This window comes from Onychostruthus taczanowskii, unplaced genomic scaffold (genome assembly GCF_017590055.1).
Source record: "Onychostruthus taczanowskii isolate IOZ18803 unplaced genomic scaffold, ASM1759005v1 scaffold104, whole genome shotgun sequence".
Lineage (NCBI taxonomy): Eukaryota > Metazoa > Chordata > Aves > Passeriformes > Passeridae > Onychostruthus > Onychostruthus taczanowskii.
In genome coordinates this window covers 329,306-472,631 of record NW_024496968.1, presented here as the reverse complement: position 1 = coordinate 472,631, position 143,326 = coordinate 329,306, and the positions used below count along the sequence as shown (strand labels likewise).

Here is a 143,326-nt window from a genome sequence, read left to right as displayed (position 1 = left end):
CTGAGAAGGAAAACAACCTTACATGTAATAGAGTGGTGCTGGGTTCTGAAAGGCATCGCCTCTCACCTAAAGCAGCAGTAATGCTTCCTAAATCCACCTGTATCTTGGTTGAGTGTTCATTTGCCCTTGCTCTCACCACTGCCATTCCCTGTGGTTAAAAAAATGTTGGTATGCAGGAAAAGTTTCCTCTGACAGTGAGAAGTCTGCGCCACCCCCCCTGCCTGAGCCCAGTGGCTGCTTTGATGCCACAAGAGCATGACAGTAAGAGAAATGCCTGGGGAAGTGAATCAATAGCGGCAGGCTGGCCAGCTGCAGGGTGAGGATGGGGTAAATTGCTGGAAGAAACTTTCCCAGCCACCGGAGGAGTTGGGAGAACAATGCGGAGAAGAGGATGTGAGGCACTTCCCGCCTCTGGCCAGCCCTGTGCCAAGGAGTGTCGCAGCCTCCAGTGCTATCTTTGTCCCCCTGTCATCCTCTGGAGGCGGCTGTTGCTGTTGGCTGTGGGTTTCTACACTGGTTGTTTCTTTCAGCTCTCTCTCAGAGATCTAACTGTCACTGCAAAACAAGGGGACTGTTTTTCGCAACCTTTCTGGCTGACATCCACTCACCCTGTCCAAGGCAGCTCGTTGGGCCAGACTGGGAGTGTGCTGGTTCCTCTCTAAGACCTGGCTGGTAGAACAGTGTCCATTCTTTTTTCTTTTTCCCATCTTTCTTTCCATCCTCCTATTTCTGAGAGATGGAGATAGTGGATTTCTTGTTTGTTCAGATTTTGCACAACATTTGTCTATTACCAACCACTTGAATCTGTCTGTTTCCTGCAGAGCTGCTACTCTCCACAATATTCAAGTGCCTTTTGCAAGTGAAAAAAAACCCCAAAAAACCAAAACTGAAAAACAACCAAATAACTCAGCCCTGTGATTTTCCTCCCTGATATCAGGAAACAGGTTTGTTTGTTTTTTAATGAATGCAAAAGAATGCAGATAGCAGTGAGGAAAAGCTTGGGCAAGGAGTTCAGCACTTCTTTATTTAGGCTCCCCCATGTATATCAGCTGAGCCCAGCAGGAGACAAAGCGAGAGCTGGATGTTATTTCAGGAGAAAGCCAGGTCTTTCATGCTTGAGACAGAATACTGTCCCTGGAGGAAGACTCTGGGCTCCTGTTGTGCCTGAGTGTTTTGAGCAGAAAAAGGTCAAGGAATTTCAGCAATGCTGCTTTTCTTCTCTGTCTTCCTGGCTCTTTGTAGCAGGTATCCCCAGGGCTGCCCACTGCCACTGTGACAAGTTTGAGGGGCTTCACAATTGCAGCTCTGCCTGGCCTGGTATTTCTCAGTGCTCTGGTGCCAGACATTTTTGGCTGCATATGACTGGAGAGAACAGGCAGATCCGTGGCACGATGCGAGAGATGGACAGTGCACAGAGGTGCTGGGGACTCTGCCACTTATGCCACGTGGGCAAGGCAGCCAGTCTGGGTGGCAGAGGCTGAACACTAATAGCAGGTTCATTCCAGCTGTGTGCTTGCTGGAAACAATGAACTGAAATCACGGCCACACTGATGTCCACACCAAAAAGAAAAAAATCCCAAAGTGATGTGGCAGATAAAGCACGTCATTTCTCTTGACTTACTGCTTGGCACTTCATGCTATTTAGTTTTAGGTGTTTCCACCTTACTACAAGTCAAATTTCAGTCTTGAATCATCACTTTGGCATGAAAAGTAGAAATGCATTACTTAGAGCAAGATGCTTAGACTTCTAATCTAATTCAAATAGCATATATATTGCATATGTGCAGCATATATATAGCATATTTTGGCCATGGCTATTTGCTAAATTCAGCACAGATTCAGGCTTGGTCAGACTGAAACGACATTTTTCAGTGCATAAAATATTAATTGCACTTTCTTTACCTGGCTCTAGCCATGATACAGTGTGAATCACATCTTCAGGATACCTCAGTAGCTAAAGGCACATTTGTTCTTTGGTACCAAGCAGCTCTAAGACAGGTCATGTCTAGTTCCAATCCTGATATTCATTTTCCTGTGAAGAGCATATTTCTTCCTTAGTCATGCAGGATTTTTGCTTCTTTCAAAGTATGTCTTTTGTAGCAGATTTTTACGCAGATTTTTATGCAAGAATGCATTACTAGGTTGTTTCCTATTGATGCAGACAAATCTTTCATGCAATTTGCATCCCATTAACAGCTTCCTAAGAGACGATCCTGATTCTAATGGCTCTGCACAATAAGCCAATAAAGCCAAATACGGAAGGGATTACGGAGTGTATTGCTGTTATACCCACATAATGGTTCATATGTTCAAGAGAGGCATCAACTCATCTGACACCTAAGGTTAGTCCTAAGAGTTACTACAACTGATATTTTCAGCAGTCTGTGTTTTGTCTCCTGTTGGTTTCCATCTCAATTTTTTTGTACTGGTAGCAGAAGCAGAAGAGGAACCTCAGCCTGCAGCCTTGTGTGTGGGCATCCTATGCAGCCTGATGGGTAGATGCTGCTGAATTCCAAAAAAGTACTGCTGTTACATCATTTCTCTAGTGCTGGAATAACAGCAAAGGCTGTCTTGGGGCACGTATAGCAGTGTCCCTGACACTGCACCTTCCTGGAGGCATATTTACAGCCTATGCTTTTCTTATAGGAAAGGCCAGGTGTCTGTGCTGAGCCTTTCAGACCTGCTGCCCATCTTTGGTGCTGCTGGCACCATGTAGGTCAGTGGGCACACTTACCACTGTGGAGGATGAATAACTCTCCCCCAGTGTCAAAGTTTCAGTCCTTAGCCTTGAGGGGGTTTTATTGAGTTTTGTAAACAGGGTACTGGAAGTGAAGAGCAAAGGTGAGGAGTTGGCCTCAGATCTGCTGCCTACAGATCTGCAGAGGGATGCAAGGGGAAACAGCCCTGAGCTGTGGAGTGCTTTCTGCTCCCATCTCTCAGACACCATACTTGTACACTGTTTTTTAGAAAAGTAATGTCTGTGAGGGATGAGGTGACAGAGGAATGAAACTGGTGAGAAGCTAGCTTGGAGGAGAGAGGTAGCATGGTGTGAGTGGGAAAAGTGACAGCCTTAGAAGCTCCTGCAGCACCAAGCCAGCATCTATGGATTTTGCCTTAATCAACACAAGTCTATGAGGATTGCCCTTGTTAAAGAATACTTCAGCAAAATTATTATTATTTTAATGACAAGTTTTCATTATTTTCATTATAAGTTTTTGAAACCTGAAACTCAGGACTGTTTTAGATTATGGTTCAGGCCACAACACTTGCAAGTCAAATGTTGTGCTCCTCAGTATAGCTTCCTTTAGCTACACTTTTGTTTATTTGGGACCTTCTGTTAATTCTTTCTAATGTTTTCCACCATGGCACTGCAATGCCTACACTGGCACTGAAGGCTTTTATATTCACTGGATGCAATTAGGATTGACATGCACACGCAGACTGTCAGAGCTTCTGGGGTGGTTTTTTTGGGGGATTTCAGGCAGATTATGCAGGTTTCACTTAGGACATTGGCTGTGTGCACATGTCTTCAGGTTTTGGGGAGCAGAGAGCTTCAGGACTGCTTTTGGTTAAAAGACAAACTGATATGCCCAAGGCTGAGGCCTCGACTAGTTACAAAGAATCATAGAATCATAGGCTGCTTTGGGCTGGACGGGATCTTTAAGATCATCCATTCCAACCCCCTCTGCCAGGAGCAGGAACACCTTCCACACCTTCTGAGACCAGGTTGCTCAAACACGTCTGTTTGCAGTGTCACTTCCTATCACGCCTGCAACGGAGGTAAATGTTTGCACTGTCATAACATTTCTCCTGCCAGAGCTTCCTGGCTGGGGATGCTGCAGCGTTTTCTGCAGGGCACATCGCCCTGTGCGGGGGCGTGCGAAATCTCTCTAACAAAAGTACAGCTAGGCAATGTTTTATATATTTGACATATATGACAATGCATACTGCGGCAAGGAGCTCGGTGTCAAATCTGTACACAGTTAACAAGAACCCAACAAATGGTGAAACAAGTGAACATACCCAAGTCAGACTGTTTTACACAGTGCATCATCACATCCAAGACCTAACTTAAAGGGATCCAGCCGGCAGCATTTATTTAAAATGTGGTGTGAGGTTTTTATCAGTGCCACAAACCCCCCTCCTTAGATTATTTGGGTGTTTAAGGTCGGGTTGCACCTTTTTAGTCACCTATTCTGCTGTACCAGTAGGAGACAGAAATTAATTTGTCTGGTGAAGGAAGAAAGGAATGCCAAGGATTCAAATGGGATTGCTGAGGACTACCAGAGCTGCTGCTTTGCATTTCACTTGAGCTGGGAGGTAGTTTCCTTTTCCTGTGTGGAGTGCTCAGCTTTGTGGGCAGCCAGGCAAATGTACCACACTGATTTTGGGTGATGAAGTGTGGAAGTCTCAGGTGGCAAATTGAGAGTCCTGGGAAGAGACCAAGGCCAGAGGGGAAGACATTAGTAAGCAGAGGGGCTACAAAACCACATGATAGAAAACTCTGGGAAGGGCTTTAAGGAGAGGGCTAATGTGAATTGGAGGACAGCAGAGCCGCATTTCTAGACACCTAAGGAAAGGCAGGGAACTGTAGGGCTTGAGGGTATTACAGCCAAAAAGGCCTTTGAGGCAAGGATTTCTTCTAAAAGCAAGAAGCAGGAAGCATTTGCAACACTAGGACAGTTCCTAAAGGGTACCAGAGGGGAGGATACTGTCAAGGTAACAGAGGACAAAGAGTGAGTGTGAGTATTCAGAGCCAGGGCGTCACTCAGTAAGCTGCAAGAGGAAACCCGTAGCAGCAGATTCCCAAAAGCTTGCAACAAGATATGACTTTTGTCCATGGCACAACACCAGGTAGGCTGCAAGCAAATTCTAATATCACCCCATTGTATTACACTGGCTCAATTAACACTGAGTTTATGTCTTCCTGTTGCCCTCCTTCTTCTGACCAAAACTATTTCATTAAAGATACAATTACTCTGATTGATTCAGTTGTTCCTACTGAAAAATGGCCTTCAATATTGATGATGTTCAGATGCCAGCAGTGAGTTGAATCCCAAAGACTATCCACCTCTGGAAATTGTTAGAGGTGGGGCTGGCAGAATCACAGGCTGGCCTGACTGCTCCTCCCCAAGCTCCATGTGGGATTTTGCATTAGTCCTCAAACCCTCTAACACTGGGTATTCTTCATCTCTGGGCACCTCACTCTGGTGCTCTGATTTAAGACTCTAGTAGCCCGGATGGACTTAAAAATGAGATTATTCCCTTCCTGGTTTATATACTTCAAAATGAAATTATTCCCTTCCTTTATCAGTCTTCCCAGCCCCTACACTGTGGTACAGACCAACAGACGTTTTTGCATTTAGACTATTCAGCTTTTTCCCCTCAGCACCATTTCTGGACCATTGCCACTGCTCACCCTTGCACTTTCTGCAATCAGCTCAATCTTCCTGAACTACAGTGGCCAAAACTGCGAGATTACTTCAGATGAAGCCTTGACAACGTAGCCAACAGGGAGAGAATGGTTTCCTGTTTGTCACAAGCTGCACTTCTGTTTGTTCACCTCATTAGAGCACTTTCATTTTTTACTGCAGCATGACCACGCTCATTCATGTTGAGCTGACATTCCTAGATCTTCTTCTTCTCAGAACTGCTGCTGTGCTGGTTGTTCCCCAGCTGCTCTTGCAGTCCACGATGATGCCCACAAAAACCCAGAGCTCCATTTGTCCGTTCTGAATGGCGCTTTGCTTCCCATCCCTCTACCTCATTTGTCAGGATTGTTTTGCATTCTCCTCCTGTTCTCCAAAGTGCTTGTTCTTCATAGTGTCCTGTGCTAGTTTAATAAATGTTCCCTGCTCTTGTTTGTTTTTTTTTTTTTTTTAAGATATTAATGAAAATACTGTGTGCTGCCAGATACAAAACAGATGGCTTCAGACTTCATTTGATACGTACTGCCTGTTTGACAGTGAAACATTTATAACTGCTCTTAGTCTAGTTTTCCAACCAGCTGTACACTCTTCTAAAAGCAGGTTCTTCAAAGCTGTGCTTCTTTGCTTGGTTTATGAAAGTGTCAGGTGAGACAAAGGCAAAAGCTGCCCTAAAATCAAGATCTAAGACCTACTGTAGAAGGAAAATTAGATTGATTTGATGTGATTTGTTCTTGTCAAATCAGTACTCACTGTTCTTCATCTGCTTGTTGTCTTCTGGGTGCTGGAAAATAGTTTATCCAATAACCACTTCCAGTAATTTTCCAGGAATTGAAATTAATCTGTCTGGTCTCTGATTCCTGGTTCCTCCTGTCTGTCCTTCCCTTTTTGTGGTAGGTGCTAGATTGGCCTTTCCCAGGCCAGTCGTGTCCCCATCCCTGACTTCTGTGCTGATGGTGCTGAGTGGGCTTCAGCTGCTTTACCTGTCATGGCAGAAGACTTTTAGGGCCTGCCAGTTGGAATATGTCTGACTTGTTCAGACACTGTCTGACCTCTCTGTTCTTTCTTGAAGCCAGTATTCTTACCCTTGGACTGCTTATGCTGATTGTCTTAAATGAGGCACTTTTGAGCAAAAACTGAAGGAAAAAGTATCAAACACTTTTGATATTTGACATCATCAGCTCAGTGTCTGCTTCTCTTTGTGAAACTCAGCTCTTTCTTTGGCTCTCCTGATGCTATTAGTGCATACACTTCATGCCCACTGTTTGTTGCATCACTTACATCTTCATGTTGTTCCTCTATGCTTATGCTGCTCTTTCATACTTACTAACATGACCTAGTTCCACTTTCTGTGAGCTTCCTCTGCACTTTTGAGACTAATGAAGAGCTCGTGACTTAGCCAGGTGATACCTTACTCTCTTCCTTCTGCACTTGTGCTAAGTTGCCCCAGCAGAGAGGCTCACAGTAGTTATGTGCCTTTTGTTCAACTTCCTTAGGGCACTGCCAATTTCCCAAGTGTTCTTTCTGCCTTGGATTTGTTCCTCTGGGCTTGTGTGTACGAGCTGAAGTTTGTCTCAAAGTCCACTGTTGAGTCTTTGTGGGGTTTTGTTCTCTGCCTCCTTTTCTAGAAATCATGACTTCAAATATTTCAAGATAACTCTCACACCACTTGCTTGTCACCATCACCTGCAAAATCAGTTCCCCTGTTTTAATTAGAATAAAAAATTTCAGAGAAGATGGCCAGGAAGAAGCTAGACAGATGGCAGCTGCAGTCAGTTCAGGGAAGGGCATAGACAGAGTACCAGAATAGAGCCAGACAGAGAGGACCCTGCATATTTAGCACTTAAAATTACTTGCCTATGAACTTGTTTCCAGGAGATGTGGCTAATAGTGGTGGAAATATTTGTGTAAAACATGACCAGTAAAAGTATGTTATTAAAATACTTTTTCAGTTCTGGTTGTCTGTGTTAGGATGGTTTTATGGTCTTTGCACAGTAAGAAGGCTTAGGCCTTACTAGCATACAGTTAATCTTCTTTATTCAGTTATGCATTGACAATAAAATGTGTTTTTAAACACAGAGATTCAGGCCAAGCAGAGCTGTTTTGTCTTCATTGCATCCATCAATAAGCCAGACCCTCCAGCCTCTCAATGGCCATCCAAGACACATCTGGCCTTCAAGACCAGATTAATCTTTTCCTGACAGCTTTTTCCAGTGCACAGTGTGCACTGTTCCTGGTAATGTATCACTCTAGCTTCATTAGTGCTAGAAAAGCTTTCTTATGCAAAACTGTAAGCCAAAAACTACCTTTTTGGAGCTGCTTATCCTCTCTTCTCTGCTGCCATCCCACCAAAGCTGACCCTCATCCATCCTGGGACTATCCCTGGGTGCCTGCCCCTGTGCTGTTCTGGAAAAGCTTCCCTGAGCAGGGTGAAGGTAAGTTGGCTTTTGGCTGTTATCTGTGGCCCTGGCATGTTCCTGCTGACATCCCTTTAGGAATGACAGATTGGCTAGCAGGGTGTCTGGTAACTGCTGCAAGTTATTTTAATAACATTATTGATTTCATTACTTCACTGTAGTTTTGCTTCACTACATCAAGTCTTGGCATTAGGGGTGAAGTAGCAGCTAGTTAATGCAGTATAAATGGTGTTTCTTTCTGGGGCATCCTGAACTAAAAAAAGAGAGAACTAAAGAGAGCTCCCAAAGCTCCCATGGATATCTGCCCAGAAGGTGGGATGGTTGCTAAAGGAGCTGTTGACTTTAATGCTCCAAACAACCATGTGAGCCCAACTTTGTAACTGATTCCTCTTGACATAATCATATAAAAAGAAAGCAACTCTTCCACTATTGCAGAAGAGCTATGATGATACATTCACAGCTGGTGTCCTTGCAAGCGGTCTGATTTCTGTTCTTTGTTTAGCAATTGTTGATGTGACGTGTCCTCTGATGGTTCTTTTTGAGTCATAGAAGCTCCTTGGGAAAGTGCAGAGACCTTCAAACCTCAGGGAGAATAAACTGATCACAAATGTTTGACTGGGTGAACCCACAGTGCTAACGCTGCATATTCTCCTACTCAGATGGGTTGCAAAAAACCAGTTTCTCATGAAAAAGAAAAAAAGCTCAAATTTACAAAATGCTGTCACAGTGCATGCTTCTTTTATGATCTAATTCAGAATCAATTCTCATCAATCAGAGAACACTCCTGGTCATGTTCTTGGTCTTTGGATCAGACTGCACAATGCTTAAAAACACTGAAAAAAAGGTGGGAAGACTTGAAAGACTTCCCTGTAAAGACATGGATGGGTAATGTATTTATTTTCTAAATACATACCTAGAGGCTTAGACAACTGGTGTATTTGCATCAATCTACTCTTATTAAAAGAAATCACACTACTGGAAGCAGAGAACCCCCCTGAACCTACATCTTCCCTGAAGTAAAGTCAAAAGTAGCAGTGCCAACTCATCGTTTCCTAAAACAAAGCATCTATTAAAAGTAACTCACCTGAGGGAAAAGCATGTTGTAACAGATAGTCCTTCCACTGCTGCTCTGAGAACTGCCAGTGGCCCAAACCCCTGCACCTACCCCCACTGCTCAGACCTCCTGCTTGGCCAGGAGAGGACTGAAAGCCACAGGTCAGTCCCAGGACTTGTCCTGCTATTACCATGTTTGCAGAAGTAGCTGGAGGGACAATTTACCCCACCTCTTCCCTACTGTTTTTTTTTGTTCCAATAATTCAGTTCATGTCCATCCTGAAGAATTAGTTTACCAAAGAGCTTACCTTGTAGGAAACTGAAGAATGCTAGAAAGAAAAAAAGTCCTAGTTAACAAATATAAAAAAACCCCAGCTCAGTAATGTGCAGTGCAAGTTCCAAATTTACATTTAGAACCTTTCTGACTAAACCATGAAGGTGAGGCCTAACTTCAGTAACATTGATTAGAGTGAAAAGCCAGCATGGAAAAAACCTAACTGAAATCACATTTGAAAATGCTTTCATAAAAATAAGAATCATAAGAAGTGAGCTGGAATATAACCCAAATTTTGCAATAGTACTTTAGAAATTGTCTGGACTTTGAAAGGATGCAGAGTGCATGCTAAGATCAGCTGCCTGTCCAGATGATTTTATAATAAATGGCATTATGTTTTTCATCCCCAGCACAATCTCCAGCCATACAGTACTTTTATTTTTTATGTGAGTGTTCAGCTGCAATGAGAGGTGAAGGGAAGAAAGAAATGTCTTCAAGAACATGGGAAGAATCCCATAAGGTTAAGGGAGTGAAATGGGGAAAGACACTTTAAAATCCAGGTAGTGATGTAAATTATTGAACATTTGAAATGTTTACCCTTGGTAATTTCAATCACATTGTGAAAGCAGTCACTCATGTTTTTGTGGGCCACTTGATTTACTGGAAGCTTTATGCCATCAACTGCAGCTTGGGAGCCAGCCCTGCACTCGGGGTGCAGCAGCACACTGAGCTGGCTCAGAGCCACCACTGCCAGACACCCACCACCATAAAAATAGCAGCAATCATCCAAAATGGGGCACCGATGCCCAGAAGCGTTGAAGTTGACCCATGAATGCTATGTGGACATCAGAGAGCATCCTCAAAGCCATCCCTGCCTCCAAGGGAGATGTGCTCACCCACAGAGCCATGCTGGACTGAAGGATAGGGGTTGGTGTTTGGGTCTTCTTTGCTTTGTGTAGGCAATGAACATGTCTCAGTGTGCAGCATCTCTGACTCTTTCCAGAGATGCCTGCTGGGCTCTGGCCACTTCCTGGGTGTGCTGCTCCAGGGCCAGGGCCATGGATGTGCTCCCTCAGCCTCCAATGACATGTGGATCGTGGTGAGATGGCCTGGGAATGAAGCTGGTTTTGATGTACCCCATGGAAATTGTGCCTACAGAGAGCTGGAAGGGCACCTCAGGGTGCTTTATGTAAGGTGAGTATTGTCAGACACAGAGCTGCTTTACAGATTTAGTAATATTTCCATCCACACTGATTCCACCTCTTGCTGTTCTTCAAGCACTGACTTATCTTGACATTGTGTTTGGAGATTTGACTTGTCTTTGTTATTAAAAATAACTAAATTATTTTCCTTGATGCTATTTCTTACCAAGAAAAGAATTGTTGACTCAACTCTTATACTGTTAGCAAATGCTATCAAAGTCATCCATAGTATATACCAAAAGTCATAACAATGAACACAGAGGTGATCTAGTCAAAAAAGGGTTGGGACAACAAGGTGATATTTCAGTGTGATTGAATCATGAACAGATCTAATACCTGTCAAATGAGTGGATCTCATTTATGATAGGCAAGATTTGGGTGCCCTGCCAGAGCCGATGACAAAATTGTCCTCACCCATTTATTTTTTTTTTTCTTCTTGTTCCCCTTAATTTCCCCTTAATTCCTCTTAACTTCCCTTAGCTGGATTTCCTGAAACTACATTCCGGATCTTTTGCTGGGAGTTTTGTCTTTGTCATTATTGAGGTACTGATCTTAAATGTACAGTATTTGAACCAATCACTCTGCCTGAATCTCAGCTATCATCAGAGGTATGTAGTGACATAAATGCATTACGATTGTTGGGGCAGCTTTTTGCCTTTTTCCTGAAACAGATTTAGCAGATCCATAGGCTGAAGGATTTTCCCTTTACTCTGTCATCAGAGTACTCTACAAGGAAATCCTTCCCTTCCATTGCACTTCCCAGTGAGGTCCATGCTCCCATTTCTCTTCCCTGAGGGGTGACCGTAAGGTGATGAAAAAGGTGGCATGACTGGGCACCACTCTCTCTCAAACAACCTCCTGCCCACACACCAAATTTCCCCTGTTGTCAGTCAGTGTAATTACCATGATATAAACATTGTCCTGAATGCTATTAAAAATGCAAATAAGTCCATCCAGCCTGAGGAATGGTAAATAAGAAGTTCCTTTGCAGCCCACTTCCTCCTGGCCCCAGCATGTGTTGTGCAAATGATGCTCTGCTATGACATGTTTGTGAGCTCTCAAAGTTGCATCTATTTTTTCTTAATCTAAGCAATGAAGCTGCAGAGTTAGAACATAACAGCCATTTAGAAACTCTATGACTTTCCCTAACTGTCTGTAACAGTTTCAAGATAAGTCATTCAAAAAAGAATTACTTTAAACTGAGACTGCTTTAAACCAGACCTTTGTACTTCTTGTTTTTTCTTTTATCTTGGCAGAGATGCTTACACTCTCTCCAGCTTCTTTGTAGAGTTCATTATGCAAAGGCAAAGAAGCTACACTAACATTGTAATTTTATTTGGCAAGGTGAGCCACAAAACATATGCTGTGTCATGCCTTTTTATTACTGTGCAAGAATTGCCAAAGCAGCCTAAAGGAGGAATCAAGGACACGATTGTTGTGAGGAAAAGAGGAAACGGTCCAGTTTACAACACTCAGGCTTGTAACCACTTGCGGTAGATAGTTTCAGAACTGGTTTAATTTTAAATTATTTTCTTACCAACTGACAACAGCTTTGAAGTGACTGCTGTTTAACACCACCACTGAGTCTGACCCACATTGAGTCATTTTTCAGTGCCTGGAGATCCAAGCCCTACCTGCAAAGCGGGCGCTGTGTAGGCTGGGACTGCCCCATCCTCTCCCTGCACCAGGAGATGGCAGATCTAGAGCCAGCCCAAGCCAAAAGAGAAAGAAATCCTCCTTGAGCAGGCACTGACATCCCTTTTCTGCACAGGGAGGATGGATGGCATGTCACACCTTATTCTGATCATGTTCCAAGAGCAAAACCTGCACTTCCCAGTCTAGACAATCTGTAATCAGGCAAGGGAAGAGCAGGCAAAGGGAACAATTAATGGGTGTGATCTCAGCCTCTTGCAGCCTGCCTCAAAAACCTCCAAGGACTGGTTTTTTGAGTGGACATCTGTGGGAGCATACCCACGTCTCCTCTGGGGGCCACCCATGCCATGAGTGCCCCACTCCTGCTCCTTTCCCATGCAGTGCTTTCACTTGAAGGCGATCAAGAAAATTATGTGGCTGGAAAATAACACAAAAATGTAAACTATTTTTAACTTGGTCCCAGATGTGAGCCTCCATGCAGCCCCTGAACAGGGCTGGGCATGAGCAAGAAGTTTGAGAGGGGAAGAAGGAAGACAGTTTTCACTATAATAAAATGTCCTGTTGCAATATCTCCCAAGTACTTTGGTTGCAATTCCTCCAAGCCCATCCGAAACTCCAGAAACAGTTTGAGAGAAGCAGCTGTGTGGAAGGAGGCCTGGTGCTCCCAATGGGAGCAAACCCCAGGCACAACCACTGGCTACCTACCCATCCCACAGCTGCTGCCTGTACTCCACCAAGGGCAGGTGGGGGTGGCAGGAAAGGACAGGGCAGCTGCAGTAAAGGGCACAACTCCCTTCACCACTTGTTCCCAGATTTGGTGAACCTTTGGAGGGCATAGGGAGGAGAAGAGGAAGGGATAATCATATTACAGCATACAAAAGAGGTAATGAAAGTGTGGCAATGCCAGTCACTCACTGCATGCCACAGAATCACAGGGCAGCCTCACCCTTTTTGTTCAGGCCAGGGTGTTCGTTATGTTGAAGGAAGCAGGAACTACCCCAGCCAGACCCCCCTGCAGGGAAACAGGGAAGCAGGAACCACCCCAGCCAGACCCCCCCCTGCCTCCAGCCACTGCAGGCTGGCACACAACAGTGGTGGAGGGAGATGTGATGGGGAACATCTCTGTGGGTAGTTGCTGATCTGTCGACACAGGCTGAGTCAGGCTCAGCGAGATACTTCTATGAGCTGGGAAAACATCCAAAAAGGAGAAGTGGAGATGTTTGCCTCCCCAGTCAGTTTGCTCACCATTACTGTTTTCCTGCTTCCCTGTTCTAAGTAAATACACTTACTATATGTCAGTCTTCAAAGAAGTGATAACCAGCTTGGGTCAAATGCCTATGGGAAAGGGACACGGCAAGAATGCTTTGAGAAATGCCCCAGCACCAGGCTTGCTGATGGCCAGCCCTCTCCGGTTAAAAGCAATGGTGCCTGTGAAGTGCAGATATGCAGGGAGCGATGGACAGGTTTGCAAGTCAGAGCTCAGAGGAGAGCAGTGTGCTGGGAATAAGAGACAGGTTTCCTCAGAGAAGCAAACGAAACCTCACTGTCCCACTTAGAGCTGCTCTCAACACCACATATGGCAGGTGTCTGAAGCAAGGCAGTGACACTAAACATGTCCCTTCAAAGGACAAAACACAGAAGGATCTTTCCAGCTATCAGCTTTTCATAACTCAGACAAAATGCCAGAGAGGCTTCTTTGATTGGCCTGCCCTTCTCCTCCCAGAGGAGGACACGGAAGGGACACTGGCCCCTGGAACAGGAGATGTGCTGCATGGAGCACCCATTCACAGCACATTTGCTCTGACAGCCACCCTGGTCTCTGTGGATTTTGGAAAAAAAGTGACCACTGTGGAAATCTGTCACTAAAATTTAATATCCTGTTGTCTGTGAGGATGCAGTCCTTTTGGGAAATTCAGTCCTGGCCGTTAAAAATAAAGCAGCCGTGTGGAAACAGTGAGACAAACAGCTCTGCCCTGTGCACCCATGCCAGCATGCCTGGAGTCCTCAAAGCTCAGTTGTACTCAGCCCAGATCCAGTCCGCTCCCCACAGGAGAGCTGTTCTGGAAACTACTTGGAAATGCATCCCAGCAGAACACATCACCCACAGCATTTACCTGCAGTTGATGGGGAGTTACAGTGACATGGGACTTCCCTATGGCTGCACCAGGCTATTTTAAATTCGAGGCAGGCATAAGGCATGTGACAGTACATGTTGTTCATGTGGGGAAACTCTTTCATTAATATTCATGCCTTGGGACTGGCCTAGGGTAGACAGTTTTTTCGAGCATACAAGACATTTAAAATGCAGGGTTGCCTTTAATGCCTGGAACATTGATGCAACTAAAATCATTGGTTCACCTAAAATCAGACCTTCACAGAAACCCCATTTCCTCTGAGCAGCAACAGACTTACTTGTACCAGTAGAAATATTCTTGATCTTCAGTCACCTAAGGCTCATTTCTCTCAGAGTGAAAGAAAAAGTAAAACCTCAAGAAGCTGCAGGATGTGTGGGAGTTAATTTTTATATCTAAGCAGTTATTTGAACCAACACAGTGATATAAAAACACATATCCATCCTCCTTTTGCTCTGGAAATGCAGTTTAAAGGATTAGAGGACATGTGGGTCTCCAGACCACACTGTCAGTAATTTACACAGGGTTGGCCTCAGAAGTGACACATGTCCCCACAGCCTGCACTGCTGCTGGACCCCTGGCTGAAGCGGGAGGCTGCAGTGCCCAGACTGCAGCAGCTGGCTCCTGCAGCAGCACAGCTGCCCGCTGGCTGGGCTGGCAGGGCTGCTGCGGGGCAGGCGGGTGTGTGCAGCCCCAGTGCAGGCACTGCAGGCACTCAGGGCAGGAGCTGCGTGCCCCTCATGCCAAGTTGTCTCTGCCTGTGAGTCACAGCCCTGACTCATGAGCTGCTGTGGATTAAGCTGTAATTTGAAGATGTTGCCGCCTACATCTGTCTGCGCTGCTCCTCTCCCGGAGGTGGCAGAAACAAACATTCATACAGTCATCCCAAAAATTCGGCCAGATGTGCTAGTTCAAACCCCAGGTGAGGGCAGGTTAGGGTGAGTGAGCAGGCGAGCACACACCTTGCAGCAATAAACCCGGGGAAGGAGGTTTCCACCCCACTCAGGGGCTGGAAGATGTTTGCTGCTCCTGCCTATCAGCTCCCTGCCATGGCTTTCTCATCTGCCCCTGCCCAAACCCCTTGCCTGACCCCAGCACCCCATGGAAAGGTCTGTCTGCTCACCCCAGACACCACGGGAGTCGTCTAGCACCTAAAACAGCTGCAGGTGTTTGTCAAATGCATGTGTTTGCATGCACATCAAATGCATGTGTTAATGCTCTAAGAATCATGGGCACCAGTTCTCTTGCCATTTGCATTGCCTTAGAAAATTAGTTATATTGGGACCCAAGAGCTAGAATCATTTGTACTGACATATATTTAACTGAAATAGCCAATTAAACTAAAATTGCTTTGATTTAAGTGAAAATTCAGACAAGTGGTAGTACCCAGGATAAGACTGATCAGGATTATTTGTGAACTCCCAGGAACATTTCTGCTGGAAGAGCCAAAATTCTGTACCATGTGCTTATTCTGGCTTTCAATTTTTATTTTTTTCCCCCCCTGGCATTAAACCACCTGTTGGAAGACAAACTGTGCCTTATCCAGCATAAAGGCAGCCAGCACACTTGTCAACAATTCCTGAACAAATGGAAGCAAGCATTTGTACAGGATCAGCACTTTGCACCAGGAAGCCACCGTGTTTGTGATATTTCGTTGGAAGCCATAAAGCCAGATTTCTTTTTCTTCTATCAGCAGCTCACGTGGGCAATGCTTTCACTAAAATGGTTTAACTTCGGCCCTTTGATTACAGCAGCACAACCCCTTCCCACAGGCCAGTCCTCGGCTTTGGGTTAGTCATTGCTTTTGGTTTACACACAGGAATTTTATTTGATGCGGGAGCAGATAAGCAATGCATCTGCTCAGTCATATTTCCCCAGCGTCTCTCCCTTTGTTCTTTTGCCTTTTATCTGCGGAGTTCTCTCTGCAGACATCCCTGCCCTTGCCCTGCCGCTTTTCCCTTCTTTTCTAAGCTTGCCCTTGCCCTCCTCTGTTTCTGCCAGAAAACAACCAGCCACTCTCGTTCAGCAATGCCCTCGCTATTTACTGATGTCAGTTCCCCCACTCAGAATTCATTTCCCTTTTGTTTGCCTTAGCTGGAAAGGTCCGTGAAATCTGCAACAGTTTCTCCCTAGATGAGAATGGGGAAGGGAGAAAGCCTGCATCCCGCACGTGGCAGCGCGCCCTTCCCGCGCGGCTCGGTGCGCGCCCGCAGCTCCCGCAGCCGCTGGGGCGGGCAGAGCGCTGGGCGGGCGCGCTGAGTCACCGCGGGCTAACACAGCGGCCCCGCTGCAGCGCACACCCGTCCGCGCAACAAAACCGATGCTGACAGCTCCCAGCGCACAGCCAGCGCTGATTAAAGGCCAGCTTGTGTCTCCGTGGGAGGAGGAGGGTGAGAAGGGGCTGGTGCCCAGGGCAGCCTTAGCGCTCCTCTGGCTGACTCAGCCAGAACTGCCCCCGCAGGTCCCCATGCGGGGAGGGCCCCCAGCCTTTCTGTGGGTACACGGAGCTTCCTTGGCACATATGCCAGTCCTACGGCATGTAGGTCTGGTGTCTTCAGGAGCAGCCCCAGGATGGGCCGGAGCAGGACCAGATGAGGCAGGCAGGGAAAGAGATGCTCCCGCCCATGCTGTGCACAGCAGGCATCCCAGCTGGGACACATTTGCTTGCTGGAGTAGTCTGCAAAAGAAATTGCTATAGGCATGAATATTTAAATTTCCTTCCAATGGGTATCAAGCCAAATTCCACATCTCAGTTCCAGGGTGAATCAGGATGATCAGACACGCTGCATCACAGAACAGAAACGGTAGAGGTAAGACCAAATCCCAATGCCTTCCTCCAGAGGGGACAGAGTGCCTGGCTAATTAATTCAGCAGAAAGGGAGGGAGGAATCATAGCTCTGCAGGCTATTGGGTTTTTTTCATCTTTGCTTGGAGGGCTTACCTGGCAAGGCTGTTCCCTGAGGTCAGCAAGTTAAAGAACACTGTTGAACAGACAACCTGTGACTCTTTTGCAAAGCTCCTCTGCTGGGTGAACATGACTTGTCTCTGTCAAATAGTGCTATTCCCCTGGGAATATGTGCTCTGAGCATGGGCCAGGAAAGAAAGAGGCAGATACACCTTCCCACCTTCTGGGATCTGCTTAAAAAAGGACAGGGAAGTGCATTTAAATTCCCTTTTATTTTTCTCTGGATCAGCTAGGCTAGTCCTGGGCCCTAGTTGGATGACCAGCCAGATTGTATGCCTGGATAATGCATCCTGGGATAAGGGGCACTGTACCCCAGTGTGGTCCTCCAGCATTGCCCAGCCTGGCAGGACTGCACTGCTGCAGCTGCTCTGTTCAGGTGCATTAGCACCAGGGCAGGCTTTCCAGACCACGCCGCAGTTTGCTTTGGTCGTGCCCCAGCTGGGCAGCCCTGCCGCAGGCAGCAGAAGTGAGATGTGCAGACAGGCTGCAGCAAGCCACCCCTGACACTAGATCCAATGCCTGGAGAAAAGTGTCCTAATCCTGCCAGGTTTGCTCCTTACTGGCACCCACGTGAGCTAATCCTTCCCAGCGTGTACCCAACCCTCCCATCTCCTTTCCTGGGAAAGCTGTCAGCCTTCTTACCTGGCAGCGTTGCACTGGGTGGCTGAGTTGCCAGCCCTGGGGAGAGGAGGAGCCACCCTGGCCTTTCAGGCTGCAGAGACAGGCCAGCACCAGGGGCTGCCCTGGCTCACATCTCAGCAGCTTCCTCTGCAAACCTAACAGACGCTCACAGCAAAGAAACAGAAACCAAACCAGAAAAATTAGGCGTCTGCAAAAATGCTTTACTGCTGGACTGCTGCTGGGTACTGCTGGTTCTGCAGGGGCTCCCATTCCTGTCAGGATCTGCCTTTGCTGCCGTTTGCAGCCTCCTCAAGCTGCCTCTCCAGCAAGAAAGCACACAGTGATCACGGCAGTGGTCCCTGGGGATATTACTGCACGATGGGAAAAGCAGCTACAACAGCAGCTGGGCGTGATGCTGAAGAAGTCATCTTCCTACTGTGTCTTTAATACAAATACTTTATGGAAAATGAATCAGCCCTCTTTGGGCGTTTTTCCAGAGGCCTCTCTGACTAATTTTGTCCAAAACAGCCAGGCTGACCCTGCACAGCAGTATGACGGTGGCAGACAGGACCTGCTCACGTTTGGGTGGAGGCAGGGAAAACTGTTTTGCAGGCCTGCCCAAAAAAATCCTCAGGCTGACTCTGCCAAAAACCACACCAAACATATGGTAAATGAAATCGCTGGCAGGGAGCTGGCTTGGATGGCAGGAGTGTTTCAGCACTGTGGACTGCTTGTTAGCTGGCCTGAATTGTATTTATGCTGCTTTAAGCAGCTCCATATTTAAGGAAAAGAAGGCAAAGGAGAGGGCAATGCCAATTTTTTGGGTGTGCTTTTGATGCCTCCCCATGCACATTATTTTCCTGACGATGTTAGTATGGTCACAGTGCTTGTCCCATCCTGTGGTTAAGAGCACAACAGCGTCACAGAAGGTTTCACCTCCTCATATGGCAACAGTCTCCTGTGGAAAAGCAGACAGAAGGGCTTTTCTCCCTTGGAACAGGGACTCTGCCTATTTCACCATATGAATGTCATGTACATTTCATGGAGCTGATGAAATCATGTACAGATGGGATCCGTCTTAACAAAGGCTCTTATTCACAGGGCAGGTTTCTCTGTGGCGTATCTTGGGCCATATCCCAGCTTGCATAGCCATATCAACCAAATGCATCCACAGAGCCAGATTTCTGAGAGGATACCAGACACAGAGATGCTGTGCCCATGCTTCTGTGAACAGCTTGACTTACTTTGCAGCACTTTGGCCCCTCTGGAAATCTGAGCCTTGGAGTCATGGCAATAAACACGCCTTTCCTCACATGACAGCCTTTAAAAGGATTCAGGTACCAGATACCATTTCCAGGATGCTGCTAGGTGCTGTGGAGAAAGCATGGCAGAGCAGCAAGATTGTAAGAAAGAGGTACCTGATGTCTTCTGAATTTTGGTAGGCTGCCATAAGAATAACTGTGGTGGCTACAGCTACTGAAGGAGGATGAAAATAGAGCAGACAAACAGTGGTTCCTTTTTTTGAGTCTGAGGTATCATTTTTTCTCCTGGAGCTACAGTGGTGGAGTGCCAGGGGCAGAGCTCACCTTCACATTCAAGGGCAGCTTTCCAGCACCCTTTGCATGCTGCAGCTTGGAGCTCAGCCATTCCCCAGCCCTACCCCATCCCTTAGTTTCCCCCATCTCTCTGCAGGCTGTGGAATCCTGACTATTGCACTGGCATGGGGCTTTCTCAAGAGAAGGCAGGGGGACAGATACCTCGGAGCTGCTGTCCTGCTCCAGACTCCATGGGCACAACTTTCTGGGGCCGTGATCATCTAAGTCAATGGGATGACCAAATCCCACAGAATCTGTTTGTTCAACAGCGTGATTTGGACAAAGTTTCAGAGCAAACTTTTGGGCACAATACAGTGCAAACATGGATCAATAAACCTTTCCCCCTGCTTTAAACTTTCTTGATGTGCATTCAGCACTTAGTCAGTAGTACCTTAGAAACATCTCACTATCTGCCTATGCTCAAAAGGACAAAAACAACAACAAAAGGAAATATTCAGAGGGATGACTTAAGACAGTTTGGAAATCGCTTCCCATATGAAACACTCCTTTAGTCACAGGCACAAAAAAAGCATCAAAATTCCCTGCCTCCGATGTAAACAACAGAAAGAAAAAGTCATCTGGAAGGACAGGATGATTCATACTGAGGACCTGACTCGTAATATTCATCAGTGTTGAAACTGCCTCTGCAAGATGACTGCATGACTGCATGTGAAAACGGCATCAGCGAAATCCCAGCTTCTGCCACGAGAAGTATCATTAGCAGGAAAGTGGTGTGGTGAGACTCCAGTGGCACAACCCTTGCTCCAATGAGGGTGAGTAATAGTAAGTCATCCGACCAGTCCCAGCTAAAACAGCACTGTCATACAGGTAAAACTGCTTTATATAAGGGCAGCTGCAGCAGACTGGAGTATGCTCAGGCTGTGCAGCCATTTTCAACAACAAAACAGAAGGGTTCTTTCTTGGCCCTGAAAAAAATCCTGCTGAGGGTTTCCTTATAAAGGAGGAAAGAGCTGCTCAAGTTGGATGCTTGCAGAAGACTGGAAAATTGGCCAGTCTTTTCCCTTATGTTAACTTCCCCGAGCCAAGCAGTAAAAGGGCAAAAAAGGCCATGCTGACTTTATGCATTGTTAGGAGATACTTTCCCCTGCACATTTGAATCTGTTTACTTAATCTTCCAGGCCTTTACCCATGAATATTAAATTCCTTGATCACTATGCATTAGGAGTCATCTTCACACCATCTGTTTGTATTTGCCATCTAACCCTTGTAAATAATAAAATGTACTTTGTTCTCAAGTTCATGGATCCTAGCAGGAGAGCAATTACTGTTGAGGAAAAGTACTGTGTGAAACTATTGGCAGTGACAGGACTCTTCTTTAGCCTCCCATCTCTCCACTCCACAGTAATTAAATGAAAGCCAGGATCTGGCCCAAAGAGCGATGCATGGTTTCTTTGAAGGGCCAGAAGAGATGATGGAGGGCTCTGCATCTCTGAATGTGATGCAGGCGCTCTTGCCCATGCTTCTGAAAGAAGGCAATGACAGAAGAGAAGGCTGCTCTTCAGGGGAGCAGCCTTACTGAGAGTCAGGCATGCCAACAGGATCTAGCTGCTCTGCTCAAGCAAAAAGCCAGCCCAGATTGGCAGGAATGGCTGTGCCTGTTTAACAGGGTGGCCTGGGCAGCTGGCCTGGGCAAACTTCCTAAGAGGTACTGGCACAAAAGAAACATCTGAGGAAGAAACAGGTAAATGAGCAGATAGACAATGTTTCTCTCACACCTGGGAGTGCCATTAAAGAAGTGAAATTGTCACCCATCAGCTGAGAGGTAAAGTTCAGAGAAGGCTAGGCAAATATCAAGGGAAACAGTGATAAAGTGCAGTTGTTACAATATGAAATTAATCCTTAGATGGAGCTCTGCCTGAAAATTTTATTAGATCATGCAGAGAGAACATCCTTGACACATATTACAATAGACATAGTTCTATTTCAACTATGTCAATGCAGATAAGTGTGTGAATCCCTAGGACAGTGGACCCATGAGTAGGAAAAAACATGTGCCATGGTGAAAGACCTCTGTGGACAACAAAAGCTGGCTGGCGAGCACACTTCATGGGCACAGCCAGTCAGAGACATACTTTGCAGAAGAATCACAGTGATTTACATTCCCTAAGGATTTGTCTCTCTGTGATCCTATAAATTATCTTATATGCCAGGCAACTATCAATAAGCACTCAAACTGTTACCGTCTAGTTAAAAACTAATGTAGTCGGCTGAAGAAGGGATCATTTAGGAGATTAAATAGATTCATATTATTTTTATCTGACACATTGGTAGCAACAAATTTAGGCAAGAGAATGGTTGTCAAATATTTGTTTAACTGGAAGAGTTATCTGGTCTTGGACAAGATAACACGTGCCAGTCTGCTCAGCCTTGCAAACATCCCACACCAGGAGGTTACCTATTAAGTGATAGACAATATAACTTGTTAATTGTTAGAGCATTATGACCTTAGACTTTGCCCAGGTACTTAATAACACCATCTGCTGTCTAGGTCTGCAATACTACTATTTTTACATGAGGATTGCTCTTCTTTCTCCACAAAATGTTGCAAAAACAGTGCTAAAGGAGAGCAGAGCAACTTGGTACTTAAACCCAACTGCTCAAGGAAAATATACAGGAGGCACAGTTCACCCAAAATGTCATAGATGTATTGTCTTGAATCTGGAAGTCTTGATGTGCTAAAGGCTCAGGGCCTGTGATCCAGCCTTGTCTTGCCTGAGAACAAGCTGGGAGTCAAATGCACTCTGGTGCAGGCTGCCACTCTGCTCTTTCTGGCACCATTGCTCTTTTCTTCACCAAAACAACAGCAACGGTCCAAAGGCCACCATTTAGGAATCACTGTGCCTTCAGATCTTTTTCTCTCTGATAACATGCTTTTAAAGCATGTACATTTCACACCAAGCAATCACATTTATCAGGTTTTCCAATCCTCTTCTTGCCGACAGTGATGTGATTTTTGGCTTTGGCTTCTTAGGGAATTTAGGGAAGGGAAGAAAACAGTGTATTTCTCTCAGCGGGTGTCTTCTGGTCAGTGTTTCCACGGGGTTTCATGTAAAGCCATTCCCAGTGCACTGGAAACCTGAACCTACTAGATTCAGTGACAAAAGTCCTAACAACTGAGATGAGCCACTTTCTCACTCTGGAATGTCGCAATTTTTGTGCAAATAGTCTTTTCCTCCAAATAAAGAGAAGTTGAAACCTGATAGCTGGTAAGCTGCCAGATGAAGGAGGAAGCATTAGAGGTGTGAACACCAAAGTGATCCAAAATACAAGACCAAGAGAAAGAACCCAGAGCGTACTTTAAATTTAAAAGTGCACATTTGTAGCGGGCTTTCAAAAAAAATGCTTTTATTTAGTTTACTGCTTATTGGTATATGTTTGAGGAATAAAACAATCATGAATCCTCCACACCCCCAGCTTAATTCCTATATGAGACCTAGGAGGTGGAGTGCTTTACTTGGCACTCTTTTGCAAGAGAGAGGTCAAATATGAAACTGAACATATGAATGTAATTAGGAGGGTATGTAAAATATGGGGGCTGGATGTCTTAACAGTGTCCGAAGCAGGCATGTCTTGACATGCCATTGGTTGAAAATGATTTTAAGTATTCCAGTCTGTTGGACAGTGTATCTGATTACATCTGAAAAGAGTTTCTTAGTCTTTTGCTCATATGATTTTTCTCATATTTCAAGTGCAGAAGTTTGATTCTGAATGCCTAGCATGCAGAAACATTCACATCTTTTTGAAGTGTATGAAACAATATATTTTTATTACCAATGCTGGTTCTGGAAGATGAGAAAAAGTCCAGATTCTTCCCACTTGTCCTGTATTCATTCTGAGACAAAGAAAGTTCTTAGGACATTTATGCATGCTACCTGGAGGTGCATGTAGCTGGCTGTGTTGTGATATCTTTTTTTCCATTTGTAAACAAAGAAACTGATATTTTCTTATCATATATGGCTGCGTAAGTTTTCTTACTGTTGTTTCACAAATGACAAAGGAATGGCTAAAATCTGTGCCAAAAGTATGCACAAAAATCTATCTGTACTCTTTGCCTATGATTTGCATTTTCTTTTAAATCTTTCCAAGTGAAGCAGGAGGCAAAACCCCCAGCAACTAGAAGCATGTGCAAGGATGCAGAAAGCTTTAGAATATGTTTCCACACCCTGCTGACCTATTCATCAAAAAGTCTGCCAAAACACGTAACTCTTAGTCTAAAGCAAAATTCACAAGAAAGGGCCTCGCTTGCATTAACCTACTTCTTTCCAGGTTGCGTGCCACTGCAGGATCTCCCAGAGGAAGAGGAGCTGAGCCCATTATGTGACTTTCCTGTCCTCCCTAGGAATTTTCCCAGCTCCTTGGCAGAGGGGGACACTGGCAGGAGCAACTCTCCTTCAGCTCTGCTGGTGGGCTGGGCTGGGACTCTGAGTTAAGCCAAGCAGATGCAGTGGTCCTCTGGATGAGGCAGGAGGAAGCTGTCAGCTGCAGGGCTGCTTGACCTCACATTAATCGGTGCAGTGCATCATCACCTCAGGCCAAATGCCACTCTAGTGAAAATTCAGTGACTTAACAGAGCTGCCCCCAGCGGGAACTGTGATTCCCCTGTGATCACTGGCTCACTGTGGCTGGCAGTGGTGAGTGATACTAGGTTTAGATGTGCCTGTCTCCTTTCCCCAGCTCTCTCTCTACTTGAATCACCATCCTGGTTCATGAGCATGGTGCAGTCCCAGACACACAATCCCAGAGAGCATTTGTGGAGCCATAAACTTGACAGCAATGGCTTCAAATGGAAAGTAAGCCGCCATACTGAAGTATGTAACTTCCTCATCTCATACCTGCATTGCATGTACCTATTTTTGAAATTGTAATACAAAATCCCATTTTATTTACACACAGACACATGCAGGTATATGTTTTATTCTAGTTTTGTACCTGTTAGACATAGGCCCGATAAGAACAACAAAGAAAAAATCATGCTGGTAGTTTTTTTAGTGCTACTGAGTGATAAGGACACCCCTCTACAGTGAAGAGAAGTCCTGTGCAGGGGTTTCCCCACATTATCATTATTGGTGATGGAGGCAGGGCTGTCCTCTTGCTCTGCAGGATATGGAACCCAGCCTTTAAATTCCTCAGGTCCTGGCAGGAAATCAGACAGATCTCCAGTGTGGCTCTGTGCCCCTGGGAAGCCCAGGTGGTCCATGTATCCCTCTCTCCTCTTCAATGTGTACTCTGGCAGCTTGGAGAGGGTTGTCACAGCTGTTGGTGGGTGATGGGAGGACGCCTGTAGGTGCAGCACGAGGGATTTCTGCAGCAGCTCAGATGCTGCTGCTGAGGTCCTTCCCAGTCACCCATCCCAACCTGCTTTCTTCTCTGCAGAAGCAGCCCTGGCGCAGCAGGATGATGGCACTAGGGCAGGTTTAGTTGCACTGCAGCCGTTGGTGCTGCCAGATTTGCTCCAGCAGCCACATAAGCAAAATGATGAGGGCAGCGCCGGCAGAGCCAAGAGCTGGGGTTGGGGAGAATGGGACCACTTCTGCTGACAGTACCAGCTCGTTGTGCCCTTCAAAGCAGAGCTGCAGGTGTGCTGCATGCTCTCCTCTGGTAGCTCACCCAGCTCATGCCCAAGGCCATCTGGATCAAAGACAGGATGAGACACTGCTCCGGAAACCAGGGCCAAGCTCCTCTCTTCAGCATGGCACTCTGGGGTGGTGATTTGGTCTGCTATTATGTAAGATTCAACAAAAGCTGTATAACAAAACTATTTTAAGTAAGAATGTTAATTGAAGGCTGAGTCAGGCTGCAGCTAAAGCAGAGATGTTTTTGAGAGGCTTGTACTCTTTTTCATTTGGTCTGTATTTTTTCCACTTAATTACAATGTGTGTGGAACAGCAGTTAGCAATAATAGTAACTGGCAGAGGGAAAATGGATGATCAAGGTGATCGTCCTCTTGCCTCTGGATCAGCCATTGAAACCCATCCCAGACCTGCACTATTCAAAAGTCATTCACCTCTGAGGCTGCACGAGGCATATAGGAAGTGCAAGAAGACCATGGAGCAAAGAGGCAGCTCCTTGTTGCTCCTTATCGTGATGGCCTGCAGGTGGAAACTGGTGAGATGTGTTAGGGGGAGGCTCGCTGAAGGATGCCTGTGTGACACCTTCCAAGAGCACACGCAAGACCCCTGAAGCAGCAGCAAGTGGCAGCTGTGCAAGCAGCCTCTGCAGCTGCCCCAGCAAACCCACTGGCATGGCCATTCCTCAAGCAAGATGCGAGGTCCTTTGCAGGACCCATTATTGAAGATGACTGCTCCTCACCCAGTCCTATTTGGGAGACTAAGCGATACGCAAGCTCCGGCCTTTGGCAAGCTCCTTTAATAACTGGAATTTGCAGGAGGAGACTAAGTTTAATTGCCAGTTCCAGCACAGGTCTACCGGTTATTAATGCTGCTGGTGTTCTTTTAATCGAATATGAACTCAACTGTACTTCCTAGCAGACACCTCCTTCTGGAGCTCAACATGAGCAGAAGGGATGTGGGTGCCTGGAAAAGGGATGTGTGTGATTTTTTTGCCCAAAAGTGCACATGGACAGAATGAAGTAATACAATACAACCCTGCTGTTTAAGTTTACAAACACGTCATTAATATCTAAACTTGTAAGTATTGCTCCTCAGCATTGCTACATATACACATACTACTCATATGACAGAATGTACAAGATAAAAATATCCTTTTTTACTTGTTTTTACTTAGCATATTAGACTGCAGTGAGCAAAAAGATAAGGCTATGGGCTGACACACAGAGAAGAGCATTTCCTCCCTGCTCTGCCTGCCCAGAGTGCTCCCTAAGGGGTTTCCCGCAGAGAAGGGGCACTGCCTGAGCATCAGGAAGAGAGAAAGGGAGAGAATGAGAGGAAGTGCTGGGAAGCCAAAATCAAATTGTTTGCATTCAGTGCCTTCTCAGATTTGGGCACCCTTCTTGTCTCATGGCAAAATTGAAATAGTATAGCTGCAATGACAAGCAGAAACACGGGCACCACAACAATATCTCAATGTGCCTGGAAAAACCAAGGCTGCAGCCTAATGAACCATTTTGCAGCTTTTGCATGTCGATGATCAAAATTCCTCCTGAAGGAAAACTGGTCTGTTCAAGGGACTCTCCTGTAGCAGCTGCCCATCACTCCCTGTATTGTAGTCCTTTCCCTAGAGCAACCCCTCTGGAGTGGGGGGATAGGGGAGCACACCAACATAGTACATCTTGCTACCCAGCTAGGTGGGCATGTCTGCTTTGCTACACAGTGTTCAGCAGCTATACAATCCTAGCAATTGGCAGGGAATCAGAGAGGGAATCCATCTCCCCTTTTCTCTCCCCTGAGTCTTTTCGAACTAGGCGATCCGTGTGGAGGCCCCAGGATCGGCACCTGCCCACCCTGGAGGCCCCAGCCCCTCCAGGTGTCTGTGCCCTGCAGGAAGGATGAGACAACTGCTGCTGTGTGAGTAGAAAAATGGGATTGCGAAATGGCCGGCGCTGCCAGGAAGGCTGGATGTCAGCGGCAGCAGAATCTCCCTTCAGCTGGGCTGCCTGCCCCACTGGTGGTGGTCCTGCCCTGCCCAAACTGAGGGGCCACCAGCCATCGAGGCGGGGAGGCTTTTGGGACGGCGAGTTCTTCTGGCAGGCCCAGGAGGTGATTTGCCAGCTGGAGCTGTCAGCAAGCGCCACTTTGCTGCTTCAGGGGGATGTTTGGGTAATGCAGGAACTCCCATGCTGGAAACAGCATTAATACCCTTGGCCCACACTTTGAGAAGGTCTGGTCCTCGGTTTTGACTTTTATTTTGTGTGAGCACCCTACTGCCAACTCCCACAAACAGGGAAAAAGCATTTCCCAGCCTGAACTCCCCAGCCCATCTGAGAAAGCCTTTGGCACAGCCTCCTTGGGGCTCCTCTTTGTGCTTTGCTCACGCACACCAGCTCTTCCACACATGCAGAGAGGGAAGCTCTGCCCCTCTGCAGCTCCTCGGGGCTCTGCAAGCTGCATTGACATGGCCTCAGGGGAATGAAGCACAGACAAGGAATACAACTATCCAGAAGCCTAAAAGGAAGGAGCTTTAAGGCCCTCTGTAATTTTTTCAACAGACGATCTGTTTCTGCTCTTATTTTGTAACGTTTCCTGTGGAGTCCTCGCCCCTGTCCAATTTTCTGAGGGTATTTGGAAGCCTGTCGACTCCTGCACAGAAGGCAGGGAGCAGAGCCAGCGCGGTGTCACGGAGGGGTCACTGCTTCCTGGGCTTCCTGTTTATTTTGGGAAGGGGTCACCCGGCCAGCCGGCCGCTCTGCCTGCGCCCCGGGAAGCCCCCGGCCACCACATTCCTGCCCCCCTCGCCCGTGGCTGCAGACAATTGCTGACTGTGGCTCGAAATGCAGAGCACCAAGGCGGGGTGTAAATGGGATAACCCGACATGCCTATTTACTCAGCCTGGGGATAAGGGGTGGAAGCTTTTCCACATCAATTGCCCTTTCTTCTGGTATCTGGAAGTGTCTCGCTGAAGTTTTTCGCTCTCTTCGGAGGGTAGTAACCTCTGAATTTCTCAAGTATTTCCATGATCTTTTCCTCGCTGCCTTTTTTTTTTTTTCTACTCCTACTTGAAAAGAGGGCATAAAGTCAACTGCACTGTTAAAAACAGAATTGTCTCCTTTTTTAAAGAAAGCATGCAAATTTTTGTCCAAACTGCCTAGAGCAGAGCCCACCAATGGAGCAGAAGCTGTAGCTCACAGGCTCTTGCTGACAGTGCGAGTCCCTGGTAACTAGCCCTGACCAGACTGTCTGGAGCAAAGTGTTGGAGCAGAATAGCAGCATATGTCGCATCTCCATATTTTGAGACATATCCGTGAACAGATTGTAAACTATGGTCCTAGTGCTGTTTCCTCTTCTAGGCAGGCTCTGCTTAGGTGACTCGCAGCCCTTCAGAAGTTAACATCAAACAGCAGCATTCAATGCAATTTAGTGTTTTCAAGGAGTTAATAAAAGGTCCCATGTATGGGAAATAGCAGACACTGAGTAGCTGCTCGAGTCCCTCTCAATCCTCTGGCACGTCCTCCTCACACTGAGCGAGTGCAGTGACCTCTCTCCGGCCTCAGTGGAGTATTTTTGTGCCAGTGGCTCTGTCAGCTCCTGCCATCAGCAGTCAGCTCCAGGCTGCAGGGCAGCCGCCAGCACGCCGCTGATGAGCAGCTCTTGGGGAAGCATGTTCTCATCCTGCAAGCCCATGAGTGCACACAGCTTTACATTCATAGTGATGCTCCTGTGAGTAAAGTTGTAACTGGTTGTAAACATCTGCAGGATCAGTAGCTTACCATGAGCCTGTCCAAACCCTATTTATGTTAACACGCTGTGCCTGATGACACCCTCATTTGCATAGTATCTTTTTTCCCCCCTACAGCACTAGATTAAAACATTTTTGGCCCAAAGTCACCTGCATCTGACTAAATCCAAGATTTCAAGGACTATTCCCAGCCTCTCCTCTCTCAGGTCTGAGAGAGCAACCTCCATAATTCATTATGAATCAATGAAGGAGAGGTGGTAGCATCCTTCAGCATAATTGTCCTTCCTATCTTGGCTCTGGCCATTTTGATATGACCCTGCAGGACTTCTGCCACAACAGAAGGATGCAAATAAGAGCTATGGAGGAAGGAGTGCGTGTCTGCTGGAGAAGGATGTGAGACAGCCCTCAGTCAGAAGGGAAAGAAGAATGCCAAGGGCAGAGATGATCAAGTGGGGAGCACTGGTTTGGACACAGACAGAAGGGCAGGCCCCATGGGGGATAGTATGTGAGTGGGACCACAGTTCTGGGACAAGGGTCTGCACAAAATCACTGCTGCCAGTGCAGAGGATAAGAGGGAAAGAATATAAAACCCTGCAGGGAGGAAGAGAAACACAGCAAGATCTCACTGTGTTTCACTGACAAAAGCAAGAAAACACATTGTGAGAAGGGGCATGGCATTGATGTGGGGGTGGCAAACAGAGTTCATCTCAAAGAGCTGCCTCATTACAATCTTTCCTCTCCCCTCCTTCCCTCACCCATGGCACTGGGCACACCAGAACAAGCAAAAGCCTTCCACACTGTGCTGCACCCTCATCCTTGCCATCATGGTGCTCCTTGGGCAGGGACTGCCCCAGACCGTCACAGCCCTGCACCCCATAAGACATTGTCCAGCACTTGCTGCTCCTATCTATAGTCTTGGTATGTGGCAGCAAGGGGCGTTTCGCAGAGGTCTGGCACAAAGGGATAGCTTCTGTTTCAAAAAAGAGAAAAAAAGAACAAGAGACAAATGCATTATTTGTTCAATTCCTGTGCAGTTACTGCTGTAACAGTCAGCAGTTTTGAGGTATTTTTTTTTGTGATTTGATACATAAACCACATTTCCTATGTAGCACTGCCACTATTTTTTATCAGTTTTTTGACATTGAGCTTGGTAACATGATTTTGTTGTTTGTTTGGTTTTTTTTTCCCTTTTCCACCAGAATGAATTCAAAGGCAGCAAATGCGGCAAAACCAGAACACTGCTCATCTTGACTTTTCCACGCAGCTAGTTTTCATTAAAAATAAAGGAAAATAAATACAGATCACATTTTCTGTCCTGCAGTTAAAAGCCTGCCACAGCTCAAAGCTTTGCTTTCTTCTTACCCTGCAGCCTCGCTCAGCTAGCACTCCAGCTCTGCTCATGATCTGAAATGCGCAAACACACTGTTTCTTGGCTTTCCACCAGTATATATAAATATATGTAATTTTTTCCTTCGGAGAACCTGGAGGCTAAAGCAAGAGGGCAAAGGAGTACGTGACTAAAACATCCAAACTTCCTCTTTCATAAGCCATCACATGATGAAGTGCAATTACAATTCCTGCCTTGTCCCTGCCAATTGCAGGCGCATTGCCTCACCCGAGAAACCCGGCTTCTTCCCCCGCCCCGTGTGTGTGTGTGTGAGTGTGTGAGTGTGTGTGTGTGGAGGCAGCGATCGCTGCAGCCGGCTTGGCGAGGCTCCACCTTCGGGCTGGAGAAAGAGGGCAGTGGGTGGAAGACGAAAACAAAGATCTGTTTACTTAGCTTGCATGGATAAATCGTCTTTCCAGCCGGGGAGGGGAGGAGGGAAGAGAAACAGCTTTAAAGGACTTTGATGCAATGTGAAAGGAGGGCTGCTCGGGAAAAGCGAGCCGATGTTAACCCTTGGCTCTCCGGGAGCACGTCGGGGCCACGGCAGGGCTGTCCCCTTCTCCTTGCTCTGCCCTCCGGCCCCGGCCGGCCGCCGCAGGGCTGCTAGGGTCTGTGAGGGCTCTCGGGCTAGCAGCCCCGGCCGCCGCAACGACGTGCGGGGCTGGACCGCGGGCTGGGGTGACTTTTATTTCGCTTATGTACAACGCGGCGCCTCCAGGGCGCCCAGCCGGCCGTGCAGTTGCAAAGTCACCCAACCTGGCAGGGGGGCCGCCGCTGCAGCCAGCGCCAGGACGAGCAGGAGGCCGAGGCAGGGGGAAGCAAGGGCGCCCCGCAGCCCCGGGCGCACGGGCGGCCGCGACACCCAGTGCCCGGCCCCGGCGGGCGGCGCGGGAGCGAGCGCGGGGCGAGAGGGGCGCGGCTCTGCCCCGACGCCCCTCGGCAGCCCGGCCGAGCGAGAGCAGCGCAGCGCAGGCGCTGGTGGCGGGGCAGCCCCGCAGCGCCGTCGGGCGGCCCCCAGCCGCGGGGAGGCACCTCCCGGCGGCGGCGACGGACGTCAGAGCTTCCCCAGCCCCGGCCGGCTCCCGCCTCCCGCCCTCTTTCCCTCCCTCCTCCGTAACCTACATAACGCCGTGGGAAGGGCGGCTGGAGCACGGCTGTCGGGGGGAGCAGCCTCCGCCGTGTTCATCCTGCACGGGCAAAGGCGTGCAGCCGACCGTACGTGCCGGGATGCGCCCGGTGAGGGCTTGCTTCACCTCCCGTGGCACACGAGGAGAGCGAACACCCTCTCTTGCTCCTTCCCTTGCCCCCACCCTGTGTTTCCGTGAGGGTGCAGGTGGCGGATGAGCGATTCACAGCGTGGAAGGGTGTCGGGGAAACAGGTTTTTCTTTTTTTGGGAACGAGACGGCGTGTGCTTAGTCTGTGTGAATTTCACTAATCTGCATTAGAGAACTGCTGGTTTGTGGTTTAAAATGACAGGAAATATAGAACGTCCTATTTCCTGTGCACAATGACAACAGTTAAGAAAAAAAAAAAAACTCTTTTTTTCGTGTGAAAAAAAAAAAAATTAAAAAAAAAAAAAAAAAAAAAAAAAAAGCTGGGTAATCGTTACATTTATTTCTAATGGTGCCTCCTGCTGCGGCGGGGAGAACAAAGCCGAGCACTGCTCGGCGGGGCGCCGGCCCCTGCCCGGTGGTGGCGATGACCGGCCCGGCGGGGGGGACCTCGCAGCTGCGGGGCGCGCCCGGGGCGCCGTGTCCAAGGTCACAGGGCGAGCGGGGCGAGGGACACGAGGGGGTACACTGAGCCCCGCACTGCGGGAGGCGCCCCACGCACCGCTGCGCCCATGGTGGGAGGTTTCGGCAAAGCCCCTCGGCGGTGAGGGAAATAGTAATACACCCAACAATAATAAAAATAAAATCAGAAAAGAAGGAGGGAACTGCAGGGCACTCCCGCCCCTCGCCTTGTCCCTCTCCGCTCCCACAGCCCTCCCCGGCGGCGATACGGGGCGGGGGCACGGCGGCCCCCGGCGGCAGGAGGAACCCCCGGTGCCGGTGGCGGGGGCGCGGGCAGGGGCCGGGGCTGGGATCGCGGCGGCGGCAGCGGGGCGGGGGCGCCCATCGCGCAGGCGCGGCCGGCACTGTCGAAGAATCGTAGCGGCGGCGCGCAGAGGCGGCGGTGGCGGCTGGAGCCCGGCACGGCCGCGCGGTGGAGATGCGCGTCCCCGCCGCCTTGTGAGCGCCGCCGGCGGAGACGGCGACGGGAGCGGCGTTCCCCGCAGCGGCTCTGCCTGCCGGGGCGCCCGCCGCGCCCCGCTCCAGCGCACGGAAGAGGAAGGCGAGGGGGAGGGGGCCCAGCGGACGGTCCCGCTGCGGCCGCGGCTCCCGAGCCTGCCCGTCGGGACCCCGGTGACGAGGGGCGGAGGAGGCAGCGGCCGAAGCCGGAGCGGGGGGCGCTCGCCGCTGCCCCGGGGCCGGGACATGTCGTCGGCGGCGGTGGCGGCTGCTTCCCGCAGGCAGTCGTGCTACCTGTGCGATCTGCCCCGCATGCCCTGGGCCATGATCTGGGACTTCACCGAGCCCGTCTGCCGGGGCTGCGTCAACTACGAGGGCGCCGACCGCGTGGAGTTCGTCATCGACACGGCGCGGCAGCTGAAGCGGGCGCACGGCTGTTTCCCCGAGGGCCGGGCCCCGCCACCGCCCCACGCCAAGCAGCCTCCGCTCTCCGCCAAGGAGCTCCTGGCGCAGCAGCAGCAGCTCGGCCACCCCTCGGCGGCGGAGGCGGCGGCGCGGCCCCCGCCGCAGCCCCTGGAGCGCTACTCGCTGGCGGCCGAGAGGCCGCCGCCCCGCCTGGGCGCCGAGTACGGCGGCGGCCGGCAGGTCAACGGGATCCTGGTGCCCAACGGCTTCCCCAAGCCCGAGGAGCCGCCAGAGCTCAACCGGCAGAGCCCGAACCCGCGGCGGACGCACGCCGTGCCGCCCACCCTTGTGCCGCTGGTGAACGGTGCCGGGCTCCCCGCCGCCATCGGCGGTCTGGGCAGCCGCGCCGCCGCCGCGGCCGCCGCCTCGCTGGCCGCCATCTCCGCCGCGCCCGCCCCCATGGCCGTGCCCGTGCCCCAGCAGCCGGCGGCGGCGGCGCAGGCTGCGGGGCAGGCGGCGGGGCAACCCGGCGAGCTGGGGCACAAGCGCCCCGGCTCCGTCTCCTCCTCCTCCTCCTCGGGTGGCGGCGGCAGCGCAGCGGGGGAGCACGACAGTGGCGCCAAGGAGAAGCGCGGCTCCGCCGAGAGCCTGCCGGCGGCGGCGGCGGCGGAGCTGGCCGCGGAGGGCAAGGGCCGGCCGGGCGCCGAGCAGGAGTGGCTGGCCAAGCCCAAGACAGTGCGGGACACGCTGCTGGCCCTGCACCAGCACGGGAGCCACACCGTGGCCCCCTTCGACAGCAAATTCAAGAAAGAGCCGGGCATGGCGGGCGGCAGGCTGCTGGGCTACGAGACCAACGGCTCCGTGGCCAAGCCAGGTGAAGAGCCGGAGGCCGGGGGGCGGCGGGGAGGGCAGGGGATGACGGGGCGGGAGGGGTGGCTCTCCAGGGATGCGGGGCGGTGGATGCCGGGCGGGTTTGGGCGTGCGGGGCGGTGGCGCGGCCGCTTGGGTGGCCGGGTGCCCGGGGGGTGGCCGAGGCCACCCGTTTCCGCGGTTGCTCGGCGATGCGTTGTGACTGCGCTGCCTTCTTACCCTCCTCCTTCCCCCCTCCTCTGCCTCTGCAGGGGCCCGGGCCGCCCGGAAGAGGAAGCCTTCCCCCGAGCCGGAGGGCGAGGCTGGACCCCCGAAGATCAACGGGGAGGTGCAGCCCTGGCTGTCCACCCCATCGGAAGGGATGAAGCTGCCGCTGACGGCCACCCCCTTCATGTCGCCCCCGCCGCCCACCGCTTCGCCCCACTCCAACCGGACCACGCCGCCCGAGGCGGCACAGAACGGCCAGTCCCCCATGGCCGCCCTCATTCTGGTGGCGGACAATGCCGGGGGCAACCACGCCTCCAAAGACGCCAACCAGGTCCACTCCACCACGCGGAGGAACAGCAGCAGCCCCCCCTCGCCCTCCGCCATGAACCAAAGAAGGCTGGGCCCCGGCAGGGAGGTGCCGGGCCAGGGGGCCAACGCGGCGGCGGCGGGCGGGCTGGAGCCCGTGCACCCCGCCAGCCTGCCGGACTCGTCACTCGCCGCCAGCGTCCCGTTGTGTTGTACCCTCTGCCACGAGCGCCTGGAAGACACCCACTTCGTGCAGTGCCCCTCCGTCCCCTCCCACAAGTTCTGCTTCCCCTGCTCCCGGCAGAGCATCAAGCAGCAGGGAGCCAGCGGGGAGGTGTATTGCCCCAGCGGGGAGAAGTGTCCCCTGGTGGGCTCCAACGTCCCCTGGGCCTTCATGCAAGGGGAGATCGCCACCATCCTGGCCGGAGATGTGAAAGTGAAAAAGGAGAGGGACTCGTGACTCGCCTGCGCTCGCTGCCCGACGTCACCTTGAACTCGAACTGCTCGAATTCTGTATATATCTATAAATATATATATATAAATATATATATATCTCCAAGACAAGGGAAATGTAGACTTCATAAACATGGCTGTATAATTTTGATTTTTTTGAATACATTGTGTTTCTATATTTTTTGAAGACAAAAGGTATGTACTTATAATAAAGGCATTTCTTCTAATTCTTCTCTTTTTTTTTTTTTTCTGTTTCGTTTTTTCTTTTTTTCCCTTTTGTTATAGCAACTATTTGTTGTGCTTCCCTGGTGACAGTTACTGTTCAATGTAGGCTGTGACTTGCGCTGCTTTTTTTAGAGAGCACTTGGCAAACCAGAAATGCTTCTAGCTGTATTTGTATGCACTTGTTTCTTCTGTTTTTTCTTTTCTTCTTTTTTTTGTTTTTAATGCCAAATACACTTTCTGACATTGTAAAGATTGCCTTACTGTCTGTGATTCCTTATTCCTGGCCCCTGTCCTGTAGAGCTGGTCGCATGCAGGCTTGGTCTGAGGCAGCTGGGGACAAGAGTGGCTAGCCTAGGCAGGCATGCCCTTTGCCATCCCACTGGCCAGGCGAGCTTAGGGAGCAGGAGGGCTTTCTCCCAGAAGTGCGTGCCTCAGGTTGTGATGGAAGATCCTCCAGATCCAGTCCCAAATTGCTCACTGTTTCTCAAGGGAAGTTGTCACCAGAGTAGGATGTGGAGAGGTGCCCAAGAGGCGCTGTTGAGTTAGGGATTTCTGGGTTTGTTTGGTTTTGGTTTGGTGTTTTTTTTTTTTTTTTTTTTAAGGCAAAGTTGACCGCAGTTCTCGTGATCAGTTCTAAGATTACAAAACTGCATTTATTCACCAATTGCGTACCATAACATGGAATTTTGATAACGAACTTAGTTACATGGTTGGCGAAGGTGCCAGTGTAGCACTGCCATTTCTGAAGGTCTTCAGTGTCACTTGTGGGGCTTTTGTGTCTTTGGACAAAGCTGGGGATGTGGGGAAGAGACTTTATTTTATTTTACTTTAATTTTCAGATAGTGCATATGGATTTTGATTTTGCTTACCAGTCACCTCTAGTGCTGTTGCTATTGTTACTATCGCTGACCCGGTGTTTCCAAGTAGTGGCAGGTACGGTGTGGTACAGTGACAGCAGTGACTGAGGCTCTGCCAAATTGCCCGCGGGCATATCAGTGACAGCCCAAATGTGGGTGGAGGAAACCTGTAATTTCCTTATTACGTATGCTTGAAACAAACCTACTGCTATTCTTTGAAAATGAAAATATAAACTGGTTGAAATGAAAGCAATTAGGGCTGCACATAATGGCCCTGGCCCTGCCTTTTAAGCTACTTTGGAGAACTCTTTTGTAAAGCCACTTCTTTTGATCACGCTTCTGCATCACCAAGCAGACTTCTAAAATCAATAAATCATTGGTTACTAGAAATAGTTCAAGTCTAATAGTGATGTTTTTGTGCTGTTTATAGTTCATTGGCAACGCTGCAGCTGTACGAGCCCTTCTGTCGAGGTGTTTATAACTCGATTATATGTGGTTGTTTCTGAGCAAAAGGGTGGCGAGGTTGTCCCTTCCCAGGGACCAGCTAATAAACACTTCCAGTATCAGAAGAGGAGGAGGAAAAATCTGTTCAGCCAACTATACAATTGAAGATTTTTGGGTGCTTTTTACTCAACCATTCTTATTGTGATAATGTTCAAACTGCAATTTAATGCAGAGTAGTTTTGGGGTTTTTTTTTGGAAGACTACTTTTTTTAAAAAGAAATGGTCATTATTAGTATTTGAAGATCAGAACTGCACATGCACAGTAATTTTCTATGAAGTGTTTAATGAGCACACCCACTACATTGTGTTCCATATTACAGGTCAATGTAATATTAGATAAGACTTGCATGATAAACAAATTAATTGAGTCAATATTACGCTTTAAAACTTATAGTCAAGATTGGTGTCTTATGTAAACACATTTAGCCAATTTGAAGAAAACGCACATATATATATATACCTATATATATACTTATATATAAAAAATGCCAACTGTAAAGGATTCTTTGGAACCACTATGATCTGTGTAAATGTGTATTTAGGCACTTTATTAAAAAAAATGGAATTTGAGCTGATAGATGGTAACAAGTTCTTCAAAGTTGCTTGGCATAATACCTTACATGGGATGAAATTCATGTGATTAAGGTGGTTTCCCTACACTTAAAAAAGAAGCCAAACTGAATTCCAAAGCCTGCCTAAAAGAGCCTCCGCTTTTGTGTCATCAGGTGTCCCAGCTGTGAGCGGGCCGAGGGTGAGACCTGCTCCTGACAAAGCACACCCTTGTTTTGGGCCGAGGGACATTGGTGTGAAAGGCCTGTAGGGAAGCACACCTTCCTCCTCCTCCCGCCAGCTGCGCGCTCCTGCAGCTCTGTGACTCCTGGAGAGGATGGAAACTCCCCAGCCGGTGATGCCAGGCAGTGGCCCAGAAACAACATAGATGGAAAAGAAATGGCACACGGTGGCTATGCTCACTCAGCTGACTTTGAGCCCCCAGCCAAGTCTAATCTCCACCATAAAACTTGAGAACTGCTAAAGAAAAACAAACAAAATGAAACAAAAAAAAAACCAAAACAAAAAAAGAATTTAAAAAAAATTTGAGGGTGTTCATACATAGCTCATTTTTTCTCACATTGAATGTTGCTTTTTCCTTTTGGTTGCTTTGCTCAATTACAATAATATTCCGGTAGATTCTTCCTTTATTACTACTTCCTGGGCTACAAGCTTTTTTCTTTTTTTTTTTTTTTTTTTTTTTTCTTATTATTTTGAAGTGCTTTAGCTGCAACAGTGCTACTGTTAATATTCCTTTTTTAACTTTTTAAAAGGTGATACTGTAACTTGTGTAGTATTAAAAGTGTTTTAATGAAGAACGTGTGATTACTATTTTTTTTTTTCCAACCTACTTTTTTTTTTTCGAACATACTTTTTCCTGGCAGATTTTTTCAACTGCACGGTGCTTTTGTTGATAGCTGCTGAACTAACCAGCTGCCAGATTGGCATTTTATGGGTTTTCTTTTCTTTTTTTTTTTTTTCTTTTTTTCCTGACACTAAGCATAAGGAAACTAAGAACTTTAAATACTTACTGCATTTTTTTTTGTATATATAAAAAAAGAAGAAAGAAAACTTGAAAAAACTATAGTTGTACAATATTATTTAAAATTTTTTTTAAATACTGTCCTGACATTTATTTGTAAACAGACAGCAGTGTGGGACAGGAAGGGATGCATGGAGCTGGTGGGTGCTGCCCTGTGCCTGGGTGCCAGAGGGTGGGAAAGGTGCCACACAAGGGAGGCTTTGACCGCCTTTGCAGTGGCCTCAGAAAACCTGGTATGTTTGGGAGCTCTCTTTTTAGACATGCTGTAAACCAGGCCATGGCAACCGCGTGTTTTTATGAACTAGCACTTAGGCAAAGGGTGTAAATACATTTGAGAGTGCTCTCTAGTGGCTTGTTATGTCAACAGAGCCCCTGGATCCTTTCCTTCTGCACCCGGGCCAAGCCCTGCTTGCCTGTCTGTCCAGCTGGCAGGGCGGTGGCTCTCAGTGGCACAGGATGGGACGCTGCTTTAGGGACACTCAGCCGCCTGCCCTGCTGCTTGCCCCCACTCTATGTGTCCAACTTGTCCCCAAAGCAGTGTGGGACACCCCATGTGCAGCTGCAGCGCCCACACCAACACAGCGTCTCCTCAGGAGGGAGGAGAAAGCACTGGACCGTGTGGAAATGAATGGCACCAGGGGTGGCTGAGCTACTTGGAGCCCTTACTCTCCTGCTTCACCCCAGCAGGGCTATGTCCAGTCATTAGGCTTGAAAAGGCTCAGCCCTCAGCATTTCATGTTTCTCCTCCTTGAGCATTTGCATTTAGGTAGCTGCAGCTGCATCTTTTGAAAAATTGAAAAAAAAACCAAACTCAACCACCAACTTTCCTCAAGTGGACTCTTGTCTCTACAGACACCATAGGTCCAGCCCAGTATAAACTGCCTCCAGTATATGCTCCCATAGTGAGGCAAGAAAGAAAGAAAGAAAGAAAGAAAGAAAGAAAGAAAGAAAGACTGATCTTTTTCCCCCCTGTTAAAACAGAAGATGGGCTTGGGCAGTATATGGATGCACTTCCCGCAGTAGGTGCACTGCAGCCAGTGACCCATGACATTTGCCAGGCGCGGCCATGGTCCAGCTGCCCTGCCCTGATCCCATGTAGGCCAGCAGTATCCCTGAGCCATCCTCCTTCCCCTGCCCTTTGTTCCCAGGAGCAGATGCCTTTCCTCTGCCAGGGCCCAAGGTCAGGCAGTGCTAGAAGCAGATGAATGAAGTGCCTGCTTATCCACTTCATCACCAGGAGCTGCTGCTCTGCTCCAGAGGTAACTCTTTCACTGCCTCTGGGCAGCCTCTGGAGCATGCCACAGGCTTTGAGCACTAAGTGTGGGGTTCAAATTCTATGGAATGGTTCCAAATTCTCACAGAATTTCCTGAGAGGCTGAACTCTCCCTCCTGGGAAAGAAGGCACAGTGACATCTCCCACAGAAACTCCCGAGTGAATGTTAGTGCCTATATGGCTGGCTTCCTGGCTGGCATAGGTACACTGAAGATGGGGTGACAGCTCTGCAGGTATTTTTAGACATCACCTAACTTTGTTTTTCTTTCTGCCACTCCAGAGCTGGTTTTGTAGAGACTGGAATAGAAGAGTGCATGCTAAACCCCAAAATGTTGCATCAAGTTGAAAACCCCTATAAAACAAAATTACAGAGAAACCAGAAATGCTCATAGAAGCTTCTCATCAGTGTTTCTTCATCTCATCACCTCTGACTCAGCAAACACCACCAGAAACACCCTTGCCCATTAGCTCCCATTTCCAGCAGCACTGGGCCAAATGTGAGAACTTGCCCTGCCTGGCACAGCACCCAGCCATACCTCCATCTTGGGGTCCCTCTGTCTGCCCCCCAACCTGGTGCCTCCTGCCCTGGTTGTCCCCAGCTGTGGAGTGCCCCCATCCCATCCTGGGGTGCCCTGTCCAGGGCTGGGGATGGATGCCCTTCTGGATGAGGCACTGTGACTTCCCTGAGAAATAAATCCCAGGGCATCTCCAATTTGTAGGCACCTTGGAGGTGTTCAAGGCCGGGTTAGATGGGACTCTGAGCAACCAGATCTAGTGGAAAGCATCCCTGCCCATGGCAGGGGGGTTGAAATGAGGTGGTCTTCAAAGTCCCCTTTCAACCCAAACTATTCTCTGAGTCTATGATTTTCAGCTGCTGCCTCTGGGAAGGAGGACATTCACTCTTCACTGCAAAAATGCCAAGTCTGCATTGTCTTTTGCCCTCTTTCACTATAAAACACTTATTTCCCCCACCCACTGCCAGCCAGAGAAGCCTCATACTGTTTCCTTCTTTTCTTTTTAGCAACCCTTTAAAGCAACCAGGAGATAAGTACCCAGAGACTGAAAGGGTTGGTTCACCAGGTTGCTTTCTTGCAGCGACAGCAAGTTCACCTGTTCCCACATGGCTGGGTGGGAATGGGGCTGCTGGGGGGAAGAGTGAATGTGGGGGCTTTGGGGAAGCCCTAGCTGCAATGGGAGCCTCACCCTGCCACCCACTCAGCCAGGGGCACAAGAAAGCAGCTGGACCTTCCCCTTCTTCCTCACACTGTTTTGGAGTTTTTTTTCCTTCTTTTTGCATCTTTGTGAGCTGAAGGAGGTCTGATTTTTTTTTTTTTGAGGGGGAGGGAGCATGGTTTGAGTAGACACCCTAAATTTTTTCCAGTCAGAAATCCAATCATTGTTTTCTCCAATCATTTTCTAATCCTTTTTTATAGGTCTGTCATATTCTCCAACTGTATGTAGAAAGGGACTTACAGATATTAGACAAAAACTGCATAACAAAATGAGGCATTTAATTTTGTCCAGACTACTTAAAAATTTTGGGTTTTTTCTGTCTACCTTGTTGAGGTGCTGCTAAACACTTAGAACAATTAATTTTCTCTTTTTAGATGTCTCACCCCTCCCCTGATAGAACAATCTAAAATCAGGGTACTGATGAAAGACTTCAATGCAAGCACAGGAAGGTGATGCTGAACATCATGTTTCTTTCACTTCTCAAAAACTGGGAAATAAACCAGCTTCTGCACACTGACTCATACCTTTGTAGATTCTACTTCAGAAATTGCAGTGAAGTCAAACCAGCATAAGGATGACTTTTTCCATCACACTTTCATAACTTTTCATACTGTAATAATTTAAAACATCCAAATACTAAGTTCCCCAGTGATTTTGTGGTGGTGATTAAATAGGATTCTATCCATCTTCCCCATGAAAATGCAATTAGGGCAACCTATCCTACAGAAATTACAGAGGGAAGGTGTTATTTTCCTTACAGAAAGTACCATGCTGTCTTTATTAGTACCATGCTGTATTTATGTGTCTGGGCAACACAACACGTCATGCAGTAATGGCACTGGGTATGGGCTTCCCTGTACCTGGAAAGAAGGGGGCTGGATTGGCCCAGCTGGGGCTTTAACTTGCTCTAATTAGTTCAAAAATTCTGCTTAGACATCCATTCTGCTTTTCTTGTAGGATACAAGCCATGATAAACATGTTTAGATGTGCTTTTTAATTAGTATTTTGATGTTTACTTTCATACTGAGAGATCTTCCATTTGTGTAAGCCCTCTGCTTTTCTTTGGAGAGATAAATAACCTGTGCTCTTAACTGAACCAGCTCCTTTATGCTCCTAATTAATGTTTTAATAATCCAAATGGTTATTTTATCTTACCAGTTCTGCTTCTTTGGGTTACTGTGGCTCTTTGTCCAGACTTCTTTGTCTGACCGTGTTAAAATTAACTTGTGAAAGTGGATGACTGATTTCAGCTCCTTTCCTGCACAACTGGGGTATTTCCTGAAATCTGCTTGTTAATGGGGAGGCTCTCCAGCTTGTAAGACTTTCTGGGAATGGTGGTGCACTCTGGGTGGTTAGTCATTTGGCCTCTGGCCACCCCTCTGGGAGGGCTCACAGCAAGGGCTCTGGGGGTTTAGTGTGGTCCTGGCTCTGGTGGAAGGTGTGAACCAGCCATGCTGCTTCCCGGTTATCTTCCGAGCAGGAACATTTTGAATTGCAGTGGTAGCCTATGTTTCTTTACCCTGTGTCACAAAAGTTTCCTGACATTTAGTGTTTTGGGGTGGATCCCTTCCTTTTCTGTGAAGAGTGCCAATTTCAGTGCTGCTTTTGATGCATAACAGTCCATGAAGCACTGGAACAACACCAATAAATGTGGTTTGTGTAGGAAAGCTTCCGTGTTCCTTTTTTAGCTTCTCCTTGGCTGCAGAGGGACAGGAGCACCAGCCTCCCCTTTTCCCTTCCCCTGCTGCCAGGGGCACCTTCCTGGTGGGAGAGGCGTGAGATGTGCCTACAGGGGAAGGGTTGTCTGAGGGGGCTGGGTCTCATCTGTATTGACCCTTCTCATTGTGTGCAGCCTCAGGGTTTGTTTAAGCTCTCTCCAAGGAGCTCTACAGACATGCTGTGCCCATTTCTTCCTGACTGTGATGGTGCATTCACCCCAGTTTCCCTGGAGCACTTTGTGATCTAAGGGATTCCTATCAGGCCTTGGGCTCTGTGTAAAGAGTTGGCCAATGAAGCATGCCTTAATTGTACCAGGAACTCTTGCATGGCCAGGGTGGTGAAAAGAGCAGGAATAATCAGTCATTCCCTGACAGCCTTGGAACTTTCCTTACCTGAATTGTAGTCAGTGTGGAATGCTATCATTATTACTGGACTTCAGAAAATTCTAGTAATTACTGACCCAGACTGTGTCCAGGATGGAAATTTGTTGATTACCGGAGCCAGTCATCTCACAACCCTATGAACAGTGGTTCAGTGTAAGGCCCTTGGAGCTCTTCTGGACTCCAGCAGGCTGCCGCAGTATCTCACTGAGTGGGACACCTTTTGGAGCTCCCAGATTCTCAAGTTTGCAAAGTTCTAAGGACCATCAAGAAAAGCCAACAACAGGGCCTGGACTGAAACCCTGCACTCCTTGAGGCTCAACCCTTGCCTCTTGAGAGATCCCAAGATACTTGGAGTGTTTCACTGAACTCACAGTAAACAGAAAGGGTGTTTCTTTACTGTCACCTTTTTGAGAAGGGACAAAATGGAATGGGAACATCTTGCAATCCTCAAGTTCACTGAAATGCTCACCAGGGAGAGGTTGGTGAAGGCAGCCTGAATTTGATCCGTCTTGTTTAGATACATGGCATGCTCCTCCAGTTGCCCTTTCTCCCATCACTGCTCAGTAACCAAGTTTTGGGCTTTGCCATGGTACCCACAAGTGTATCAGTCAGGGTCCAAATTGCTGTTGGGCAAGAGTGGTTTAAGGAAATGGTAAGCATTACTTGTGAAATGGTGTCATCTGGGCTTCATTTGCTTTTAAAATGCAGTTAAGAAAGGCAAATTAAGGTGAATTTCCTCACCAAGGAAAAAGCAAAGCTCATCTCTTAGGGACTGAATTGCTGACCCTTAGCTTAGACAAAACAGAAAAAGCTACATTTTTCTTTTGGAATCCGTTCTTCTAATTCTAGACTGGATTCCATCCTGCCAACAGCTCTGTCATTGACTTCATCAGCTCCATGGGAGCATTCCAATGAATAAACTTTCACCAGAAATGAGAGAAGAATCAGGATTTAAAAGTAAATTATGAGTTACGACACAGACTGTTTTGCTTTAATTATTTATAAGAAATCATTTCGTTATAAATAGGTTTTTCAGTTAAATGTATTGCTAGAATTACCTTGTTACTTATCCATAATTAATTAAATCATTGCAGATTTCTATGTTATTATAATTGCCATAAACTATAAATAATTCAGAAGAAATGTCGGTTCTTTCAGGGTATTTTGTATGTTCAGATAAGGCAGAAGAGCAATCTGGACCTGAGAAGAGCAAAATTGCTCCATCCTCAACTTTTTCACAACCATGTCTTCAGAAAAACTGGGAAGGAAAGGGGCAGGTAGTGGCCAGTGGTTGACCAAATAAAATGCTGGGTCCTGTCCCCAGCATTGCAGGGCTTTTGTCTCCATGCTGGGCGTGTCCTGGCTACTTTTCAGAATAATCAGAAGGAAGTGCAGAATTAAAGGAGTGAAGGATTTGACCCACTGCTCTGCCTTTGCTCCACAGCATTTGTTTCCCTTCAAGTAAAAGCAAAAGTGGTTTTGTTGTCACTGCATGTTTAATTTGCCTTTTGAAAAACAAGCAGGAAATGTTGTTGAAAAATTCACACTTAAACAAACTTTAGAAATGTTTTTCAAGTTAATTTACCTAGGAAATACCCTCCTTGTTCATGAATAACAAGAGAAAAACATGTTTCCAAACAGAATCTCACAAGTATTTTAAGCCTTTGCTCATTTGCTGGCATCTCACTTTTTATAATAAATAGGAAAGGCTGGGAGAATTTCTTGAAGCCATTTATTACTGTTGCTGTCTCCTTAGCAGTGTCTTAATGGGAATTTTGTGAGTTCTTGGATGCAAACAATGTCAGGATCAGGGGTGGGGGCAGCTGGACTCCTCTGTTATCCTCAAGCCCACTGGACAGCTGGTGAAGGCAGGAACTGGGGAAAGCATAGCTGGGTCAGGCACATGGAAGTTACAACAGACTCAGGAATTGCTTCAAAGTTAAGGAAAAGAATAAGCTGAAGAACTGAGCTGGAGTAGTGAGCTTCATTTGAATCACTGGATATGCTCTCCAAGAGGTTTTCTGTCTGCTGGCATGTCTGTGCTGAATGTGAGCACTGGCATCTAAGGAAACCATGTGGAAATAGGCTGACCATGTCATAGCTGGCTGGAGTGGAGCTGTGCTAGATGAAGGAGTCCTGTGGTTGGTCTTAATATCATTTTCCTACTGGGGGGAGGTAGGGAAGCACCAAAGGGCCGTGCAGGGCCAAGGCAGTGCATTTTGGCATGCACTGGGCAGGATAGAATTGCAAGGGGGTGGCACCACCTCCATCAGGAGGCACCACGAGGTGCATGGAAAAGGCCTTTTCAGAGAGAGGAGGGCTGAGAAATGTCCTGCATGCAGAGATGTAAGGGGCATCCCTGGACCCCAGGCAGCACAGGCTCCTGCCAGTACTTCCTTCCTCCCTTACCCAAAGTTAATGGAGGAAAAGATGGAGCTGAGAAGAAAGAGCACGTGGATTGGAGCCTGTCATGCAACCTGTGTTGTAGGAGGTGGTTGTGGTGCCCCTGCACTGGCTTGGCCACACGATACATGCGGCTGTGTGACACATGCCTGGCATGTAGCTGTCTGACTTTCCTTTGGCTGTAGTCACGCAGGGCACCCCAGCACGCAGGTTTCTTGCAGATATGTGTTTAATGGAGCTGCCCTTGGTTATTGTCAGGAGAGGGAGGTCTGTTGGATGTGATCCTCTGCAGGAGGCAGTTGGATGCTGGTGACATCTCCTCTTCCCTTCCTGGTGCTCAGCCAGATCTGGGTTCACTCTCCATCCCCAGAGTACTATTAAACGCAGCCACCCCATGGGACAGCTGGTCCCCATCATCTGTGGGATAAGCAGCAGCTCACCAGGCCCCACACTGGCCTCCTTTCCCCCAAGCTGAAGTGGCTGTACATGCACAGCAGCACAGCAGAGACGGGGACCTGGCCTTGGTGAGTTAGGAAGAGCTCTGTTCAGCAGTGCAGAAGGAGGCAGGGGTCTCCTGATGAAAGAGCACGGTTCGCTTTCTCCGTCTGGCAGACGGCAACAAAATAATGTTGTTCTTGTTCTGGATAGTTCCCCAACCATGTAGAGAGTGGCACAGTGGAAGGAGCTGCAATATGATGCCTCTCCAACTGAGTGCAGCCTGGAGAGTAAAGCTTATAGCAGCAGCTGGGCCATTAACTCTCTAATCTCCTCCTTTTCATTACAGCAGTCTCTGAGCTTTGTGTTACACCATTTGCCTGTGGCAGTATCCTGAAGAGATGAGACTCCACTGAGATTAATAAAAAGGAAATTATTTGTTTGAAAATTAGTGGCTCAGACTTATGGAATTTTGTGCAGAGGCACATCACTGCCCACTACAATGGGCATGGGAGAGGTGCTGTGACACCCAGTGTTCCTATTGACACAGCATGCTGTGGAGGCCTGTCTTCTCCCTGCTTCACATTCCTTAGGGAAGACAAACTGCCTGACTTGCTGGTATAGCCATGACCTCTCCTGGATCAGGCTTTTTTGGCTGCTGGGTGCTATCAAGTTTTCCAGATAGCTGCTTGCTGTGAGGGGGCTGCCTTGCAGTGGAGCAGGGACTACAATCCCAGGGGCAGGGTGTTCCCCTTCTGCAGTGCCCCAGTTTATGGAGCAGCTGGTGGGTGGCCAGAGCTGCAGTCAGCTCTGATCCTTCACTCTTTTTTCTTTGCTACAAAAAAGGATTCTCTTCATCTTTCAGGCAAGGTGCCTACTAGTGTGTGGGGCTCCATTTCCCACATACCCCCTTTTCAGCTCAGAAGGGCTGCTGCCTTGTGATGTGCCAGCCTTGCCAGAACTCCACTCATGGCCCAGAGCTGGCTACAATCATCCCAGGCTGAGCAAACCTCCAAAGGTGGGACTTGCTCACCATCCTCATTGTGCTTATGCTGCTGCTGGTGCAGTTGGCACATCAGAGGCAGCCTGGCCCAGTGGAGAACTGTGTGTGTGTCTGTGCATGAGCAGTGGCACAAGAGAAGTGGTGCCAAAGTGAGGCCAAGCAGCAGTGTGAGGTAAGGCTGGTTTCAGAGCCTGCAAAACCTCCCTGTGTTTCTTCTTCCATCACCAGCCCATCATCACAGAGAATCTGTTATAGAGGTGTGGACTCAGCATGTCCCTTGCCTGCTGGAGTTCAGAGGGGATCCCCAGCAGAGCCAGCTTGCTTTCCCTTTCCCTTCACTCTCCTTTTGTGTGATCTTCCATTCTTCTTTTTTTTTTTTCCCTTCCCTTTAAAGCAGGTGGGAAAAACTGGGTTTAGAGGTCAATAACCCAGCTATGTCTGTACAGAGGCTGGTCAGCAAGGGGGGTGGAAACAGTCTCCCCCCAGCCCTAGGGAGCCCTGGTTCCCCTCCAGGAATGGCATTGCAGGCAGGAGTAAGCGAATGAGAAGAAATTGCCCTGACTTAGCAAGAGGTCATGCAGAAAGATCCGTGCTGGCAGACGAGACAGTGTGCTAAAGATAACTGTTTGACAAACTATATTTACTCTCCCTTTCTGGGAGGACTTACAGGGGATTTGGAGCATTGTGCTAATATAAGCCATCCAGTGCCTGCGGTGGAGGAAGCACCTACTCCAGGCTTCTTTGCGCTTGTGTCTTTACAAGCCTTGAGAGGGGACGCTGCTGAAAATAGCCTTGTCTCCTAATTGTATTCTTGGGAATGCTAATCAGCAGGCTTGTTCTTCCCACCAGCAGCAACTGGGCAGCAACACTGTGTGATCAAATGCAGCTGCTTCCCTCCCCACCACTGCCATTTCTCTTGCCAGCAGCACTGGTTGTCCCTGCCGATGTTCCTTGCTAACAGGCACAGAAGGTGACCCACTTTGGAGGCTCTCAGAGCCAGGGAAAAGCCCATCGTCCATGTTTTCTGGATGTTCTGGGAAACCTTTGGTCTGTAGCTGGCTCTCTGCCTTCCAGAACATCCCACCTAAACAAAGGTAATGGGGGGTAGTGCGGAACAAAGGGACAAAAGAGAGAATCCTTCTAAACAGTCATGACTTTTCAGCTGATAGTCAGTAAGCTTTCCATCACACAGGAAAAGAGGCACTTGAGATTTTGAGTATGCAGTAACCATGACAAATGCAGAGGTACAAAAACAGCTCTAGGCAGCTAGAAAGAACAATACTGAACAAACAAATTAGCCATCTGTACCATCTCTAGCTCCTGAAAGTAAACATAAACACAGACCCACACTGAAAAGGACTGTACTAATGGTAAATTAATTAGCTCCACCAGCCCTTGGAGGTAGCAGGGGGCAAGGGGCAGGGACCAGAGGAGCAGGTTTCTCCCTGCTTCCCTTCAGGTTGGGTCTCTAGGCACAATAAAACCTCTCCTGAGGGTTGGGGAGTAAGGATCAGATCACCAGGGTGCTCCCACTGTGAGTGACAGCAGGAGTGACACTGTGGAAAATCTTCACCCTGGGGGGAGGGGAAGAGAACGTCCAGCATTCATATTTCAGAGACTTCCTTTCCCAAGCCCCAGCCAGTGAGGGTCTTGTGATCCTTCCTCTCTCCTCTTCTTCAGGCGCAGCAGGGTGTTGAGAAGTTTATAAATACAAGCAACTGTTTGCTCTAATCCAGCTTTGACCATAGGGATAAGTAGTACACCAGGCTCCTCTTTCCTTACTCCCAATTTATCCCTGATTGACTTGCCTGTCCTGTGGCTACCATTCATAATACTCAGCTTTCTTAGTTTCTTACTGATGTCTCCTTATATGCCAAACACCCACAGATGGCTGGTTTAAAAAAATCATCTTGAGATGCAGAAACACCAGAGTGGTGTGGGGTGGGTGGCTGGGGGTATCAGTGCAGCACTTTTGGGAGCTTTATGCCTCTCTGTTCTGTATGATGGGTGTGTTACTCCTGAGAAGAGTGAGGAGGAATGGGATTTGGAATAAACTACCTCTCTGTTGTGGGAGCCTGAACTCCTCTGCAGTATGAAAACCAAGCCATCTAAAGGATATCTGTTATGTTCTCAAGAAAGGGAGCCAGATCCTTAGTGCTGCAAACCACAGCTGTGCTCCTCACAGCCACCTCAGAGGTTAGTGTGCAGTGCTGCATCCCACCAGCTGGGAAAGGACAGTGATAAGACGTGTCTCCATGGACACTTCTCATGGTTCTGCTGACTGGCTTCCACTTCTGAGTCCCCTAGGCTGTCCCCAGCTCCTGTGACAGGTGCAAGGGCTGCGTGTGAACTGCATTGCTCATCTCAGGGGAGATGAAGATGAGAAGCTATGCAAGGCATGCTTGCAAAGTCACATTGCCATCTCATTGCTGGTGAACTCTGCAGGCACAAAGGAATTTGCTGTTACTGTAAAGTTCTGCACTAGCTGTGCTTAATCACATCCCTTTGGGGAGGGCACAAGCGAGTGAAACTTGAGTTGGGGGCACAGACTGGGAGAGCAATGCAGACTGGAGGAGAAAACAAACACACCCATGAAAGGGTGGCCTAAAATCTGTCACTGTCAGAGAAAGAGCAACAGCCGCATCTGTCTAATAGCACATACCATTGGGGTAGGAACTCTTTACTGGTGCATGACCTTCAAGTCATTGCCAGGAATAGATTTTGGCTCACATTTCAACCCCAAGTAAAGCATCATCTCCTGTCATGATTTGAAAGCTGAGGCATTTCAGTTTCCAGAAACAAACAAAGCTCACAGGAGGCAGCCCAATGGCCCTGGCTGCTGCAGAGCCCAGCATGGCAGCATCTCCGGAAACAGCTGGGCTCTGCACTTTGGGAATGATATAGGGCAAAGGGACTCAATGGCCTTCATTCCCCCTGCTCTTGTCTTTGTATGTTGTGCCTGTGCACTGTCTAGTCCTCACTGAAGCTGATAATGCGGCTGCATCTTTGCTCCTAGTATGTAAGAAAAAAATGTTTTCTGTTCATTCAAAGGACTGAGTATTTTTAGCAGTGTAGTTTGGTTGTTGTCCCAGGCTCTTGCTGATGGTTTTCATACCAGAACTGTGTTTCTTTCCAAGGATTCCAAAACCCAACAGCTGAAGGGAAGCACAGTTTTTGAAGGGAGGAAGGCTTCCCTTCAATTTAGCAGAGATGCACAATGGGACCCAGGGGCCAAAGGGCCTTCTATTTTCCATGGCAGCTGTTACCTACAAACCAAATTAATCAAGTCTCCCACTTTGACACCCTCTAACTTGTTTTATGATGGTGGCTGAGAAACATGGAGTGCTTTGCTCTAAATGGAAACAGCAGCCCAGTGAGTGGAGAGCGGTCTGGGGGTGAGGGGACACAAACCTCTTTCCAGGTGCCCTGCTAGCCAGGTTGCAGCCACCAGCCCCACCCTGGGTACTGCTGGGCACTGCTTCCTTTCTGCTTTTTGAGATGGCAGTTTTGGAAGAAAGCAAAGCACATCCTGTTCTGGCAGTAAGAGAAGGTCTCTGCTCCCAGCAGGGGTTTCAACAGCACTTAGAAATGGGGTCCTGGCTCCGTACCTCGGCAAACTCAGGTCTGAATTCACTTCCTCAGACCTAGCAGCCCACAGTGGGCTGCAATGACAAGGTCATGGCCACATACAGCTTATGTTCCTCCAGTGATCTTCACATGTGGAAGCAGACAGCATGCGTGTATGGCTGACAGAGGGAAGGGGTGGAAACAACATGTGAAGGCCTGTGCACACTCTGCCTCTCACAGCCCAAAACTACCAAACCAGCCTCAGGAAGAAAATGTTTTGCTAAACATCACCTGAAATGAGAGGTTTCAGTTCAGTGAAAAGCCATGCCTGATACACACCCAGAAACTGGGGAACTAAAATGAGAACCAGGATGAGCTCTGGAGAGCACATGCTGGTGGTGCAGAAGACTACTGCTTTTACCTCTGGTCCTTAAACCACTATACCTTCAGGAGCATTTTCTGTGCTTGTTTGAAATGTCACTTCAGCAACCTCTAAGGAGAATTCACACCTTTTGTTGGTAGCTGTGTCTGCTCACTCTGCCTAGCAAACGCCAAATGGCAGGGGCACTACTCACCCCAGAGGTAGGATGGCTGTCTGGCAGCCTTTCAGAAACAGGAGTAGAGAATATTTAGAGGGACTGTTTAACTTTCTAAAGCTAGGCACCATTAGTTGGTTTCACCCAGGTGAGGCACATACTGCTGCTGTATAGACCCACCATTGCAGCAACTTTGCAGAATCACAGAACCGTTTGGGTTGGAAGGGACCTCTGATCCATCATCTAGTCCAACTCTCCTGTCACAGCAGTGTCACCTTAAGCAGGTCACACAAGAATGCATCCAGGTGGGTTTTGAATGCCTCCAGACAAGGAGACTCCATGACCTGCCTGGGCAGTCTGTTCCCACGGCTCTGCCACCCTCTACGTAAAGAAGTTCTCCTGCATGTTGAGGTAGAACTTCTTGTGTTTCAGTTTACGGCCATTGGTCCTTGCCCTGTCACTGGGCATCACTGAAAAGAGTTTGGCACCTTCCTTTTGATACCCACCTGTGAGACATTTATATGTATTAATGAGATCCCCTCTCAGCCTTCTCTGCTCCAGACTAAACAGGCCCAGCTCCCACAGTCTCATCTCTAAAGAGATACTCCAGACCCCTCATTATCTTTGGTCTGCTGCTGGATCTTCTCCAGGTCTTCCTTGTCTTTTTTGTACTAGCCTCGGCTAGTCAGGTGTAGCAAGGAAATGCATATAGGAAAGGATCAGAACAGACAGGAGAGACTTTGCATTCACTGTGCATAAGCATGAGGTGAGTGGCAGAAGTCCACCAGGCCTCATAAAAGCCCAGTGCAGCTGGATGTAAGCATGCTTCTTCCAAGTTGCTAAGAGAATGCTGGGCAAGGAAAGCCTAGTTGTGCCTGGTCATCCTGCCATTTTCCAGTGGAAGTGGTAGTGGTCACGGATGCTGTTATCTGCAGCTCTATGTTTCCTGCTGGAAAGGAAGGATGCTTAGCAAATCCTGGGATCTAATTTTCTTCCATCAGGTACCAGATGAAGATGACCATGTAGGTGAAATCCAGCATAAATGGAGCTGGGAAGATGCTCTGTAGGAGGAGCCTGTGGCTGGCAGGAGATACAGTGACACTTTAAATCCCTAAGGATGTTGTCAAAGCTGACAGAGTGCAACCTGGTGTAGCTGAAGGAAAGTAAGGCCTTTATAGGTTTAGGTCTAAAATCCTACACAGACCGGCTGATGACTGTGGTGCTTTTAGTCCTTCTGAAAAAAGCTGATGCACCTGAAATTCCCTGAGCTATTGGAGTAGAAAACCTAATGCTGCTTGTGGTGCTGCTCCTGGCCATTTTTGGAGACTGAAATCCACAGCAGCCACACTCTTTAAGTGGCCAGAAGGAGCTTTCTTGTGTGTGTCGTAACTGCCAAACAGGGAGGGTTCCGTTTATTGCCACATCCAACAGGTATGACAGGATGGCTAATGCTCCTGATAGTTAATGCTCTCCCCCAATTCCTACCCAGTCCTAGTCCATATCTGTACATTTGGATGAAGAGGAGCTGTGTATTTGAGGATTTTCAAAACTTGTGTCTCCGGCATTCATGCCTTTTAGGAGATCCTCTCTTACAGCTATACATATAAATAGGGTAGATTTGTGCCAGGATAAAAGAGGTGCAATCAGGAGAACTGAGGGGGTTTCTGTGGCATGGCAAGGAAAATTCTTCAGTTTACAGATCATTACAAAGCTCCTGAAAATTAAACTATTTTTCATATGTAATGAACTGTGCATGTCCTGCACAGCAATAAAAATATCAAAAGTAGTACTAAGAGCTAATGTGGGCCATAAATACCAACTTGTATTTGTAATATTTTCATAGGGCCATTATAACTGAAATATAAATGGAGTTTTTATTTTAAACATTTAATATGAATCAAATGGTTATGAAAGTACATAACAAACACCTGTGACATACTCACGGCCTAAATAATAAAAATTAAATGGGTGATGAATTCTTGTGAAAATTTAATTTGCAAAAGAAAGAACATTGCATTAATAAGACATAATTATATCATCAAATATTTACCATTATTTGCTGGAATCCATTTTATTTTTATTTTACACAATAAAACTGTGGCTACATAAAGCAGTAGGCTGGGGCCCATCCAAACACTCTTTGTCCCCCAAGGCTGACCAGGAAATATGCTTTTAACTCAGGTTTTGCTGCTTTGTTTCACTGCTTTCCTCTAACAGCTCCAAATGCTGCATTTAGAATCCTGGCATCTCTTTTTTGTTACTCAGTCCACACCAGGAAATTATTTCAAACCACATCTCTATAGAGAATAAACAAAGAGGTTCCAAATTCCTTTGCAGACCTGGGGGAACAACAGTGGCTGTCTGCTGGGTGCTGTCACACAGCAGCCACCTTCACTTCTTCAGGGAACAGTGGTGTTCCCCACCACAGAAGCAGTGAGAAGACAAAATCAAGCTGAGACTGTCAAGCTGATGTCCCCTTCCACCCAACAGCCCGACTGAGAGAGTGACACCAACTGATGGCCATACCCGTGCACTCTGTGTTTATTCCCAGTCATGTGCTATGGTGTATTTCCTGCCTGCAGGGCTGCTGGCTGAAAGGATTAGGACCTTTCCTAAGATGCTCCTGCAGAGATGTAGGATCCTGATGGGATTTCCATGCAAACAAGGCATGCCCTGAGCATCTGGGAAGGGTCTGTGATGAAAGGATAGCTCAGGTTGGAGCATTATCCTTTTGAACAAAAGCTCTAAGTTGCAGGATGGTTGTTTTACTATCAGGTTTTGCAAAGCACAGTCTTTGCCACCCAGTTTTGTGATGCACTTGTTTTAGACAGCCTTTGCTCAGCTTAGCCAGTGCTGAGAGACTCAGAGGGTTCTTTGGAGTTTTTTAGGTTAATTTGGAAACTTCACTGACTATACACCTGCCAGCATAATCTACACCTCTGAGGATTGGGTTGATTAGAGAATCAGTGTGAATGATTTATTTTATTCATTGAAGGCAGGGCTATGAGTGTGCTGCAACCTGTGACTGAACTGATATTTCGTTTAATTGTTCAGCTGGGTCCCTGGCAAGCATGAGCTGAAGCTGCACAAACTCGCTCAGTAAACATTTCTAGTAGTCTGACCTTCAGCAGTCCTGCTGAGCCACACCAATCCCCTCTTGTCTTCTAGCTGCAAGCTTGTGGTTCAACACTCCCATGCGTGCCCACAGCACATGGGAGCAGCTTTTTGGCTGAGGATGGAGGCAAGAGGCCCTAATGCCTGGTGCTGGTACCAACAAGAGGCTGAGCATGGGACAATGTGCATTACCCCCTGTTTTCAGGGCACTGCTGTTACCCAGGTGCCACCCAGGTGGCAAGCCCATGTCTTTTCTATCTCTTGGGCAAGAGTGCTCACTGCCCTGGTACCTGGAGAGGTTGACGGGAAGGGAGAGCAGCAAGCAAGCAGTGCTGGATAGTGCTGCTCTTATTTATGTTGTTAATGACGAGTGTAATGGAATAGAAAGTACACTGTAAAATCTGTGAGTTCCTCCAGGTGGGGAAGGACAATTTGCAAGCACTTTGTAGGGCTGGAAGTCAAAGTGGTCTTGGCAAATGGGAGAAACTGTCTGAGATCAATAAACTGAAATTCAATACAGGGGAGTGCTCAGCACACACTTAGAAGGAGGGCTCAAACACAGAATGATGCTGTGGAGAAGCACCAGGCTGGCAGCAGCAGAGCAGGGTGGGTCTGGGTGGGTGGCAAGGCAGAAGACAGAGGTATGGAGTGGGGAAGGGGCCAAATGGGAGGTGCCAGAGGTCATGCCAGATGTGGGTTTGGGGAAATCACCATTTTTCCCTCATCAAGACAGAGCTGGGTAGAGAACAGCATCCTGCTGGTCCAGAGATGATGCAGGTGAGCATGGAAGAGAGAGGGGCACAGTGGTAGCCTGGAAGACCTGGCTTACAAGGAGAGATTGAAAGAACTGGTTTGCTCCGGATGGATGACTGGAGGACGAGGGCAGATGTGGTAGCATGTCAAATATCTAAGGATTGCCATTAGACCAAATAATTTTCAGGTAGGCAGAGAAGTTGAGCTCTTTCTATCAGAGTGAGCTGGATTACAGCCAGACAAAAAACATGGTGTAACCAGCAAATGAGGTGAGCCCTGGCTGAGGGCTGTTCCTGTCACCAAAGATATTTTCAAAAGGTTAAACACACATCAGTCAGGAATATCAACTAGAAAGAGAGGGAAGGGGAGGGAAAGAGGAGCTGGATGGTCTCTTGAGCCATACATGTCCACAACTGCTATGATTCAGATTGGGGCAGTGCCCAAAATGTGTCTGGTGAATTCCACACGTGCCCAGAGTGACTCTTAATGTTGTCCTAAAATGGTGCTTGATTTTAGCAGAGAGGTCATACCTCCTATAAAATGTGATATTTAGGGTATCAACAGCATTTGTATCCCCAAAAGCACAGGCCAAATTTTTCATATTTGAAATTATTTTCTACAACCCTACATCAAGCCTGGCTGAGTTTTACACTCAGATCAAAGTTTCTCTACTGGCATGACTACAATGCTGGCAATGCCAAAGCTAATATATAAGACAAATTGGATGATAAATCACATGAAATATTGTTTCATCTACATCCAGTACTTATACTGTAAGATGTAGAACAGTAACCTCCTTCCTCAAAAATAAAATGAGAAATGCCAAAAAAAAGGTGCCAGGAAGAAAGCAGAAGCAATTCAGCATTGTGCTGGGCATTAGCTTAACTAGGAAATGGGGGTGAGGTTAAGCTGAGTGAAGCTGATGTCCAGAATAGTTCAAGTTAGCCAGTGATATAATAAAGAAAGGCTGCTGTTTCAGGCATGGTCTGGTTAATCATCATGAGGATAAGGTACAATAGACTCAAGGATGTTGGAGTAAGGAGGCTGCATTTAGACTAGGAAAAACAATGTTTTCAGGTGTTGTAATTTCAGGTTCAGCTAAATTCACTCACCTTTTTTACCTTTCTTTGTGGATGTGCCCTACAGGACCTTCAGCAGCCTGAGCTGTGCTGTGTTGGATAATCTTCGTCTTCTCCCCCTAAAGATGGGTCAGAATATGTTCTGTACATATTCATATGTTCTGTACATTTCACTATTTATTATATATTTAAAGAGTCAGATCTTCTGGTAGGACAGATAGTTCAAACAGAGAGAAGAGTGCACATCGTGATTGCATGGTGAAAAAAAACAAACCAAAAAAGAAAATCAGGTTTTGCTACCAGTTGTCCTTGCTTGTAGGCCCCCTCTGCCTGCCGCTCGGTGGTAACTCCCCGGCTTGCTCGTGTTTCCTGTCACCGACCATGGTCCCTGTGCTATTTCTTGCTCTGTTTCCCCAGCTGGCTGGGTCGTGCACCAGTGCCTTTTATGGCAGGACAGGGTAGGCCAGGCCTTCAGCTGTGCCCCCGGCCTCTCGCTGCTGCCCCCAGCCCGCCCGTGCTCCTGGGCAGGCGGTGGGGCGCAGGGAGGGTATATTTAGCTTACCGAGGAGGAGGGCTACAGCATGACATCAGCCTGGCCGGCTCCTTGCAGCCAGGCCACGCTCCACCGCCTGCCCTACACCCTTGGCACCGGTGCCTGGCGCCACCCCGGTCACCCGCTCCTGCTCCGGCCTGCTGACGCAGGATCCGGCCTAACTGCGAAAACAAATGGCTGGATGCCCACGTGCCCTGCTGAACACAGGGCAAAAGCCAGGGCAAGCCCTGTCACTCACCCTCTGCTGCTTTGGCAGCGCTGGCGGCGATCAGCACAGGTTGGGAATTTCAGTTCCTGCCTGTCTCCAGTGACAGGCCCCAGTGCCCCTGACATGCTCTGGCTGAGTGCGACGTTTATCGATAGTTATTCCAGGCTGGGAGCTCAGGGGCTCAGAGTTCTGCAGTCACAAGGAACACACATTCCTCTGGGTTTATCCTTCCGACTTCACTGTGAGCAGAGTGACAGGAATAGTGATTCCAGCCTCTCTGATGTGGTGAGCTGTGGGCACCCACCTCTTGGTGCGAGGCAGATGAGCCCCAGATTGTTTCAGCTCCCCAGGTTTTCCCCTCTGTTTGGCAGCCAGGAACGATGTCTGACAGCCAGAATTTTTCCCTGCCTGGAATCAGGGCTTCAGCAGATGTTATGGGTATCTACTGGTCCTTAACTGCAAAAGGGGTCTGGCCCTTCCAAAGGAGCTGAACACAGGCAGTGAAAAACACACTTTGTATTTTTGAGATTAATGAGGCTTCATTCACATGTGACACAGATGGCTGGATTTTTGGCAGTGCTGAGCACCTATGACTACTACCACATTCACTCAGAGCATGTTGGCATGCAGAGCTCTGGAAAACTAGGCCGTGTTTCTCCAGTGTAAAAGGCTTGTTGATGTGTGCGATATCAAATGTGTAAAATTATTTTCACTCTGCTTCTTAATAACAATAAAAGGATGAGTCATAATTACTTTCTGAGAATATTAAAATTCTAGACATGATGCGTCTTACACTGTACAGTGAATCTCTACAGCACAATGTATTAAATGCTCTCCTTTATTACAGAATAGTGATGTCTAATAACTCCCAAGCTCAATTTTCACTGCAGTATTCATAATGCACATCCATAATAACATTTTCCCATTTAGCAGTCTGGGGCAGGTGCCACAATGTGTTGTACAGCACGGGTGCAAATAATGAGATAGGGTGATGTCATTGTATAGCATTCCTCCTAAGGGAGATAAAAATACTCTCTCCCTCTTTCTCACCTTTCATCATCGCCTGCTTCTTCCCACCTGATGCTTTTGCACCTGTTTCCATGGTAACAGCTTCTTTTGTAGCCCAGACCCTCATGCAGATGTTGTCATTGATCCAACACCTTGCTGCAGCTTTGATGGCGCATTGTCTTCTTGTTTCCCACTCTCCTGTCTCTGCTGTCCCCCAGAAAGGATGGGTTGGAGATGCTTCCTCCTGCTCAGGGCCTTTGATCTGAAGGAGGAGAAGGGAGAAAGTTATCGATTCAGCTTTATTACCAATTGTAATCCTTCCTGGAGGGCTTTCTGAGAGCTAAAATAATATGCCATGGAACCAGTTACAGGTTTGCTTGTGTGGTTGTTAAAACGGGTGCCTTAAAAAAAACCTCAACCAATAGAGGAATCAGGAATGATTAGCATTGGAAAGGCACAATTAAAATCTCTATCTGACAGGGCATGGAAAACTGCTTTGCTGGGGGATGCTGCTGCTTTACTGCTTGCACAGTCTGATCAGAGGTTTTTTGGTTTTTTTTTCATTTTCTTTCTTCTGCTTTTTTTTCCCCTTGCTAAGTGCCTGGGGAAGTTTCCACATTTTGGCTATGTTCATTGTTCAGGCTCTCCCCACCCAGGCTTGTCACTCCAGCTTGGCTTGAAGGGAAAGGGAGGGAGGCAGCAGAGCTGTGCTAGAAAAGCCACACCATGGATTACTGCTGAAATGAAATGTAGCTGTAAGGGAAAAAAAAAAACAAAACCAGAGAACAAGGAAATTCTGCTTAATCACCTATTGTCTGCAGTTGTTTTGCATTCTTCACCTGTCACTCCTTGCTGGAGTCGGACGTTTTTCTCCTGATGATGAGAACCTGACAGACGGTTGGTAATGAATCTGTAACTGAAAACCTGGGCTTTTGCATCTGCATTATTTATTCACCTAAAGCAAGAACTGCTCTATATTTAGTGCATGATGTCAGGCGCCTTGTTTGCATCCTTAGAAATTGGCAGGGAGCCACATCTCACATGACATATGAAATCACTGATAAATGCTTCTTTTCACTGAAAGAAAAACAGCTTAATAAATGCAGCTCTTTTCTGCTTTCATCTCTTCCCTCCCCACCATGCTCCCTTCCCCTTCTGGGATTTGTCTCTCCATGGCAGAGCTCAGCAGCATCTGTGAAGTGGAAATGAGCAGGCAGTGCAGCAGATCAAAATGAGGCCATGGGTAAGCTCGGGAAGTTGCTGCCCTCCCAAGCCCCCCTCTCCTCCCCCCTTCCAAGACCTGGGGCTCTGCCAAAGAACTAGCCAAGCTGGGTGGAAAGGAAAAAAGGGAGAGAGGGAGAGCCTCCTCCTCCACCCAGCACAGGCTTTGTGGGGATGCTGGTATTCCTGGTATGTAATGAGTTTCAGTTGGGTTTTAGCAGGCGGGGAGCAGGGGACAGGCCGGGTCCCATGTGCATTGGTCAGTGCAGAAATGACACCGTGACCAATGCTAGAAGTTTTCTGCCTTGAACACATCTTCAGTGCAAGTGTCCAGCAACAACCTTATATTTGTGCTTTCATAGGGGAAACACAGCCAGGGCACTTTCCTGGCATTGCTGCGAAGCCAAAGGCTGGGGAAAAAATAGCAAGTTTTATGTATAGAAATATAGGTTTGAGTGCCAGAACTTCATCTGCCATTACCTGGCACGGCTCCACTGAATTTCCATGCACCAGTTCAGGCCATTTCAGAGTCTGATTCTTAATTCAAACATGGCAGAAGTCAGGAGGGTAAAGAAGATCAGTGCAGCTCCTAGCTCACAGGGTCCTGCCCATCCCAACACCTTAGGGCTAGATTTTCCTAAGCTGGCAGGTGCCATGGTTCCACAGCCTATTTGGCTTTCCATAGCAGCAGTGATAAGACCTGTAGGGAGCTGCAAATGTAGCATCAACAGATCCCAAGGTTGCAATTAGGGGTCTCAGATAAAGAGCACAGCTTGCCATGGGGCCAGTGTCCTCATCAGTACCAAGTCATACATGAGAAATAAATTTAAAATAGCTGGCTGACCCATAAGAACAATCAGTCAGTTTACTTTGGAAAGGACTTCTTGCAGTGAACAGAAGCAGTTAGTGTGAAGTCAAAGATCTGCTCTCCCCAGCGTTTCCCTACCAGGGTTTAGCACCACTGCTGCCGATGCAGACCCAGTAAGAAGCAGAAGAGGGAAGACAGCCTTGCTGCAGAGCTGCTGTGCTGCAGATGAATGACTTTTCCTATTAAACAAGCCCATTCAAGCTTCCGCTCCACAGCCATTTACTTGATGGGTTTAAACAATAATGAATCAGGATTAAAAAAACCTGCCCCTGAGAAATTCAGGCTGCCTCAGTAAATGGGATCAAATAAAGTTGGTAGTATGATGTGGCCTGCTAATATTCAGAAACGACATCAATGTATCCTGAGCTTATTCAAACCAGCATTTTGCTTTGGTTTGTTGAATAGGGCGACCTGGAGGTTAAGCATCAGAGAGACATTTGAGAGGAATTTAACAGAGAAAGGTGGGGACAGAGCACAAAAGGAAATTCTTTCAAGAACTTTAGCATAAAATGTCCTCCATAAAGGAATATGCGAGACAAGGTTTTAGATGAGACAGTTGTCCTCCCAGGAAAAACATCATTAAATTGTTACACAGAAACTCAAAAAAAAAAAAAAAAAATTATTTAAAAAAAAAAAAAAAAAAAAAAAAAAAAAAAAAAAAAAAGGCAGCCAATGCCATAAGATGATAAGATGATATCTCAGTAGTCCCAGATGTTCTGTGTTCTGGGAAAAAGGAGGGAAGATTACTCTCAGAAATTCACCCTGTGCTGGCACAATACTGAAGGAAACTTGGAGTGAGTTTGTAAAATATAGAAAGATGCTGCTCCTTGGAGTAATGTAGGCAGCATCTATAAATAGCTAGCTGTCATTTCCAAAGGCTGAATGAAGACTGGTGGCCCATACTGGGCAGGAAATAGTACAATGGCTGCATGGGTCTGGGATTTAGTAAATGTGCATTTATTCCTGATCATATAATGCATTTTTTTTGTGATATCGGGAGATCCCAACAGCTGTCTGCCTTCATTCCTCTCAGTAACACTGGAAAATCACCTCCTCCTTTCCCCCAAGGTCATGATCCTCACATGTTAAAAAGCTGAGGACTTGGGTGGTCCTTTGCTGTACCTCCAACAGCTTGCTCGGTGTCATATACTTTGCTCCCTGTTTGGGCTTCAGCCATAGCCATGTGGCCAGTTGAGAACAGATGCCTATACCTGGACCAAATCTTTCAGAATTTCCACTCTCCATTAATACTCTGAAAAGCTGCAAGGAGCTCATCTCATGGTGCCTGGACAAAATTTTTTGTAGCAGTGTTATAGCTGGGAGACCGTGGCAGGAATGTGGGGAAGGGAAGAGGAGCCTTGATGAGATGAGATGAGATGAGATGAGATGAGATGAGACGAGATGAGATGAGATGAGATGAACCTCCTGAGCCTCCCAGCAGGATGCTGAAGAGACATGGGTAGCTGAGGACTTGTGTCTGCTGTCACTCTGGCACTAACAGGCGTCTCCCAGGGAGTCACAGTCAGACCAGTCCTACCTGCAGGTAAGGCAGGTGGCAAAGGGAAGCCCCAGGTGAAAATGGTGAAGCAGCTTTTTTAACACATTACCCCCAAAATACCCACTGTGATCAGACCTCACTTCCTTTGAGTGGAAAGTGGCAAGTGTGGCTGAGACAGAGAGCTGGGGGACAAGAGCAATGGCTGTGGCATCTGCCTGCTTGTTCCTGGTCATCTTAAAAGTCACATGTGCAAGGGAAAAGACAAGAACTGCCTGGGATGCAGCAGGGATGAAGAGCTTTAACCTGCACCTGGAGGTATGGGAGGGGTCTTGGGGGGGTCTGGACCTGATCTAGTGTAGCTTGCAGTGTCAAGTTTCCTACCACCGTCAGTAGGCCAACAACACAGTTATGTGACATGCAGACGCAGCACTGAAACACCTAAGCCAGTTTTACATCACACCTTTCACTATTTTGGAAGGTGTTTCCATAGAGGTTCTCATTTCAGTGTATTAGTCCCCTGTTTCACTGCAACTCATGTTCTGAATGTGACTTCAGCATCATTTAGCAGCCAAGAAAATGAAGTGAGAGAAGGCTGGGATAGCAGGGACACTTTCATGTGGCCCTATGCAGATGAAAGACCACTGAGGGGGGGGACTAAATCAAGAAAGCTGTGATTACTTTTTTCCCCTTCTGGTGAAAGCTGGCAGATAACTTGCAAAGCTTTGCTCATGAGCAGAGGTGACAGAGAATGTGTCCAGCAGATACAGCCTTTGTATCTTTTCAGCAGTTCCCTGGAGCATGAAACTGCTCTTTTCAGGCTGAAGCCCTCAGGAAGGGCATCTTATGCTTGCCATTTTTGATGAGAGGATTTAAGGGCCATCCAGCAGAGGACCTAACTCTAAACCCACAAGCAATCAATTTGTTTTGATGCTCTGAAATTGCTGTGCTAAACCAAGAAAGATGGATAAAGTGATAGGACATCAGCAAGAGAGTTGGGTGGTTAAGCCAGATATAGTGAGTCTCTCTCTGTGACATAAGCTGTCTGGTGCATACCTTTCTCTTTGGCCCGCAGCAGTTGCATTTCAAGGCCTGCTAATATGGATCAGTGATAGAGCAATTCTCTTACAAAGGGGCAAAACCACTTCTCACATATTTTCACACTTTTTTTTAACAGAGCAGTAAGCTATGTCTTTACTTCTCAAGCAAAAGGCAAGTTTCTTTGGTTATTTATCTTCATCTAGTCTTTTGCTTCAATTGAAGTTGTAAATGAGAAAAGTATCTGCATATACTTTAAGTTACTAAACCCAAAGCATTTAATAAGAAATAAGCCATTAGTGACCTGCCATCCCTTTGCATTCAGAACAATTTCCAGCTGAAACCAGTGGAATGATTCAAAGATGTTTAATGAAGATTTTCTCAGAATATCAAGTCAGATGGATTTCACAAGTGCACTCTGCCATCAGACAAATATGATATATATTAAATTCACCTTTACCCAAACACCACTTGAATGAGGCTTCATCAAAGAAAGTATGCTTCTCATCATGCTTTTTACTGGCAATAGAGCTGTGCCCAGAAGCACTCTGTGCTAAGTCTTTTTCTTGTAAATACCCACAGGCTTATTGTTCACCCTCCCTCATTCAGAACCTGGTGGGCATGCAGGAAGGGGAGCAACAGTTCCACACAGTTGTTGGTTCTGGTAGTTGGGGAGTCTTCCTTACGCTGAACTAGGGAAAAGAAACAGTTTACTTCCCCCACACATTTAGAGCTCAGCCTCAATTGCAAATGTGATGTCCTTCAATGTAATCAGTTATTCCCTTGTTCTGAGCTCTCCTAAGTGCCTGATTGACCTTCACTGTCCCTCCAGCTCTTTGTCCCTCCTGGCAACAGATAAGATAAAACCTGTCAATGTGTTGGAGAGCTCCAACAGATCTTTCCTGTGTGCATTACGTTGTGGTTGCTCCCTGACATTGTGTTGCTCACTTGTCCAAATTTGCCTCTGATTGATGGGAGCTAGGAGAGGTTGTTTTAACAGGCACGGCAGCACTGTGACATGGGGAAAGACAGGGTCAGCTCAGGATTACCAGTGTCAGAAATGAAGGATGAAGCAGTCACCCTCTGCATATTTACTGCATGTGGTGTTTCATGTCCTTTTCCCTATATCTTGCCTGCTGGTGAACAGAAGAAGGTGTAAGAGGACCTGTCAGAGTTTCCTTCCCTTTCTCCTTTGCCTTCTTCTCAGTCTCATTTCATCTGCCTTCTCTACTCTTTCCCGGTCTTGTCCTTCTCATACCTCTTCATTAGCTCTTTCCTAAGATCTTAAACCCCATCTCTTTTCACACTGATCATGCCACTACTGTGATATTTGCAAATTCTTTTTCGGTCCCCTCTGCTTCCTTGTTCCTTTTATTGTCTTTATTGTCTCTCTTGAGATAGCTCTTCAGGTCAAGGACTGCCACAGAGTTCAGACCTGTGCAATGCCTTGCCAAGTGTTGCTCCAGTTCTGCTTGGCTGCAGTAGACAATGGAAACCTCACGTGCATCCCAATGCTATAAAGCTCATGAGCTCCACTTTGCAGACTGAAGTCTCCAACTGGCGATGGACTTTGTTACCTGGCGGGGCAGTGAAGCAGGCTGTTTGTGGCGTGCCTTGTGACTGCTTGGCAGGAGCCTTTCCTTCCTGCTGCCAGATAGGAACAGGGTTAGGTGTTCATTTCCAGGATCATCTGATGGGCAGCCCTTCACAACCCAACAATCAAACCAAATTCCAAAGAGCAGTGCAGTTGCTGAACTCCTGGAAGCAGCTGTAGGAGAACATGTTGTGGGTTTGTCCACAAACTGGAGTGGCCTATGCAGTGAAGCGAGGAAGGGGACAGATCTGGTGGGGTGTGTGGAGGTGCCTGGATCCTCACAGTCAAGGAGCCTTGCTTGAGTATTCCCTCAGCCTCCTGGGGGGAGGCAAAGTGGGGAGCAGCTAGCTGGAGGCATTTGGCAGGGTGGGCAAGGGCTGGGAGACCCTGACAGCAGTGAGGGGAAGGAGTGGCTTTATGCAGCTGTTTAGCTGTTCCTCTCTGCTGTTTCCTGACTTTAAAAGATCCTTAAACCTTCAAGTGGAAACAGTGATACAGAATTGGGCAGCAGCTGCCTAATTTTCTCTGGCTCTCCTGTGCACCACCCACAGCTGGTGGGGCGAGGCTTCCCTGACCAGCAGCTGCACTGATACGAAGCCTTCTGTCTGAGTGGGCAGACTGAGGGAGTGAGCTGCTGGCTACATCACTTCTGTCCAAGTTTTTTCGTTTGGGAAATCTGGTCTCTCTGCCTGCACCTCTGGGTGAAGGGGGCCTCCTCTTCCTGTTCTGGCTGCCAAGTAACAGACCGATCCCTCAATGCTCCAGAAGTGCCCAAGACATTATAGTGACAAAGACAGGAAAGGTGCCAGCAACAAGATTGGAATACTGCAGGATGTTTTGGGGCTGCTCAGAAGCACAGGTGAAACCATGTCTTTCCATCTGGAAGCTGAGCAGCCAGGACCACTCTGGCCATCGGAAAGGTGGAACTGGAAGGGGGAGATGTGTGGCAGGACCCAAGTGTCCTGGAGTTTCACCCCCTCAGCAGGCTAACCACATCGTCCTCAGCCTGACCTCTGAGTGATGGCAGCAGCAAGACCAGGACCAGGACTGTGGAGCAGACAGAGCAGAAAAAATAGTGCTGTGCTGCTGTCCGAGTTTCTCTAACTCCCCCGGGCAGGGGAGGAGGTCGCACCGGCTGAGCTGAAGGCACGGCAGCCGACAGCCGGGGGGGGCACTCCCTAGATGCGCCGGGGCGTCCCGGGAGCGCCTCAGCAAGGGGCAGCAGGGAGCAGCAGGCAGGCAAGTAGAAGAATGAAGAGAGGGACCCTCCTCGGGGGTAAAATCCAGAGCCTTTATTAACTCCAGGTGCACCAGCCGAGCAGGGACCACGAGTCAGGGAAACCAGCAGCTTATAAAGGGGGTGGGAACACGACGCATTGACCAATGAGGTACAACTGGGGAGTGAACAAACATGTGAGAAACATGCCGGCTAGCCAGTAGGGAATGTGACAGGGAGGGACCCTTGTTCCCGATCCAATCACCCACCGAAGAAAGGAGAACTTTCTGGAATATGGGAAGGAGACAGTGGGTGATGGACAGGAACTTGGGGAGGGATTGACAGAAGGTAACCAGGGAAACAGGGGAGGAGTGGACGAATTGACACTCTCAGAGAGAGGGTCCAGGGGGGGGGGAAGGGAGATCCCAGGACCGAACCATTATAGCTTCAGGGGGTAACAGAACACACCAAATGAATCCTGCAACACAACAAAATAGCTGGTGGGGACATGACTGTTTTGGTGCCCTGAGTCATCTGCTGCCCTGAGCCTCTGGCTAAGGGCCAGCCAAGCAATACCTACATCAGGCAAAACCTGGCCCAAGCGTGACCAGCTGCTCCATCACTGCCACTGTGCAGCTGGCTCTGGGAAATGCTGGGAAGCAGGACAGTACCATCTGTTTGGCCCAGGGGCAGCACAGGCAGCCGTGCTACTTGCTGACACACTGCACAGCCTTTGGGACCAGTGCTGCTGGGCTCCTGGGGAAACGTGGAGCGTGGGCACCACCTTGCACAGGGGGTGCAATGAACAGGGCCAAGCAGTGGGCTTGCAGCAGCAAGCCTACTGTATTTTGCTGGCCTGCTGGCTTTTCTGTCTTTCTATCCAGGCTTTGGAAAACACTGGGGTTCAGTCACACTGGGAGCCATGTGAGCACTGGGCTGTGGCCGCCCTCCTGCTCCTGGACTGTGGCAGGCTGATACCTACTGTGACCTCCTCACCCCGTGCCCTTGGCACAGCTCCTGGCATCAGATATCTCAGCTTTGCATGGTTGCAACTCCTACTGACTTGGGTCAGAGTTTACCTGGAGGGCCTAGAGCAGCGGCACTGCTCGGGGATGTTGTGTGATGAGAGTGACTCACTGCTCCCGCTCCCTGCCTTTCCGAGTACAAAACAAGCAAGGCCTGGACTTGTCCCTGTTCCCGTCCCCTTATCTTGCTTTCCACACAGACCTGTGAAGGGTGGCCTTGCAAGGAGCTGGTCTGCATGCATTTGCCAGGCTTCTCTTCCATTTAGTGGACACTGAAATAAAGAAAAAAACTCTTTTTCTAGTCATTTAAGTCCATTCTCCCCTGTTAGTTGCAGAGACAGCTGTGGGAGAAGCAAGAGTTTTCACCCATGTCTCATTTTGTGGAGGGCTTGCCTGTCTCACAGCTGGGTGACTCCCTGCTCTCTGTACCTCCACTGCCCAGGGCACACAGGGCTCCAGATACCATGGTGCATCTGTCTCCCTCCTCTTAACAGCCCGTCACAGCAGAATTCACTCGCCATCGCTGAGATTTGGCTATTTCCCTCAAAGGTCTGTTCAGCATCAGATATGCACATGTGCAACATCCATTTAAATCCGTAATAAATGTGCACACACATTTTGTGTGGTGACTGGCCCCCTGACTCACACAAAAATGTATTTTAAATGGGCTTGGAGGATTTGGGCCATCATTAAATTTCAAGGAACAAGGTCCACTCCTGTATTCCTGTGCACCAAGGCCCTGGGGATGTACGTATCGTGAAAGACCAGACTCACGCCGCCCTTGCTGCATTCCCCCTTCCCAGCCACCTCCCCGGAATGAAGAAACATGAGACTCCAGCACTTTCTTGGTGGCGTAGACTTCCTGTTGCAATCATCCTCTCCCCTGCCAGCACAGCGAAATCTGCTTAGCCTTTACTTTCTCACACGTTTCAGATGTGCAGGGGTGTTATTGTAAACAATGTCATCGGCTGTGCCAGAGCTGTCTGCTCCTGCCGTGCTCCCTTCCCAGCACCCCAGGGGTTCCCGTAACAGGGCGTAAGGCAAACAAAGCAAAACAGTAATCTGCTGTTCCAATGGCTTTTTTTTGTTTTTAGAAAATGTTAATGATAGGTTATGTGATTACCCTAGGTTTGGCTCCACTTACTCTTTATTAAGCACATCTGGTATTTAGTAACAGTGTAAGTAGCAGGAGTTTTTCTGGCCCACAAATGAGATTATCCAATGTTGCCATGCAGTATGGAAACTCCTCAGGGAAGCCAGTGAACTGCGTGGAGATACAAGACTTTCTTTTCGGCTGGGCGTGCAGCCAGAATAGCTAAAAAATGTGGATTGGCACAGAGCTCTTGCCACGCAAACACTTCTGGAAATTTCTCTGTTCAGGCCTGCCAAATCCTTCCTATGTAACATGAGTTTCTGTCTTCCTCAGCAGCCTGTCTGAAGCCTGAGCTCTCCTGTACACTTTATAAAGGAAAAATAAAAAAAAGCTCCAAGGCAACCTTTCAGTCTTGTTTCCAGCATGCCACTGCCAAGCTAACAATTTCACCGAATTAGGGGGAATTTCCTAAAACATTTCTTTGAGCTTCATTGAGTGGAACATGTGGGAGACAACTGTGTTTCCTGGAGAAGAAAGGAGAGCTGTCTCACTCGTGGAGACTGCCTAATGTCTAGCAGGAGAAAAACAACCAGCCATGACAAGAAAATGTTTTTTAAAACTTGGCGTGAGAAGCAGGTTTTATTTATTTAGATTGCCTTTTCCAGTCTGGTCAATGTAGTGTATGAAGAGAGGGTTGGTGGAGGGAAGCTGGTGTTTTTGTTAGGGCCCAGGGCTTGGAGTCAGGAGGTCTGGGCTCTATTTCTGGCTCCGCTGTAGCCTTCCTGTGGGACTTGGGTGAAGCTCTTGGAGGTGAGTTGTTCCAGTCTCTGAGCTTCTCGATGCATTTAATGGGGGTATTGTTTGCCGGTTTCATATGTGTTTGTGTGAACTCAGGCTCTGCGGCCAAAATTATTAATGTTCCGTGTTTCTTAAGGAAAGAACTGGGAAGGATATGAAGCAGAAAAGCAAATGTTCGTTTGTTGCTTGACTGCGCTTGGCTGCTGCTGTTGCAAGACACTGGCCTTTGGATCTTTAAACTTGGTTGCTTTGTGTCTAGGGATCTTTGTGGGTGTTCCTGACAAATCCCTGTCAGTTTTGCCTCTCCCACTCCTAATAATGGGACACATGCATTTATACTGCAACTTTGTTGACTTAGTGATGGTACCCTTGGGACAGTTAGTCTGGGTAGTTTCTAGACTTTTTCACTGTGAAGAGAGAATTTAGTGTGAAGGCTGGCCATGAACAGAGGGATTCATCACAGCAACTTACAAGCACATTGTGCACTATTTCTACATGGCCAGTGACCAGCTCTAGCACCCGGGTTGCTCATGGCTGCCCTTCCTGTGGATCAGCTGGCAGTGCAGCAGGGAACTACCTGGGTAAAGCTCAGAAAGGGAGTGCAAAAGCACCCTAACAGGCACTGCTGGCTGCTGCCTGGTGGCTCAGCTGTCCTCTGCGATGAACTTCTGATGCAATTTGCAGCCACAGAAAGAACATCTCATCCAAAGAGCTGACGCGACTCCAAGCTGCATACCAACATAAGTGGAAGAGGGGATCTGGCTCTGCTGCTGCATGCTCTTGGCCTCAGTAACTGTCCCCACTTCCAAGAGGGACAAGGGAAGGGGCAACCAGCAGCCCTTGATCTGTGCAGCACCCACAACATTCTTTGGGAAAGTGGGGAAGGATTAGTAACAATGACAAAACAGGCATAGCTATGCAAAGGACAAATAGATAAGCTTGGGATTTTTCTGTCTGCTGACCCACCCGCTGATAAGCCAAACTAATAACTCTCCATGGGTTAGCCTGTGCACAAGCAGAGCTTCTTTTCAGCCCAGTCTTGCTTCTGTAAACATCACTCCCATGGCTGTGGCTCCTGTGGCTGTAGTGACATCCGTAGCTTGTCAATGACATTTTGCCAAGTAGCTAATGGGTAAAGATACAGAAAGTTTGCAGGGCAGTGGGGTGTGAGAAAATAAGAATTACACACAATGTAAGAAAAGGAAGGACTGCAAGAATGGGGAGTAAGAATGTGTAAGATTCAAGGTGAAAGAACTTCATTTCCTCAGGGATGCAAATATGAAAGAAAACATCAGACAGGGACAAGTGAAGTGAAGAGAAGAGCAGTGGAGACCTAAAGAGCCAGACCAAAGAAACTGAGGCTGACAATGGCCAGGAATAAATGGGAATGATCAGAGAAAAAATGAGAGATGTAGGTAAAACCATAGTGTAAAGAAAAGGCGTGCTATAATGAACAAGAGAAGAAATTTGTTTTTAGAAGAGGGAATGCAAACCAAGACAGGAGAGAATTATGTGGAGAAAACAGAAAAATTCAGAGATGGAAGGACAAATAATAGGACAGAGATGCAGGAGAAAGCAGGTGAAACAAAGAGTCTCACACTGTTCTTAGGTTAATGAAGTTTCTTTTTACTAGTTCAGCATTGCATTGCAATGTCCCAAGAGGCATTTTGTTTCTGTGGCTCTTTTGACCACTTATGCTAATTATTCTGGGTTCCATGACTAAGTAATTAGAAGAAAAGGAAAAGAGCCTAAAAGTCACCCGGATGTGTCATAAGGCTTTGTCTGAAGGACTGCTCCCTTCAGAGGGAATTGTTTCTAGAAAATAGCTGGGATGCTGACATCCCTAGTGTACATGTGGCTGGCCTCTGTGTCGCCTGGGTAAGCTGTAGGGGCTCAAAGATTTCTGAACCCTCCCCACCCACTTTGCTGTAAATTACTCTGTTCTGCTTGGGAGGGATGATGAGGAAGGGAGGATCCTAGCAGAATCCTCTTGCCAGCATGTCTCAAAGCTGGCTCTGATCCTGCAGGATTTGACCAATATTTGCTGAAAGTGGAGCAACTCAGAGTGCCGGGTAGCTTGGTCCCAGTTCCCAGTCAATGGGAAGTGAGAAAAGCAGAAGCAGATTGTAGATTGCTCTTCTGATCTAATACTCCTTTTCTTTCCGTGCTTTGCTCACATTAACTTGGTGACTTTCATTTACTTATTGAAGAGACACATAAGTGTTTTACATTCAGGAGGCATCTGGCAATCCTGCATTCACTAAGCGACCTGAAACCTGGGAGTGAACATCAAAGGAGAGCTTTTTCTCTGGAATTATATAATCTCTGTTATGGTAGTATGGTAATTAAACAACACCTTACAGTGAAGGGGCAGAACATCTTAGCTAATATAAGCAAGGCACGCTGCACTGTATGTCTGAAATCATAGTTTCATCTAAAAAATAAAAATCTGGCTAAAAAGCATTCTGTGCTGGACCAGCACAGAAACATAGCCATGTGCAGCCAAGCACTGGACAAGCACAAACTTACTATGCTGGCTCAGATATGTTTCACGCACTCTGGTAGACACTGAACCGAATCAGGTAACGTCTGTCCTCCAGTCAGCATAAAACTGGCACAAACACCACATCATGTGCTCTGACTAATTCAACAGAAACATACTGGTGTGCTTATGCCAAATACAGATCCAGCACACACAGGAGGTGCTCCTGCAGTGCCAAAATCTCATATTAATGAAGCTGGAAGCAGAGCCATGTGCATTAGCTGCATGTTTTGAATTCTTAGGAGTGGCAGCCGTTCATGGCAGGGGGCTTTTTCAGAACAATCACAAAAGGACTTTTTTTTTTCCTGGAGTGACAAAATTGCTTCCTTTGTTTCCAATAATCTCAGCATTTGAAAATACTGAATCGGTCCTTTTGTTTGCTGCGTCCATTTATTGCAGATTGTAGTTTCAGTGCAGCTCATGTTAGGATGACCAGTCCCCCCACCTTCCATCACACAATTATGCCAGTCTGTTTAAAGATTTAAAGATGCTGACCAAGCATTATTTTGACTGCCTTGCCATGGAAGCCGTTTGCCATACCAGAATTGTTGCTTAAAATCATTTAAATAATTTGAGACTGAAGGAAATAATTTGGTCAGTTGAAACTCTCCCCTTGGCTTTTCTTGATGTACATATTCCAGCGATGGGCCAGAATGGCTCTCGGTATTTTCTTGTTAAAGTTTCATGAACAAATTGGGAAAAGCTTAGAATAATTTCTTTACCTCTGAGGAAAATCACAGACTCTTAACATTATGCTTCACCATCTCTGCTAGAGATGATTTATTCCTGGGGCTCGTAAAACATTCTTGAAAGAGTAAAATTTTTGCCTTGTGACTACAGCACTTGCACCAAGTGTTGGACACTTTCAAAACAATTTCCTGAGAGGATGCGAAAGGTAGATTGGGATCCAAAAGGGCACATTTTTCTCCTTTCCTTTCATTTTCCCAAGGCGCCTTCTCACATCTGTAGAAAATGTAGTGCAGAACACTAATCTTGGTCAACTAAAAGGAACACTTTTTCTCATTTCAAAGAGGAAAGCAAGTCTGAAAAAACTGAAGTTAAACCTGGTAACTGTAATAATGCTTGGCACTTACATGCAGATTTTCATCTTCTAGCCACTTTACATTAAGTAATGTATCCTCAGGACTTCCCTATGGAGTAGGTAGCTGAGTATTATTAGCCCCCTTCTGCAAATGGGAAAACTGAGGCGGAGATGTTAAGTACCTTGCCTAAAGCCAGCGAGGGATTCTGTTGGAGAGTTGGGATCAGAGGTTAGGAATTCTTGTGCTTTCAATTCCCGTACCTACTGTGTCACTTAAGTACAGAGCCATAATTGAATATCGTAATGATCCGGGGGTGAAGTGATTCCAGCTACTCAGATCTGAGCATGGCTCCTCTGATGGTCAGAGACTCAGTAGTGCAGCAGCTGGACAGAGCACGAGTGCCTAATGGGTAGGATAAAAACGTGTCATTCTCTTTGGCCTCCTCAAACTTACCACTGGGCAACGTTCACCAGGCCAGGTCTCAGCTCAACTCTTCAGCTGGCTGTGCCATCACTTTGAGGTAGAAGGACAAATGTTCACCTTTGATGGGTGTAGTTGTCACTAAGAAATGCAACATCAAAGGCAGGTGCTGCTGTTAAGACCAAGGTTATTGTTCATTGCTTTATGTGACACTTGTTACAACAGAAAAGGCAAGTCCCTTTCTCGCTAATTCATGCTTGTGCAGGAGTGTGAAAAGAAACCCAGGTCTCTGTGCTTGGGCTAAAGCAGACTCTCCTCTACCTTTAGGAATAGAATTTTTGTGTTCTGTGGTCCTCACATCACCTGAATGGGAGCCAGACAAAAGTCTGGCTTTTCACAAGGCTGCTGGAGGGTTCACAGATTCAGACTTGCCCCTGACCAGTGTGTGCCTTAGACAGGGAACAACATATGAAAAAGGAGAGTATAACATGAAAACCCTGAGGAAAATTTCCATCAGTTGCTGCACAGCTGCTAATGTGAATAAAATAAATGCATTCCGAGGAATTCAGGAAAGAATGCTCCATTTCAGTGTTTCTCAGGCAAAGAAGTGTTTGCTTTTTCTTTACTAAATGCCTGCTTCCATTAGCAGTATTTTCTGCATGTTTTTCAACCCTGTTTTCATCCCATCAAGATGCCATTGGGCATTAAAGCCTAAGAACTGGCTTGTATCTCTCATTTGCTGCCAATGTATTGGTGCAGGATGATACATCATAAAGGGAAGCTGTGCAAAAAGCATTGTTCTTTAACGTATTCCTTCTGATCCTGCCATTAATATGGGATGGACACAAATCTATCCACAAACACACTGACTCCAGCCGTGCACACAGAGAATATATGATTCCAGGAACTGGAATCAGTTTTGCCCCTGACCCTTCATTTTGGCAGGGAATCAGAGGTTTTGGAACTTGAGACTGATCCACACCCCAAGTTTATTTTGTTTATATACAGGAAAAATGTGGAAATCCCCAGATGCTGCTGGCCTGGATAAGAATGATTCTTGCACTGAAAACACAGAACCATATTTGCTCTGTGAATGAAAAGATGACATTTTCTCACTCCTGTGAATTTTGTCTCATGATCTTACCTTGAAAACCACCTAGTTTTACTAATTGGTCACTAGAGATTATGAATATCAGCCTTGCATTAACATTTTAAAACAAAATACTAGAATGATCTTTTTGGGGCTCTCTGACTATTTCTAGGAGCACTTCAATGAAGTAGGGTGTTTAGAGTCAGAAAGATTGTGTGATAATGCCTGAGTCACATTAATTGGGTTGTCAGAGACTACTGGACCCTACCATAAGTGTGAGAGAAGCTGGGAAGGCAATGGACCTTGCAGGGCACTGGTGCTAACTGATATGTGTCTTGTATTTTAAAATATAATAATACAAACTCCACCTAGACCAGACTATTATCTTGTCTGGAGTCTTCTCACTCGGGTTTGTGTCCTCCAGAGGCGAGTGCTCCACTCAGCAGAGCTGGACCCTGAGGAGCCCTGCTGAGCTGCATGGAGATACAGAGTAAGTCCTTCAGGCATGATCTGGAGATCAATTCCCATGGTCAGCGTGCAGATAATTTGCTACAAAGGAGGTTCTCCACATTGCATTTGTTGGCACTGGGATTTTTTGCTAAACATCAATGTTTCCAACTGTGCAAGCTATTTATAAAGCACACAACACGTCTGTCAGAGCAGAGTATGCTTTTAATATAATGTAGCATGAGCATGTGGAAAAAATAATGGAGACTGTTCTTCACTCAGAACTCAAGCACAACAAACTGTATTTACATCAAAAAATTTAGAACATGTTTTTCTTAAGCATTTCATTGAATATCAAAGAAATATAAACACATATGTTAAAAAATTGTGCCAAAGTCCTATAGATTGCGTAGGAAGGACTTGGAGTTTCCTTTCACATTGGTATTGCATCATAATTCCATGAGGTGATCTTTGTGAGGAGGACTGGGTTTATAGTTCCCTCCCTGTTACATGTGTATGTGCTGCAAAGGGAGGGCAAGCCTGGAGCACTGACAAGTATAAAGTGTGTTGAAATGTATCTTTGTATGAGCTATTTGCCTCTTCCTTACTTTTTTTTTTTTTTGAAACGGAAATATGATTTCTCCTCCTGTACTGACATGTGAGCAACCTCAGCTAAATCCTTTGCAGGAGAACAGAGCTCTTTGGTGATCAAACAATTTACCTCTTCACAAATCAGAGAGAGGATAATATGATTATATTAACACTCTCAACTGGTCTCTTTTATGAGGCTGTTGTAACAAGACTATCCATTTGCTTAGAGTGTATTTTGGGAACTAAAGGCAGAGGAGCCAATGTTGGGCCAGGAAGCACTGAGCAGGATGGCCGGATGGAAGGGGGGCATGACTTCTGGTGACCAAAGGTGTAGAAATTAAAGAAGAAGTTATGAAGCCAAATGCTGTCCTCTTCTTGCTTTTGTTTTGCTACCTTCCTTACTTATTTTTTTTTTTTTAAATTTTTTTTTTAAATTTTTTTTTTTTTTTTTTTTTTTTGTAATTCCTACCTCATTCTTCTTCCCTGTTTTGCTCCTTGAGCCTTTCTTTCTGCTTGCTGGAGGGATCCAAAAAACCCTCTTTAAGACGACCGCCCCACATGTCACTCCCACAGTCAGCCCCTTCCTGAAGCTACTGCTGCTGGGTCCAGGACTCTGCTGGTGGGGAATGAAGAGCAGAGGAGGGAGGGATGACCACAAATAACACTGTGCTCTGGCAGCTCCTGGCAATAGAGAGGCAGAAATACAAGGGAATGCCTGATAGATATGCAAGGCTGCAGCTGGGTGCTGATGAGCATCTCAGGGAAGCTTTTTGCCATGTGGCTTCTTCAGTAGGTATGGCCTAACATGAATGGACAAGGATTTCTTTCATTTCTGCTGCAGTGAAAGGTAGGGTCAGTTACTCAGTCCGGTCAACACCAGTTGCTGTAGAAAGATTGCCTTGAGCATGGCCTGGGTAAAGATATGGTTGAGAGTATTGCCTTTTTAATCTCCATAGACCATGTAACAGGATTTTCCCAAAATACCCACCCAGCTCTTGGGCTGTTCTGTGAAGCTGACCCTCTTTTGAAACCCTGAATGATGTGGTTAATGTTCTTCTCACATTTGCTAGGAGTTAACCCAAGGACCAATAATATTACTGGAATATCAGCTTCTACTTTTAAGTAATGTTTTTCTAAATTTTCCCTTAAATATTACCTGATAAAGGGGGAATAGAAGGAGGCAGTGTATTGTCCTTCATAATTCCTCATCACACTAGTTAAGCACAGGATAAGGCTGGAATTCATCTACTTTGTTACACATGGATTTTATCTTAAAATTTTATCTGGGACAAGAACACCCTTAGGCACTTTCCCAGCTATGACACCAGTATCCTGTGAAATAAACTGGCGGGGGTTTATCCCTTACAGGAAATGGTGTGCTGAAGCAGGAAGTTGCTCTATCAGCTCACAGCAAACCAGTGCTCTTGAGTGGTTTAGGTGCAGTCAAGCAGTGGAAAGGTTTTTCATGGTAGATGGTATAGAGCCAGGACTGTATTAACTGGAAATTACTCAGTATTTCATCATTCTTCTTTTATGAGGAAACCAAATTGCTCCTCAGATAATTGCATGGTAATTCAGGATCTCTGAACTCCTTTCCTGCTCATTTCTTGTCTTAGGTGCTGGTGTTGGTGGCACTATGAAGGAATCTACACACTGACTGAAGGGCTGGTGCATTTTGACAGCTTGTGACGCACGGTGCATCCTTCGCTCTGACTCAGTGCTGCCTCTCCTGCAGAGGTGTGCTCTAAGGCTTCCTTAATCCTCACAGAGCCCTCTGGTACTCCCAGAACTACAAAATGTTGTCATTAAAACAGAAACATCCATTTCATTCCATGCTATGACTGATAACCCGTTTTATTTTCCGGTCCCATTTTGCTTGTTTTCCTCTGCCAGTACCTCACTTAATAAAGAATTGGAAGACTCTTCTTGTACGTGATGAGCAGCCAGCCCTTTCTCAATGTGTGGCCCTTGCCTGGACTTGCCATTATTTGAGGTGTAGATGGGTTTGTGTACAAGCCTGCGCACACACATGCATGCTTGCAAACGCACACTCTGGGTGAGCTCCAGGCTAGCCATTAGATTTCCCCTGCTATTACTCTACTGTACATATTCCTAGTAGATTAGAGCAGAATTTTTTTTATACGCTCTTCTATAAAAAGTGTGCTATATTGATTGCAGCACAGTGAGCTGCTGTGGTTGATATCCGAGCGCTAACCCAGATAGCGATTAGCATTACATCAGCCATCAGGCGAGGGAACCTGGTGAGCTGCCAGCCTATAAAAATGGAAGACATTTGCGTCACTGTTCCCTTGGTAATGCTTCTTGGAGCCGTGTCAGCTGTCCCCCGAGGTTGTTTCCTTAATATGTCAACAGACATTCCTGAATCTTTAATGCTGAATAGCTCTTTTTCCTCTTCCAGAAACACTTATGTGACAGTGTAGCTAGAGTCTCCTGCTGCCCTATGTATTAAAAAATTATATATCTATGTAGATGAGGCTTAATACTTTTTGGGGGAGGGTCACAGCAGTTACAGTCAGATCTGGGTGAAGCACAAAGCCCATCTGCAGCAGGATTGCCGTTTGGATGCATAGAGGAAGCAGCAGCCCTGTTTAAAACCACTCCTCTGCCTCCAGAGCATCCCACTGGAGGGAGCGAAAGCATCTGTGTTAGATCAGTTGTTGGAATTTGCTAACATTTGGGATAAACTATCTGACCTTGCTGTAGGAATTCCAGTTCCACACAATAACTTCAGGTTAATGCCCGAAAGCTGTGGGACTGTGTGCGCAGTGACCTCTAGCTTCCGGAAGACATTTGTAAGTGCCAATTTTGAGAAAAAGTCTGAGGTTTTATCCAATGACATTTTCACCTTTCTGCCTCTCTGTGCAGCCAAATGGTATTTTCAACCCGAAGAATTAAAATGCAAGTAAAATACACTGCACAAAATTTGAGCATGTGCCCTTTCAGCTGAAAGTAAACATCCGCTATCAAAAAGACCTTTTGTTCTTAGGTGACAGTTTAAAGTTTGCTGTAGTAATTAATCACAGACTTGTAATTTAATAGTTCGGGAACAGAGACCAAACAAGTAATTCTAAGAAATCACTTCGTGAGTAGCTTAAGTTTGGTCAAGGAACACTACAAAGTGCTCATGATAATTTATCACTGCTGTACGCATTTCACGCAACCCACTGACCGAGAAGAAAAACACTCTGCTGGTTGAAACTCAGCTCTGCCAAGGGGACAGAGAGCTCTGTCAGTCTGCAATCTTTAGCCAGTACTGAAGGACTTCCAGATTCCTTGTGAGGAATTTGACCCCAGCGCTGGAATTTGTCTCCTGCGTAGCCCCCCACGGCGAGCAGTTTCCTTAAGCAGCGCTGGGCAGGGGGCGCGGGGAGGGAGGCGCTGGCTGGCTTAGGGGCAGGCAGGGCAGGAGGGGCATTCCCGAGCAGCCCGGCCTGACAGGCTGCGCTAGCAGCGAGGAAGGGCTCAGCCCTTCAAGTGAGGAGTTTGCACAGGCCCATGCACACACACTTGTGAGGGAGCTGATGGATGCTCCCGCCTGAGCTCTGTGCCTGTTTGTCCTTACACTTTACCCCCTCCCCGGTGTCCAATTCTCGTGGCCAGCTTTACCCTTGACAGGCAGGTGATGAGTGACTACAGGGGTAGGGACAGGCAGGTGATGAGGGACTCAATTCAGTGGGAGAACATGGAGTGCCCACTACAGCAGCATCCCTAGGGAGGAGCCAACCATGCCTTCCGCTGCCTCAGAGTACCGGCAGAACTGGCTTTCCCCTTAACCCCGGGACACCTGAATCCCACATAGAGATAACCAAGCTCAGCCGCTTGGTTTGCACCCCAGCTTCCCTACAGAGCCTGGTGCTCATTGGGTTGGAGCCAGATAATGATGGGTTCTACACTTTTCCCTATGCTGCCACTCCGCTGGGAGAGCTGGAAGAGGGAGGTAGGAAAAATGTGACTCACGAGGGTAATCCCAAACTGGGACAGGGTCGTATGCTGGAGGCAGGTGGAGAGTGCTGATGTTCAGGCCTGGGGGTGTTTGGCTGTAGCTTACCAGCCTGGCAAGAGGCAGGAGCAAGGCCCCAGCTGAGCAGCTGGGCTTGAACACAGATGCCAGAAGCAGAACTGATCCCAGCTGTAGCTGCTTTTGCCTCTTGGCTGCTGCAGAGAGGTCTGTGTACAGGTCTGTGGTTGCCTTCTTGGGGGAGGTTGCCTTTGTGCTGCAGGGACAAGAGGCTGAGGTAGAAGAACCCCCCCACAGCAGTTTCAGCAAAGGGAAGTGAAAAATTTCCTTCTTTGAGACAGAGCTTGTAACTCACCCCTCCAAGGACTGCCTCCTTGCCTCCATTCTCCTGCTATGGACCCCAGATTTCTTACCAAGTGAGATGAGCCCTGGATCTGACTTCAAAGCCCTGACCCTTCCTACTGTCAGCCCTGTGGCTCCTCTGTGTCTATTGCTATCACATATTTCTATATATAACACAAGGCTCCTGTCTGCTGCAAAGGGTGTTTTCTGAGGAAAAGTTAAATACATTGCAAAACCTTTAGAAACAGAGCCTTGAAAGCACAACTGGTCTATCCCGATTGCTTGTGTCATTACTCAAAAAAGATGGTTGAATGAAGGTCAACTCTTGAACAGGTTTGAATTTTTATGGTTCTGTGAATTAACTTTCTCCTAGTCCCAGAAAGATGCAAGTTGAGGTCTTCTGTACCTCCGAGAGCTAGGCTTTGATAATCCCAGTGATATCTGAATCCCCAAAATTTCTGTCCCTCAAGAGTACTACTTACAGTCACCAAGTAGCTGCAGCTGAAGAAGGTGGGTGCCAGCTTGTCCTTGAGCTCTGCACTTTCTATCAGCTTTCCAATAGCATTTCCTCCCTGTTTCTGGGTGCAGTTCAACACTCCCTTCCTATGCACCTAAAGAAGGCAGTGGGAGCCTTGCCATTGACCTCAGTGAATGTAGAGTATCCTGACGGCACCGATAATTATCTACAAAGCCCCAAATAAGTTCAACTTTTTATGTCCTCTTCCCATGCATGATCCTGGATGAAAATCTTCAGAGGCTGTGCTGATCAGCTTTTATATCTGTCTGAAGAAAGCTGGCACAGCTTTGACATATCATGTTCCTTTGCCTCATTTAAACAGGCCAGCTTAATAGGAGTAGTTTTGATCCATGATATTCTGAAACAGAACACTGAAACTTGCTGGAGGACTAGGCAGAATCTTGCCTCTGTTTGTGCTGCAGCAATACTCCATTAAATTAGCCCTGGATGCAGTCTGGGAAGCTGATGTACATCCATACCAATTTGCTAGGCTGTCTGCAGGTATTCCCCTGAGGACTGGATTCCAGGGTGATTTACAGTTAATCATTGTTTCCCCATGACTTTGTGCTTTTTAAGCCAAATGCTCAGTATGCTGGGCAGGTGTCATATGGTGCAACTTCCTGCTGTGGTAAGCAGAGAAAGCCAGTGGCAGCCCGAGGAAATACTGAGTTAGGAAAGTGTGGCTTTGTGATGGTAAACACAGGTCCTCAGATTGCTTCCAATCTGAAGGACATTGTTGCTTTGGCTTCACTTGTTTTCCTCTGTTATGGAAAGATAGCACAACTAGCATATGTAAAGACCCAGCACTGAGCCTTTTGTTTTCAGAGTGGAGTTTGAAATGAGTCACCTACAGGTGAGTCAACTCATAAACTGCATGGAGAGGGTGACAGATGCTATGGTAGCAGAGGAGGAGCTATGCTGGGCCCACGAAGAAAGGAATCACATGTCCTTTTGTGATGACAGAGTATTTAGAAACTCAGGCCTCAGCCAAATATTCCCATTAAAAAATGACTTGTCAGCTAACTGTGTTTGTCCACCCAAAGCAGGTGCTCTGTATTCCGCTGTTTCTCCTAACACAGGAAAGAAGCTTGGTTCAACTCAGCAGTCAGCTCTGCTCAGAGCGCAGTGCAAAGGAAATTCCATAAATATCAGGGAGTTTGAGTTAAAACAGTGTGTACAGAGATTTATTTGAGATTCCAGATGTTTTGAATTGTCTTTATAAAAATAAAAGAGTCTTTTAATACTTCATCCATGTTATAAGAATCTGCTCTGTTTGTGTTTATCCAAAATTCATGTTTGTCCTGGACATTTCATAGGTCTGTGCTAATGGATATCAACAGTGCTATGACTCCATATGTCAATTGCAGAAACCCAGCTTGTCCTCCCATGCCCTGACTTAGGAAATCTCTTGCTGGAGACTTGGGCCAGGACAAGGAGCAAATGAATGTTTCCTTGTGTAGCTGCAGAATGTGGGTATAGTGAATGCTTGGGAGACCAAAGGGCAGATAGCCATGCTGAATGGAAACACTGGCTATTTCTGGCTAGTATGTGCCTCATGTGAGAAGTGTATGCTGTATTTTTGGACACCTCTGACAGCCAGTGAGTGTTCTTGGGGGCATGGATGTGAACAGGACAAGATTTCTGAACCTTGAGGACATCCAGATAGGATATCTATGAACTTGCCCTGATGGGCCGAGGAAACGTTACTGTGGGTAATGAGTGTTCTGTCAAGCAAGGTAATGTTTCTATCTGATTTCACTGAAAAACCACAGTATGTGCCAGGTATCATGTTCATAAGATGAGCTGGTTTCAATGAAATCTTTCAACCAGCTTGGCTGTTTCTTGATTTTGGGAAAAATTCAAAAGCTACTCATAGTTGATAATTTCTCTCTCTCTCTCTCTCTTTTTTTTTTTTCTTTTTTTAAATTTGTGATTCCTGCTGTTGCAGTTGCCAATGGAAATTATTATGTTCCCCAGATCCAACCCTGGACTAAGTGTCTTTAATAGGATCCCATCTTCTATGTCAATAATGGTAATTCCTTCCAGGCAAGTTACTCCAATTCTACCCTTCCATTTTGAGGCTTCCTTCAATATAGTAATACATTTCCCACTTATTTCCCTTAGTAATTTCTGTAGCAGACTTATGTTCAGATCCCTGTACTGGCTCTGGATGTGTAGCAGATTTTGGAGAGGGATCGTAAGTGAACTGCTGTCTTGGTTGTAGGCTTTGGCATGGGTGAGTGATGGAGTGAGAATGATGATTGCCTGTGTGGAGGATGTTACCTGAAGATGTGTCTCAGCAGATGCAGGGTAAGAGTCATCTGACCAAATGTAGGTGTCTCTATCTGAGCATTCATCTTGATTCCCTTTATAGTCAATAGAGAAAAATAAGCACTTCTGGAGTGTGATTCATCTTAGTCTAAAGGAGATGTATAAAGTAAATCAGATGATTCACACCCCAGACATGCCTATTTCTCTGCATTGAATATGAAAGGTGACTTGCTCAGATGTAGATATCTAAAGCAGAGTGAGACAAATCCCACTCAAAGCACCATCTTTGAAATGACAGCTCAGGAAAATGTGCAGAAATAATATCCTCCCAGCTAAGCAGAGTTCAAAGAACCTCATCCACCTTCTGTACATATTTGCTCTACACCTGCCATTACGAGAAGTGTGTTTATTGTAGAAGATATGCCACAAGTTTTTTATTTGTTGACTTCTTCGCATTAGTGCATGGTTGCAGGTCTGTAGTGTGGAAGGGAGCAGAGAAGGTCTGTGGGTCTGACCCACGCAGAAATTGTGGTGCAAATGTGAAAAGCGTGGTCTGTAGCTCAAGGCTCGGTACTGTGGGAAAGCAGCATATTGAACCTTCATGTTGCCATGGTGCATGTCTCTTGCATCTCACACAGTGGGCCAGGGAGTATTAAACACTAGTTAGACCTGAAACAGCCTCTAATCTTTGTCTAGAAGGAGAGAAAGGTTGCAGCAGGGAAAAGGAGTATAAGTTGGCTTGCTGCTGTACTGTATTTTGTAGGAGAGCTTCCCCCTGCAGCCATTTTGAGCTGTCCTCCTTGCTGACTTTTGTCCGTCCATCATCAGGGAATTCTTAAGCTCTGACTGTGCTGAGTCAGTCAGTGCTTGGCTGCCCTGGTATATCCTCCTGTTGACAGTGTAAGTAAGCTATTGCAGTGAGCATAACAGGAATAACGAGGCCTAGAGTCAGATTAGTGCAGACGCAGGCTTTAGAGACATAAACAGACTCCTCTTCTTGTTTTTGCCCAGTAATGTCCTATGGGTACGTGCATTTTAGAGAGTTTTCTCCAAGTGGGAATTTCCATCTGGAAGCAGCATTTTAAAGAAGGCAATCAAGCCAGGACCCTGCTGGCATTGGACAGGGAAACATGATGGCTCATCAGTTTCCTTCATTGGATCAGTGCCACCATGGCTGCTCACCAGCCACTGGATGGAGAGCGACAACTGCTCAAGGTGATCCCTAGGCAGGAAAGGGCATGCAGAAAACAGGCACAGCCAGACCAGATGCGCAGTGACACTGTGATAGAAGTGGGACAGCAATGTTGTAACCACATGAACTTTAAAGGGACTGTGATCTCTGTGACACAGTTGCTCTAGTTCCAAGGGCAGGGGGGTGTTTCCTGCAGCTGAGAACATCAAATAATTAAAGGAGAAAAAAAGTGGTGTGTGGAAGCAAGACACTCTGAGATGGATTTTAATAATTTTTTGTAATATTACACTTCCAAAATTGCTAGGCATCAGTGGTGGGTCCTTCGTTTGCTTCCAAATATGCTGGCAGTTAGAGTGCAATGCCAGACTCTGTATTGGCTCAGGTTGGAAAAGATGATTTTGGAGGTCTTATACAACTTAACTCTGCAGTGAGATGACTTAACTTTCTGCAGGCTTTTGCCACTGTGTTTTGTTTGTGCGTTATATGAAGCCAGAGGTGTTGTGAAGGGACCTTCACAAACATCTAAGAATTAAACACTTGCATTTCTGTGTGAGGTCTGGTGGTTTACATCAGAGGACTGTACTGCAGAGCTGCCGGGTGAGAGGCTGTGGGGCTCCAGAGTTTAACAGGGTGCCAGGGTCCAAGGCCAGCAGTCTGGATACACAAAGGATCAGAGCAATGGCTCTTGCCTCAGCATCAGGTCCCCAAGAGGCTGAGAGCTGGAGTACTGGAAAAACCGGACAGATCCCTTCTCTTTCCCAATCAATCCTCCCTCTGTAGCAATCAAAGTGAAAGAGTGGCATGTGACTCTAAGCTGCGGGCCTAAGCTCCTTGACAAGTGTTCTGGGAAGGGGCTTCCAGTGGTCTTGCAAGGCCCATACCTTTTCCCCAAAGACTGACAACCCTGTCGTTTTGAACAGCCATGTTCATGGAAGGGACATGGAAGAAAGACCCAAGATTTTGGTGCACAGCTTCATCTCTTGTGTACCAGTTGTGGTATGAGACTTCATTCTCCTCCTCTTCAAAAAGAACAATTCTTCAGGAAAACAGCCCCACAACCTTTTAGTGTTTAGATGCTGCAAATTTCCATAAAGGTTTTCTTCTGCTTTCTTGGGCAGGTTCACTTTTGATTTTTTCACCATCAGTGACGTATGCCAGCCTAGGCTGAGAATAGTGTTGCAGTGACTTGAATTATGCATCTAGTAAAGTTAATGGGATTGGCATGATATGGTATGAAGGAACCCTCAAAGGTTTCCATTAGGATCAGGAGGTTACTCCTTAGCCTCTTTCTCAGACCAAAATAAGAAAAAACTCTCACATGCAACCCAAAGAGTAAATGAGGTTTAGAAAATTTAGTTCAATCCTTGAAAAAAAAAATCCAAATAAAAAAGAATAGAAGTATTATGGACTTATACTGATAAACATATTTTAATACAGCTGATTTGACTTTCACAAAAAGAACAAAACAAAACAAAACAAGAAAGAGCGTAGTGCAATTGAGGTAATCTGGAATGTAGAGACACCAGAGAATTTCAATACTTTAATCACAAGTTTTAACCTTTCCTTCTGTCTCCAAAGTTTTCTTGGGACTTTTTTTTTGCCATAGCAGAACCATTGTACTTCTTGCTTCATTCCCTGTGGTATGAGCAGATGGATCTGAAAGTCATCAGCGAGCAGTGAAAGTAATGCAGGTAAAATGAAATTGCTCCCAAAGTCTGGGAGGAGCACACTTGGGGAAGAGTATTTCATTGCACAAATTCCACACTGGCGGAATGTGTTTTTTTCTCCCTGAAATTATTTCTTCATGTGATCAAGGCTTGTGCACATGGAGGTTGACTGCATATTTACTCAAGGTAATGAACACAGATTACATTTTGAAACATCTTCCTAACCCTTGAGTAATGTTGACTTGTTCCCATTCCCTCCCTCTTTGACTCTCTCCTGTTTAGTGTTTCTTGTTTAATCTAATAGGTTAATGGGTCATCTTCTATTGGGTCATCTTCAGGTGTTGCCTGACTCAGTAACGTGGCTGAAAGCCTGTGGATATGTCAATACAAGCAGGACAGAAATGAGTGGCCAACAGGATTGAACAGGATGGACTGGTTACAGAGACAGTGAAGTTCATCAGATAGTGAAATGTCCAATTGCATTCTAGCTCTCCTGTGGGGTGGTTGTTTTGGTTTTGGTTTGGTTTTGGTTTCTTTTTTTTTTTTTTTTTTTTTTTTTTTTTTTTTTTTTAATTTTGATTAATATTGATTTAATTTTTGATTAACTTTGGTTAATATTTAGGCTGCAGCCATAAAATCCCACTGTCTTGGTCAGCAGGAGTTTGGTTAAAACTGTTTCTGGATCAGATGCATATTATTCATATGACTTCAGGTGTCATGAGAATGAGTGTTTTCAGAAGTACAGACCCATTTGGAGGTGCCTTAATTTTTGACTTTTGTGCTTTAGCCTCTTGGAAGAAATTTCAGAAAAATTGTCTCCAAACTGGTTCCCACAGGATTCAGTCAGAGGAAGCAGTCACTTCATTCTTTGTGATTGCATTGTAACCTGGCAAAACTAGGTCCTCAGACTCACTGTCTTCCTGACTTCTTCACTCTGTAAAGGTGTATTTGCCCCTTCTGATGGAACTCAAGAAGGTTTATTCAGTAAACCTGAGTAAATCTCAGTAAACTCAGTAAATTTATTAAGTAATGCTGAGAGTATTAGGAGGATATAAGTAGGGAACTCAGACAAAAAAAATAGCACTAAACTGAAAAGCATTAGCTGTCTTCACATACCACTATTTTTTTCTCTCAGTGAAGAGCTTTAGAAAAGCTTCTCTGATTTTCATCTGAAATTAAAATTCCATATGCAGTATATTAAGTGGCTAATTATGTCATTCATTTTACAGCCTTCCTCTGAATGACTTGATTGAAATGAATGGATTTTAATCTTGGGGGGCGGAGGGAAGGAAGGAATAAATGCTTAGAGGTTTGTTCTGTTTCAGCACTTGCATTTTGAGACCTGAGTTAGATGTTTTAAACAAATATGGAATGTTTTTCCTGGAACTAAAAACGGGACACTTTCGCTGTTTGATGACACCTTTTGGGATGTCGTAATTGTATGTGTGATTGACAGTAGTTTAAGAGGGCAATTCTCTGGTTCAAGGAAGCAAAGGAAGGCAGCGGAGGAAAGTGCGAAGGAAAGTGTTCTAACTTACGATCTTATTAGTTGGGCCATTAAAATGTGTTCAGTCATTCATTAAAGCTTATTCATAAAATTCATTATTCATTAGGGCACTTTGAGGAGTGGGGGGGAAAGCACTGAACAGCAGCAGTCATTTATTTACCCTAGTCATTTCATCATGGAATTAGATCATGGGGCCAGATTCGCCTCTGCATTTCAGCAGTTCAGTTTCACTGACATCATGGAATAGCTACCAATTTAGACTAATCTGTGGCAGTACAGAATCCAGCCCATACTGCTTCTTTAAGAGGGTGCCTTGGGCAATTTCTTTGCTGTTTTATTGCTGTCTAGGTCTTGGGAAACTTTACAAATGGATAAAAAATTAAAGAAGTATGGGAAATAGATCTCACTGAGCAATGTACAACTGAATCATTCCATTGAGATGCTTAGTGGGAGATGGATGTGAAAAGCATTCACATTAATAATTAGTATCTCATTTTAAAGAGTTCTGCTGTTCTGACAATTTTGAAACAAACAGTTTAGATTTTCAGTCCTCACATTAAAGGTTTGGGGTGACAGCAGAGGACAGGAAGGGATAACGCCAAAGCTCTTATTTTGTTAATATGATATACAGCATATAAGATCACTGTAGTCAGAAATTGGAAAGAACCAGTAAATTACTGAACTCATGCTTTTGCAAGGAAAGGTGTGTTAGGTAATGATAATTTTTCTTCATAGCAGCACTGATGTTCTTATTCCTAACTGATTTTTAGCTGAATCTCACTGATGGAGCAGCCCATGTGAGGCTAAAGAAGTGACTTAGCACCTCTTAATTGATACACAGAACTGTCTGCAGGCTTTCTGCCTGGGGGTGAATGTCATGCTTTGGAAATTTCAGGCAGAATTTTTAAAGCTTGTTTTCATAGGCATTGCTCATCCTAGAAATCCTACATGTTATTTTATGATTTGGGTTATTACTGTAAGACTACAGCCTTACAGTAAGAGATAAAAGATATTTCTTTCTGTATTAGTTGTTATAAATGAAAATTGCGAGTCAGCCAATTTTAATAAAAATATGAAAAATAAAATTTATTTCGCGACCGTAGTAACAGTCCGATAGCCACCACCAAAAACGGACAGCGTATCACCCCGGGCAGTGATGCGGGTGAACGTGGAACCTGTCTTCGCTAAGACCAGATTCTCCCCGTCCACACACACTGCTTCGAAGACACAGTTTTTATACTGTTTAATTTGCCCGCGGCTAGTAGTCCTTTTGTCTCTTTCTAAGTTTCACATATTCAAGTTGGTTTCTTTTCTCTGTCCAAGCTGCACAAAAACCTCGGCCGAGAGCGGAATCGCTGCCTTCCCGTGTTCCCGTAACCCAGGCATTCATGTCCAAGGTGCCAATGGCCCTCCAGATAGGCATCGCCCAGATTTCCCGGACCCAGGCATTCAGGGTTCGGGTGTTAATGGTCCCTTGATAGGCATCTTATCTGGTGCCATCCTTTGGGCGTAGGGTCGTTGGCCACTTCCCGTCTTGGCAGCTACACCCTCCTTCTCATGCAAATGTCCATCTGCCCGGGTTTTGCAGTGTGTCTCCAGGCTGGATTTCTTAACCTGAATGGAATGAGAGGAGAAACCCCCTTCCCCTCTTCCCTTCCCCGGGTTATTTCATTTATATTATTTGATACACCATTTATTCCCATGAATTACTACCCGTATTTCTAACATTAGTGAACAGCAGGTTAGGAGAAAACAGTAAGGGAAGTAAGGGAACAGTAAGGGAAACTAACACTGAAGATATTCCTTATCTGTACCCTGATGCCACAAGTATCGTACCATAGATGGGGTGGGATTGGCAAGAAGCAAAATCATAGCACAGCTGCTCTGTGGGTCCTTGACCTCCACCATTTCTGATCCTGAGTGGAAGGACTCAGCACTGACATATGGCACCAATTACATGGAACCTGAGGAAGATACTGATCCACAGGTCTACTAAACCAGGTGGTATTATGGAGGCACAGCATGAACTTGAGCTTTTTTTGTGTCTCTTGTTTTGCTTTTTTAAAAATCCTTCTTCGCTGTGACCTTGAACTCTCCTTGTTGTGCAGGGTGATGATGTAAATCCCAAGGAAACAGCCATGTGGAAAATCTGAAGCTTGTGGTCATGGGGCCAGGTTCTCTGATGACAGAAAGAGGAGTAGTTCCCCTGGAGTCAGTGGACTTATTCTAGCTGACAATCTGACCTATTGAATTTCCAGTTCCTTTTGTGGGAACAGCTGGGTGAATGATTTGATCTGAATTTCTGGGGCAGGGCAGGCCAGGAAGATTTCAGACTTTTAATTGGCAGTATAATGTCTTTAGAAATTCAGCCTTTGTCATTTTATCTTCTGATCATCTTTCAGGCTGCACAGCTGTCTCTTGCTTTGACCCCAGTACAAAATCCACAGTCTCCATTACAGCAGTCCTTCCCTAGTTGACTACTTAAGTCTGTCCTGTCACAACAAAGGAAGATCCAGCGATTTCCTTTCGGAACAGGCTGTGTGAGCTCCAGAAGAGAAGATAGCTCTGCTGGAAAGCAAGGGAGCTCCTTACCATCAAAGTACTCCCAGAGCAGGAGGTAAAGGGGAGAAAATAAGAACCATCAACCAGCACTGGCTCCCTGGTTCTCCCTCAGGTTCATATTCAGTGCCAGAGGGGATACTGTGGCAAAAGTACTGGATATTGTGGCAAAAGAGATTAGGCAGCCATGTGTCATAGACAGCTGTGGAGACTGGAAAAAAGAGACGAGGCTACACTTCCCTAAAACCCAGAAGTACAGAGAAGACAGCATGGGTTCATAGCAGGATCTTGCCCCAAAGCTGCAGAAAATAAAAGAGGAAGAACTGGCATTAGTTCTGCTAGCACTTTCTTAGAGTGACATGGGGTATGTAACCCATTGCTGTGGGGCTGGGTAAACAGGAAGCCAAAAGAAGCCCATTCCTGCTGTTAGCTGTAGAGGGATATAACTCCCATGTGTTTCTACAGTATCTGGATGCATACCAACTGCAGACTGGAAGAACTCTACAAAATCCTAGAAATGTCTCAGAAGCATTTCCAGTCCTCAGAGAAATGGCACATAGGGAAGGTATCTTCCCCACAGTTGTGTAATCAAGAAGCTGGAGAAACAATAGAAACAATACATTGGTCTGCTGCCAAACTGTGCAGAAAATGGCTGACTCATGCGAGTACGCAATCTTAAACCTGAAATAATTAGTGTTAGATTCATAAGTGGGAAAAAAGTGCAGTGAGACTGCTGAAAGAAAAGCTGTCCTTACTGATAGTATACTATAGGAGTGTCTAAAGCTGCTGCAAAGCAGAGTGTAGGTGGGGAAGACTTGGTTAGTTCAGAAGGTAGAACTGAGAAGCATAAAATAATATCAAAAGCAAATGCATAAATATGAAGCAGAAGACATCAGGGAAGATCTTTAGTGCTGTGAGAAAAATGTGCACATGATAGAATGCACAGCAATGACATTAATATGGTGCAAAAGGGCAAAAACAAAACTCTGAGCTATGTGCCAAGAGAGAGCAGCAGCACTTAGTTAGAAAAATGAATGCCACCGAGACTGTAGGACATTACTAAATGTGTTAGGATGCAAGAGCTTCCTTGCAGATATGCCAAGGAGGGAAAGGAATTGTAACCATGCAAAGCTGAATTAAAGCAATGCAATGACCCCGTGCCATTAGGCAAAGTAAATTGCAGGTTGAATCAGTGATACTGGCAACAACAAATCCTCTACTTCTGGCTGCACCCAGTAGATTGTCACCACACAGAGGCTTTAAGTTTGAAGCAAACAATTCATGCAGGCAATGGAGGCAGAACAAATTAAGAAAAATAATTACATGTGCTGAGCTGGCAATATTCGCTAGCATCCTTGCAATGAAGCTGTTGGGAGGCGTATCAAGAAATGTTCGAAGGGGAGGATGTCTTCCAGGCACACAATTGCCTTCATCTATTTCTATCTTTTCAATTTGTGCCTCCAGGAGTGACTACAGAATAAAAAGAAAAAATAATTGGAGCAGTAGAAGGAACGGAAAAGAAAGACATTTTTAAGTAATGTTAAGTAACAAGTCACACAAGCAGTATGGCTGCTGAGACTCCAGAAAACCTACCCCTTTCTGAAACCTGAAGTACCTTCAACAAGCAGGAAAAGGCTGTCCAACTGAAGTCCTACAAATGAGGGCATATCCAGCTCGGTGAGAACAAAGACATTAATGGTACATAGGGTATTGACAAAAACTTTTGGCAAAAGAAAGAAGGAAACTACCTCGCCACATCCAGGAGAAGAGCATAAGCAAATGGTAGTGAGCACTGCTGGGATCAGATGTGAGTGGCAGAGCATCCGTACTGTCAGCAGGATGCATTGAAAGGACTCTGAGGGATCAGTGCAATGGCTGCTGTGTTCTGGGGATGGACACAGAGATCGTGTGGCAGCAGCTGTGACACACCATGATCCCGTCATGTGTCAGTCAGAAAGAGTCAGGGAGCAGACCTAGACCTGAATTAAACCATCCTGGTGTGGGGAGTGTTTACAGTATCCTGTATGACACATCTGTTGATCTCCCAAGAGCCAGGACCAGCCTCAGCAATTTAGAGCATACCAAAGCCTCCTGCTCTCAGATGGACACACTCCATCCACAGTCTGCTGGGATTTGCAACCTATCTGACAACTTCTCTCCCACAGCTTTCACACACATGCCAGTCATTGATACAGCTCCTGAACATAGATGCAACATGGACAACTGGTATCATCAGAGAATACACCAGTTACCCATGTGAAAAAACAGACACCTAATTATCTCACTTTTAATAAAGAGGCACATACATAACATATTGCTAGTGAGAAGTTCTACACCTTAGAAAGAGACTTGTTCCTCTAGCTAGCCTCTAGCTAACCTTCAGCTTAATATAAGTATCTCCAGCAGAACAGAGAGAAACAGAAACTTTTCTTTTTCTACTTAAAAGGCCAGAAAGCAGGAGGAAATGACTACATTTTCAGGAGTACTGGATCTACTAAAACAGATTGTGGGTAATCACAATACACAGATTGCAGGCAATGGACATTTTCTTTGGGAATTGTCCAGCTCTCCTCTGGATCTGCAGTCTGTGCAGAGGAAGCCAGAGGTACTCTGTCCTGGCCAAATATGACAGGCTAGCCAACATCTGGTGGTCTGTTTAGGGCAACCAAAAACGAAAAGTGGAAGCACACTGCTCTTTCCACCATCCATAGGGAGAACAGAGATTTGCTTCCCAACCCCAAATTTGGCTATTTGGGCTGCTCAGACATCTAGCCAAGTGGGTGAGTTTAAATCAATGAAGTACTTTAATGGGCAGAATACCCTATGCAGTGGGAGCACATCTGTTTCCTAGCAATCCAACCTTCAATGGACTCCCTTCTGTTACCACCACAGCATTGCCACCAAATGGCAAAGTCAAACTAGCAACTACAATGCCTGAAATTTTATTAATGCCAAAGAACATGAAGAAAACACACAGCATCTCTGTTCTTGAATGGAGAAACAATCTCACAGAAAACCCAGCTCAATCTGCTTCCATCATCTGATACTGTGAGCTGTGGCATCACTAATGTGACTAACAGCAATGAAAGCAATCATGTACAGAAGAAACATGTGAAAACCAAAGCCTCACATGACTGATGAAATAAAGACCACACAGAACTATAAGGTATTTTTATCAGATTATTTCTGCTGGACATACCAGGTTCTGGGATGCAAACAATTTTATTGAACATGTAAGTTCTTGTTTCATGTGATGTAGTATTTGTAAATATTTGTAAATATATTATATGTATTTCCCTGAAATCTCAAATACATTAAACTGGTGTGCAGAGAAGACACAGAGATAACACTGAATTACGCACTCTGCAGGCCTGACTGAGAGGGCACGGATCAAAGCAAAAGAGCAGTGACTGTGGGGACAGATGTGATACCCCAGAAATACATTGCTGAAGAGCTCAAGCAAAATGCAGTCATCTGTGCTCACAAGTGAACAATACACCAACTCCAATATGAAGGCTGCTTCCAGGTGTACACACAAGGCAGTACAGTACCCTGGCATGAAAGACCAGCCTCTTCAGGCACAGAGGAAAATAGCCTTGCTCCCACAAGAAGTGAAGAGAAAAAAACCCAAACAAAAACCCCCAGCCCAGTACATTGGCTATAAAATGAGACACATTAAGAATGCACATGTAAAGGTTCTCACAGGTTATGCTGTTCGTGTTTAATGTGTCTCAAATGTGACTAAAGCTACAAAACTGAAGAGCCCATTTGGGACTTGGATATCAGGGCAGAGGATAATGTCACCTTAGCCCATGGTGAATGAGAAGCACAGGAGGCACGGAGGGAGGGAAGAGCCTGCAGCATGGAAAGGCTGAGCTGCAGGTAGCAGGCAGCTGCAGTCTGGGTGGGAGGCAGAGGGGAGGCAGGGAGCAGCAGAATCCCAGTCCCTAGGGGAGCACAACCCTGGGCAGTCAAGCTTCTGTGTCTGCTGCAGGAGGAGTGACATTTCTGGTGACCCTGGCAGTGCACCTTACAAACGCATCATTTTAGGGAGCTGTACTGAGGGCAGGAATAAGCAACAGCTGTTCATTCTGAAGACCATAAAAGAGAGTGTTCAAGCTTGAGCTCTGGCCACCAAGTCTGCAAAAGGCATCCAAAAAAATAAGCCCACTTAGCATCACTCAGCAAGAGATACATTCCCTCTCCCTGTACCCCCCGAAAATATAGTAGGATGCCTGCTGATCAAAAAAGGGTCTAAACAGTTTTATTTCCTACCTGCTGTAAAAAGTAAGCCTGGCTATTTGAAAACTACTTGGGGAATGTATTTTTATGGGTCTTCTGCTAAGGCCAAGAAATGCTTGAGGTGCTTGTGGGATTTAGGTGCCAAAACGATGACTAGGAAAGGTGTGCCATGCTGTTACTGATGACAGAACTACTGCCTGTCATCCAGTGCTTCTGTACTAGCACTCCTAAAAAGGGATTCTCTATTGCTGCTCATTTCTGTCCTCACATATCTGAAGCCCATTCTAATTACTGAAAGTGTCACCAAAATTGCAGTAATGCTGATGGGGTTTTTGTTAATAAAATAGTTGATCCTTTACAGAGAAAATTAGGGGTGCCTTTGATCTGGATCATCTCTCAGGTGTTTAATGTCTATCTTGATATGACATAAGCCAGACATAGAAGTGAGAGGGAGAGAGAGAGAGAGAGAAAGAGAGAGAAAGAGAATATTTAACAAATGAACCAGATACAAGATGTCAGCCTCCAATTGTACATTTCTTAGGATTAGAGCAGACATATTGCTGGATTCCAGGTCTTCACTGGCACTCATGACAGAAAGCTGCAGCAGATAGGGAACTCTGCAGGGTCTTGTCACTCGGAGTGCAAATATGGTCTGAAAAGCATAATGTCTTTTTCTTTTTGTTATGGCTTTGGGTAATGCAGATATGATCTTCAGCAGCACCTGAATAATAAATCAAAATGCTGGCAAAATAAAAACTCCCCCCCACCCAAAAAAAAACACCTAACCAACAACAAACAAACAAACAAACAAAACCCCAAATACAATACATTACCTCTGCAACACAAAATACAGGCAGCCAGCAGTATTTTTATTGGTTAAGTGATTTTTTACTGTCATTGATACCAATTGTCTTTAAAACAAAGCCTGAGCTCCACAGTGAAAAAGAATATGTTTGCCATGCTGGTCAAAATCACGAGATTTTTGGACACAAAATGTATAGCCAAAACATTTGGGGTCCTATTTTTGTTTTAAACACTTAGATAGCATTATGAAAAATAAGTCAGTAACTTTCTTTAAGGACTAATGCCTATAACGAGCACAATGCAAAGAGCTTTCCTTTAGCACTGTGGTCTCCTTCCACCATCTGCCGGGCTTCCTTTGCTATTGCAGGAGTTAAAAGTCAGGCTCTTTTCTAACAAGATTACTTATTTTAACCTTCCCCCTATCCTTCATCTCTCATGTTTATTTTGTCACTTATAAGGCCCTGAATGAAGCAGTATTGCTAATCCTTACTGAAATGCATCTACCAGATTTATGGCCATCTTTTTTTTAAGATAAAGGAAAGGTTTTCTCTGATTTAGTAAAGATTTAAAAAAAAAACCAAAAACCCAATTAATTTTATTATTAAAGTGAAAGAACGTCTTGATGACAAAAGTAGGTTGTTTCCTGTACCAAACAGACTCTGCTTTAGTTCTGTTTTACAGACCTTAACAGGATGAACAGGAATTTGGCTTGGACTTCATACCATAAGCAATGACTAACCAAGTAGCTCCTGCAACAAGTTATTAACAGTGATTCACAAATTAGAATCTACACAGACGTTTCTTTTTTTAAGAGTCCTGGATGAATCTGCCTCAGTACCATCTAGGTGGAGAAAGTATTTCTATAATATAAACTGGGTATATTTACATAGAATTATCAAGAGATGAGAAATGCAGTATTCCCCTTCCACACACAAAGTCAAACATACACACACCTCCGTGTTATTTTTAGACTTGTTTTTCTCAGTTGCAGCACATTTTAGAATGCCTTACAGTCCAGAATATGGAACTAGCCAGCATTTATACAATTACTGTCAAAAACAATATGCCTTTTTGGGTATGTGAGAGGATCTCATGTGAAGAATAAAGAAGGAATACACATTTTGGTTAAATCTAGAATAGGTATTATGATAGTTTGTCTGAGAACTTCCTTGCAGAGCTAACCAAAAGCTGGGAGCTTGTGTGAGGAAAAACTTTGCACCATGATCTGAAAACACCATTTTTAAAAAAGCACTGATGGTCAAAGATCCCTAGAGTGGGCTTGCAAATGTAGCTTCAATATCAGCATGTATTATAAAACCAGTTTCCCATGAAAAAAATTACAAAACCTCCCAAGAAATGGCTTTGCTCAGCAATGATCTATATTCAGCCATTTCAGTGAAAACTAGAAGGGGGTCTAGGCTAAGGCCAAATGCTTCTGGAAAATGGCTTCTCTTTTTTTTTTTTCCTGAAGAAAACAAAGTTTTTACAATATAGTGTTATGCCTCTACAGTGGAAAGTTTCAGAATTATGCAACACGATTAAAAAAAAAACAAATTAGATGTAGTGACAGGAGGCAGAGGTCGAAGAAAACATCTTAATGTCGAGATTCTTGAAGATGGAGAGTTATTTTGGATGCCTTAATATTTTGGTAGCTACTAGAGGAGAGCTGCACTTTTAGAAAATGCTTCAGCTTCTGAATACTGGGTTCCATTGAAGAATTTCTTTTCACCCAAAACTTGACAACTAATTACTGTGGTCTTGAAGTTGTGTGATTATTGTGCTACATTCTCCTGAGAGTAAAAACCTGGTAATAAATACCTCAGCAGTGTGCTTTGAGTCTTCATACATTATTGTCTATAAAATGCTTCAAATAGACTTCAATGAAAGACCTTATAAATGTGTAAAAGACTACTCTTATAATTTTTTACAAGATTGAGATTTAGGGAAGGGAAAAAAATCCGTGGCAATATGACAAGTGCTTATTTTTACTTTTCATATACGTGCAGCAGGAGAAGAACCTAAAGTAAACCTGCAAGATGCAGGTAAATAACTAATAATTGAAAAATATTTTAAGTAATACCCACTGTCTCTAACGAAATTGTAAAAGTGAGATATTTCTAAAAATTAGCTGATTTAGAAGTTTTTCCTTCAATTCCAGTATCTTTACATTACAGAAACAGAAGAGATTGCAGCTTTTTGGCAAACCTTTTACAGCATCAAACAAGGGCCCTCTTCTGACTTTGAAGGTATCCTGCAATCAATTAGGAAGGCCCTAAATGAGGTTGGAATGAGTCAGGAGTTTTGCAGAATAACTGGCAGGCTTCCACTTAGAGAGAATCATTGGGAATATGAGAAAACAGGGAGGATTAGCCATCCCCATTAAAGACAACAGCATTAGAGCTGTTTTGAAAACACTAGAGCTTCTTCTTGCCTAATGCTTCCAAAACTGCTGTTCTCAGCTAAATTGAACTCATTTGTTCTGTGTCTTTATTTTTAGCATAAGAAACTCAAAATAAACTTGGAAGAAGTTCTTTGAAGTGAGACGCACAAGTCAAAATGTGAAAATTGCATCTTAGCACAACAGATTTGTGCTTTTTTCCTTGTGAGGTTAGTTAAACTAGTGTAATCTAAAGTACTACGGAAGATGAAGGAGAATATTTTAAAGCTGTTTTCCCTTGCTCCCCATTGATGTGAAAGACTGTGAGAGATGGAAGGCAGCAGTAGTGTGGGTCTTTCATAATCTGAATTCCCACTGAGGAAATAACCTTGGTCTCAACCAGTGCCTGATGAATTCCTCCACTGATCTGAAAACCAAAGATAACTTCTTTGTACCTAGCAAGCTATCTCTACATTTCCAGAAGGGACAAATTAACTTTAGCTCATCTGTGAAAAGCTAATCAGCTAATCATCAGTGCTCTATTTTCTGAAGCCAAGGAGCTACAAAGCTCTTCATATCGTACATTCTGAAAGGACATTACATGCAAACCTGCACATTTGCAAAGAAAAATACATAGGAGTTGGAAATAAAGTGAAAGATTCCTCCCTGCCTCTGTCCTCTCTTCCTTCCTGGAAATAAAGTGAAATATTCCTCCCTGCCTCTGTCCTCTCTTCCTTCCTCCTTTCCTCCCTCTCTCACTGCTAAAAAACAACAACAACAACAACAACAAAAAAAAAGTAGCATTTTGCTGTATTCCCAAGGAAGTAAGTAAGAATCAGATTGGTCCTTGTGGTGTGCTTTGGTTATGTTTGGGGTTTTTTAAAATCCCCCTTCCTGTAGTATTATTCTCACTAATGACACCAGGACTCAAAAAAGACCAAAGGCTCCCAGGGTTGGCACTGGTAAATTTTCATACAGAAGTTACAGCGTATTTTCCCCACTGTAGTAGATCCTCTTATTTGGTTCATTATCAGTAGAATCCCCTGTACACTAAAATCCAGAGGCAGCAAAATACTCAGGCATGTGCTTAGAGATAAGCTCGTGCTGACATGGTTTGCTAGATGAAGACCTATAGACAAAAACTGTCATGGAAAAACTGTGGTACCATATGGACATTCTCTTGATTGTCACACAGCTTCCACATATACATATGCTTTTCAGGCTAAAAGCTGGAGAAAAATGTAGTACATACATTTTAACAGCTCTTTTGCTTCCCTGAAAAACCAATGGTGAAATCTATTTAGCCTTTAACACCCAGCTCTGAATCCTAGTGAAGTAGAGAGGTCAAAAATTAATGGTGCTGCTTAAGCTGAAGCCAAAATCCTAAGTGTTTGTTTTTTTTTAAAAAAAAAGGAAAGCAAACAAGGACAGTAAGTGGGATGGCTGACTGTTATTGGGAAACATTTTAATTCCAATCTACAACAAATGCTCTTCAGCTACATGAAGCAGATAAAAAATGTCTGCAGATTTCAGTAGTATCCTGTCAAGTAGGTTTGCAAAATAAAGACAGATGGCAAAGGATTATATTTAATTCTTTTTCCTAATTCATCTTTTCCTGACCATTCCACTGCGCTCAGTCTAACTGGAGAGATTTACCAGCTTAACTTTCCCTCTGTAGCTTACAGTGACAAACCACATAGTAGATTTGTAACTTCCCATCATTAGGAATGTTTAATTGGACACAACTTCTTTTAGTCAGCTGACTTTAAATGCTGCTTCTGAACACAGGATGTTTACAGCATTACAACAGTTGAACTCTAGCTTTATTTTTAAAGTAAACATCCTAAAAAGCCCAGGAATATTGTAGTGTTTCTGGTGAATGTAGCTGTCCTGCTCAGTCAAAGAAGAATTTCACGCTGGAATCTCTTACACAGATGTGCACAATCTCACAACACAACACAACACAACACAACACAACACAACACAACACTAGCAGCAGTGTCCTTAAGATACCTTGCTGTTTCTTTCCTGTGCTGGTTTTTCCCCACGCAGATAAAGCAAGGAAGCCGTGTAGCACAGCCCTGATAACGCTGGAAGCGTGTAGCCCGTGATCCAACGCGAGAGGGTCCGTACTGCACTCACAGCTCCTCCTGCCTGCCTGATCCTGCTCTTTCTTCTTCCCAACTCCGTTACTTAATGCTACTTTTTAAAATTCCCACTGATTTTTCACGTCTTGGTTTTCAAACACCTGGCTTGAGACATGATGATCCTGATGATTCTGGGTGCTGACAATCAATAACAGCTCCTTACGGAGTCACTGGGGAGGTGCTGGTATTCATCACCTTCCTAAGTGCAGTTTACAGTATCTTCAGAGAGATGAGGAAGAGTGTATCCAGTATATGACTGATCTATGCTGCCTCTCTGCTCCTCCTAATTCCTCTTTTAGATAGTCCTTTTGGTTTTCTGTGCATTTATCTTTCTTCCCTTTGAGTTTCTAAATTTCTCCAGTGGAAAAAAAGAAAACCAAGAAATGGCAGTTACTTTTCTTCCTGTACCTTTCCTTTTAGTTTCTCTCCTCGCCTTTTCTTTGCTATCACTTGCTTCCTTTCACCAGAAAAAACCTGAGAGGCACATGTCAGTGACAACAGCACCATCTTCTGTTCTGCAGAGATCATGAAGGCTTCACTCGTGTGTCTGTGAGTGCTTCAGACATGAGTCTGATTGAAAAATCTGGAGCTACTGCTGGATCTGAACTAACTCTTTGCAAGTTTCAATGTCTGAACAACCCTGAATGTATGTGGGGCAGTATGCATAGAAGGCAACAAGGAGTTCCCATAGCATGTCTCTCTGTGAGACACTTTTACATTAGTCTTTTAGTCCTCTCCACACAAAATTCAGTTGCAAAATTTAGGCTCCTTCCCTGCAGCTTGACACCTTGATGGTTTCTGGGTTTGTTCATTTATTTATTTATCACAGTCAGTGTTACACTTACTCTCTACCAATAGTACTGTACTAATTGTCTCCAGGGAAAATATGCAGCACCAATAGATGACAAGATGCACACAGAGAGGGGATCAGCTTATCAGTCCACATAGAAGGCCACAGAACACAGAAGGTCACAGAACATGTGCTGCCTCAAATTTGTGTCGCTGTGACAACAAAAGGTTGTTTGTGGTATAATAGAGGAAAATGAGGTGGGAGTTAGCACAAGATAAACATTGTCTTACTTGAAAGACTAATACATAGACAACTTAGACTGGCAGCATGGGTAGGTCAGTGTGAAGTCAGTGTCATGGTATTAGATGAGAGGATGAGGAAGGATAGACTAATGGGTCTGGAAATGGAAAGGGAAAAGAGACATTTTGTGTTTGATGTAGCACAGGAGAGGGAAGAAGCAGGAGGACAAAGGGAGAGGTGGCAAGGTCAAAACAGCAGGTTAAGAAACAGATCTTCACAACAGCAAGACCTAATTAGGGCAAGACTGCTTTTGTTAAGCCAGGAAAGGAGATGTGGATGTGGTATACCAACACTTCACACAGTAATTTTAAAGTATGTGAGTAGATAGGAATGTGCCTGTTTTGGCACATTCGGCATACAAATTTTGCAATACAATTCAGCATACAAGCTTTGCAATACAAAGGGTTTATTAATCTTTTATAGAGAAGCTTGGGGATAGAAATGTGGAGCTAGTAACTCAACAGGTAGCTTGTGAGCAATCATAGCTGATACACTGTAATAACAGCAGACAGGATAGGCAGATTGGGATATACGAATCAGACTGGGATGCCACAGAGGACGAACTCCAGGCTCACTGGATGTGGGTAGTAAGTTCAGAAATGAAAGGGAGGAGGGAGAGAAAGTGATGGCTGAAGGGACTAGCTGGAGAGACAAGCTGAATCTCATTTTGAAATGGTGAAGATTAATACATGTTTGCATTGTGATGTGAAAGAGCTGGAAGTATCATTTGTGGGGCTGGGGAGGCAAATGAAACAAGCACTGGAGGATGAGGAGATAACAGCACAACCACCTTGTTTGTTGTGACCAGCTTTCCTGCTGCATATCAATGGTTTCCTCTTTCAGTTAAAACACTTCTGCCTCTATCTGTTTAGCAAAATGGTTCAAGGGCTCTAGGGAAAACTGACAAAAATTAGGCAATTTTCTTCTTTTCCTTTCTTACCTCCTGTAAATTTATTTTTTCTTTTACCCTGGCAGAGAGGGGAAGTGCTGTCTCAGAGTTAATAGAGGAAAACTAGAAGAAAACATGAATATATGTAACCATAATAACGGGTAAGGTTTATTGCATGGGCCACATCTGGGCTTTTAATGTCATTATTGTGTGGGAGAGATGTGGTGGGAAATTTTCTGCATAACTTTCAGAAATTTCCCATTTCCTTCTTCTGCATGCAGTGGGAGAGGGAAGAAAAGGCTGTGTTACATACCTGGTCCCCGTAGAGACCTTACACTGTGCAAACACACTCCCACAGACTCCTGTAAGTAAAAAAAAGTCATGGTGCAGCGTTAGCTGAGCCTTCCTCCTTATGAACTGTGCAGAATTATCTGCAAATGTGCAGGTGGACTTTAATGAGAACAAGTGTATGTTGCATGATCTAAAACCATCATTGAAACTAAACTTTTTAACGACATAGTCTTGGCCTGGGTTCTAATAATCTGTGGTGCCTCAGCACCTTAGCAGTGGCTTTATGACAACACCATCACATCTCCTTCCAAAACTGTAAGTGGGGATTTCCAAGACTTGTAATTTTCTGTAGTTTCTACTGTGGTTTTGTCCATAATACTTTTCTATGGTAACCAACCACTAGAATGATCATCTAGAATTTTTTCCTAGCACAGAATTTCTTGTTTGTGTGATCACAGGGGAAAGCAATTACATAAGAAGAAGTATATATTTGTCCAAAAGAATATGCAGGTAACTAAGGACACTGAGTTTTTAACTATCAGTCTGAGGAAGCAACCTCAGTCCTTTCATATTGCTAAATTAGTGTAGAATTATGGACCCTATGAAAACCAATAAACTGCTACTGTAAAGCATTTAAATTATAAAATCTGTCCAAATTTAGTCAATTTGTTATCATGTGCTGGAAACCCACACCATCAGCAAAGTTACAAAGTTCAGATAAAAATCAACAATAATACATTTCCCATCATTGTCCTGCCTCTCATTGGCTCAGTAAATGACACAGGGAGACCTTGGTTAAGGAAGCAGAGTGCGAAGTGAGCTCTGCATCTGGAGTTACAAGGAGCTGAGAAGTATTTTGTGGCCTACAGATAGAAGTGGCCCGTGAAAGGGACATGTTCTGACTGGCCATTTATTTCAGGGCTGCCTGCAATTGTGGTGGACTGCTTCTGAGGTTTCAGACAATTCCCCTTTTTAAGATAGACTAATCTGATTGAGGGAGAATATCTGTCAGGACAGAAATAAAGAAAGCAAGCATCTACAAGATGTCCTAAAAAACAAACAAACAAACAAACAAACAAAACAAAAAACCAAACAAACCCAAAAAACCCCAGAAAAACTAAAATCAAGGTATTTCAGCCTTTGGTCTAGGCCATATGCTGAGTTTGGGAGAGATCTGGTCAGGGAATACAGGATACCTTATAAATAGGAATGCAGAGTACATTGGCAGGTGTGGGATGTTCTGAGTGCTGAGGCAATCTGGTGCAGCAAAGCTAGGCTGGAAGGGCTTTGGGTCCCTAGAGGTGCCTGCAGCAGGCAGGCTGGGGGTCTGAGAGCAGGGCTGGCTTAGGAAGAAGGCAGGAAGTGGTTGGGATAAGAACAGGACGTGGTCTTGGGTGATGCAGGGGTATGTGTTGGAACTGTAGAGTTGGAAAGCACAAATCAAGGTGCTTAACAACTATGGTATGAGGGTGTGAATGGTGTGGTTCTTGACACCTGAAAATTACAAAACACTGCTGAAAATTACAATATGCTTGCTTATTTTCTCTCTCTTAACACCATATCCACCTTTCTGACTTGTTTTTGTTGTTTGTTTTGTTTTGTTGTCACTGAGAATCTTCACAAGCCCAACTTCCCTTCTTGTCTGATAAGACAATCTACGGTGGAACAGTTCAAATTTAAATGCTCAAATTTAAATGTTTAAATTGGTGTAATAAGATTTCAGCACCCCGCTGTGATAAAACTAAAGGCAGAGCAGAATTCAGACAATAATGAAGAAACAGCACAACACATAGTATATTTGATTCTGTTTTGATTACTTAATTTTTGTGCAGACCATTAACTCTTCATTTAGAAACAGATGACAGGAAGTGAAGAGTAAACCCATAGTAAGAAGGGTTCCCCTGCTTAGGACTGTTTCTAGCCTGGTAAATGAAACGCCCACAATTCATCAGACTTCATGCTATAAGTGGAAATGAAAAAAATTACTAGAGAGTGTTAGGAATATAGTCAGTAATTCGTGGAAATAAACGCTGTATGAAATATAAGGGTATAAAATAAACTGTGGAAGGGGGGGGAAGAATCCCTTTTTCCTTCAGGTTGAGAATTCTTGGCCACGGCAGATGGATATCAACTACGGTCGAGAAATAAATTTTATCTTTCATAGTTTTATTAAAATTGGCTCACTCGCAATTTTCATTTATAACAAGAGCAAATAGAAAAACAAAATACATTATGGGATGTAAGAGATTTCAACTGCAAGCATCCTATTTACTAAAGCACATTGTAACAATTCCTCCTATGAAACATGTTTCTTTGTATGTGAAACAAAGTACCCAGTCTTACTTTACATTTGAGTAAAATGTATAATTTGAAGTGTTTTCTTGAGCTTTTACAAGATTCTGTAATTTATGTGTAACAGAACACACACGGAGTGGTAAGGCGCATGGAAACCATTTTAGCTAGAGGGTTTAAAGGAATTAATTTCCACCTCCTTTTTCCAGAATATATTGCATATATATTCACAGTACAGGCTCAGTTCTAGTAAGAAAATTCAGTGACTTTGCAATCAGTAGGATCTCAAAGATAAAAAAAAAAAAAATCTAAAAAAGTTTGGAGAAAATGGATAGCCAGGAAAAGGAGAGACTACTCATGTGATTTTGAGAGGAGTGATTAAGTGGAACTTCACTTGGAAAACTTGCAATAAGCCTTTCTTGTTCATTAGGCTCTAAGCAACTACATCTTGGCTGAAGTAATGCCCACACCCATTAGAAAGCACATTGTACTGTGCCAGGAATTTACTATCCATTGCTTTCACAGGAACAGAAGGTTCCAGGTTTGCCTTTTCCTGTGACCACATCTTCTAGGAGAGTGGTCTGGCACCACTTTTGACACGCAGATCTCTAAGTTTCTTTTCCATGGGAATTGTAATCTGGTGTGGTGAATTTACACTTACTGGAAATCAGCTTGATTGTCTGAGTTAGGCTTTGGCAGCAGCGATACACTGAACTGCACGGGAGTTGTTCTCTGGCCTCAGTGCTGGTGACCTGTGCCCTTCTAACAAGCCAACAGCATGGAGCCAGCATCCAGGAATGCCTCTGACCTGAGGCAGACACAAGGCACTCAGGCAAACCTCTGGTACGCTCTGATGAGAACAGTGAACCGTTCAGCAACTTCTTTTGGCATAAATGGTTAGAACAAATATGACAGGTGGGAAAACTGGGCATTTTGTGTATCACTGTTGCCTGATCTTGCGTTGTAATGCGCATGAAGGGTAGAGAGAGATTTTATGACACACAAGGATGGAACTTCTCCCACTCAAGCACCTGGGATATATTTATTATATAGATATACACATCCGTGCTGGGCCAGGATGTGCTTAGCAGCCACCACGGCCGGGAACGCTCACGCAGGCGGGTTATGACCTAAAGATGTAGAATACTTGAAACGCACACGCCCGCAGCCAAACCAGTCAATCACGCCGTGTTTTCGCCTCCCGCCGCCCCTCGAGGGCCCCGCCCGCCCCCGCCTGCGCAGCCGCCGCTCCTCCTCCGCCTCCCCCCGCGCCATGGAGGTGGTGCTGGCGGACACGCTGCTGTCCCGCTGCGGGGACCGCGCCGCGCTGCTGCGGGCGCTCAGCGCGCCGCTCTCCGCCGAGCGGGCGGAGGCGCTGCGCCTGCTGCTGCAGCGCCTGGCGGTTCTGGCGGCTGGTGCAGGAGGGCCTGACGGAGCGGGACGGGCTGTGCCGCAAGCGGGCCCGCTACCTGCTGAAGCGAGCGCTGGACCTGAGCGGCGGGCAGCGCGCCGAGCTGCGCTGCCCCCCGGACGGCGGACACGGTACGGACGGGCGGGACCGGCGGCGGGACCGGCGTGCGGGGCCGCGAGAAACGCGTGTCCTTGTCTTTTTTTCCTTAGAATCGAGTCTGTTTTGGTGGTCTGCTGAGAAGAACGAGCAACTCCTACAGTTTTGGGAAACTTACATTTTGATAATGGAAACTTTGGAAGGAAACCAGGTAGGAGCGCTGTAAAATCTGTACCCACTCTAGGCAGGCGTGCTGCCTCTCTTGTGGCACGTGTGAATGCTTGTGTAGGGCACAGTGTTTCCAGTTTTGATGATCGAGAATGTCTAAGTCAACGTTAACTGGAATACTTTTGTTTCAACTCTTAAATACTTAAAGCACATTATGTGTCATTCACTGGGAGTAAATTCAGAGATCTTCTCTGTCATGGGAATACATCTGGATAATGCAGTGACAGAAACCTGGGGTGCAAGATAATTGCAAGACCAGGGTAACCAGCTTGGTGGAAAATCCGGTGATTGCACTTAGTTAGTACCTCTTGGGCAGAGCAGACTCTGTATGGTAAAGTACCTTGGGTTAAAAACATTCTGTGACTCCAGTGTACTCAGCAGAAAGATTTCTGTTGACTTCAGGCTTCCATGGTTGCATGGTATTGTGGTAGTGTGCCCATCTCCATGTACTTATTTTATGTTATTTGTACATGATTATGTCCTGTAACTGGGATGCTATTAATTTAAATGTTTAATTTTAGATGTGCTGTTTTAATTCTGAGGAATAGAATGGTTATTAGTAAGTATTTTTCTTAAAATATGGTATCATTGAAGTTTTTTTCAGTGCTAAACTGCGACTGAGTATTGCATACTTTGCAGTTTTTTTTAAATGTACTTTTATTGTCAATTGCTATATTAATACTATTGATAGTAAATTCTAGTCCGAGTAACTGACAGCTCCTGGGTTTGAGATAGAAACTATTTATACCTGATTTCCGTTTCAGATCCACGTCATAAAGCCAGTATTACCAAAACTAAACAGTTTATATGAGCTTGCCATATCAGGGGATAAAGGTAAGATGGAACTTTTTCTACTTAATCTCTTAAATGTTAGTCAGTTAAGTTACACTTCTCTGTTTTCTTCTTCTGTTTCAGTAGCAGTTTTCTGTAATGTTCTCTTTCTCAAGTTAGGTATTTTCTGGATGGCTGTTCCAGTTTTTGTGGGTTTGCTCTATGCATAGATTGTTTGGCAAACATGGATGGGCAGTGACCACTCTGCTCTGAGAAGAAATCCTACCATGTATTTATTGCTTACTATATTGTCTTGAAATACTATTTTTCTGTCAGAAAATCCAAATAAACGGTCCTTTCCCACTGACTTAATATAATGTGAAAATAAAACCAGGGATTTTTGGGGTTGTGGGAAACAATTCACCTGCACAACTTTGTAAAAGGGGAAAAAACCCCCAACTTAATTTGTTTGAAGTAGGGAGAGGATAAATTAAATGAGTGCTGAGGCAGTGTGTCTAGGGCATATGAGCACATGTAATTAGGTAGTGCAAGATGTTAGAGATTTGTAAAGTGGAAATTAATGTGATATTTTTGTGGGTAAATACATTGGTATAAATAGAGTTGCAGGAAGAAGGATGTGGCACTTTTTAGTCATTATAATTTGTAACTAATAAAGTAGAGAGTAACTTTTGAAAACTGTGATAATTTTTAAGTTAGATTTAGCAGGGTGTTTTTATAAAACTCATAGCTGTAATCACCTTTTTGAAATGTGAATAGACTATAACATTGTCCAGAATGTCAGTGTGTTATGTGTTAGTGTGTCACTGTCATTTCTGTGTCAGTTTAGAAGAATTTCTTTTTTGTAAACAGGTTGTTGGCTGTTTCACCCCTCGTGGCACGTGTGCATTTACAGACGAATGTTTGAGAGTGAGAATAAAACGTTGACAAAAGAAGGAATTCTTCATTTTCTGGAGCTTTATGAAACAAAGCATCTTCCAAATTCACTTGGTTTCTCGGAGGTAAGGGTGTTACTGTTACTTGCCACAGGAAACAAATGTTCTAATTTGTAACAGATCTTAACACTAATTTCTTCAGTAGCTGGAATTGGACAAATTCTGCCTCTGTAGCATAATTAGTGTATTACTGTATCCATAAAACCCCCACACTTTAATATTTCTTCCCACATAGAGAATATTTTAAAGCTTAAATTTGGTTTTTTTTTGTTACTCTCGTATGTGTATTGACTGTCCAACCAGCCTATGCTTTAGTAAGGGATGATCTACATTGTTCTGTTTAAACTTCATAGGAGTATTCCCCTCAGAGGTTAACATTCCTGATTTACACAAATTAAGTCAGCATCTTGATGAGTAACTTGAAATAGTCAACCTTACTATGCACCCTAAGTATTTTTAGCTGTGTTGGCTCTTTGTCATTCTTATATTTAATGTCTAAATCTATTTGCTCTGTCTGTTTCCCAAAAGGATTTCTTATTTCCCTGCATCTTTCACAATACTCTGTAAAATGTATTTAGTGGAAAAATATCTTTTCTTGTTTACTCTGCTTGTCCCCCTTCTCTTTAGTTTCTTCCTCTTTTTGTTTCTGCTATTTATCACTAACAAGAGTATTCTCGAATTTCTGGCTCTGTCCTGTAAAGTCTGGTGAAGTAAGTCTGGTTAACTTCTGTGCAACAGTGTCTTGGAATTATACATTTCACCATTGTTCTTGTTTCTTTTTTCAGTTTGTTATTGGACCACTAATGGATGCCCTCTCAGAAAGTTCCCTCTACAGCAGGTAAACCACTGGTTTAATTAATCAGTTATTTATTTAATTTATTGATTGCTGCAAATGTGTTCTAATAATGCTGTCTTAAGTATGTTGGTGAAATCCTAGCTAAAGGAAAACACATTAATAAAAAATGGTGCTGCTAAACTTACTGACAGGGAGAGTTTTTCAGGAAGGATGGGTGTCTGTGAACAAATGAAGTATGGATCTAGTGACAAGACTTGATTTTTGCAATTTTCAATGCTCCTTGGTCAAATTGATGGTCACAGTCTTGATCTGGTGAGGGAAGCCCATGAAACAAAGAGTTTGGTGGATTAATAGGTTCATTTTTGGGGGGAGAAAACTGACTGTCACTGGTGATAGTTTGGATTAGGTGATTATGGATAAAGTGTAGTCAAAATAGGTTGTTTCATCTAAACATGGCAGGATAAATGTGGGCTTTGCAGACTCTTGCATCATTAAGCATTTCTCTTCTCAGTCTGCAGTACCTCTCCATGGACATGTACGGATGGGAATTCAGAAGGTGAAGCAAATGCTGAGTGTTTCAGTATGTTAGAGCTGTGTTCAATCAACACTTCATAATCTTAGTATTCTCTCTTAGCTCTGTATTTCTGGTGGAACATGAATATACAAAGTTGCTGCAGATAATATCAAGCTGAGGGAAAGCCATAGAATCTCTTGACTGATGCTCATCCTTAATAGCCAGGACCCTGAGACTTCTCATGAAGCGTAGGTTGCCTCTCTTGGTCTCATGGAGTGTCACTGAATGACATTTGTTTTTGTTTAGAGGCAATTCTAAACATTTGAGATCTGTTAGATGTTAGATTGAATCTGTTACATCTAATCCTGAAGCTGTTAACATGCCAGTTGTGTAATTAATGTTTTAAAACCCAACAGGACACCAGGTCAATCAATAGGAGCCTGTCCTCCTTTGGGAATGAGGTTACAGAAGTTTTTGGCTACTTATCTCACTCTTCTTCCAGAAGAAGAAAAAGGTATGTTTCAGTTTCACCTTTATGTTTTTTTAAATAAGGAATAAAAGCTATGGAGCTGCTTTTGGTGTGTTATGTGAGTGTTTACTTGAGAGAGAAAAAAGGAATAATTGTCCTAACAGTGGAGTTTCCAGAGAAAAGGTCTTCAGGAACTTTAAGGTGTCTTGCAGTACAAAGATGCAGAATTGTTCTAGTGGCAAAATGAAGCAGATTTGCTTTTTATTAAAGGAAAAATAAAAAGCCCAAACAAGCTCCTAAGATCTGAAGTGAACAGTACTTGGAGATTATTTTTTCTTTATCTGCCAGACTTTTTTAGTCATGACTTGTGTAGTGACACATCCAAAAGGGCCAGACCAAGGGCTAAAACAGAGTAAGGATTCTTTCATTGTGAGGTTGGGTGGAGGAAGATTTCTGAGGCTGTTCCAAGTTTTGATGCTAGTGTATGCTAAAATGAAGGTGACCAGAAGTTAATACCTGGTCAAATTGGGTCAGATCAGGGTGGAATCAGGTCTCTGCAGCACCCTATGTGTACAGGTATATCCTGGTATGTATTTGTAATGCCATAGATGCCCTATTTCTCTGCCCTGTCCCAAGGCATGTATTTTATCACTAAACAGGGGGCTGTGGTGGGGAATCCTGAAATGGGTAGCCTGCTTCCACAAACTGTGGATGTGGTGGCTGGTTGAGAATTGCTCTGCCCATCCAGCATCCATTTAACTGGTTGAATCACTATGGTCAGTTATATCACAAACTCAATGGCAATGACTTAAAAAAGGCATCATCTAGTACTCAAAACAATCGAGTTAAAATTCCATTCCTGAACGTGGTGATTAGTGCAGATGACCAAAATCAAAATTAGGTTTATTTCTGTTTGTCTCTGAATCTTGTCACCTTACTGACAGACTTCTTTGGAATGTGATTTTTTTTAAATAGAAATAATAAGGAAATTACTCTGTTACCTTTCATTTAATTGTCAGAAATTACAATAACACTCTTCTGCTGGAGTTCATGTTATTTAAAAGCACTGGAGAGCACAAAATCACTCAGGGTTCTTTTGTTTACTTTTATTTTAAGGTAGCTTCCTGTTAAAATTTATTCGGAAGATGACAAGTAGGCATTGGTGTGCTGTTCCTATTTTGTTTCTTTCTATGGCTTTGGCATCTATCCCTGCATGTAAAGTACTTGGTGCTGAAGGACTTCATGCTTTGAGGTAAAATATATGCTGCGTTGTGTTCTTACAGCCTTCTTCCAAAGAAATGTGCTGACAGTCTGGAGAGCCAGAATTAGATTCATGTTTGTTACTTCTGAAGGGATGGTTATGCATGGGAGTATATGGTTCTGTCTCCTTTATATGTAATTTGCAGAGGAAAGCAATTCAAGAACCAGTGTATTTATATCTCTGTATGAAGTTAAATAACCCTGAGTTTTTGTATTTCAGATCTTCATAATTTCTATTTTTTAAGAATAATTTTTCCCTGGTCTCCCACAGTTCCTGGTTGATATATATCACACTTTTTTTCTAGTTACATTACAGCCTGGTTTAATTGCAGTTGAGGCTGTATCAGGGGACAGCCCACAATGCTGGAAACTGAAAGATTTTTAAATAGAAGTCTACGTAAAAGTTCTTGGCCTCACTATGGACCTTAATCACACTGATATTTCCTAAGTGTCTGCTTTCACCTCCTAGAGCCACTAAAAATCAGTTGTCATTCCAGCTTAATCCAATTGGAGCATTTAAATAAAATCTTACTGGTGGTTGAAGGAATATTGAATAGAAGCAGTTTACAGAGAGAAAAAAAAAGATGTTGGACATGCCTTTGCTAATAAAAGATCACTGAAAGTTTCTTTCAGTTTTTTGAGTGAGATTTTGATGGCAAACATTGTAGCTAGCTACAAATAGAAATGCTAATATTGAATTACCAGTCTGAGCTGATGTGATCATGGCGATTGTTCCTTTAGTTTTTGTTTTGTTCTTTCTTCTCCCCCTTTTTGTTTTTGTTCAGGTTTATGCTCATCCAGTTTTTATTATCAGTTTTTGAAAGTACATTTGACAGTAATCTTAGTTCTGGATTGTTTGTGGTCTGATCAGGCAGTATTTGTGCCACACTTAATAGAACATGTCCATTACATGCAATCTAATGTATTTTAAATGGTTTATAATTAGAAAATACATGAAAACGTTTACATTTTTAAGTGTGTGATTTACACAGTGTGTATTTTTCCTCTTTGCAGAGATGTCCTCCAGTGCACTATGATTACACATCAGATTTTGTTGCGTGGAGCTGCTCAGTGCTATCTTCTTCAAACAGCTGTGCATTTGACAGATGTGGTCAGTTTGGGGCTTTGTGTTTTGTTTTATTTTTTGCTTTTTCTTTCTCCTTGATGTTCTAAAAACACAGTGACACTTCCAGGGCCAACAGTAATCAAAAATTGCTAAATACGGTATTTATACTGATATTGCCGGATTTGGAAATTTTTTTAGTGACTGTTAAAATTGTGCTATGTAAGTATGGTATGCTTCTGTTACCTTTGGTTTTCCATCAGAAATATTCTTTTTCATTAGGTTTTATTAGTTGATGTTTTATTGTAGGGTTTTCATGTGGTAGTTAGCGTAACAGGATATTATTCCATAGCCACTTATCCAGTTTATCCATATATAAACTCAGGTTTTAACAGATAGAAACTAAATAGACTTTCCTGTAGTTCCTAATAATAAAAGTATTCATGATACCAGAATGATAAAACAACTGTTAGTGCTGAAATAGCAGGTCTGTACTTATTCAGTAGTCAAAGTATTCATGTTTTTTTGGTTTATAGCTAGCTTTGTAAATAAATAGTCTTCCATCTTCCATGTTGTATGCTATGGCTATAAACCTGTCTGAATTTCTCTTTAGAAATGCAGAAGTAGTACTTATGAGTGACTCTTAATCATTTACCTACATTTATTTAAAAAGTGTCATCAGTGAATTGCACTATTCTTGCAGTCATTCATTTATTTTCAGATAGACTTTAATATTTGGGAAAATTAAGTTTTGTTCCTTGGTACTGATAAGTTGGTCCCAAAGAGGCAGAAATGAGTCTGAATCACAAAAAGGAAAAAGTAAATTTCTTCTACTGAAACTTGCCAGATAAAAGCAAACTTCTTGAGTTGTCATATAGGCATTATTTGTTGTATATTTTGTTGGCATCTATTGTATCTTATTAATTTCTTCAGGAGAAAGTGTCCTTCCCAGAAGTTTCAAGCTTTCTTCTGTCCCTTAGACCAGAGGAGTCCCTAAGGAGAGATACTTTGTTATGGACAGAGGTGAGAACTGAAACTGGTTTTATATTCATCAAAGCCATCACTGGTAGAAATAATAATATCACTGGCAGGATAATCTCAAAGGGAAAAATGTGCATACCAGGTGGAGTGAGATTGTAAATTTTCACAGGATATGTATTTTATGTCTTTGCAAGATGTAAAATGCTGTGAATGAAAGTTCAAAGATGAAATAATTTTTTTATGTAGTATATACTAGAGCCAGCTGATCATGTAGCCATAATTTTTGGTTATTTGTACAGCCATATGTAATGATAAAGTGATTTTTTGCATAGTGTCTTCTTGTCATGTATATTGTACGTTTCATCTTGCTCCATTCATTTTTGGCATACAAGTTAAAAAAAAAAAAGTTGGTCTCACTAGATAACACTTGATTAGAAGAAACCCTTTTGACATAAGGGAATTTTTACCAGTATTACTTAATTTTAAGAGTTGTTGTTTTTCCTATATTGGTACAACTGACTTTTTGGGGGTGCTATGAGCTAGCCTTTGGAAGAGCATTTTTCTGTGTGTAGTTAGAAGGGAATAGTCTGCTAAGGCTCGAGGTAGCTCTGGTGGGCTCCTCTTGCAGTGTGTGGGTTTGCTGATGTGAGAGTTTGTGTTTAACAGTGCTCTGGTGTGCTGCTGTTAAATCAGTGATGTCAGCGCACAAGGATGTCAGCAGACGTGCTCAAGGAGTAACAACTGTTCTTCATTCAGCTTTGCAGTTGGTTGCAAGTGAATGACAGGTGCTTCAGGAAGTCTGTAGCCTCTGATTTTGAACGTCAGGAGACATCATCATTGTGTCAATATGTGCACAGTCTTGTGGGAGAGTACCTTAAGGCACCTGCATCTGAAAGTAAGTTAAATGTGTATTAATAAAAACCACTATTTTAAAGAGAATTTTTAAAAAAATTTACAACATTCCCTTGGATTTTAGAAAAAAAAAAATTTTTATATTGCACCTGTTCAAGTTCTACCCTACCTGTGTATTCACAATTCTTATGTCTGAACCTTATTTTTTATTCCATAAATCAAATTTATATTTATTTCCTTTCCTCCATAAGTTAAAGTCCTGCAGTATTAACTGAACATTAAGTCTTAATATTCAGTTTTAATGCTGCCCTGATGCTTGTCCATTAGATTTATTTTGTCACTCTTTTGATGGTGTCTGAAAATTCTGGAATGCAGGGGGTAGAGGGAGTGTGAACCCATACAGGTTCTGTCACCTTTCTCAGCAGAGCTTTGTAAAATGACCAGGTAATTTTTTGGAGGGAAAAGAGCCTTCCTTGTTCACTGCCCCATTTTGAATTATTTACAATGTCAGCTTAGTGTCTTCTTTCAGACACATTGAAAAGAATGGCAAATTGTTTTTTTAAAACACTTCAACTTTTGTGTGGCATTCACAGTCATAGTGAATTTTATATAGCTTTATATTGTCAAGAAGTCAAAACTAAACACTTTTAAGTACTATACGTGGAGGAGATAAGAAAGCTAGGTCAGAATTTGGCAATCATAAATAGCTTCAGAAACTTCCTGCAAACCAGGAAACTTTACTGGGTTGTTTTACTCTTAGAGAAGTAATAAGCAAATTCTCTCTGTTGATGCTTCAGGGTAAATTTGCTGAAAGTTTTGGCAGACCTTCTTCCTGACACGTTTGTTTAGTCCTTGGTCTATATTATCTGCAATTCCATGGCAAGCATCTGCATTTCACTTGTAAAAAGTGATGTTTGTAATTTGGGTTTTATATGAATCTTAACTAATAGGATGCTCTTTAGAGCAGGGGGAAAAAAAAGAATCACATCCAGCTACTTGAATTGGACCTCCCGAGTGCGTTTTGTTTTCTAAATTCCCGAAGTCAGAAACATACCAGTTAAAAAACCCCTGAAACCAACTTACATACTGCTATTTAAGAATCATTGTATAAGTATGATGATGTTATGTATAAAAGACTGGTAAAAAGATAAACTTAGTTTTTTTATAATTTCCTCTTTACAGAATGGTTCTGGTTCTTTATGTGGTTATTTCTGTGGTCAAAATCACAGCTGATGTTTCAGATGAAGTATAGCGGAATTATTTTCTTCATTAAATGAATTTGAATATGCTGATATATTTTTTTAAAGTAACGAAAAAGTTTGCTGTGAACTGCTACATAATATATCATACTACATAACATATTGCCTAAAATTTATTTGAGCATAGAGCGCAATAGTGTTAGAGTTTAATTTATATCTAGATAAAGAATACAGAAAATTTGTAGTAATATTAAGTTAGCATTAATTGTTTTTTTGTGCTATTAATTTATTTTAATAAGTTACAAACCCAGAATTTTAGAAATTAAAGCAAAGGTATTTTTTAGTTACTGTGGAAACCTTAAAATATCTTTAATCAGGAGAAAATTGCTTTATGCCTGACTGGTTTGAAGCTAAGCTTGTCTCAACAATGATTCTGTTGGCTGCTGACGTGGAGCAGATGAAGAATAAATACAGGTAAGTATGAAATACCTTATTTTACATTTCTGTCTTTTTCAATCCTCTCACTCCTGAAGGATCCAGTGAAGCCTGATGAAGCTGGGAAGCTGTCCTCTTTTCTCTGTAGACTTTCCATCAGCCTGATCATTCCTTAGGCCTTGTCCAGCTGTTGCTGCAGACGTACTGGGTAACATTCTAAAGATATTTAAGCGTCTTGGAAACGTGTCCTATTTATTTCCATAAGTAACTTCAGCACTTAAGGCAGATACTCAGAAGAAGACTCTCTTTTTAATTTTTGTTTTTGTGTAGTGGAAAAAGCAACATAGAGTGGATTGAACTAGAGGCTTTCTTGAACCCTCTTCTGGATGTCTTGATGAAACTTGGCAGTAATGCTTACATATCAACCCTGAAAACAGATAAAAGCCTTCAGCTTCTCTTGAAGTTATTGCAGACCCGTTGGTTAAAATGTTCCAATACGCAAGATGGTTAGTGACATCTTCAGTCTACTGTGTCTTCTGTTCATTACAGTCTGAACTGCAGCTAAGCTACGGCACTGTTTCATGGCTATAGTGTCAAGATAATACCTGCCTAGGAGTGGTAAATGTTAATGTTGGCAATCTGGCATGTCTATTATAAAACTTGAGCTATGGGTCCAATCTTACAGGTATCCTAAGGCCTGGGAATTGAGAATGTGAAAGCCTTCTGAGAAAGCAATTGTTGTCCATTAGGATTAGATTATCAGTTAAAATTTGAAGAGTGTGACTGTATTGCAAATATTTATAGGCCTATTCTTTGCAAATGAATGGATTCCATAAATCATTTAGACACTTCAGAAGGAAGTAACTCAGAAACCCAGCCTAACCTGCTCAGATGCCACAGGTTCAGCCAGAGTCTTCCCTGAGTGCATAAAGTGATCCTGCTGGACATCCTGTTTTCTGAGTTGACTGGTAGTGGTGCTTCCTGAAATACCAGCCTGGTGATCTGTCTGTCTGGGAGTGTTGCCCCCCACAGATGGAGCACTTTAACTTTTAGAGCTTTCCGGAGAGTTTGAACAAAAACTATGGAGTCCTTACTACTCCCTTTGAGAGAACTTGGTCAGTTTGTAACCCGAATAGACCTGAATGTTTTTCCTGAGAGCAAATGAAAAATTGCAGTATTATTTTCATTGAGTTGGGATGCTGAATGGGAATAGGAGGGGTCTTGGTGTTCGGTTTCTCCTGCCCCAGATTATTTTGGGATTTTTTTTCAGGGTGTTTATAACATGGAATAGAAGAGTAGTTTTGGAGTGAGGAGGTTCCATATCTAGACTCTTATTTGTAACAAAAATAGTTTCAGGTTATATGTTCAGGTTTCCTATACATGTCTAAGTGCAGTCCCAAAATAAATGCCTACCCTCATTTTAACAAGTGCTGTATGCATTCAACCCCCTGCCCCCTTAAATTTTAGCTGTTTGTGTGAAATACTGAGCACTAACGATGCAGGCTGTTCGAGGTGATGTTGGGCCATGGGCTCTGACTGGTGAAGTGGGTTCCTTGAAAGGAACTAAACTGGAAGAAGTGTCCACTGAGCTACCACTGTGCATTCAGCCTACAGCACAAGGATAGAACAAGCCTGAAGGAGAACCCTACAAAACACTTGCAAGCGCATGCTCGTTTTTTAGTATCAATAATGAGTAAGTTCCTTGTGCCTCATTTCTTGTGCTTGCTGATGTACCTGCAATGGATTGCTCCTGCTGTGGGGATTTTGACACCTGACATGGCATGTTGAGCTCTGCTAACAGAGTTCCAAAGGCATGGCAGGGCTGGGCACTGCAGTGTCCCCATCCTTTTGAAGGTCCCTAGAGGTGCTTCAGTGCAGCCCATCATCAGTCTTTTCAGAGGCTTTCTGGATTGCATTGTAGTTTTATGTTAAGCAATGATTACTTTTCTTAAAATTATTTTCTACAGTGTTTTTGTGCTTCTTCCTTCTGCATAGGAGAACCAAGTAAAAATTTTTTTTTTTCTGCAGCTGTGAATTGACTGAGGTGTGGGGTGGGAAGATGAATGCTGTGTAATACTGGAGTTATGTTTCTGTGTTGATTAAATGGGAGGTGAAAAATCCTGTTTGTCAAATGGAAAACAGTAAAATGGTAGGGAGTAATAAAGGAGTTTATCCTTGTAAAACAAAAATAAAAACAAGGGGGAAATGTTTTATTTCAGAATATTTTAATGGGGATAGACATGCCTGAAAGGCATGCTGAAATCATCAGCATTCTTCCACAGTTCTTGCTGTCTAAACTGTTGTTAGAGTTCATTATTTTAAACAGTAAGGTTTTGGTAATTATTATCTTTTGCTAGTGTCACAGAGCCACTGGTAATGAATTGGGTTTTATGTTCAACATGCTTATCCAAAGATTTTGTGTATATAAATTGCAGAAGATGTTTTAGTGATTTGAGACTCATGATGAAACATGATGATAATCTGACATAATTGAACTGTTGTTTCTAAACAATTTAAGCATTAGAAATATAGTCCACTGAGCCATTTTAGTAGGGAATGTTGAAAATAAGTACAATATGGATTTGGAACGTCTGGAAATATTTCCGTTTATATTTTTACTTTTTGAAGGCCTTCCATTTTGTAATAGTTTTGCTACATGAAGTGTTAGGGTTAACTCCAGAAAGAAACAGAGGCTGTAGCCGCTGGGTAGTTCTCCTAAACACTGAAATTGACTGGTATTTTTAAAGAAAGGTGGCTAATGCAGAGTATTTTACTCTGTTTTCATACTGAGATGTTATTTCCTTGGCTTTCAGCTAGTCCTTACCCTTGAAACACAGACTGCAGTGTGTTTGTGGTTAAATATGTTTTACAAGGGTGACCTACCTCCCTTGTGTATAAACTTGTGTCTTTGTTTGTGAAATGCTTAACATCAGAAAAACCAGACCAACAATTAACAAGCCCCCAAAACCAGTTTTCAAGTCTATAAATATTAGGAATGGAAAAGTATATATTTTTCTCACATAAAGTTAATTGCTGGATATGAAAGCTTTTGCTATTTGTTAAAGACTAAGTTCAATAATAAGCTGTTTGTGCAGAGGGTTAGGAGTAGGACAAAAGCGTGCATTAAAAATTGGGAAGTTGGACTGTGGCTTTCTGGTCTTTTGTGGGTTTTGGTTCACTAATACATTGTGAATCTCAGGAAATAATATAATCTGGTTTGATTCTTTCAGCCTTATGGCTTACACTGTGAAAGAATACAGAGGTGTTTCAAGTTATTTTTAGGTATTTGAGTACTGTTACTGTATAACTGTGTAAGATAAGCAAATCTGCATGATAAAATAAAATTGTTAAGGGAATTGTGTTTCTGTATATATACTTTTTTTTCCCTCCACACAGATGAAGTACTGTTCTTTATCTGGAAATCTCTTGTGATGCCTGTGGAGAGTATTCTTGAATTTGTTCTCCGACGGCTTACTACCAATGAGTTAAGCACTGTAAGTAACAATTATGAGACATACTTTGGTGTGGTTCTGCTTGTTAGTTTGATTTACCAGTGTTCCTAAAGTTCATGTAAAATCTTTGAACACCTAGAAAGTCAATTTGCATAGAAACACTTGTTAACTTTTTTGAAGTTAGAAGTAAGAAGGAAAAAAGAAGTGTCTTCAGAAGTAGTGTTTAGTGTCTGTAGTCTGCATTTCTTGTTTCTTTTTAAATCTAAAGAAATCATATAGTAAGAGATCCTGAGTATCATGTACTGCTTAATACATGACTAGTTTAGCTGTGGATGTAAGTTGTTAGTTGTTTGGAGGCTTTTAGTACTCAGCTTGGTTATCATCTTACTTGACTATCTTACACTGTCTGCTCATTGCTGTGCGCAGTGTTTTCGAAGTTTCTACCCCAAAGAAACCTGAGACTTTTTAAGCAATGAAAAAGTTAGAGTTGCATCAGGAGAATAGCATCTGAAAGTCAGTTTTAAAGATTTAGAAGTTAATAACCTCCCCAAACAAACCCCAAAATTAAAAGTTGTTCAATTGCAATGACACTTGTAGTATTCCTTCTGCTATCATTGTTACCAGTTGTTTTGTTTCTGATTTTCAGTTTAATTTTCCTCCTCTCACTGATCTGGATTGCGGTCGTTTCCTCACTTTTAGGTTGGTGACTTGGATCGTTGTGATCTGTACTTGGCTTTAATTCCAGAGACAGTGAATTTGTGCTTGAAAGTCAACTGGAAGAAAATGTCATCTATCAAGAATTTCCTTTCATCCCTGATAAATGCATCTATTCGTAATCTTCAGGAGAGAAATTCTGAAAAGGTAATTTAACATTATTTACAACAATAAATATTAATATAAAACAAGCCAATAAGTAGTAATTAAAACATGCTAATAATTCTGCATTAATAATTGTATAGACATACTATAAAAATAAATTAACATACAGTTACTTATTTCTGTTGTGATGTTTATAATGCATTATATAATGTGAAATTAAATAATAGTTTGTATGAATGAGTATGTGCATATATATTCCCTAACACACATGTCTTTATTTGGCAGTGTAATATGAATGTATAATATTTGTAGCTAAGATTTTTAGTACTTTGGTTTTTTTTTTATATTGCATTATTTAGAAGTCTGTATAGCTAAAGTAAAATTCTTACTGTAATCTTGAACCATGTATTCAAAGAATTCTTTTTCCTAAAATATGAACTAATCTTACTGATTGAGTAACTATTAAATGAAAATATTTTTTGTGTTTGTTGACTTCAAACCTGGAACATACAGAGAAAAAGAAACTCCAAAACCCAGCATTGCTTTGGCATTTTCATATAGTTATGTTGATTGTCCCATAGTCCTATGTGGTAGGCTACTGTATCTGAAATAAATTTTCAAAAAAAAATTCAATTTTTAATAACTTCCATGAAAATGGAGATTTAACTTAAGATTTGTTGGGCAATATAAAGTTTGGTCTTATTATTTGGTATTACAGTTTTGTTCAAGAACAGTTAATAACACCTTAAAAGAGTGTAAGTATTTGATTAAGTAGGTTTGTGTTTTAAGGGAACAGTACTAAAAAACAATTTTATTTTTTTCCTTAATTTATCTGAATTATATACATTTTCCAGTAGTTTCAAAGTAAATATTTTCTGGTTCAAACTTAGCATTTACTGGGGGCCTTTACCAACTTATTTGGAATTTGGGGGAATTATATTTTCATGGTGGTTTCTTCAGCTGCACATAAAGTACCTCTTCAGTTTCAGAAGAAAGAAGAAAATGCTGAGTAACTACAGAAGAGAAAAGTCTTCCCTGTGCTCTAGATAGCCAAATGTAACTTGAAGATATTTAAATAACGTCAGGGTTTTCTTACTATACAGGCATTATATGCTTCTTGGCTTTTTTTTTTTTTTATGAGACTTTTAATTTCATGCCTCTTATGAATATATGTGTTTATCACACAAAATAACCATGGCATGGTTGTGATCTTTTGGGTGCTTGCAGCAGCTAGTGTGTGGTATTGCAAATTTCAGCCACTGTGTTGGGTTTCTCATTAAGTGGACCCACAGCTTTTCTTCTACTTGCTCTCCAGCAATGTGTGTGAACTGTTACCTGGCAAGACAGGAGAGTTCCATCACAGCCATGCTACCTGCACTTAACGGACAAGTGACTGTAATTTGGAAAATTTATGCTTCTGTCAGTGCTTGTAACTTGTGAGCGTTTGTGCTGACCAAGCCAAGCTGAGTTAGGCTCAGGGGAAGAAAATACAGAAGTAGAAGGATGCAGAGTTGCTATCTTATGATGTCTGTGGTGATGCCAAGAGGAGGGTTATTAGAAGTACGTTATTAGTAGGTTATTTGTATTGCATGAGAAGTTGGTGTGTGTTTGTTCATGTATGGTTTGGTTTTGCTTAGGAGCCAAAGGTTAAGGAACAAATTAGAAAAGTAGCTAGCATGGCTTCACTGGCAGCTGTGTGTGAGATCATGGATGGAGAGCTAAAAGCACACCTGGAATCTCTGCCTTCTGTGGATGCTCTGAAGAAATTAATTTCCTTTTCTCAATTGAATGAAGTATTAAAGAAGCCATCTTATATTGAAGAAAAAAATAGGTATGTCTGCTAAAGCCTCAGTAATTCTCTAGAACAAACTTGATTAATGTGAAGCAATGGTTAAGATGTTGGCTTTTCCTGTTCTTTGACAACTTCTTGGTAAGATAAAAAGGAAGAATTCTGTACACAAACTGTTCACCGAGTTGCTTTTTTGTCTTAACATCCAGATTTTGGAACATTAAAGCAGCCGTAATTGATCAGACCAAAGGTTCTTTTGTTAAGTCCTCTAGTTCTGTGAAGCCAGAGCTGTCTATGAGCACTGCTTACTCTTAGGCCAGATTAAAAATATATATATATATATATATATATATATACACTGCAGAAAGCCATGACATGTACACAAGCAAGTTTAAATGTAAATTATTTACTGTTGGATATTTTCATGGTGGTTTCTTCAGCTGCACATAAAGTACCTCTTCAGTTTCAGAAGAAAGAAGAAAATGCTGAGTAACTACAGAAGAGAAAAGTCTTCCCTGTGCTCTAGATAGCCAAATGTAACTTGAAGATATTTAAATAACGTCAGGGTTTTCTTACTATACAGGCATTATATGCTTCTTGGCTTTTTTTTTTTTTTATGAGACTTTTAATTTCATGCCTCTTATGAATATATGTGTTTATCACACAAAATAACCATGGCATGGTTGTGATCTTTTGGGTGCTTGCAGCAGCTAGTGTGTGGTATTGCAAATTTCAGCCACTGTGTTGGGTTTCTCATTAAGTGGACCCACAGCTTTTCTTCTACTTGCTCTCCAGCAATGTGTGTGAACTGTTACCTGGCAAGACAGGAGAGTTCCATCACAGCCATGCTACCTGCACTTAACGGACAAGTGACTGTAATTTGGAAAATTTATGCTTCTGTCAGTGCTTGTAACTTGTGAGCGTTTGTGCTGACCAAGCCAAGCTGAGTTAGGCTCAGGGGAAGAAAATACAGAAGTAGAAGGATGCAGAGTTGCTATCTTATGATGTCTGTGGTGATGCCAAGAGGAGGGTTATTAGAAGTACGTTATTAGTAGGTTATTTGTATTGCATGAGAAGTTGGTGTGTGTTTGTTCATGTATGGTTTGGTTTTGCTTAGGAGCCAAAGGTTAAGGAACAAATTAGAAAAGTAGCTAGCATGGCTTCACTGGCAGCTGTGTGTGAGATCATGGATGGAGAGCTAAAAGCACACCTGGAATCTCTGCCTTCTGTGGATGCTCTGAAGAAATTAATTTCCTTTTCTCAATTGAATGAAGTATTAAAGAAGCCATCTTATATTGAAGAAAAAAATAGGTATGTCTGCTAAAGCCTCAGTAATTCTCTAGAACAAACTTGATTAATGTGAAGCAATGGTTAAGATGTTGGCTTTTCCTGTTCTTTGACAACTTCTTGGTAAGATAAAAAGGAAGAATTCTGTACACAAACTGTTCACCGAGTTGCTTTTTTGTCTTAACATCCAGATTTTGGAACATTAAAGCAGCCGTAATTGATCAGACCAAAGGTTCTTTTGTTAAGTCCTCTAGTTCTGTGAAGCCAGAGCTGTCTATGAGCACTGCTTACGCTTAGGCCAGATTAAAAATATATATATATATATATATATATATATATATATACACTGCAGAAAGCCATGACATGTACACAAGCAAGTTTAAATGTAAATTATTTACTGTTGGGAAGGGAAACCCAGAGGAAGCCAGAGAGCCAAATCCCAGATACTTGGGTAACAAAAACTACAGCCAGCACATAGTGATGTTTCCACTGAATATTCTCACAGGGGTTTGACTGATGAGACTGACTAAGCCCATAACTGATTTCTCTCTTTTAAAAACCACATCATTTTTACATTTCTTTTCCATGTACTTGTCCACTTTTGCCTTATAAATCTTAGCACCTTGAAGCAGTGCAGTGAGTTTGTACAGTTAAGCACTCCCTGGTGGAGTAGGAATGTGCAGGATAAACTTAGCACAATATTTATTTAAGAAAAGTATTTTTTTCACAGCTTATGTGAAGAAACAACATCTCAAGGATGGGGGAAGATTGTTGCACGCTATGTTCGTGACCAGTGGATTTGCCTCCGTTTTGTTTTAAATTCATTTGCAACACTGGCTCAAGCGAATGAAGAAATTTCAGTAATGTCATTGTCTACAGCTGAAAGGTCGAAAGAAATTCTACAGTCTGCATTAGAAGCCCTATCTATTCTTCCTTCAGACCAAGTTTCACCTGTGTTTGACTGCATGAAAATCCTTGTTCCCAAGGTAAAAGTTCAACCTGCACAGTATTAATAGTTTTTGGTTGGTTTTTTTGTTAAATGTAACACTTTCTCATCTCTTTATTTACAGCTTCTGGACTCATCAGAGGCTCTCTGCATAGAAGCATTTGATTTGGCTTGGAAAATTATATCCTCTTTGAGCAACACACAGCTAATATTTTGGGCCAATCTAAAAGCTTTTGTTCAGTTCATCTTTGATACTGAGGTTCTAGCTGTTGCTGCAAGTGAAAAAGGTCAAGCATATACCAAAATAAAAGAGGTCAGTTTCAAGAATTCTTCTTTTTTTTTTTTTTTTTTTTTTTTTTTTGGAGAAGGGAACATAAATTTTGTTTGGATGTGAAAATGTATTTTATGGTTTATTTTCCCTTCAGCTATTGCTGTGAAGTTTTCATTTCTGCAAAGGCCCAGATTTGAGAGTGTTAAGATAAAAGACCTGAGAATAAGATTGAAGATAAACAAATGCACTGTTTCATCTTGTGGCACAGAAAATGAAAAGTACTGTGTCTTTGTTTTTTTAGACTGTTCAGTGTCTTCTGCATGCAGTAAAATTAGTTTTTTTCATTTATTTTATTTTTGCATAAAAATAGAACTCCTCTTCCTCTTGACTATTTTGTTTAGGATTTGACACCTGAACTCTCATAAGCTATTAATATTCTGGGAAAATTATGCCTTTTTCTAATAGTTTACTCTTTGTCAAAATGCTGTCTTAGATGAAAAGTTAGAACAGTTCATAACTTTGTAGATGCTATTGAATAAAGCATTTTTGCTGCTTCTTTAGAGGCTTCTTTTCCTCTGATGGTCCAGGTGGAGAAAACAAAAAACACACAGTCACCTTAGAGTTCAGTTTAATACTGCATAGTAGGCCTGCTTCAAGATTTAAAAAGAAAAAAAATGCAGTTTTTATTCTTTTTTTGTAAGATTTATGCAGCATGGTGTTCTTTTTTCGGTTAAGTCCAGAAAACTGTATGCAGCACTGGGATGCTGGTTCCTATTGGCTTTACACACTGCAAAGTTGTTAGCTGTTTCTTTTTACATAATCTTTCTTGGGGATTTTTTTCTTTTTCTTTTTATTCCCCTCTAAGCAGAGCAGTCCACAGTGAGTGCAAGACTTTAACTAGGGCAGTAATACATTGTGAATTATCTACTAGTATATTTGTCTGCTTAGATTTAGTACCACATGTGCTGCTTTCCCCTTAGCACAAAAATCACACTAGGAGGGGTTGTACTTTTCCTTTGAAGTCACCATAAGTAGCCTTGTCCTGGTGTCACACTCATAACTGTAAGTAATAGCAAATGTCTCAAATTTATTTTCAGCCCAGACACACCAAAATTGTTTTTAATAAAATACAGAAAGATGGACACTACCTAGCTATTTAAAACTGCTGTGATATGTCCATATTAGCCTTAATTACCTTGAAATGTAGCCCCATTTATTTTCTCTTTGTTTTTTTTTAAAACTTGCTTCAAATGAATGTTGCCATTCTCTATTTTAAACACTTTGTATTTGTAGTCTCCCTGTGGACCCAAGCCAAAATTAGATATGTATGTAAAGATGGTAAATTCTCTTCCCTTGTAGAGGTTGGTTGGCTTTTACTTTTAATGAATATCTGTAACAGCTAATTGTATGCTCGGTGTTGCAATAACTAATGAGCTATAGTTAGTATTTTATTTTTCTTGATCTTAAAACTTGGTTAAAGTCTTACAATTGCTGCCTTAACTTCAGCATTAGTATTTCAAGCATTATGTAAGGTGTGTTTTGCCAATGTTGAGAGAGTTGAGTCTGTGTGACAGCTATCCCATTGTCTGCAGTGGGACGTACCATGACAGCAGGCATCAAGGAGCTAATGAAGGTCTCCTATACTCAACAAAGGGCATCTGGTTGAGCCACCTTCTGCCCCTTCATAAGAAAATGAAGATAAAGTTCCCAAGCAAGTGCCTACTTATGTATATTCTTATTCCAGTCCTCAGCAGTCCCTGTTGCCATTGCCCCGCTGTGCAGTGGCTGGGTAGTTGTAGCTAAAGAGAAGAAAATATGGACCTGCGTGATGCTCATTTGTCACAGAAGCACAATTTAAATTTTGTCTACCACAGTGCACTCTTTTTGATAGTTGGAAGGGATGGAACAAAGGGGTATTTTTGAGACAAAAAAGGGACTAGTGCTATGGTAATACCGAGAAGGTCTTCCACAGAAGGTGCCCAGAGCACTGTGTTCTTTAGCTTAATTTCTTCTGCTGCACTCTTCTTTTTTCTTTGTGATTATTCTTATGTTAATTATGCTAGAACGTAAATATTTTAAATTTCTTTTGTGTGTGCTGAACTTTTACTACATTAGTGAAACAGTTGAAAAAAATTTCAGGATTGAGAAATGCATAGTAAATGCTGTGCTGCTTCCCTACAGGTGAAACAATAACTTAATTTTGGAATTACTAGGAAAGTAACAATGCCTGTCTTTGCACTGGAAAATAGGTTTGAATTCTTGGTAAAAACCCCACATGCTTCTAGTGTAGAGTTTTCTTTCCAGCAAGTGTTCCTCCAGACTGCATTGCAGTATTTCAGTTTTAAGTTCTTCCTGAGCTTCTTGGTGGTTTAATGCTTAGTAATTCAGAACAACTTTCTCTGAAAAGCCAGCATTACTGTCAAAGAATTGTCACATTATCCAAACTGTCATTTCAATGCAGGGAAGCAAAGCAGCTTTATCTATTAGGAGCTATTACACTTTCTGAAAAACCATTTTCATGGACAGCTCTAACTGATGTCTGAAAAGGAATTCTAAGAAAGCCTTACCTGTTCATTCTGCATCTCTCCACCGTCTCCCAGATGCTTGTAATTTCTTAGAAAAAAAAATTTACTTTGTAAGTGAAATTTACTCTTGCACTTACCCTAGGAAGGGAAAGAAATATTTTGGGGTCATTCTTCTTGTTTTGTTTTGCTTTTCTTTTTGCAGAAGCTTTAGATAGCAGTTTCAAATATGGTAGATGTGCCCTCCTTTAAAGTAAAAAATAAATGGTACAAAGACACTTTTGCACTTTAACTTAAATATGAACTTTGACATGAATGTAATCCTCCTTAAAGAACAGAACTAGTGATATGGTAACTTATGTAAGAAATTTTGCTTAATGTTTAATTTTTTTTTCCTAAATTGGTAAGGATTGATTAAAACACTAGGTTTGTGCTCATGAAGTAAACTCTGGCTCATTTGTTCCACTTACCAGGAGATTTGTTTAAAGCATCTGGCATTTTATCTGTTTAAGCAAAGATCAGTTCTGGTTTAGAAGTATATACTGGGCCAATTGTTGCCCATTCACTGCTCTTAGATCAGGGAATTATAAATAGATTGAAGACAGCATTAACCTGAACAGAGATAGGATGCAAAAGACCATGAGACCTATTAAAATAGATATCACTGCAGTTTTATTCTAATAGATCTGGCACTTCTGAAAACTAGATTTTGAATCTTTTATTTCTTATTTTCAGATAATTTTCAAGCTCATAGATCTGTCCACTACAAAGACTGGAGTCTTCAATGTAGTCCTTAGTCATTGTTGTCAGTCTTGGATATTTTCCACTGTTGATGAGAGAAGTGCCTTGACAAATGCTTTCTTAAATGCTGGAAATTATAGTGAACTTATCACTGAGGCTTGTGTCTTTGGAACTGTATTTAGGAAAGATCAAAGGTATATAAAAAAATATTTGTGATTTCTATTTTAAAATGTTGTGGGTTTTTTTTTCCTTTTAAACTTTAAGATGACTCTTGAAAAACTGAAAACAGATTTTGTATGTTACTCATCTAATTTTGTTGCTTTGTCTTCTTTCATCTGAAGACACATTCAGGATGTGCATGCCTTCATAGAAAATCTTGGAGAAAAATGTGCAGCAAATGTTGTTACAGAAAGGTAATGCTTTTGAGTATACATCTTACAGTATTTGGTGTGAATTGTGTCTTTGTCCTGGTTGATGTTCTGAGAGGAAAGATGCTGATTTTGGAGTCAGCTGCTTATCATACCATCATAGGCTATCATGAGTTGGAAGGGACCCACAAGGAATATATTCATAACCTTTTAAAATACTGGTAAAAGGGTTGTACATCACATTATATTCATAATTCAAATACAAACTGTAGAAAAGTGGATTTTCAGGAAAATATATCTCACTTGTTAATCTGACTGTGGCTGAAATAACTACTTCCTCATTGTCTCACCTCAATAAAGTCATGCTTTTTGGGATGCTGAGCTAATACATACCTTGTCATTGTGAGAAAGACAGTTAAGAAACTCAGGTTTTAATGCAGCCAGATTTTGAGCTTGGCTTGTTAACATTGGTTGCAAGCCCTTTTCTTGTGTCTACTGCAAAGGCTCTGCCTCCTGCCTTTGAAATGAGGATGTTTGCTACTGGATTGTTGAATTTTCGTATAGTTTCACTTCCATTTTTATTCAGTGGAAGAAAGTCAGAGAAAAAGTTCTGTCACCTTGTATTCAGAAATGTTAGTAGTGTATAAAACCTGAACTTCTAAAAAAAATCTACTGCAGAAGTTCACTACTCCAAGAGCTTTTTGGTAATCATATATTTTCTTGCGATGCTCTGCAGCTGTCATAACCTATAATGTCATTAATTTTACACTTGCCATTAATTATTCTGGATGTCTCTACTTAACTAACAGGAATGAAGTGTTGTTTGGGATTACATATTTGTCCAAACCATAAGCATAAATTAGTTGTTAAAAGATTACAGTTTACAGGCACAAAATTTCAAAAAATTTTCTGATGCAGCTTTTTCTATAGAAAAGTTTTTTAAACACCTAGATGTTAGAGAAGAACTCTAGATACATGTTATAAAGAACTCTAGATAGACTCAGGATTGTGAACTCACTAATTTTTTTCATCACCAATGATGAACAGATTTTAAAATTCCAGTTCTGGGTATTTGCATATTGTCTCACTGTAGACAACTTGATGGCTGTATGTTCCAGATTATATCTGGTGCTTTTGTATAATTTATGAATTACCTTTGTCTAAACAAGTAGAGTTTGATTTTTATTTTTTATCAATATCTTACAGTACAAATAGAGATGATCACTATGTTCGCATTTGTGCTGTTAAATTTCTGTGCTGGTTGGATGGATCAAATACCTTGCATAAGACGTTTATGGAAGACATTTTCATCAAATTACTTGATAAGGTAAAATTAATTGCTCTCGGTATATAAATGCACTAGTACAACTAGTAACATGGAAAATATTTGCAGTTGACAGGATGCATTTGTTTGTGTAGCCCCTCTAGATTTGCTGAGTAATACGGCTTTCTTCATTGTGAGACAGAAGTTAATTCAACCAGAATAGTAAAAATTGCCTCTCTTTTTTTTTTTTTTTGTGGATATTTTGGCTTCCTGGAACACTATCGAAATTGTAACCATTGTTCCATTACAAATATTCCTTTAGGCTGCATTCTGAAGCACTGCATTTCACTTCAACTATTGCAGACTACCTCTTATATTGAGAGGGCTATTGTCTCCTCAGAATACCTTTATAGATAGAAATAATGGAGAAGGTTGGGGTCCAATTTTTGTTTATATCATAGCTGCTTATGCATTGTCAGGAGTCTAAAGTCAGTGGCAAATGACTGCAGCCGCTATTAGAACATCACCCATACGTTCTGAAGAACTAGGAATGGGTGGGCCCCTCATTCCTCTCAATTAAGTACTGCAGAGCAATTATTAATATTTGTGTTGTGAGATGGACCAAGCAGTGAAAAGTGAGCTTTAGTAGATATTTGCTGAGGATATTATTGAATTATAAGCTTCAAAATTAAATTCTTAATAAATTAAGTAAATATATTTTCCTAGGCTTATGTTCAGTGCTGCTCCTAGCTGTGTAGTAGATGCTGCTTTCTTAGTACAGAAAAGTGTATTTACATGTATTCAAATTTAAAGGAAGAATACGCAGTAAACCTTTTAATTTTCTTTCAGGATGAACTGGTATCCAGATCTAGAACACGCTATTATGCAAACTCTTTGCAGCATAGAATTAAAAACCGAGTATGGCAGACACTCTTAGTTCTTCTCCCAAAGCTTAACCAGGTATTGCTTTTTACTATTAATTTTTAAATAAATAAGTACCTACTTTCAAGACCTAATGTGGTGTCATGCAAGCTGCATATGTTAAATTACAGCAGGATATAGAAGGCATGTAGCCTGTGGCTGATGTGGAAGTTCCATGTTGTAGAAGTTAAAGTTGTAGAAATGCACTCATGCATTTCTAGAGGACACTGCAAACTGATTCTTAGATTTGTGAATTTTAGGAGGCCACATTGTTCCTGCTAAAGCTAACTAAGAATTTGTGCAGACTGTCTGATTGAAAGCTTTTCATTTAGTAAAAACGTTGCTAGTTTATGAACAGTCAAGAAATGGACAAGTGTTACTTTCATCAAATGCTGCTTCATAAGAAAATATTTGAGAAGTATAATAAAGAAATTAGATGGTTTTAAAATGTTTTCATTTGCATCTTGAAAAATATATCTAATACTATGATAAAGGGGAGAATGTTCTTTTATTTAAATTCTTTTTCTTCTTGGAAATAACTCTAATGATATACTAAAGGATTGCCTGATTTTGTTTTCTCAGAATTTTTTGTGTGGAACTCTTGACAGAGTTTTTCAGGCTGGATTCAGTAATAATCAGGCATCTGTGAAATACTTCATAGAATGGATTGTTATCTTGACTCTACATAGGTATCCCCAATTCCTTCATAAATTCTGGGATTGCTTTTGCTATGTAAGTAAGACCTTTGGCTTTCATTTGAGAATAATTTGAACAAAGGGTACAGTTTGTCACCCCATACCTTATTTTTTGTGTGTTCCAGTCTTCCTTTAAAAGCAGTGGGCTGCTGAGGAGTTTAGCTAGTGATTCTGAGCAATAATCTGAGACACTTAGAAATTTGCGACCTAAAAATGGCCAAAGGAAAGTCAATTCCTCCTGTTGAGAGATTTCCTTTCATGATGTTTTATTCTGGGCTGAGTGGAGCTGGCATAGTGAGTCAAGAGTAGTCCCATATAAGAGCCTTCAGGACCACATGGATGCCCTAGATCCTCGCTTGAAGGTCCAAGTTACTTGTGGTTTCCACAGCCCACCTTTGTCTTTTTTGTCCCATCCTCTTTGTCAGCAAGAACATGACTTGCATAATACGTATTCAGTTTGCAGCTTTTAGTGCAGACTTCTCTCACGGTGGAGTTCTGTAATGAGATTTTAGAACTGAAGCAGGGTTTGAGTGATGATACCCTGAAGTTGTGAAAGGGTTGACTGAGGAGAGCTCGAGCTGTTGGAATTTGCTGTCCTTTTAGCAGATGATAATTTGTTGGATCAAAGTGATTTCATGCTGATAACAAATGTATTAAATCACAGTGGGCCCATCCAGACCATCAGAGCAAGCAGCAAACACGTAGATTTATGAGAAAGGAATACAGATTGCAATTTTAGAGGCTCTCCTGGTGTTGAGGAATACATTTAGTGCAGGTGGCTCAGTGTGCAACTGCAGTACGAGCTGCAGACTGAGCTCTGGGTAGCAGGAGCCCCAGGCAAGAGGCTGTGGAATGGTGCTGACCTTTTGCATTCCTGGGGGAACTTGGCTGAATTTTAGCTGACTTATACCACTATATACTTCATTCTGATTGATGTGTTAGTAAAAGCAAATAACGTGGTAGGAAGAAGGAAATCCTAATAATATCAACCTTGTATTTTCAGAAATTTGGCTGTGGAAACACATAGATTTTTAATAGTGTTATTATTATTGCATGTGCATAACATGGTGTGAAAGTGCATAAAGTATAAAATAATTTTATAGATGCATATTTATTGTTACATTCTTTTTTACTTACTACATACTTTTACTACTATTTTTACTTTAGGATGAAGAAAAGCTTAAAAAAAGCATCTGCACATTTTTATCAGTGTTGGCCCACTTTGACATCATTCTTCAAAATACCTCAGAGAAGGTACATCTCTCTAAGAATGTTCATTCTTTACTCACTTCCAGTGCATATACAGAGTTCTGAATTGGAAACAGACTGCCAAAATGGTTTAACTATCTCTTTAATACCTACTTCCTACTAAGGTATCCTTTGTTATGCAAAACACTACTTCTTCCTGTCACCTCTGTAAAGTATTGGACTTAGGAAAATGAGCTAACTTAGCAGGTGTTCTGGATACATAGAGCCTGATTACCTGTGAAATTTTCTAGAATAGCTACTCTGGTTTTAAGTAAACATGTGGATGCACCTGGGTTTGTATTTCGTCCTGCTCTTTTAATCAGAAGTACGTAGAGGTTTCCTTATAGGCAGAATAATGATTTCTAAAGCAAATGAATACGTTTTCAACGAGCAAGTGAGGCTGCAGGTTTTATCCTCAGTAGATGGAAAGAAGGAAATTAATATAATTTTAAAGCTTCGTGATTTCCAAAGGGGTATCTTTTGAGGAACTTTTTCTTGGGCCACTCATAACTTCTGAATTGTACATTAAAACTTAACATGAAAGAAGCTTCTTTGTTTCTTTAGAAGCCAGCTTTGAAGAAAGCCCTCATAGTTGTTCTGCAGTGGTGTTTCAGCCACAATTTCAGCGTTCGGCTTTATGCATTAATTGCCCTTAAAAAAATCTGGGGTATGTGCAGAATGCTGCATGTGGAAGAATTTGAAGCCCTGACACCAGTTATTGAATCTAGCCTTCAACAGGTGGAAAACATGCACGGCACAGGGTTAGTAACATTCTTTACAGCTTAACATTGTTCTTCTGAGCCTTTTGCAGCAAGTTATATTTTCTAAAATGGCACTTGATAATTCTTATGGAGTTTTATGGGGGTTTTTATCTCTATTTAAAAAGAAGTTGGTGTGCAAAGACACGGTACAGAAAAAAGCAGCAAAGGGAAGACTTGGCTTAGGTTTTTTTTTTTAACAGCTAAAAGCTGACATTGAACCATAGGCTAGTATCCTGTTTCCATGGGATACTTCCTGCCAAACTCACTCCTTTTGATAATAGAATTTGGAGTTGTTTCTTTTGGGCCGTTCTTGAAACATAAGTAAAACTTATTTTCTGAATGCTGTTAATTTTTTAAAAATACTTGTTGAAGTATTTTCTTTCCTATACAAGACACAGTAAATAAATTAGGTTGCTTTATGCCAATCTTACAATTGAATTTTAAAATTTAATTTACGTTGTTTTTTAAATGTGTCTTACATTACTTTCTGCACTTGCAGGAATGCCAGAAGGAACTGGCAGCGAATCCAAGATCACTTCTTCTTTGCAACATTTCATCCAGTTGAGGATTATAGTCTAGAGGCAAGACCACACTATTTGTCTAGTTTTGCAATTGTATTTTTATCTTTTTTGGTATCTTCTAATGTGGGATGAAATTATCAACTATTATTCATTTAAACCCCGCAAAAATTACTTCACCCAGATGGGCTGTAGACTGAGATTGCATCTTAGTTTTTCTACTTGATACTGTGTTAAAAACCCAGGTCAGTTAGGAAGAGCTATGTGTGATGAATGTGCCTATCTGTGGGAATTAATCAGGTTTTATATTTGTGACTGGAAAGGTTCGTTCTAGTAACTGAAGAGCATCTACTTAGTTGAGGTAGTTTATTAGGATTTTTAAGGCATCTGTTCCCAGAAGTGACTTGAGGTTTATGTGAATGGGATAGAGATACATCACTTCCAGAGCACCTTTTTCAGCCACCTTTTTTGACACAGCTCAAATAACTAACAGCTGAATAAACATTTGCATCACTGAAAATGGAAGGAAGACAAAAATAAGGGTGCAGATAAATAGAAGAAACAGAAGAACTAAGTTCAAAATACAGGATATTCATGGATATGAATGGGGTGTATGTTTTTGCAGAAACAGTGCCATCTTTGACAGAAGAATTTTTCTTCTTTTAAATGTTGTTCTGTGAAATATTTTTGTGAACACAAATATGCTAAACAGTGGAAAGTACAAGTCCTTAACAGGAGGAAAAAAACCCACAAAGCAAGACTAATATTTGTGAAGCATTTAAATGTATTCAGGGTGCATCTTCACCTTTGTCTTGAAGGGTGCATTGGAATAAACAAAAAGTCTGTGTTTTAAACTCTTTAACTTACTCAGCCTTTCCCTTGGGATGTGTGTTTTTTCCTCCTTGGTAAATCATGGTTAGCTAGGTGTATTGGTTGTGCTGAGCTGGATTTTACCACTAGATCTTAATGCTTTCAACTGTTTTTCTTTTGACATTAAATCAATCCACATCCTTTATTAGAAAGTTCTAAGAGTATTTGACAACTCTTCAGTGTTACACATACAAGATTTTCTCTAGACCCTTGTGCTGAGAAGCATAGTGTTAATTCTTCAGTATTCTAGAATTTCAGTACAATAATCAGTGCAGATCCTCAGGAAAAGTTTAATTAGAGAATAAGTCTCGATTTATGGAAGTTTTGGATAGCACTATAAGTAAGGTTATGAATACTGAGAGACATACTGGTAAGCTGTATTAAGTACCAAGAAAAAACAAGTATTAAAAGCATAAGAGGCTAGACAGTAGACATGTTCCATTAACTACCAGGGATTAAAAATACATTATGTATTTTTGCTTGCTTTGTGACTCTTCGCTGACAACACTGTGTTCCATTGCAGACAATATTTTACATCCTTCCCCGCCTTTCGGAACTGGCCGAGGATGAATGGATTTCCCTCTCTAAATTTGACAGATTCACTGACATTCCTTTGCCAGCAGCATTTCCGTGGTGCCATTCCCGGAGGGAGCTTTGTGATCTGAAACCAAGTGACTGGTCTCAGCAAGACATGGGTAAAATATAGCCAATCTGTAGTAATTGTAATTATTTGTGTGGGGTAGCTGTGTACATCTGTATTCAGTCTGACCTCTGGTTTTCAGCTGAAGTAAACTTGCATCTATGTGAGCAGAACATGTCCCATAAAATAACAGATGATGATGAATGGTGTCTCCAGTATTACCATTTGGATTATCGTCTTTATTGAAGCACTAGTTTTCACTGCACTTGCATATCCATATGAACATACAATTTGTTGTGATAGGTTCACATTTGGCTGAAGCAGACAGCCAGACAGAGTGGACTGATGTTCAGAAGAAGATTATACCCTGGAAGAACAGTACTCCTAGTTTAGACTTGGAAATGGCATTTCAGAATCGTGCTGCTAAACTTGGCAAATCAAACAGCAGATTGATTGTGGTGGCTTCACTTATTGATAAACCTACCAATTTAGGAGGTAAGGTTGATTGCACATAGTCAAACTTTTATTTTAGACCTTGGAGCACACTTCAAGAATAGAAGTTAATTTCATTTTATGTTGATAATTAGAAAATTATTTAAGTACTGCTCAGAAGAATAGATCAATTTCCTGAAAGAAACTGGTAGCCAAAGAAAATCCTACCCACTTCAGAGAAAGGGGTCTTCTACAGTTGCATTTCAGGGGAAAAAAAGAAGGAAGTACTTACATATAGCATAGTAGAATTTTGCTGTAAATCATGCTCAGTTTCTTGCTAATTCTGCATTTGCTACAGTTCAGTTTTTCAACTGTGTATGCAATTAAAGGAAATTACTTGGGTTTTCATTTTTTTCTGTAACAATTAAATCAAGTCTTGTAAACCTACAAGATTCTCATGTCTGTTGGACAGCAGAGTCCCATTTCCCCATTAAGACTGCCTTCACGACGTGTCAGCTGTGACATAATAAATCCTGCAAATACTTTATTGCCATTTGTGTTTGATGTTAGCAGTTTCAATAACTGTAGTGAGCAATGAAAAGCCCACAAGCTAGTGCTGTCTGCACTGTAATGCTGTTATGTGTCATCCTCTTTCATTTAACAGGTCTTGGGTTTAAAGCTTAAGCTTGTGTGTGGATGTATCAAACCACCATCCTTGCTAAGGCTTGGACACTTAACTCCTTACTTTGTATAATTAGTATTGTAAAAGCATGTTGTCAAGACACAGTGCTTTTCTAATTTTTATCTTTCTGCTAAGTTACAAAACAACTTTTTCCTGTAATTTGTATGGATCAAGGTGTGGCTTGGAAGACCTGAAACTAATTAAAAATAGATAACTAAAGTAGCCATTTCTCTTTTGCATTCTTTGTCATTTTCACTTGGTCTTCTGGCTTGGTGTTTATTTTCTACACAAAAATTATTATTATTATAATAATTATTATTATTATTTCTTGTTTTTGTAGGTTTATGTCGTACAAGTGAAATATTTGGGGCATCTGCACTAGTTGTTGGCAGTCTTCATTATATACAGGATAAGCAGTTTCAGCACCTGAGTGTTTCTGCAGAGCAGTGGCTCCCTCTTGTCGAGGTGAATGGAAACATTTTAATAGCTAAAAAATATACTCAGAATCTTCAGTTTGTCAGATGCATAGTGCAGAGCCTTAACATTTTTTATCTTGATAAAAATATCTTTTTGTTTAATGGAAGCTCTTGCTGTTACCTCTGACACTTAATCTTGTATGTTTTGGGTGAATCTTATAAAAATAATTTAGAAAATACTTGCAATTTTTTATTGCTGTGATAAACTGATTATGTCAGCTGTCATTGTTACATCTTTCTTCATGGTATTGGTGGGGATATTTTGTGCCACTAACTTTGTGTTACTGAAGAGCTTTTAAGATGTTAAGCTATATATATACATGGACAGTCTTTGGGGATGAAATTCACTCATCTTAACAAATGTCCAAGTAAATTGTTTGGTTTTTTCTTTTTTTCCAATAATTTCAGAAGTTTACAAAAGGTGATATTTATATATTTTTATATTTCTCTCTACTTTTAATGCACAGGTGAAACCATCTCAGCTTGTTGATTATTTAGAGCAGAAGAAAACAGAAGGGTACACTATTATTGGTGTGGAACAAACAGCTAAAAGTTTTGATCTTACAGAATATTGCTTCCCAGAGAAATCACTATTATTGCTGGGGTAAGAGCACACACGGTTTTGTAAACCTACATCTTGCAGTCCATCCCTTTCTCTAGTCAGAGTATGGTCACATGAAAACCAAGTGACGTTGGTAAAGATGATTCTGGAATGGGAAATGATCATGGAAAGAGCAGTCCTTGGCTTTGTGTGCTAAAGACCACGAAGTACTGCTATCTACTGAATTACCCTTCTCACATTCAATAACCTATCCATACACTGCAACACCTTTTAATAAGGGGTGAAGGTAGCAACAGCACAGGTTGTATTTTTCTGGGAGTGCTGAAGACACCATCTGTTCAGCTCAGTTGCTGGAGCCCTGTCTGTGGTGAGCTCAGCCAGGAGGAGGCTGCGTTTGCCCTGCTGAGCTTGGTGAGGAGGGCTGGAGCAGACTGAGTGTGCATGGCTGGGAGGTGATTTAAAGGTTCAGGATGAGAGGCACAAGATGAAGTAGCAAGTTTTGGCAGTACAAGCAGAGCAAGGGACAACTTCAGAGAAAAGCAGTTATCAGTTTCTGTAAGCAGACAAGCCTCAGATGTGATACAAAGTGGGGGAGGCTACTTAAAGAAATCTGCAGTAAAGCACGTAAGAGTGAAAAAGCTCCTGGCATTGCAGGGCTACTGAGTGAGACCAGGAAGAAGGGCCTGGCTATCCTCTTAGGACAAAGATTTTTTTTTCCAACTTTTTTACATGTAGCTTGTTGTCAGAATGGAGCACTCATCATCACTTTCTTCCCTTCTAATTAAAAACAGCAGTTTTGATTGCCAGTAAACATCAGTATCCTCTGGTGTACTCAGTTTTTGACATTCCTTCATGCCAAGATCTGAATGTGAAGTGGGCATTTGAGCTTTCCTGCTGTGCCAGCAGCTTCATACCACGGTGATTTCACCATGAGAGTCTCTATGCTTGGGTGCTCAGCTATTGCTGGGCCAGTGAACTGAAAATTGAGTCTTCCAGCAGGTTTTGTACATCAAAACTTAAGTCAGCTCTCTCCATGCTTTCTTTGCAATGTATTACTGTTTTTTAAACAATTCACTTCTTGTCATCAATTATCCCGTAGGCAGATGTGCCATTTGTCAAAAGGTGCTTTGATGCTGTTTTAACATTTGTATTTCTTACTTTCTGGAACACACATGCCCTCTCTCAGATACAAGTTACTGTTTCTTCTTTACTAGAAATGAACATGAAGGAATCCCAGCCAACCTGATTCATCACCTGGATGTCTGTGTGGAAATTCCTCAGCAGGGCATTATCCGGTCACTCAATGTTCATGTGAGTGGAGCTCTGCTGATCTGGGAGTACACAAGACAACAAGTGATCAAGCAAAAACAGCAGCAATAACTGCCCAGAGTCTCATGCCTTACTGTACAGCTGGACGGCTTCCTACGGTGCTATGACGTGAAGTTCTGAAGAGATGAGATACAAACTCAGGGTGAATGAGGATTCTTAACTTTGCATGTTCTGTTCTCTGTAGTGTTCAGAGTGACTTTTAAATGCCTTAATACTTTACCTCCTTAAATTGTCGCATTGGAAATAAATACTATTTATATTGCAAATTGTGTGTGTTTTTTCTGCTCAATGTCAGCACAGTAGTTTGAACAATCTCAAATTCAAAACACGGGATTTTTACTGCAGGAACTTCAGTTGTGGTGACTGTGCTTGAAATTTAAGTTGTGCCTTTAACCATAGTTTTAAATGATTCCAGCACCTAGATATACTAGGTTATATGATTTTTGGAAGGTAACTCCACTTACATAATTACATTCAATGCTTGTTTAAATGCCTTCTACAGTCACATTTATTAATCCCGCTGTAACCAGTCTGTACCTTCAAATAAAGCTGCATCACTAAGGTAATCCAATTCTACAAAAGGCCATAATTTGAGAATTGTCATAAATAACTGGACATACGTCTAGCAGAGATACTGACTGAAAACATATCACCAGTGTAAAAATTCCTGTTGCTTAAAAAAAAAGAGCATACTCCAAACAGAGACTTACATATGCACAGGATGCTTCAGGTCTTCTAATGACCACTGCTGTATAAGTTAATATCTGACTTAAACTGTATTTTAAAATACTTTGAAATACTTGGTAAATGACAAATATAAATTTTATTATACAACCCACTGCTTTTGAAAAGAAAGGCAAGTTGGAATGGACTTTTTTAATTTAGGAAAAAAGTGGTTCACTTACTGAAAAACAATTTCATTTTCTCTTTAGAATATGTACATAGCAGTATTAAATAATCATTTATTCCTGTGAAACAATTTTACTAATTATACATTCAAACCCTTAAATTTGTGAACAGCCCTGCACCATATTTCTTTGACTTAAACTCATCAAAAAGCTGCCCGTGACCCCTTTTTTTAGCCCTGTGTTTCAGGGACACTGCTACATCACCAGTTCTTGCACTCAAGCAGCTTCTGTTGTTTTCTCTGGCTTTTTCCTTCTACAGTTACTCTGACTTGATTTGAGAGCACAGTTCCTAAGACTTTCCAGCAGCTTCTGGAGGACGATACCCTTCCGTTTCAAGCTTCTTTTTATATTTTAAAAAGTCTCTTCTTTTGTCAAAGTGTTTAACCTGTATAAAAAGAGAAATTGTTCTTTATAAGAAACTAGCAAGAGGAAGGGGCTTTGTGTAAGCAGTCTTTGATCACTGAACTGAAGGAGGATTTTAATGCACTAGTTAGGAGTTTCTTCTGTTGAAGACTAAAGAGTGGCATTTTAGAGTTTAGTTTTTGGGGGTTCTTTACCATTTTGAAATTGAACTTTAGTTTTAAGTTCACCACCCTGTTACTTCATGAAAATCTTATATGCTTTTCTCTTTTCACTACTTTGAACAAAAGTTATTTGTGATGCGAAGGTAAGTCCAGCAGCATTTCTATGGTATCACAGCCTACGTAACCCGAGTTCAGAGTCTAGAACTGCTGATGTGCACAGTGCAAAGCCCTGCAGATGAGACCATCATCCCTAGAGATAACAAACAGCAGAACTACACTGTTCAAAGTGTCAGCCAGTGCAGCAGCTGTGAAGGTACTCAGGCTTTTCAACTGACTTCAGTCTACCACCTGCAACAGGAACTGTTCAGACCCTCCAACACCACTGCTACCAAAGGGCAGTGCCCATTAAAAAAGAATTACAGCTTGAGATCAGGAAACTAAAAAACACAACATGAATGGATTACATTGCAGTCAGGTGCCTTACTGTGAAATTACACTGCAGGAAAAAAAGGTATTTTTATGCACAAGGTATCAGATGCCTGTCTTAAAATGCTAGGCACTGCATGGTCTATATGGCAGTTCTCTTCTGTACTGGCCTTTAAATGGGAATTTCTGGGTACTTCTACAAGCTTCTAAAACTTTTTTGGTTTAATTACAACAATAACCCTGTGTGTTTATGTGGAAGTCTGAGACACTATTTTCCCTTCTCTTTGTACTATACCCTTAACAGTGCTTTTCTGAGTTCTCGGGCCATCAGGGGTGCGCTCAGGAGCCGTCCTTTCCCAGCCAGCCAGAAGTGTGCGAACCAGGCTACCCCTGACAGTACGGCGAGCTCCTGGCTGCCCAGGCAGGCTAATACTGCGGGAAGCCGGAGCTGCATCCCGCCGCGGCTGCCGGCGATCCGCGCTCGGTGCTCACCCACTGCTGCGGGCAGCGCGACTCGAAGGCCCGGCGCAGCTTCTCGCACTTGGCGGCGTCATCCCCGTGGCTGTCCAGGCACTGCCAGAACTCGTCCCGGGCCCCCCAGCACGCCTTCCTCTCCTCCATCGTCGGCGCCGCCATCACGGCTGCCGCCCTGAACACAAGGAGGCCGCCGTCCGAGCGCTCCCGCCGTGCCGCAGCTGCGGAGGAAGGCGCTGCCGCCGCCGGGAGAGCCCCGCAATTCCCCACGCACACCCCCGCCCGCCAAGGTCGCGCTCCGGAAGCGATCCCGGCCCTTTCCCGGGCCGGGGCGGCCCCGGCGTGTCCCGCCCCGCCGCGTCCCGCCCTGCCGCCTGTCCCGCCCCGCGGTGCCGGCGCAGCGCTGCCGCTCCTGCCGTGCGCGGGGTTCTCCCGATGCCGTCCCCGTCAGGGCTGCTGCAGCCGCTCGGTCGCAGAAGGTGTTTGGAAGTATCAGTTGCCTGATATGCTTTTCCGTACTTAATTTCTTTCCGGTGTCCTCCTCTGTTGTCCAGCGCACGGTAAACAGCTGTTCTTCTCGTGAGTTCCGTGCAGTGCATAGTAATGGATTGTCTGCTCGGAGAAACGAAGTGTCTCTGCTTTCCTTTTTGATGCATAAGAAAAATAGCTGGATAAAATCACGGTGCAAAATGTTTGGGGCCGGGACCGGTTTCCATGTGGTATTCGTAAAGCCAACTCGGAGTTGGAACCCGAGTTCGGTAGTGCTGAGCAATGGCACGTGCTCTGAGCTACTGCAGGCTTTGCTAATTTAATGAATTAGGGGGAAAAAAAAAATCTGAGAGCACTTACAGCACTGGAAATTTGCCGCGCTTTAAATAGCATGACAGTAAGGTAGTGACTGGGTGGAAGGCTGATAAAGATAGCATATACATATAATGCATTTTTGACAGTTTTCCTTGCAGGAGGGTTCCTCCTGAGAGCTGGTCCATTGATTTCATGTAGTATGCACAAACCACTCTAGAAAGGTTTCTTGGAACGGACTCTGTCACGGAAGCAAGCTGAAAGTGAAAGAAAAACATACCCGTAGTCAAGGTGGTAAAAGAGCAGGAGAAGCGTGGGGGCAGCCAGGTGGTGACCGAAGTCTGCAGCTCTGGCAGAGAGCATCCCGAGGCACGCTCTGTTCCATTATTTCATTTGGGACTCGGTGGCATTTCCTGCATGCCAAAAGAATTGGCGGTGTCCTTTCATGCATCAATTCCACCTGGTAATGTGGGCCAGTTTTGCATTTTTAAAAGCTATGGCACATGTTTCCATAGTAACACACTGCAGTTTTGGGAAAGGTGACATTTTGGCAGCTGGGAAGAGCCTAACTCTGCCAGCTGCTGAGCCCTTGGCAACTCCCGATGCCCGGGCAGCTTTAGAGGCTGTTTTTCCTGGCAGCTCCCAGAATGTCCGGCAGCTTTCCTGGGAGTTTGCTGTAGCCGGTGCTCTGCCTGGTGCCTGAGGCTGCCCAGCAGCCTGTTCAGGGGTGGCTGTAGCTGTCAGCCCACCTTGAGCTGCCTTTTTCCCTCAGCACGTGGTAATGATTCTGGCGGTGCTGGGCATCCTTGCCTGGTTCTCCTTGCAGCTGGCTCGCTCATCGTGGTATCTGAAAGCTATTTTAGGAGAGGGCCAAAGATTTGCACTTCTTCAGCAGAGCCCCCTCGTAATCCAGCCAGATCTAGAGGGGATTTTTTTTGTTGAAATGCCCAACCCTCCCTTTGGAAGGGACGCTCTTTTGGAGCAACGTGAATGTGACTGTTGCTGTACACTTTGGAGTGTGTAACACTTGTCCATGCTCACTGCCCTGCCTATTTGTCTTCTGTTTGCTACACTAGGATAGGTAAGAGATAGAAATGCAGTCATATAGTTGTTTCTAATAATAGAACAAGGGGTTTAAGGTGAGTGAAAGTTACTGCAAAAATAGGATTTCAGTTGTTTTTATGTTGCAAAGAATGAATGTATAAGTAGATTTGTATTGTAGCTCACTTAGGACCCTTTTGCACTCAGGCTTTTGCGAAGCAAGGTTTCACAGGCATGAATATTGAAAAGAAAATTAATGTAAAGTCTCAAGACCAGAACATGTGATAATGGAATGTAATAATAGGAAATGCCAGTTGTATTTAGATTTCAAAATTTATGATGTGTGTAAAGTTGTTTAGTTACTGCATTTATGAAACAGAGGGGATAATGTGATTATATATAATTAATCACAAAGCCCAGATAGCACATCTGGGATATTTGTTATAAATAGTTTATTCTTTAATGACCTGTAACCTGAAAAGTAGTCACTGGAGACAATTGTAAATAAGTCTGTGTAATGGATATTAAGGAAATTTAGTGATATGGTTTCGGAAAAAAAATACACAGATTCAGATAATAAATTTTTAATAGCAATATTTCCATTTGATTAAACTGCTGTCTATAAGCGGGTGGAGGTTTTTTGTTGTTAATTGGCCAATTCTAAGTATTTATCTTTAGTCTTTTATTTTGGGAAATGTGCCCAGGGAGTAATGAATGGGATATTTTTGGTAATTGGCAGAGGCTAATGTTCTAAAAAGATGGGAGGAAAAATTGCAGATTTGTTAGGTGTGCTGGTTTGCCCCAGTTGAAGCCTTTGAGTTACATTTCCATTTAGCAGTTAGTGAGATAGATGTTAAAGAAGTAGATGCCAGTTTCCCGCTGAAACTCTTGCCAGCAGTGTGTTAGAGTGAATCATGTGGTGTTTATACAGTGGTCCAGCTCTCAAGCTCTTTTGTGCCTATTCTTGCTAATTGGGATAGGGCATTGTGTGTGCTTTACCTTCCAGTTAATGCCCAACTGCTCACTCCTCACCTACAGCCTTACTAACCCCATATGTAATTGAAATTTGCCCAGCAGATAATAATGATTTCTCCTTTTACTTTGGAAGCAATTAACATGTTATTGGTGTCCCCGCGGCCAATAATAGAAGCAATCCTTGATGTTCTGTAGCTGTGTGCTTATACAAGGAGTTCAGTTAATTTGTTTTTCTTTCATTGAAATATTCTGATGTATGATCCTTATTCATGACAGATTTTCAGGGAACTGAATTTAAAAATGACTTCTTTAAGCAATATAGCCCTTTGTCTAACTAATTATTTTTGCTGGAAATTATAAAGAAATCTTACCTGAGGTAGCCTGGGGCATTTTCTTCTATTGCGGAATAACAAGAATTTTTTTTATAAAATTAAAAAATACATAATTCAATCTTAATATAATAATTTTTCTCTCCTTCCTACCTTCCTTCTTAAATGTCCACTAAGGATGTAACTCTGACTTCTTTGGCTATACAGTGTTCCTTGCTGTGCTTGGTGAAAGAAAATGATTATAAAAAAATCAAAGTCATTACAATGATTAATTGTACCTGGTTTTATCATTAAAAGGAGTAAATTCAGCAAAGAAACCTCATGAACTGCATACAGTAATCTTAGACTGGAAACATTTAAGAAGTGTATACTGTACTTTCTATGGCCTTATGCAAAGCACTTCATTATTTCATAATGACTTCACTCTGTGTTTTACTTTTGTGAGTCTCTTTTTGACAACAGCATGCTAAACTTCAGACGAGTTAGCAAAAATTTAGGTTTATATATGAATAAAGAAGGAGGAGTGTATGAGGAGAAAGAAAACTGTAGGTTTTGTTGGGTAATCTTAGCAGATCAGTTCTCCAGAACCCTAAGAAGATGTGAATTAGCATATGGGTTGGTTGGTTGGTTGGTTGGTTGGTTGGTTTTTTAGCTGTGTGTTGGGATTCTTAACTCCATTTCTTCAGAAGACTCTCTTTGCTGGGTATTGTGATGGGTGTCCCTGCACTAGGGAGTGCCAATGTGATGTGAACCTAGAGGATGCAGCACACCAGGGGTTGGGACACCAGGAGGAACAGACACTGCCCCAGCTTTCTGTGCAGCTCCCTGTGTACCGGAGGCTGGCTGCGTGCATTCATCAGGTAGCGCTGGAGGGGATTTGGCTGGGAAAGATGAGCCATCTGTGCAGGCTGATATGGAGACAGGAGAAATAATAGACAGAATGGTTGTTCTTCACCTTCTCCAGGCCTGTGTTTAGTGATTTGAAGCCTGCTGAGCAAAGGCTTGTCTTATCTTCATGGCCTCTCATGGACATCAGAGTGTCCTTGTGGAGTGTGGTCTGAAAATCACTAGGTACCTTGAGGCGTGGTGATTATGGTGTAGAAGAAGCCCAAAACTGGCAGGTTTTGGATTCTTTTAGGTGATGAAGTAATTTACATTATTTGTAGGCACTTGTTTTTAATGCCAGAATTCCGTTTTTGTTCAGTTGTTAGAAAGGAAGAAAACAGAAAAAGGAGTATTTTGGGAAAAGCAGGCGATGGTGGGAAGACTGACTAATTCTCACTCTCCTATTGGCTCCTGCTTAGCAATTCTCCAGGCCAACCAAGGATGAGACAAGTTTGCTTTGCAGCAATGTTGATGCTCAGCTTTTTGCAAGAAAGCTAGATAGGAAACTGGAAATCTGCCTGTTCTACAAGCAGACTTCAGTTTTCAAAGCCATGGAGCTAGAAGAGGAAAACTCATCTTTTGAGTTTAACTGGATGCCTTCAAATTTCTGAGACATGTTATGTACTAGAGAAAGGAAGTGGTTCCTAGTTCTCTCTAGGACTGAAGCACATCCTAACATTTTTAATAAAATACCCATTTTCATTCTTGCATGCAGGTATTGTATTTATTAACTCATCAGCTGCACCGATTACCTTATGTGCACTATAGACATTGTCTGCAGTGTAGGTGTACTGTACCAGATGGGATTGCTTACACATGCACAAAGGCAGCATCGTTCTCAAACATGGTATTTGCTGCCAAGATCAATGTCAGTTTTCTTAGTAGCCAGGTTAGCAAGTGAGATGCCTTTGACCAAATCCAAAATCACACAGTGAAAGAGTGATGCTTGTTGTACAAGTCAGGAAGGCATTTAAAATGTATAATTGGCCAAAAATCACCTGGAGACCATTATGCAGCTTGCTCTGTCTTCTAGGCTGCAGTCATTAAAAACTTGGCAGCTTCAGAAGCCAAAGGGGCAGTGAGACCTATTGCTGGGAGACTGGAAAGCTACATCCACTGCTACATCCATAATATATGCTTATAGCCAGGAAAGACAAGTTCACATTTTTGAAGTATTTACAAATCCTGCTGCTTGGATCTCACAGGAATCCAGGTCTTCATTCAAGAATCTTCTAAGTGTCTGGGTCAGTTGTGGGCATGTGCAGAAGCTGCTGGTTTGGTGTAAATATTCTGTGGAAGGTAGGCAAGAAAGCCCTCCCTTAAGGAAAGGCAAAATGTTGCTGAAGTCTCAGTCTCTCAGTTGTCTTGTCCTTTCATGTTAAAAAGAGTCTGAAGAATGGATAACTTTCTGCAGACTTATTTTGGCTCTTTTTTTTTTTTTTGAGATAATTGGAAACACTATGCTTAGATTTTTGAAGTGTTTTTAATGATGCTTCTTACAAAAGAAATGAAGCTACTGTGGATAAAAGGACATTTTCTTGTGGCTTAATAACTGAGTAGTGAGGCAGGAAATAGCAGGAAAAAATTGCTGTTCAAAAGGAGAGAGATTACCAAAGGAGCTGTGCTGAGGACAGTCTTCTTGGTCACTGATTGGTCAAATGATTGGTCAAAAATCCCTTTACTGATATTACTTTTTTACTGATTCAAGAGACTAACACTG

General features: G+C 43.6%; 3 protein-coding genes and 1 long non-coding RNA gene across 4 annotated transcripts; 3 read left to right on the top strand and 1 right to left on the bottom strand.

The window, feature by feature from the left end:
- Positions 1-32,536: 32,536 nt before the first annotated feature.
- Positions 32,537-35,006, top strand: IRF2BP2 (interferon regulatory factor 2 binding protein 2). The gene is made up of 2 exons (XM_041414055.1): positions 32,537-33,569; positions 33,817-35,006. Exons 1-2 carry the CDS (start codon positions 32,537-32,539, stop codon positions 34,536-34,538), a joined length of 1,755 nt encoding a protein of 584 aa, XP_041269989.1. The 3' UTR covers positions 34,539-35,006.
- Positions 35,007-66,930: 31,924 nt separating this feature from the next.
- Positions 66,931-75,387, top strand: LOC121340980. Its single transcript, XR_005953379.1, has 2 exons — positions 66,931-67,335; positions 75,073-75,387. It is a non-coding gene; the product is annotated as an uncharacterized LOC121340980 (long non-coding RNA).
- Positions 75,388-102,996: 27,609 nt separating this feature from the next.
- TARBP1 (TAR (HIV-1) RNA binding protein 1) lies at positions 102,997-135,505 on the top strand. The gene is made up of 30 exons (XM_041414064.1): positions 102,997-103,164; positions 103,243-103,340; positions 104,122-104,191; positions 104,999-105,147; positions 105,867-105,919; positions 106,808-106,905; positions 107,977-108,112; positions 109,135-109,231; positions 110,117-110,206; positions 110,921-111,059; positions 112,593-112,689; positions 112,981-113,156; positions 116,047-116,144; positions 116,802-116,963; positions 118,559-118,752; positions 120,728-120,983; positions 121,068-121,256; positions 124,472-124,671; positions 124,819-124,890; positions 126,052-126,172; positions 126,959-127,069; positions 127,613-127,762; positions 128,893-128,979; positions 129,538-129,734; positions 130,234-130,315; positions 131,646-131,817; positions 132,066-132,257; positions 133,217-133,341; positions 133,820-133,956; positions 135,129-135,505. Exons 2-30 carry the CDS (start codon positions 103,317-103,319, stop codon positions 135,292-135,294), a joined length of 3,840 nt encoding a protein of 1,279 aa, XP_041269998.1. The 5' UTR covers positions 102,997-103,164; positions 103,243-103,316; the 3' UTR covers positions 135,295-135,505.
- Positions 135,506-136,099: 594 nt separating this feature from the next.
- LOC121340962 (cytochrome c oxidase assembly factor 6 homolog) lies at positions 136,100-137,885 on the bottom strand. The gene is made up of 2 exons (XM_041414076.1): positions 137,594-137,885; positions 136,100-136,536 (listed from the first exon to the last, which is right to left on the bottom strand). The coding sequence occupies exons 1-2, from the start codon at positions 137,735-137,737 to the stop codon at positions 136,441-136,443; spliced, it is 240 nt and encodes a 79-aa protein (XP_041270010.1). The 5' UTR covers positions 137,738-137,885; the 3' UTR covers positions 136,100-136,440.
- Between the last annotated feature and the right edge of the window lie 5,441 nt (positions 137,886-143,326).

Coding starts and splice junctions, on each gene's coding strand:
- IRF2BP2 (XM_041414055.1), top strand. CDS start 32,537: ATGTCGTCGGCGGCGGTGGCGGCTGCTTCCCGCAGGCAGTCGTGCTAC. Junction 33,570..33,816: donor CGGCTCCGTGGCCAAGCCAG/GTGAAGAGCCGG, acceptor CTGCCTCTGCAG/GGGCCCGGGCCGCCCGGAAG.
- TARBP1 (XM_041414064.1), top strand. CDS start 103,317: ATGGAAACTTTGGAAGGAAACCAG. Junction 124,672..124,818: donor GTATTTAGGAAAGATCAAAG/GTATATAAAAAA, acceptor TTTCATCTGAAG/ACACATTCAGGATGTGCATG. Junction 130,316..131,645: donor TTGAGGATTATAGTCTAGAG/GCAAGACCACAC, acceptor GTTCCATTGCAG/ACAATATTTTACATCCTTCC.
- LOC121340962 (XM_041414076.1), bottom strand. CDS start 137,737: ATGGCGGCGCCGACGATGGAGGAGAGGAAGGCGTGCTGGGGGGCCCGG. Junction 136,537..137,593: donor CGCGCTGCCCGCAGCAGTGG/GTGAGCACCGAG, acceptor CTTTTTATACAG/GTTAAACACTTTGACAAAAG.